Here is a 119,302-nt window from a genome sequence, read left to right as displayed (position 1 = left end):
CTGCCTCCTTTAATATAACAGGAAAAATCCCGTTCACACCAGGTGCGTTTTTTATGTTTAACTTTAACAATTTCTCGTCCACTTTGCTCTCAGTTATTATAAATCACTTAGCTCCCTGTTAGATTTTGATAAACGTCTGGCATTCCCCTCATTGAATAACTCTTCATGTGTAAATGTAGATGCAAAATACTCATTCAGTTTATCAGCTACCTTAGCCTGATCATCATTAGTCAACCCCTCTATGTTAAGTGGTCCAATGTTATTCATCCCTTTCCTTCTAGAGGTTACATAAGAAATCTTGGGTAGTTGAATTAACATTCTGGGTGATCCTAATAAATAGTTTTTTTTTTTTTTTTTGGTCTGCAGCTAGTCGTATTTTTTATGTATTTTTAAATTTATTAAATCGACTCTAATAAAATATGAAGTAGAATCTGTTTTTTCTCTCTCTTAGTCTATTATTAAATCATCTTAGTTTATTTTTACATGAAATGGTTGCTAGGTGTCAGATATTGTATCTCCCGTAAAAGTATCATGGCTTCCACGTGGGAAGAAATAAGCCATGTTCTTGATGATAAACGATGTGAATTGGTGCTTTCAGGCCCGGAGGTTTCGAAACGTATTGAAGAACATGGATTAGATAAAAACCTTTTTTCTTTAACTACTCTGAATTTTCTTGAAATAAGTAAGACTTGCTTATCGTATATTTCGGACGATGTTAGCAACTTAGAAAATTTGTCTAGTCTTGTTTTGCGCGCAAATAAAATAACCAGCATATCCTCTGCAATAGGGAAGCTGAAAAAATTAAAGTTTTTCGATATTTCTTCAAATGAAATATTAACGTTGCCTTCAGAACTTGGCCTTTTACATGAGCTTCAGTCCTTAAATACAAGTTCAAACAAACTACCAGAGTTGCCCGACTTGTCAGGGCTGGTAAACTTAAGGGTTCTTAATTTTTCAGACAACAAGTTTTCTTCATTTCCACAATCAGTATGTAACAAGAGCCTAATGCACTTGGCAGAGATAATGGGAAACAATAATATTATAACTGATATCCCGAGTAACATATGTGTTCTCGGATCTTTGAAGGTACTAGACCTTGGAAATAATGCAATTGTGAATGTACCAGGTGAGTTGGGTGAATGCCCAAAGTTAAAAGATTTGAATCTGAAAGGAAACAAAACAATAAAGGATAAACGTTTGTTGAAGTTAGTTGAGCAGTGCCATGTAAAACAGATATTAGATTATGTTAGGATACATTGTACTAAAACAGGAACATCAGAAGCATCAGTCAAGGTAAAAGGAAAAGGAGGAAAGCAAAGTAGAAAGAAGGAATTAAAGGATGAGGTAAAGCATTATTTCTTTTACAGTCTTTGTATCAAATATAGAAACTGTTAAAGAGTGAAATATTTTGTGTAAATGCTGAAAAATTTGGAGTGGCTCAGCCTTATATTACTTACACATTAAGGGCACAGTCCTTGTTATGTATTAGAAATCAAGTTAGTGCAGCATATTTTGATAATTTTTATTAAAATGTAAATTCCATATATATTTCTATTACATTGTTATAAAAAAACAGATATTCATTTATTCCAATATGGTATTAACTACTCTTAAATCTGCCAACTTTGAGAACTGGTCTTTCGACAGTTACATTGCTTTGTGTAGATTGAATAGCATTATTTAATTTTAGAGTAATATAGTAGTAGTAGCAGTAGTGGCATGTGATGCAAGAAAGCAAGTGTATGAGCTTATGCAGCATCAGCCAAAAAAAAAAACAAAATCACACCATTCCCTCCAAATGCCTGTCCAGTTCCTCCTTAAATTTATTTAACCTATCAATTTCCACGTCAGATGGAAGTTTGTTCCAACAATTAACCACCCGCTGGCTAAAGGCAAATTTCTGCACATCTATTCTACATTTGTCTTTTCTTAATTTGAATTTATGCCCCCTTAGGTTCTTAATCTGAATAAGTGGAAGAATCCCATCAGAATTCAGCGTGCTCAATCCATTCAAGGCCTTATACACCTCAATCAGATCACTGCGCAGGGGCCTAGTCTCCAGCCTCTGCAATTTGCAGAACTGAAGCCTCTCTTGGTAAGAGGATCCGTTCATTCCCCTTACCAATCTTGTTGCCCTTCTCTGTACACGCTCAAGCAAATCTACATCCTTCCTAAAATGAGGCCTCCAGACCTGTATGCAGTACTCAAGGTATGGCCTGACCATTGTCTTATACAGAGGGACAATCACCTCTTTTTCCCTGCTAGCAAAATTCCTATATATCATTGACAAAACCCCATGACCTACCCTGGCAGCCTGTCTGCATTGCTCAGAAAACTTCATATCTGACTGCACAATTACTCCCAGGTCTTTTTCATTTTCTACCACCTTAAGTGTAGTACCACACAGTTGGTTTATTTCTCTGGGGTTACTTCTACCCATATGCAGTACTTTGCATTTGTCAAGGTTAAACTTCAGTTGCCACTTCTCAGCCCATCTGCCCAAATTTTCTAGATCCTGTTGCAGTAGCACACTGCCATTACTGTCATTAATAACCCTGCCAACCTTTGTATCATCTGCAAACTTCGACACTAAGTTTGATAATCCTTCATCAATATCATTGATAAATATTCAAAACAACAGTGGACCCAACACCGAACCCTGTGGGACTCCACTAATAACATTACTCCACGAAGAGCAGCATCCCTATTGATTACCACTCTCTGTCTTCTCCCACTCAACCATCCTTTTATCCATTGTAGCAACTTACCCTTAATACCATTCTGCTCCAATTTGTACAATAATCTTCCATGCGCAACAGTGTCAAAAGCTTTCCTGAAATCCAAGTATATGATATCAAAATTATTTTTGGATCCAGTTCCTTTGTAATCACATCATAATATCCTATCAAATTTGCCAGACAAGACTTTCCCTTAACAAACCCATGCTGTGTCTGAATTATTGCTGCAGTCTTGTCTAGATGATTCTGCAATGCATCTTTAACCAGTGACTCCATCATTTTACCCGGAACGGAAGTTAAACTAACTGGTCTGTTATTACTCGTGTCACCCTTCGATTCCCCTTTGTGAATTGGGTATACATTTGGACATCTCCAGTCCAGTCTCCCCTGAGTCCAAGGATGCTCTCATAATTATTGCTAAGGGTTTGCTTACTTCCTTTGCTGCCTCCTTTAATATAACTGGATAGATCCCATCCACCCCAGGTGCCTTTCTTATGTTTAACTTCAACAATTTCTCCTCCACTTTGCTCTCAGTTATTACAAAATCATTAAGCACCCTGCTACAATTTGATAACCTTCTGCCATTTTCAAACCTTAATAACTCCTCATGTGTGAATGTAGATGCAAAATACTCATTCAGTTTGTTTGCTATCTGAACAAGATCATCAACAGTCGAACCATCGATATCAAGTGGACCAATCAGATTCATCCCCTTCCTTTTAGAGTTATATAAGTAAAGAAATCCTTGGTGTTTTTCTTAGCATCTTTTGCCAAAGATTTCTCGTAATCTGCCTTCGCCTGCCTAACCTCCTTTGTGACCTGATTACAGACTAGCTTATATCTGCCATAGGCTTCTGAGTCGCTTGATAATTTATATGCATCCCATGCATTTTTCTTCTCTGTCACGAGTGGGATTTACTTATATCTTTAAGTAAATCCCACATCAGTACACTGTGATCACTGCCACCTAGTGGTTCCTTTATCTGCAAATTCTTAATACACAAATGATTACTGCTGATAACCTGATCAAGAGTATTACCCTCTCTGGTTGCCTCTCGCACATGCTGCTGCAGAAAATAATCATCCAATAAATCCACAAAACATAACAGTGCATCAGCTCTAGCAAGTAAAGCAGGCAATATTCTGTTCTTTGAGTGGTATTATCTTTATGGACAAATCCTGTTTATGATATTATTTCATATAGGAACTTCAAATTGTTTGTTTCAAATATATATTCCTTTAAGCATAATATAATTTCTTTCCATTTAAAATGTTTCCACCTTAGAAGTTTATTTTGGTAGTTAACCAACTTAATTGAAACTTAATTATGGGCACTTAAATTGCCCAAAATTATGGAAACTGAATTATGGGCATTAAAACATTAATTATGTTTTAGTTAATAACACTCATTTCTGGTCTCATATAGACTTGATAGAGTGGCTAGGTTTGCTGGAAACCTAACAATGAATGATAGATATGGGGTGTTTGGCACCCTTGGCAAGCCCTTAGATGCCCACTCCTTTCTAAGTTTTCATAAGATTACATGAAATGTTGTTTTATTAAAACAGCTTTTCTCAACAAAGGTGTTTTTTTTTTTTAAATATACTGATATCCATCCTAGATATTCCTTACTTCATTAAGTTAAGTTCCATATTTTCACTTAGATTGCATAATTTTATCTGGCTTCAGAATTTGTGGTGCCCCCAAGGTGTTGCTGCCTTAAGTAATCACTTATTGGGTAGGACAGACATAGCTAGCCAGTAAAGCAGTTCAAGAGTTGCTAATTTGTATTATTAGTATTTGTAGTATCATTAAAAAAAATATTATTTACGTAAATACACATATATTTACGTTGAAAAGAAGAAAATATCCAATCGGTTGGTAGTAGAAATGAAGAATGGGAAAGGAAATGCGTGACTATTAATAGCAAATTGGGCTTCAAGAGATCAGCGGAATCGTGGAAGGTCCTTAAAGACTTGAGAAAACAGAATAAACACAATTCTGGTTTGCAATTAATACCTTTGAAAGACAGGATGAGGTACAGGTAACCCTTGTATAACACGGTAGTTTGGTTCCTACAAAATCTCATGTAATATGAAACCATGTTATATGGGATTGAGAACCAGTACAAAAAGGGGGGTTACGTTCCAGAACTAAAATACACCATTTTTTTTTTTTTTTTTTTTATTTATAACCATCAGAAACTTAATTTTTATAGTAGTAATAACTTAATATTTTAACTTTATTTTTATAATAGTAGTAACGTAAATAGTAATAACTGAACAAACATCTTACCTTACAAACTGTGATACTTATGTCAAATAATGTACGTTCATTTAATTTTCTTCCTCTTCATCGCTGCTAAGCACAGTCTGTTCTGCAGCATCTAGATTTCTTGTACCTTCTGCTCTCTTTAAAAGCTATGAACTGCATGCTTCAAAGTCACAATATTTTATGATCTCAAACAAGCACAAATTCAATAGCACAGGACCTAACCCTGGGATTTCCAAACAAAATACAATGACCCCCCTCTTTAAATGATATGTGAAAATCGGAAGAATATTTTACAGTTAGCAAAATAAAAATAAATTTACACTTACATACATATTATTAATTAATATGTACTGTAATATGTACATACTAATTGATATTTCTGTTCATTGACTTTTTTTTTTTTTTTGGTTGTAAAATTTAAAACAGTAAAAATGATAAGTAATTATGTAATAACAAAGAACACGGCATGCACAAGCTGCAACAAACATGATACACACAAGTGATTTACAGAGTAATGAGTTTCTGAACATTTATTTATGTTTTTTATGATTGAATATTTCATGGAAGGGGAAACACGTTTCACCATAATAAATGCAATAAGATCGAGTTTACTACCCGTTTATAATTGATTACACTAACAGAAAAGACCAATAAACAAGAAAGTACAAATTGTTTTTATTGTTTTATGGTAGTAACCTCCAGAAATGTGCTTTAGAAAAATACCATGAAGGCGATAACAACTAGTGAGTCAACAGCGGAATTCATAAAAAGGAATGGAAACGTTGAAAATTACATCTAACATGATAGCAGGGTTTTCCCAGCACAAAAGTTCAAAAATACCATGTTATTTGAGATTTTCTGCAGTTCTCAAACTGTGTTAGAGCGAAACTGTGTTATACAGGGGTTGCCTGTACTGTGAAGGACTTTTAAAAGAAGACTGGGAAGAGTTCAGGATGGTGAAGGATTTTGGTGTGGAAGACTCAGGTTTAAAAGTTTCTTTTAGGGAAGTGGAACTCTTACTAAAGGAAGGAAGGAATGGCAAATCACCTGTACCTGGAGGAGTTTTTATGGAACTTCTGAAATATGGAGGAAGAGGAGTGGCTGTTTTGATACAAAAACTATCATATATTAAATGGTATACTGAGAGGAGAAGAAATGACAACGGGATATATTACATGGGCGATTGGAAAAGCTGTTCAAATTATACAGAAATATGTGTCCTGAACTTGCTGTTAAAGATTCTTAGAAAATGGATCAGGAACTATTTAGAAGCCCGAATTGAGGTGTCAGAACAACAAAGTGGTTTTTCAGCTGGGAGGTCATGTATAGACTATATTTCAGCAGTACGACAGATCCTTGAAAAATGTCAATCGAAAGGAAAAGAAATCTTTATGATTTTCATTGACCTGAAAAGCATACGACAGTGTTCCAAAAAAACTTATGGGAAGCACTGAAAGAGGCAAATATTGGTGGACAGTTGATTAACATTATTAAGACAATTTACAGGAATAATGGATGCAGAATTAAAGTGGGATCAGCTTTGTCACCTGAATTTCACACTTCAAAAGGCTTATTACAAGGCTGTTGCATCTCATATACACTTTTCAAAATTTATATCGACTGCCTAAGATACTGGTCAAAAAAATGGGATTACCGATCAATAAGAACATCTATATTCACAATTTACTTTTTGCCGACGATCAGGTGGTGATAATACAAGATTTAGAAGATGCAGACTATGCATGTCGTCAATTGTTTGAGGAATATAAACGATGGGGGTCTAAAAATCAATTTTAGCAAGACTGAAATGCTGTCTTCAGGACAAATTCTAAAAATGGTTTTAAAATCAAACAAATCGATAAATTCAAATATTTGGGATCATTCTTACAAAGTGATGGATCATCCCAAGCAGAGATCACTAAAAGAATTGCAGATGGCAGAAAGGCTATCATCATGTTAAATTCTGTACTGTGGAGCAGAAATATTCTAAATAAAATAAAGAAACTTATATTTCAAACGATTGTACAAAGTCTTTTATTATATGGAGTGGAAACCTGGACATTGAATAGGCGAGGGGAAAACAAATTGCTCTCCACAGAAATGAATTTTTGGAGATGCTCAGCAAGAACTTATAGAAGGAACAGAATGAAGGCATAAGAGAGAAAATGGAAGTGAAAAAGAATATTATTGACACTATCAAAGAAAAGCGTTTAACATGATATGGACATGTAAAATGGATGCAAGAAACCAGATATCCAAAAGCTCTTCTGGAATGGATACCTCCTGGAAGAAGGAATACCTAGGAGGACATGGATGGATGGAGTATGGGAGTGCATGACAGTCCGAGATTTAACCGACCAAGACACCTTGAACCGCACTTTATGGTGGGGAAAAATTCCTACCAAAAATTAACTTGGAAGGCTGAGGAAACCCATTGTAAATGGAAACACTCCTCTTAAAGAAGATAGCATATGGAAATAATATTTAAAAACAGGTCTATGTTATGCAAACTTGATGCATTTCTTTATTTTGGTGTGGAAGACAGTAAATGATATGCATAACATTGACCTTCACTACTTTTTTTTTTTTTTTTTTTGTATGGGTATACTTTTCCTCACCATTCTGAGTATGATATTGATCTTTGTAACATTTTTAACACGGGCACACAATAAATAATAAAATACTTTTAACTTACAGTACAATAAAGTTTTAATATCAGAAAACTTGACATGTGATAGTGTTGTGTCATTGTAAAAAAAAAAAAAAGATATATATATATATATATATTTATTTTATTTTTTTTGTTATATATATTTTGATAAATATATATACAGGGTCATCATAAAGTCCTGCACTTATAAATTTTTTAATAACTAAATTTATACAAATGATAGAACCATCTAGTAAATATTATATGAAAATTGCTTCATTTGTCACCATTTGGGGTCATTCAGTATCTGCAAATAAAAGAGAAATTGATAAAATATAAATACAACAAAACAAAAATCAGATTTACATGGATGAAATTATTATATAAAAAACTTAAGACTCAAAGTTTCATATAATTTTTACTAAATGGATCTATGATATTTATTTAATATCATAATACCTTTGATCAAAATACCTTTGATATTAAAATATCACCTTTATTAAAAAGTATAAAAGGTATATTAAAAATACCTTTGATATTTATTTAATACGACAATGATAATTTCTTTGATGTAACATTTCTTCTTTTGATTTTTCTTTGATCTAGTATTTTTTTTATTGTCAAATTGTTTAACATAGTTAGAAAAGGGTATTAGTATTAGCCATATGGTGCAAGGTAGCCCTAGGTTTTGCTGCAATGGCCAAAAAAAAATGAAATAAAATAAATTCATAATAAAAATAAACTACCTATTTGAGTCACTCCACATGTAGATATCTATCCAGCTAACCTTTGAATTTTTCCAAGCTATCAGTCTCAACACCATCTATGGAAGTAACTTATTCTAGTAATTGATAACTTGCTTGCTAAAAGAAAACCTACAACCCCCCCCTAAATTTGAATTTAAAGCCCTTATTTTGGGAATAATTTATAACAGTGAAAATTCCACCCTCATTCATTTTACTTTCACCTCTTAGAGCCTTATAAATGTGGACTTGGCACATCATGGCCTAAGTTGCCTTTGCACCATAAAAGCCTAAATCAAATCAGAGAGCCTTATATATCTCAATCAAATCTCCTCTTAGTCTAAGATGCATTGTTTTCAAGCTCTGTAGCCCATATATTTGAAGTTTTTCCTCATGCAGATGCAGTTTTGCTGATCTCACAAGGTATGCTGCCCAACATTTGGGCCATTTCAATGTTTTTTTTTTTAAGGTGTGGTCTCCATACTCGAACACAGTATTCCAAGCATGGTCTTACAGTTGCCTTATACAATAGGATTACGACTACCCTATCTCTACAATCAGATGTATGATAAATCATTGACAGCACTCATTTGGCCTTTCTTGCAAACTGTCTGCACTGCTTGAACTTTATCTACCTGTATCGTAACTCCTAGATTCCTTTCCTCCTCTATTGAATTTAGCCCAGACCCATATATAGACTAATGATGATGAAGACTGATGCTAATAGATTAACAATAGCTGCAGGCAGAGGTGAAAGTATTTCTTGCACTCTTTCTCTTGAAATGGGAAGCAGCAGCCTTGTAAACAAGGTGCTGTGGGTTTCAAGAACTGTGGGAGTCATCATGAGACAAGGAAATACATGGGCTGTGTTTGGGTGACTGTGATTAAGAACAGGTATATACTTGTATGTACACCAATTCTAGGAGTATAGTAAATAAATTTGATGAATTTGAAGTGCTGGTCAAGATATCAAATGCAGACATTGTTGGTATTTCAGATATGTGGCGTTACTTGGATATAAAGGACGCAGAGTTTGAATATCTGGAGCACAATGTATACAGAAAGGATAAAGAGGATGGGGAGGGATATGCTCTTAGTTAAGAAGCACATAAAATCCAGTAGACGTTGGTGCATCTAGGTGACATGGGTAGGCAGTGCAATGTTGAGTTAGTTTGATGTGAAATAAGCACTGGGAAAGCAAAAATGAGAGTAGGAGTGTGTTATAGGCCTAATGACTCGAATGAGTACAACAAACAACTGTGCAGAGAAATACAGCAGGCCAGTAAAGCAGAATGTCTTATAATGGGCAATTTAACTTCCCAGATATTGACTGGAACTTGTGGGTTAGCATTAGCATTAGCATTAGCATTAGTAGAGGCATTTGATGCAAGAAAGCAAGCTTATGCAGCATCAGCCAAAAAAAAAAAAAAAAAAAAAAAAAAGTAACATAAATAAATAAAAATAACCACTTCCACTTCACCCCTCTGTTCGTTCGAAATACCTGTCCAGCTGAGCCTTAAACTTATTTAGGCTATCAACTTCCACGACAAGGGATGGAAGTCTGTTCCACCCACCAACCACCCGCTGGCTAAAGGCAAATTTCCGCACATCTATCCTACATCTGTCTTTCCTCAATTTGAATTTATGCCCTCTCAGGTGATTTTTCTGAGCTAGAGGAAGAATCCCATCAGCATTGAGCATGCTCAAACCATTCAAGGCTTTGTACACCTCTATCAGATCACCCCGCTGGTGCCTAGTTTCCAGACACTGTAATTTGCAAAACTTAAGCCTTTCTTCGTAAGAGAACAACTTTGTCCCATTCACCAATCTAGTTGCCCTTCTCTGTACTCGTTCCAGCAGCTCTACATCCTTCCTGAAATGAGGCCTCCAGGCCTGTATACAGTACTCTAGGTGTGGCCTGACCATTGCCTTATACAAGGGAATAATCACCTCCTTATCCCTGCTAGAAAAATTCCTATATATCATTGACAATACACCATGAGCTACTCTTGCAGCTCGTCTGCACTGCTCAGAGAACTTCATATCTGCCTGCACCACCACCCCCAGGTCCCTTTCATTCTCTACCACTGTCAGTGTAGTACCACAGAGTTGATACGTTGCTCTGGGGTTGCTGTTTCCCATATGTAGTACTTTACATTTGTCAATGTTAAACTTCATTTGCCACCTCGAAGCCCATCTGCTCAACCTTTCCAAATCCTGTTGCAGCAGCATAGTGTCAGTAGTGTCCTTGACAACCCTGCCAACCTTCGTATCGTCTGCAAACTTGGACATTAAGCCTGATATACCATCATCAATATCATTTATAAATACAGAAAACAATAAAGGCCCCAATACTGAACCCTGAGGGACTCCACTAATAACATTAGTCCACGATGAGCAGTGTCCATTGATTACCACTCTCTGTCTTCTCCCCCTCAACCACCCCTTTATCCATAGCAGCAACTTGCCTCCAATGCCACACTGCTCTAATTTGTGCAGCAGTCTTCCATGTGCAACAGTATCAAAAGCCTTTCTAAGATCCAAGTATATAATATCAAAGTTATTCCCTGCATCCAGTTCTTTTGTGACTGCATCATAGTATCCAATCAAATTGGTCAGGCAAGACTTCCCCTTAACAAAACCATGCTGTGTCCTAGCTATAACTGAAGTCTTGTCTAGATGATCCTGCAGTGCTTCTTTCACCAGTGCCTCCATTAATTTTTCGGGAACAGAAGTTAAACTCACAGGTCTATAATTACTTGTGTCAGCCTTTGATCCCCCTTTGTGAATTGGGGTCACATTTGCACATCTCCAGTCAATGGGTACCTCCCCTGAGTCCAAGGAAGCTCTCATAATTATGGCTAAGGGTTTGCTTACCTCCTTTGCTGCCTCCTTTAATATAACTGGATAGATCCCATCCACCCCAGGTGCCTTTCTTGTGTTTATCTTCAACAATTTCTCCTCCACTTTGCTCTCAGTTATTACAAGATTCTCTAGCTTACTGCTAGAGTTGAACACACCTCTGGCATTCCCCTCGCTGAATAACTCCTCATGTGTGAATGTCGATGCAAAATATTCATTTAGTTTGTTAGCTACCCGAGCAGGGTCATCAACAGTTGACCCATCGATCTCAAGTGGACCAATCTGATTCATCCCCTTCCTTCTAGAGTTTACATAAGTAAAGAACTCTTTGCTGTTTTTCTTCGCATCCCTTGCCAAGGATCTCTCGTAATCTGCCTTCGCCTGCCTAACCTCCTTTGTAACTTGGTTACAGATCAACTTGTATCTATCATAGGCGTTCGTGTCACGTGTTAATTTGTATGTATCCCATGCATTTTTCTTCTCTGCCATATGCCTCATTAGTTCATCTGACAACCATTTAGGCCTAAACCTTGAACAATATTTCTTAGTTGGTATGTAAAGCCTAGTAGCTTCCACGATAAGTTCTTTGAATGCTTCCCATTTTGAATTTGCTGTTGGCAATATCATCAGTTGATCCCACTGTATAGAATTTAAATACTGTCTCAGTCCATCGTAGTCGCCTTTACGGAAGCAATAACCCTTCCCTTTACCCCTAATGGTAGTTACCTCTTTGAGTAACTCCCACTTCAGCACACTGTGATCACTGCCACCAAGTGGTTCATTTATCTGCAGATTCTTAATGCATGAAGAATCACTACTGATAATCAAATCAAGAGTATTACTCCCTCTAGTTGCCTCCCGAACATGCTGATGTAGAAAACAATCATCCAATAAATCCACAAAAGCCTTGCTACTGTGTGAGTGACCAGCCCCCAAATTCCAGTCAATATCTGGGAAATTAAAATCCCCCATTATAAGACTCTCTGATTTACTGGCCCACTCTATTTCTCCGAACAGTTTCTTATTATACTCATCAGAGTCATTAGGCCTATAGCACACTCCTACTCTCAATTTTGATCTCCCAATGCTTATGTCACACCAAACTGACTCGACACTGCACTGTCCAGCGATGTCGACTGGCTTCACTTCCTTGGATTTTATGTGTTTTTTAACTAATAGCATAACCCCTCCTCCCTTCCTATCCTGTCTATCCTTTCTGTAGACATTGTACTCCCCAAATTCCAGTTCTGCATTTCTTATATCTGTGTGACACCACGTCTCTGAAATCCCCACAATATCTGCCTTTGATGTTTTGAGCAACACCTCAAATTCATCAATTTTATTTACTAAACTCCTAGCATTGGTGTACACACAAGTATACATGCACCTGTTCTTTTTGATCTTTTTGTGTGGGTTGATCACTCACACACTAGCAAGACTTTTTTGGATTTATTGGTTGACTCTTTTATACAGCATGTTCGAGAGGCAGTCAGAGGGAATAATACTCTTGATCTGATTATCAACAGTGATTATTTATGCGTTAAGAATCTACAGATAAAAGAACCACTAGGTGGCAGTGATCATAACGTACTGATATGGGATTTACTTAAAGCTGTAACTACCATCAGGGATAAAGGGAAGGGTTTTTGCTTTTGTAAAGGTGACTACAATGGTCTTAGACAGTTTTTAAAATCTATACAGTAGGACCAACTGATAATGTTATCATCAGCAAATTCTAAATAAGAAGGAGAAGGGTGTAAGAAATTAATCGTAGAAGCTACTAAACTTTTCGTACTAACTAAGAAACACTCTACAAGGTATAGGCCTAAGTGTAGTGGTGGGATTCAAATAATTTAACAACCGATTCGCTGCCCTAATGACTGTTCTAAGTATAAAAAAACTATATACCGAAAGGAAGTTTATTATTTCATGCAGTTAATACTTAAATAAGAACAATAAAAGAGGTCCACAAAACTAGATTATGTTATAAGAAAGAGTTTTAAAATATTAAATAATACCTGACAAAAAAAACAATAAAACTGTTATTTAAGATATTTCCATATTGCTTCTTGATTGGCATCCTCGCTTGCAATTTTCTTCACTTTTATCCGAGCATCATCGGCTGAGTGATTTATCCTTAACCATCTTTTCACTGTAGGAGTAGGATCCCATTCCTTTAGAGGTAGGCTGATTAAACTAATAGTCATTGTGTTTGATATATGAGAAACAGTTAGGCGACTTCTCTTCTCTGAACATATTATGTTCATCTTTGAAAAACCCCTCTCCGCTTCTGCTGAACTTACAGCAGTTGTTCTGACAATATTTTTAGCTCTTTGAACACTTTCAGGAATTGCATAATTCTTGGAATTTTTTAAAACGTTTTACATGAAATCTCGATAATCATTAATATCAATTTGGTAATTAAAAATGTCATTAAATATGAGCAATTGTTCTTCAGCTGCTTTCCATGGAACTAGTACTTTTTCAATATTCCAGTAATCTGGCTCCAAAAAATTGAGAAATTGTAATTTATTCCTATCTTGAAATTGGCTACAACTTGCTTCTTTAGTCTTTTTTTCAAATTCGTTACAATGTTTTCTAAAAGTCTTTCCTGAGGAAGCCCGACAAATCGATGATTTTCTACAAATTTTATATTTTTGAAGGTTTTTGAAGTAATTAATTCATCAACTTTTTTTCATATGGACCCTTTTCCTTTCAAAGCATTTGAAATGCTTTAATAAATCTTATCATGAGTTTTTCAGCCTTTATTATGTCTATATTTCTTGCTTGCAGTGCATTTGAAAGAAGAGAAATTTTGTTTAAAATATCAATCATCAACGCCAAATCAGTTATAAAATATATATTTTCAAGATGGGCAGCCATACCTAAGTACTTTTTATTTGAATAAAAATAGTGATGTAGCACTGGATAAGCATGCCACACAGCTAGCGTTGACCTTAAACTACAGGCAGCCCATCTTGGTCCCAAACCTCTACCAATCTTTATAATTTCAATTCCGAGTTCGGATATTTTGGAAAGTTCAATTTGGTTCTTATTGGATTGATGAAAAATGGTATATATCTTATCAACAAATATTTTAAAATGATTTGCTTGCTTTGTTTCCTTTATCGAATCATCTAAAACAAGATGGAGGCGATGATTTAAACAGTGCCATATTATTATGTTTGGAAACTCTTTTGCAGTCCTAGTGCTCACTCCAGATTTTCTCCCAAGCATAACGCTGGCACCATTGGAGCAAAATCCTATTAAATTTTTTTCTTGGTAGTTCTTAGTAAGCCCAACATTATTTAAACTTTCCATAACTGAAGAACATATTGTCTCTGCATCTTGTTTTTCCAATTTAAATAGTTCAACGAAAATTGTTGGTATCGTAACTGAATCCTCAACTTTTAAGAAAAGTATAATAACTGGTTTGCAGGATATCGTTGAAGCTTTGTCAATAATCAAACATATTTTTGGATTATTTTCAATAATTTTATTAAATATTTCTTTTTTAATTTCCTTTGCAATGAAATCAACTACTTCCACAGCAGTTTTACGAGAATGTAATCCTATTCCCATATCTAATCCATTTTTAATTTGCACTTTTATCTCATCTTCTATGTCTGAAAATGGTTTACATCTTTTTGCCAGGCTGTAAACTGTATTAAATACTCTACAAGTAGCACTTAAATATTTTTCGTTCATCGTATCTATTACTTTTGTTATTGAATCCTGCTCACATTGTTTTAAGTTCTGTTTACAAATGTTATGAGCTTTTGATGAAAAATGTTCTTTCATTTTTTTCCTTAGAGAAGCTTGTTGTACCTCTTTGTTTTTTCCTGATGCCTCAATCTGAAAACATTTCCATTCTTTTGACACATGAACACTTTTTCTCTTTTATAAAGTCATATTTTGCACAATACTCACAACCTAACTTTTTGTTAAAAATTACCAGTCCTTCATAATTTTCTTTAAAATTGTTATATTGTTGCACTGTCCAGCATTCAGGAAGATTATTTTCAATTTTGGAGTTATCGTTTTTTATTTCAATAATTGATGTGCTGCTTTCTTCAAGTTGGAGTGGGTGTGCTTGTGACTGTTTTGTACCATTCAAGGCCAATTCTGATACAACAAATTGTGATTTTTGTTTCTTATTGAAAAAATCTGTCAAACTCTGTTGCCTTTTCATCCTTTTAAGGACTACTGCAAAAAATTTAAAAAAATGTTTTATATTAAAAATATTATAGAGCAGGAGCGGATATGTGCGTATATATTTGAATATTTTTACTCGTTCTGTCCACGTGTGGTCATATCATAAACTTTTATAAAGCACTGTGCTTATACCATTGATAAACATCAGTCAGAACATACATTTTCTTCATTTTATCGATACTAAACGAACATTTCTTGCTGAATTAATAAATGACATGGGCTATGCAGATTAAATGCCATAGAATAATGTGTACGACAAACCTGTTTGTCACAGGAAAGTTGTGATAAAAATGTCTTAATTACCACGTGCACACTGGCATAACGATTCCAACATGGAAGAACATTCTTACACGGCTTCCGAAATGGGCAATAAGATAACCCTTGAAATCTATATTTCTATTGGTTTGTTTGTGTCCTAGCTTCCTATTGTTTTTATTGATCGGGGAACACCAACACACTCATATCTCGTGTAAATTTAGAACGTAACACAAAGCTGAAACAAATGACAGTGTGTCACCCCCTGGTTGTTTGGTACTTTTTCTCTTTACGTTATGTTTGTTTACTTAAGTAACAAACGCGAGAAAATAAAAATGTAGTATTTCATCAAAGGTATAATGAGTTTTATGAAATGAATAAATAAATAAATATTACAAGCATAGTTCTGTCTAATTTTTTTCACCTGTGGACGGAATGAACATTACTACGGCCACTTGGAATATGCTGTTGCGTAGATGAACGTTAAAAAAGAGTAAGGAATGTAAATTTGCGATTTCCACATTGGGTGGCTGCCCAGGCGCCCACTTTAGAGAGAACCCTGATCACAAGTGCCATTTTAACAACCGGTTCGCCGAACTCAACAAAAAATTAGGTATCGGTTCTGCCGAACCGGTGCGAACCGGCTGAATCCCACCACTGCCTAAATGGATGTCAGATGAACTGACGAAACTCGTAGCAGAGAAGAAAAGAAAAAGTGCATGGGATGCATATTAATTATCGGGTAACCCAGAGGACTGTGGTAGATATAAATTAGAGTAATCAAGTCACAAAGGAAGTTCAGGCAGGCAAAGGAGATTGCGAGAAATCTTTGGTGAAGGATACAAAGAAAAACAGCAGACTTATTATGTAAACACTAGAAGGAAGAGATGAATCAGATTAGTCCACTCGATATCAATGGTTTGGCTGTTGATGATACTGCTAAGGTTGCTGACAAAGTGAGTGACTACTTTCCATCTAAATTAACATGAGGAGTTCTTTAGGAAAGGAAGTTTATCAAACCACATCATCATCAGCCATTTTCAATCCACTAGAGGATGAAGGCCTCTCCAGCACAAAACAGAAGGAACTGGAATGTTCCTTCTGTTTTGTGCAATGGCCATCCGTTTACTACTCACAAACTCATGAATTTCATCTGTCCATCTCCGTCGTTGTCTTCCAGGTTTTCTTCTAGCTCCTCTTGGGTACCATTCTGTTATTCTTTTAGTCCATCTGTCATCATGTCTTCAAGCTATGTGTCCTACCCAAGACCATTTTAGTTCTTTAGTTTTGATAAGAATGTCCTTTACTTGAGTTTTCTGCCTAATCCATGTGTTTCTCTTTTATCTGACATTCTGATTCCCAATATAATTCGTTCCATTCTTCGTAGTTCTCCATAAGTCATGGTGGGTAGTATACATTGTGTCATTATTTTACGTTTCAGACAAATTGGGATATTGCTCCTCAGTATATGACCATATTTCCTGAATGCTGCCCATCCAAAATTTATTCTTCTCTTGACTTCCAGCCATTTATCATTATTACAGCTGATAACTTGTCCCATATGACTCAATCTTTTCAATAACTGCTCATTCAATGATTATATCCCTTTCTATGGTGTACTTGTTCATCATTACTTTTGTTTTAGCCATATTCATCTTTAGTCCAAAATCCTTACTAATTCCGCATAACTGATAAAGATTTTTCTTGAATTCTTTGGGATCTTGGCTTATGACCACAATGTCATCTGCAAATCGTAAATGGTTTGGGTACTCTCCATTCACATTGACTCCTTTCTGCAACCAGTCTAATCTTCTGAAAGCTTCCTGAAGGGCAGCAGTAAACAACTTTGGAGATATTGTGTCTCCTTGTCAAACTCCTTTGTCAATTTGCTACTGCCTTTGTCTAGTCTAATAAAGGAGGTAGTGTTCTCATATATTTTCTTCAAAATCATAATATATGGGGTATCTATGCCTTGTCTTTCCAGTGCCTGAAACATTGCCTTATGCTGTATGGCGTCAAATGCCTTTTCATACTCTACAAATGCCAGGCATAATGGTGTTTTATATTCATTTGCTTTCTCCATTAGCTGTGACATTACGTGAAGGTGATCCATAGTTGAGAATCCTGTCCTAAAGCCAGCATGCTCTTTCAGTTGATTCTCATCAAGTATTCTTTCTAATTTGTTAGTAATGACCCTTGTGAACAACTTGTAGATGTGAGATAACAAGCTAATTGGTCTGTAATTTCTGATTTATCTCCTTTCTTATGCAGCAAAACTATGATTGCATTATTCCACTCCTTAGGCATTACACCTTTTCTAATGCATTTTGTGAAGAGTCTTGCCAGTTTTTGTGTCATGTCTCTTCCTCCCAATTTTAACAACTCTACAGTAACTTCATCTTCCCCCGGGGCTTTCTGATTCTTCATTTTCTTCAACACATGTTCTACCTCATCAGGAAGGATATTAGGTATGTCGTATGTGTTACTAATTTGCAATCCATCTTCCCCACTGCTGGCATCATTCCCCCCCGCTCCTTGTATAATTCTCTATAGTAGTCTTCTGCTATTTGAATTAAGCCTTCTCTGCTATTTATAAGTACACCATCGCTATTATCTGCTGCTGTCTTTACAGACAGCACTACATCGGAGCAGATTCCCTCTGAATGCAGCATATTTAGTGCAGAGCTGCACGCTATAGAGTTAGCGCCTTGGATCACATTAGTAAATGCCAATACCAACGGTTCATTTTATATTCCGACTCTCTCAGCATGTTACAGGCTTTAATAACTGTGAGATATAATTCTCATCCAGTTCTACCTTGCATTCAGCAGAAGATTCACTTTCTCCATGAACGTGAATATGATATCCGCTTCTGCTGGATTCCCAACCACATTGGGATTAGGGGAAATGATTTGGCTGACACCGCAGCCAAATCAGCAATTCCCAATAATAATCGCTGCCTGTCAGTCCCCTGTACAGACTACAGGCAAATAATACATCAAAAGATATACTCCCAATGGCAGGATTCGTGGAATAGACAGACTACGAATAAATTATATTGTATAAAACCTGTAATTGAACCGTAGCAGTCTAGTCTGTGCAGGAATGGTAAGGAGGAAGTTGTTCTTGCCCGGACCCGCATAGGACATAGTCATTTGACTCATTCGTTTTTGCTGAGGCCTGATGATCCTCCTATGTGTGAGCCCTGTGGCACAATTTTATCAATTAGACACATTTTAGTTGACTGTCCAGATTTTAGCAATATCCGTTTTACTGCTTTTAATCATCTGACTGAGCCATATACACTCAGTCAGATTTTATCCGACAGTGACAATGTGTCTGCTGTTTTTAGCTATTTTAAATCAATAAAGGTTTTTACTTGTATTTAAAATTTATATGTTATTGTTATTTCTTTATTGATTTATCTTTTTTACATTTTATACCGTTGTTATTTTATATCATGACATGGTGACCTAAGTAATTAGGTAAGTGAAATTAAAATTTTTATATATCACCTGGTTTTGGCGCATTATAGCCTTAGTTGCTAATGTGTCAATAAAACCCAACAACCAACCAACCAACCATCACTATTCTTCAGTTTCAGTATCATTTGTCTTTGTGTATTACTGCTTATGGCTGCTGATTTAAGTCCTTTGTTTTCTCTTAATGCTTGTTCTACTTTTCTTGTGTTAAATCTTCTTATGTCCTCTCTGAGTCTCTTTCTAATGGCTTTGCATAACTCAGTATACTCAATTTTCTCCTTGTCAGTGTTTATCTTGACTTTCATTTGCCATCTTCCGTTCATCGTGGCAAGTGTTTCTTGACTAATTTTTTCTTCTTTGGATTTCTTTTTATCTGTAGGTTTCTTGGGCTTTATCATTTTCAGAAAGTTGTAATATTCCTTGTTGATATCTTGGTCCTGAGTTGTCTGCAGAAGCTCAAACTTGTTCTTAAGTTCCAGTACATACTGCTTTTTCTCCTCTTCTGTTATCTCAAAGACCTTTGTATTATTTACTTGAGTCAATTTTTTCTTTTCTTTTCTTACATCTATATGAAGTGTGCATCTTACCATTCTGTGATCACTTTTGACATTTACCTTGTTCGGGATGGTAACATCATTCATGATAGATCTTCTGTTAGTGAGGATGAAGTCAATTTCATTAGTTGTTAATCCATTTGGGCTCTTCCATGTCCACTTTCTGTTTACCCTTTTCTTGAAAAAAGTGTTCATTACTGACAGTCCTCGAGATTCTGCAAATTCCACAAGTCTTTCACCTCTTTCATTTCTTTCGCCAATTCCAAAATTTCCTGTCGTTCCCATTTCTGCACTGTTTTGTCTCTTTCCAACCTTAATGAAGTCCCCCATAATGATAGTGTAGTGGTTTTTCTGCTCTTCTAGAAGACTCAATTTCGGTGTACATTTCTTCAACCTCTTCATCATCATGGCTTGATGTTGGTGCATAAATCATTATAACCTTTAGCTTGTACCTCTTAGAAATCCTGGGTAGTAGTCTTGACACCCTTGGTGATGTACTTTTGAAATCCAAAATGTTGTTTTTTATAACTGTATGGATCAGAAAGCCAACTCCACCTTTGCTCCTTTCACTGTTTCCATTGGTGTACAGCAGATTTCCACTTGATAAACTTATAAGTGATTCATTTGTTCTTCTTGTTTCAGCCAAACCAATGATATTCCAATTCACATTTTCTAATTCCTTTTCCAGCTCTAATATCCTGTCTTCACTGATGAGCGATCTTATGTGGTAACAGGCCAAGTTCAGTTTCCGTGCATGGGGTCGTACCCAGGGATTCTTATCAAACCATAACAGGGAGCTAAATGATTTTGTAATAACTGAGAGGAAAGTGGAAGAGAAATTGTTGAAATTAAACATAAGAAATTCATCTGGGGTAGATGGGATCAATCCAGTTATATTATGGGATGTGATCAATTTTATTGGATACTCTGATGTGATTACAAAGGAACTGAAAGCAAAAAATAATTTTGATATCAAATACTTGAATTTCTGGAAAACTTTTGGTATTCTTGCACATAAGACTGCTGTGCTAATTGGAGCAGTGTGGCATTAAGGGAAAGTCACTGCTATATATATATGAAGGGATGATTTTGTAGCCAGTGGACACTGCTCTTCATGGACTAATGATATTAGTGGAGTCCTCCACAGTTTGGTGTTGTACCCATTGTTTCTTCCTATATTTAACAATGATATTGATGAAGGCATATCAGGCTTAATAGTTATTAAGCCTGATATGCTTTCTATTAAGCAGTTAATAGAAGGCATATCAGGCATATTAAGCAGTGAATAGAAGGCATATCAGGCATATTAAGCAGTAGTAGTAGCATGATAATGATGCAAGAAAGCAAACTCCTATAGCAAAATCCAAATAACAAAAAAAAAAAAAACCAGTTCCACCCATATGTAACCTCAAGAATTTGTATAGATCTCCCTTGAATTTATTCAACCTATCCACTTCCACAACAACAGATGGAAGCGTGTTCCAACGATCAACCACCCTCTGGCTGAAGGCAAATTTCTGCACTTCTGTCTTGCAACCATCCTTCCACAACTTGAATTTGTTTCCTCATGTGTGTAGTCTCAGCAAGTGGAATAGTACCATTAACATTCACCTTACTCAATCCATTCAAGGCTTTAGACACTCCAATCAGATTTCCCCCACTGGTTCCTGCTTTTGAGATACTGCTTGCAGAACTGAAGTCTTTCTAGGTAAGAGCACCTATTTGTTCCCTTCACTAATCTGGTTGCCATTCTTTGCACCCATTCCAGCAGATCTACATCCTTTCTAAAGTGAGGCCTCCAAACTTGTAAACAGTACTCAAGATGCAGCCTAACCATGGCCTTATACAAAAGGATAATCATCTCCTTATCCCCGCTAGCAAAGTTTCTATATATCATTGACAAAACACCATGAGCTGTCCTGGCAGCATTTCTGCACTTCTCAGAGAATTTCATGACTGACTCACAATTACTCTCAGGTCTTTTTCATTCTCCACTACGCTGAGTGTAGTGCCACACAGTTGATAAGTTATACTTAGATTACTGCTACCCATGTGCAGTACCTTGATTTTTTTCAATGTTAAACTTCGATTGCCATTTCTCATCAAATAGACCCAGTTTTCCTAGAACTTGTAGTTCACCCTGATGACTTTTCTTAACCACCCTGCCAACCTTTGGATTGTCTGCAGACTTAGACATTAAACCCGATATACCTTCATAAATAGCATTGATGAATATTGGAAACAACAATGAACCCAGAACTGAACCCTGGCAACTCCACTAATAACATTAGTCCATGACAAGCAGTGCCCATTGATAACCACTCTCTGTCTTCTTCCACTTAACCATCCCTTTATCCATAGCAGTAACTTGCCCTTAATGACACATTGCTCCAGTTTTTACAGTAGTCTTTTATGTGCAACAGTATCAAAAGCTTTCCTGGAATCTAAGAATATGATGTCAAAATTATTTTTGCATCCAGTTCCTTGACCACTGTATCATAGTAACCTGTCATTTGCCTCTTGACAAATCCATGCTGTCACTGCAGTATAATTGCATGATTGCACCTGTCCAAATGGTCCTGCATAACTTATGTAACCAGTGATTCCATTATTATCCCTGAAAGAGATGTTAAGCTAATGGGTCTGTAATTATTCATGTCGCTTTTTGATCCCCCTTTATGAATTAGTGATATATTCGCACTTCTCCAGTCCATAAGGACTTCCCCTGAATCCAAGGATGCTCTCATAATTATGGGTAAGGGTTTGCTTACCTCCTTTGATGTCTTCCTTAATATAATTGGATATATTTCATCAACCCCATGTGTCTTTTTTATGTCAAACCTCAATTTCTCCTGCACTTTTCTTTTGGTTATCACAAAGTCATTTAGCTCCTCATTAGAGTTTGATAAACTTCTGGCATCCCTTTCCCTAAAGGATTCCTCATGTGTGAATGTAGATGCAAAATACCTATTCAGTTTGTCCACAACCCTGAGTAGGGTCATCGACAGTTAACCCATGAATAAGTGGCCCAGTGTGAATACTGTTAAGCATAGAAGTCTTTGCTGTTTTCTTTGCATTCTTTGCCAGAGGTTTCTCATCTGCCTTAGCTTGCCTAATTTCCTGTGTGACTTGATTACAGACTAATATATATCTACCATGGGTTTCTGTATCACCTCATAATTTATATACATCCCGTGTACTGCCACATGTCTCAATAATTCATCTGACATCCATTTAGGTCCAAATCTTGAAACGTATTCCTTTGTTGGTATGAAAAGCCTAAGAGCTTCTTTGATTACTTCTCCATATACTTCCCAATTAGAATTTGCTGTTGGTAATATCATCAGTTAGTCCCACTATGCATAATTTAAAAACTGTCTGAGACAGACACATCTTTATGAAAGCAAAAGCCTTTCCCTTTACCCTTGATAGTAGTTATGTCTTTAATTAAATTCCACATTAGTACACTGTGATTGCTGCCACCCAGTGGGTTTTTTACCTGCAGATTCTTAATGCATGAAGAATCACTGCTAATGACCAGATCAAGAGTATTGCTTCCTCTTGTTGCCTATCTAACATGCTTCTGTAGAAAATAGTCATCCAAGAAATCCACAGAAGTCGTGCGTGCGTGTGACCAACCCATAAATTCCAGTCAACATCTGGAATTGTTAACACAGCGATGGGGTACACTTAAATAGAAAGGGTGCCGTAAGGGATATTTGCTGATGCTATCGAGGTAGTGTTAGGTGGGTCGGAAAACTGCTAGCTTGGGAGGATTCACAGGCTAGAAGATTAACAGTAGCGACAGGCAAAGGTGAAAGCGATTCTTGTACTTCTTCTATTGTAATGAGCAGCAGTAGTAGAACATTTCTGAATTTATTGGATGACTGTTTTCTGCACCACAATGTTAAGGAGGCAACAAGAAAAAGCATATATTCTTGATCTGATTATCATGCATTAAGAACCTCCAGGTAAGGGAATCACTAGATGGTAGAGATTATAGTGTATTGATGTGGAATTGATTTTATGATATAATTACTGAAGTGTAAAGGAAAGTGATTTTGCTTTTGCAAGGACAACTACAGTGGTCTTAGAAAGTTTGAATTCTTTTCAATTGGACCAACTGATGTTGTTAATAACTACAAATACTTAATGGGAAGTATTCAGGAATTAATCGTGCTTGTCGTTATTGAAATTAATTAATGCTTGTAATTTTTGCTCTGCCAGGGGCAGGTCCATGCATACATTCAGCAAACGCTTCTCCAGTTCTTCATATCCTCAGTCCACCTCTTCATCTCCCCATTACTAGCATCCCCTTACAGTTCATCTATTACTGTTTATCCATTCCCCCTCTGGGTCTGTTCTCCTTAGCTTTTTTCTCTATCATATCCTTCATAACCCTTCACTCTGCAATGCATGTTCAATCCAGTGTTTTTTCTGTCCTCTGATTATTTCGGTTAAATATCTCTTCTCACCTACCTTTCTTAACCTTCTCGTTTCTCACATTATCGAATCACCATACCCACATCTCAAAAATTTCCAATCTTAGAAGCTGTGTAAGCTACTAAGCTCTTATACAAACTAAGAGATATTGTTCAAGGTTTAGACATAAATGGATGTCAAATGAAATAATGAGACAAAAAGAAAATGTGTGCAATGATTATAAATTATCAGGAGATACAGAAGCCTACAGTAATTATAAAGTAGTCTGCAGTGAAGTTACTAAGGGGATTAGGCAGATTACAAGAAGGCTTTTGATATTCTTGTAATCAGGGATGCAAAGTAAAGCAGTAATGAATCTTTTGATTATATTAACACCAGTAGGAAAGGGATGAACCACATCGGTACACTAGGTTTGGATGGCATAACTATTGATGATCTTGTTCAAGTTGCTGACAAACTGAATAAATATTTTGGATCTGCATTCATTCACATATGAAGAGTTTTTTAGGGATGTGGACATCAGTAGTAAACTTAATTCTAATCAGGAGCTAAATGATTTTGTGATAAGTGAGAGGAAAGTTGAAGAGAAATTGTTGAATCTAAAAATAAATAAGACACCTGGGGTTAGTGAATCTATCCAGTTATTTTAAAAGAAACAGCAAAAAAGGTAAGTACGTCATCTTGGGCCATAATTATGAGAGCCTCCTTGGATTTAGGGAGGTGCCTATATATTGGAGATGTGCAAATATTTCTCCTGTACAGAAAGGAAAATCATAGTGCAAAGTGAGTAATTACGGACCTGTAAGCTTGACTTCTTTTCCCGAGAAAATAATGGAGTCAGTGATTAAAGGAGTAATACAGGGTCATCTTGAGAGAGATGCAGTTGTACTGTAATCTTGGCATGGATTTGTTAAGGGAAGATCTTTTTTGACCAACCTGATTAGCTAATCTGACATAATTACAAAGGAATTGGATGCAAAAATAATTGTGGCATCATATACTTAAATTTCAGTGCAGATTTTGATATTCCACATGAAAGACTACTGTAAAAATTGAAGCAGTGTGGCATTAGGGGGAAGTTATTGCTATGGATAAAAGGGTGGTTGAGTGGCAGGATACAGAGAGTGGTTATTAATGAATGCCACTCGTCATAGACTAATGTTATTATTGGAATCCCTCAGGCTTCAGTGCCAGTTACTTCACTGTTTTTAATATTTATTAATGATATTGATGAAGGCTTGTCAAATTCAATGTCTGTTTTTGAGATACAAATGTTGGCAGGGTAATTAGTCACTGGATTCAGGGTGTGCTACTGCAACAAGACCTAAAGAAATTAGATAGAAATGGCAGTCAAGGTTTAACATTGATAAATGCAAGGTACTGCATATGGGTAGCAGTTATCCCAGAATAACACACCAGTTGTGTGGTACCACATGGAGGAGATCCCACTAGGGGCCCAATGGCTAAAAGGTCAGAGGAACAACATAACATGGCATTACACAACACAAGCATACACTTGACACATTTTGAAAAACCTCTGGCCTTCACAGAGTTCTGTGTTACATAGAGTACACAACATGGGGGAACCCCTGGGGCCATTAGACAAAACACTACACTTTTATTCATGGTGATGGAGAATGAAAAGGACCAAAGGATAATTGTACAGTCTGAATGAAGTTCTCTTAGCAGTGTAGATAGGCTGTCTAGGACAACTTATGGGTTTTGTCAATGATATACAGGAATTTTATCAACAGGGACGAGGAGGTGATTATCCCATTGTATAAGCAATGACTAGGCTCCATCTTGAATACTGCATACAAATTTTAAAGCCTCATCTTAGGAAGGATGTTGATTTGTTGGAATAAATCGAAGAAGAGCAACAAGATTAGTCCTAGTTTAATCACTCCATTGAATTGTTTAAGGCTTTAAACAATTCAATGGAATGATTAAACTAAAATGCTGATGGCATCCTTATTTGCTCTTAGGCCATGTATGCGAGGAGACAAATTTAAATTGAAAAGGATAGTTTCACAGTGTATATGTGAAAAATTTGCTTTCATCCATTGTAATTAATTATTTGAGGAATTTTCCATTTGGTGTTGTGGAAGTCAACAGTGTGAATAAATTTGATGGATGACTAGACAGATTATTAGAGGAGTTGGACAAATGATGTAGGTAGGGCGTCTCCGTAACCAGGTGGGCAGGAGCAAGTGTGTAGCACACGCTTCTTGATTAGACTGGGGTTCGAGCCCTTGACCACCAAATATGGAGGATGCGGAAAGGTCGGGGAATGACCACTGCATATCCTCAGAGTAATATGGCCTTAGTTGCTAATGCTCCTAAAAACTAAATAACAAACAAATAACGATGTGGATAGTTTTTTTTTTTTTTTTTTGGCTGATTCTGAGTAAGCTTGCTTACACAGAATCAGCCAAAAAAACTTGACATCACACTAATATAAATTGGTGTGATGTCAAGGTTTTTTTTTTTTTTTTTTTCAATACTTGCCATTTAGAATTTCTTTCAGATTGGTTGTTTTTTTTCATTGCATGGTAATTAATTTATTGGTTTTGTGAATTAAAGTTAAACAAATTATTTGAAATCATTTTTGTACTTTTGCAGATTGATCAGCTTCAGGATCGGATAAAAGTGTTGTATGTTAATGATAGTACTCCTTTGGTAGTTTCACTTACCACTGTACAGGAGGTCCGTCCATATGTAGTTTGTTGTGTTGCACGTGGTGTTCATTTCACCGAGCAGAATTTTAGAAAATTTATCACCCTTCAGGTAAACTGTTATTTTGCTTATTTAGTTAGGAGTTTGAATTGTTACTATTAGTTATAATAATTTAAATGGCATATTTCAGATTTGTCTCTGAGGTTGGTCCCTGAAGTTTGTCATGCACATCTTTCCATTGACTGATAGCTACGTAGAAGTCTAAAATGCTGATGGAGCTGATTTTCAGGTCCCATTTTTAAGTCAAGTATATTAAATTTCTGGAAAGTCTGGTCATTCTGCAACATTCAGATCTTTTGCTTGCATCTTTGTGCTGGTGGAACTGTTGGTGACTCTGGGTATATGTCCTATGTACAGGGTCTCTGAATAGTATACCAGAAATGAAAACCCAAGTGTGAATCAATAGAAGTAGGTGTCAATGCATTGTATGCACACTGTGTAGAAGAATGGACAAACTTCTGTAACAACAAGCTATACCTGGATAGTTGATGTTTCTCGTAACCTAGTAATGAGAATCATCTACTATCTAGTATAGCCTGCAACCGCTTTTTTTTTTATTTCACTACTTTTAGTCTCAATTAAGCAAAGTCTAATATTACCACTTTGCTTAATTAAGACTTAAAATTGTGAAAACCAACTTTAAGTACTGTTTGGTCTCCAGACAAAATTCTGGCCTCTTGTATCTTTTGTAATGCTGTATGGGTTATATCTTTTGTGGTTATGATGAGTATCATGGCAAGATCCAATATGCCTTACATTTTTGGACTATAACTTTAAAACAGTTTTTGAAGGATATTCCACCAGACTAAACCTATTGATTAACACTCTAGGGGAGGCACTTGGATCACCATTTATTCAGTGTATAATCTTGCTGCCTCTACTTTGCTAGCTGTGATCGGAGGGAGTCCATATAGTGTGTAAGAGTGTCAGGGAGAAATAGGGAACACTGCTGAGGATATGTTGTTCAGGAGCTGGGTATACTTTCCATGTATGGCCTATCAAAGAATTTCATCCCCCCCCACACACACTTTTACCTCATCAACATTACACAACATCACCAAATAGTCAGACTAGTGGAACAAACTGTAAAAAGAACTAAATGTCTCAAAAACTTCATAATTAATTTCACAAACGTTCACTTTTTTTTTTCTGGCAGAAACTCAATTATTGATTGCCCAATCACTATTTGTCTCAGTTGGTCTAATGGTTTGGTCTGTTATTTCTTTCCTGTTTAACTCCCCCTCCCCCAGTGTAATTCATCTGTCCCTATTGTTTTCCCAACTGAACAAATCACTTAGAGCTTTCTGGCTTTCTTTGAAACTCAGTTTTCACCAGTCTAACTCCAACTTAGCAAAATAATTTTCTTTGGTGATTTTATTGTTCATACTTCTGTCTGGCTTTAATTTTCTATTTGTACAGACAGATCTTGTAGAAATGATATTGTATTTGCTATTATTGATGACTGCACAGTTTTTTTACTTACTGGAACACCTTTGATTTACTAGAACACCTAATGCTCTTGATGTTTTCCTGGCTGAAAATTCATCAAAGTGCACAGTTAATGTTACTGGTCCTCTGGGTATCTCAGATCACAATTAACTGGTGGTTTCAGTCCATGGTCATTCTCTAAAGTAATAGAGAATTCGTCAACTGAAAATGGTTTTACACAGTTTTGAAACCTTGAAATCATGGTAAAGTTTGAAGAAACTCAAGCATTTGCACTTGATATTTCTAAGGCTTTTGATTGTGTTTAGCATAAAGGTCTTCTAATAAAGCTTCCATCTTATTGTCGGCGCACTATGATCTCCGTTGTCAGTGCGCCAATAAACACTAAAACAACAACAATCCATCTTATTCATGTCTGCATTTCAGTTTTTGCCATCATATGCAATGAGGAGCCAATTTCTCCTCACTGTGTGTGTGATGGTAGATCTCTCTCTCTTTATTTCTTTGTCTTCTAACTTATTGAACTAATGTTGGAGTTCCTTAAGGTACTGTTCTTTCAACAACTTTTTTCTTTTGGTATATTAATAATCCTCTCCTGTTGGTAAAAAATCCTATTCATAATTTTGCAGGGGATATAATACATTCCACTTTCCATTGGCAGATTCTGCTCTACACAGACATCTGCAGCCTCTTGAATGTTCACTGCCATTAGCTTAGATGCTGGTTTCTGGTTAATTCTCTAGTTGGGACGGAATAAACTTATCTTTCTAAAATCCATTTCTGTTTTATTTCTCATCAAAAGAGTGTTGCTTCCTATTCTCAGCTTCAACATTTAGATTTTTAGACAAGATCATATAACTTTACTGGACTCATGATAAGATTGATTTTTATCCTTTCTTGCATATGTATATCGCAAGTATTGGCTCCGGCACATTAAAAAATAGACTTTCTCTTTTGCTCTTAGCATTACTGTTCTTATAAACAGTTCTTGACATTGTATAAATCAAAAGTTTATCCTTTTATGTAATATTGTTCCCATATTTGTCATTATGCTTCCAGAATTTCCCTTAAGCTCCTAGACCAGTGGTTTTCAACCAGGGTGCCGCAACACCATTCTAGGAGTGCCATGTAATTTGGGTTTAAGTTACTTTAACTTATTATTTTTTAAAATTTATATATTTCTTTTGTTATAAAAAGGTGTACGGTATCTTTTTAATGTTGTGGTGAGCTATAATTGATGTTTATTTAGTACCTCTTTTAAAGAATAAAATTATTATTATATATATATAATTTGTATTATGAATTGTAATTTTGTTTATAGTTATATTATTGTAACAACTATCATCTAACATTTTTTTAATATTATATATATTTATATACACACACACACATGCATACAGAGAGAGAATCGGATCAAACAGGCAGAAAATTGAGTAGAGGTGCCACAAAATAAAATAAATTACTTAGGGGTGCTGTTATTAAAAAAAGGTCGAAAACCACTGTCCTAGTCTGTATTCAAAAGAAGGCATCAGGTTAGTTAATAATCCCTCTTACAAACTCACTCTATTCTGTTTTACACTGATTTCTTTTTTTTCTTTTTCTAGTGCATGCCTTTTCTGAAGATATTTCAAATGGGAACTGTTCTCCTGAGTTGGCATCTCTAATTTTGCCTCTTTCTTCTAAACTTATTACCATGCTAACTCTTCTTGTTCTTCATTTATGTTTTTATGTATTTCTTGAAAATTACAGTCCATGGAACATAGCCCTCGTGGTTAGCATAGTGATTATATATAATCACCATCCTCCCCACGCTGGCTGGAAAAGGTCCAATTTGAATCCCATCAATGATACGAGAAACTTTTATGGGTTATTTTTAATTCATGGCTGAATTAGTCAGTCCCAGGCAAGAATAGTGAGGTTTTTTTCCAGGAAACCCAACTTTTTTCTTCCAGCAAATTATGAAAATCAACCAGAGAACACATATAGTTTATGGATATAAAACATGAATGAATAAATTGCCCTCAAATAACCCTAATATGATAGTTATTATTATTTTTTATTTTATTTTATTTTATTTTTTTCATTCCACTTCAACAAGCATTTTCTGTCTTCTCAATCCATAAGCAATACTAGAGTACTATAGGTTTCCAGTAATGTTTCATGTTTGGAGTCACAGTAAGCAAAAATAATAAATTTTTCGTATTGGCCTCTTGTCACAAGGAACTTTGTTCCTAGTTGGCAATTGCACATAATTTTTGAAATATAATTATTTTAATAGCAAATTTTAATAATTAATTAGAAAAATGAAATTTACTTACTTTGAAGATTCTTCTTCCATATGTTATCATTTGCACAATTTAGAATTTTACTATAAATTATATCCTATTCCCCATATTTTAATTTGCTTATTCATGAATCGTGAATTTTATTTGAATGTTTTTTGAGAATGGACTCTTTGGTACTGAAATTCATCTTTTGTGCTTTCAATTGAGCCATAACTGTTTCTCACTGCATCACATGAGAACCACTGGTAGATCTAAGAAATGGGGGGGCCCAGTTGGATAACCAAAATAGGAGTTCACATTCCATACAATTTCTTAATATATCCAATAAAAAAAAGGAATGTCTAAGAATTACAAAATTAGAAATGATCATATGTACATTTAATAACCTGCATTTGGTAATAATATCCACAATGTTTGGAATTGGTAATAAAATTTCAACAAATTCTGCATTGTAACTCTTAACCTGGTCAGAATTTGTTGAACCTGGTCTTAAGGCAGAACCTGGTCAGAATTTGTTGACTCTGCTGGCTATTAGATTTGCCACTGGTTACCTTGTGACTCATTGTTTAAATGGTACCATCTTACAAAGCATAAATTTTATTTCTGGATATTTATACAAATGAAAGTTAACCGTATACAGTTAGAACTTCAAAATTATAAAATAGCCAATGATATTTGGCCTTGGTGAAATTAAAAGGTTGGGATGATTTTCTTGTCTTTTCATGTTTTTATGGCCAGCAGGATTAAACTGCCCAGTTAATGCAGTGGTGTTATCCAGGCACTTTCATTGGGTATACATGTCTGTATATAAATGTAAAAGTTTTAATTCACACTTTGAAATAATAAATAAAAAATATGTTCTTTTTATATCAAGATAACCTGAGACTATAAAATATTAAAAATATAACATAAAAAATATGTACTTTTACAAAATACAAAATATAATAAATATTTAAATGTAATTTTACATCTTAATTTTTTGTGTCTTGGTTAATGCAGATTCTTTAAATATATTGTTGATGTCACAGATCTGATCTGTGAGCTGTATAAGTGCCTTCCAAAATAGATATTTCCATTGCTAATATTACAAAACAACTTGGTTTTTCCTAAAACACTATAGATCTGAAATAATTCTTAACAAATGTTAATACTTAAAGAGTCCTTTCTATAGGTGCAATAAAAATAGGAAGAATAAAAAAAAGTATATGAAATATACTTTTTTTTATTCTTCCAAATAGTATTATGGATATTACAAATAGCATTGTGGATTTTAATTCAGTATTAACACAAATATTTCAAAAAAGAAAACAAAATCAGTAAAATAAAATACATTTTATTTTTTGTAACACACCTTTTATATATACTATAATGATAAATATATATATTTTTTTATGAAAATCCCAAACGAGAGGTATTAGAACCTGTAGTACTTAGTACCGTGCTTGGGTTGGCTGTTGAGAAGACAAAAGAAGATATTTGTTGACATTAGACTTGAACTTCTTTAGACTGTCATTTTCAGGAAATACATATGAAGGAAGGCTATTCCAGAAAACGGCAGTTGAATGCATAAACGAGGAAGATGAAAAGTTGGCTGTGTGAGTTTGAAGTTGGACAGTAAATGGATGATGGCTGGTGAGGGCACGTGTTCGAACCAAACTGTTTTGAAAGAGAGAGCAGGAATTATAGAAACCAATTCAGAATAACAGTGCTCATGGAAGGATCTGTGGAAAAGGCATGCAGCAGAAACAGTATGTCTATGAGACAGCGAGTGGAGAGACTCAGTTAGAGATGACTCTTTAATTAACCTAACTGGCCTCTTCTGAATGGAATCTAGAAGCCTGAGAGAGGTTTTGGGGCCATAGCCCCAGATGTGGGACGGAACAATATTCCACGGTAGGGCAGATTTGTGATTTGTACAGAGTGAACAGCTGTTTGGAAGAAAAGTAACGCCGAGAGCGAAAGAGAAAACCAAGTTTTTTAGATGCAGAGGAAGCAATATTTGTAATGTCCTTGTGCCAAGAGAGACAAAGTCAGAGTAATCCCCAATTGTCTAGAAATTGGAGTGTCACCAAAGATAAGCATAGGAGCAGAAGAATCCTTTTTGCGAGATATAAGACAAGACTGAGATTTAGAAGGATTGAAATCAACTAAGTTGTCTTTGCCCCACTAGAGAATTATCTGGAGGTCGGCATTTAAGGAATTGGCAGCGGATGTTCGAGAAGTTGAAGCTGATTGAGCAGGGCAAGGTTTCTCAAAATGGAAAGTGTAATGCAATGTGCTGTCATCGGAAAAACTATGGATAGGATTTCCAGTCAATGGAAGACGGTCATTAATATACAAGAGGAAAAGAGTGGGGGAAAGAACTGAACCTTGGGGGACACCAGCATTAGTGGAAAAGTTAGAAGACAGAGAACCATCTACCATCACCCTCAGTGAGCGATCAAAGAGAACAACTGGATAACCAATTACAAAAAAGTTGGCAAACCATAAGATGGAAGCTTGTTTAGAAGACCTTTATGCCAAACACGATCTAAAGCCTTTGAGATGTCAAGAGCAACTGCTTGTGTTTTACTGAACTTTTCCATTGAATTTTCTCATAAATGGGTAACATAAGTCAGAATATCACCAGTGGATCGACACTGACGGAATCTATACTGGCGATCGTTGATCAGATGGAAGGTTTCTAGGTAGTTTAAGAGTTGGCGATTAATTGATTTCTCCACTACTTTAGAAAGAGTAGAAGTAATTGCAATGGGACGATAATTGGTTGGGAGGGATTTGTCACCCTTTTTAGGAACTGGCTGGATATGAGCAAATTTCCAAGCAGAAGGAAAAACACCTTTGGAATAAGAAAGTGAAAAAAGGCAACAAAGAACAGGAGTAAGTTCAGGAGCACAGGTTTTGAGAACAAGTGGTTTGTTTGTTTGTTTGGATTTTTTTGGCGCATTATCTACTAAGGCTATAATGCGCCAAGACAATATTTAAAAATGTAATCTCTTGGTGACCTAATTAGTTAGGCCACCATGAGAACAAGTGGAGAAATACCATCGCGACCTGGAGCTTTCTTAGCATCAAAATCCTTCTGACATCCTTTTGACGGAAGACCACAGGAGGCATTGAATGGAGCTTGTTGGGAATGGTCGGAGGTGTTTTACTAAGATCATTAATACATGAGTTGGAAGAAAAATGGGATGCTAGCAGGTCAGCTTTATTCTTGGCTGAAGTGACAACAGAACCATCTGGTTTTGACAGAAGTGGGAGCAGAGATGGGCAAAGGTTGTGGTCAATAACTTTGGCAAGAGACCAGAATGCTTGGCTACCATTAGGGCAAGAAGCAAGTTTTCTACTCTTAGCCTGTTCAGAATCTAGTTTGGACTGATTAATAACTGCTTTGCGAGCTTTGGTGTAGGCAGAAAATGGAGAATTGGAAAGCACATTTATTGGAAAACCACGGTTTAGATAAAGGACGAGATTTTAAAGTGGAGTGGGGAATAAACGATTCCATTCCTACAAGAATAATTTCACTGACACGATCTGAGAAAACGTTGACATCAGAAGTTTTGAAACAGTAATCCGACCAAGGAAAAGAAGAAAAGGAATCTCGCAGGTCATCCCATTTTGCATTCTTGTAATGCCAAACAACACGAGGTTGGGAATAGCTATGAGATAAAGGCTCCATTGGAGAAGACACAATCAAGTTTTGATCTGAGGTGCCTAGTGGATCATTCACTTCAACCATGTACTTATAAGGGTTGTTTGTGAGAAAAAGATCAAGTGTGTTGGCTGTATGGTTAGGATTGTCCAGTATTCTTGTATGTAAATGAACAATCTGTGCAAGGTCATTATTAATTGCAAAAGCCTCAGCATCTCGACCAGCTGGGTCAGGGTAACTAGAAAACGGAAGCCAGCTGGAGTTGTGAACATTAAAATCACCAAGGAAAATTACCTCACTGTTAGGAAAGTTGGATTGGAGAAATTCAAGTTGCAAAGGGAGGAAGTCAAAGAGCTCCAAGTGATTAGTGGAGTTGGGAGAACAGTGGAGACAACAGATGAATTTGGCACAATGAGGAAGAGAGATTTTAAGCCAGAGAAGATCGAAAAGAAGAGATTCCAAATTACCAATTCTCTGACAGGGAATATCGAAATGAACATATGCACAAGTACCACCTTTGAGGCGAAAGGAATCATACAGCGAATAATTTGGGCCAGTGAGATGAGCAGTAGTTGAATCAATCGATAAAGGAGATTCTGTCAGAAAAAGTACATGGGGTTTGGCAGACTGCAAGAGGAAATATACATCGTTGAGATTAGAAATGAGACCACATATTTTTGTGAAATAAACTAGGAAGTGTTTGGGAGGTTTAGATCTTTTTGCAGATAAGCTTACTCTTAGTTTGACAATTCATGTTGTATTCAATAGTAAGAAAAAGTGGGGGGGGGGGGGATATGTTTGTTGTTTGTTTTTATGAGCATTAGCAACTAAGGCCATATTGCTCCGTGGATATGCGGTGGTCATTCCCTGACCTTTCCACACCCTCCATATTTGGTGGTCACGGGCTCGAACCCCCATCTAATCAAGAAGCGTGTGCTACGTACTGCTGCTCCTGCCCACCCGGCTACAGAGGCGCCGGGGAGAATATGCTTTATGAAGTAATGAAATTTTTGGATATGGCGTACACGTGGTAAGAATATACCCAGATCCTTGACATAACATGGCCTCGACAATGCCCCCCCGCATACACACTACTGCACTCCCTCCAGTCACTATCTGGCAGAGTAGAGGTAGCAAGATTATACACTAGCTGATCCGGAAGCCTCCTAAAGAGTTACCACTAGGTTCAGTCCAGTGTAATAACTAGCAGCCGATCTGCGAACACCGTTTTAGAGCTGTAACCTCGAAATGTAAGGAAGATTGGATCTCTCCATGATGTTCATCATAACCTCAAAAGTCATCATTCCTACTGCATGATGGAAGAGATGGGGTTGACCAGAACTTTGCTCTGGAGACTAAACATGGGTTCCACCATTTCAAGCCTCAAATAAGCAAAGCGGTGGTATTGCACTGGTTGTTGAGAGTCATCTACCATCTAGTATTTGCAACGACTGAGGAAATTATTCAAATTGTGTCACATTAACTATTATCAATTCAAAAAGAAGCCTTCAGGAATGCTTCCAGAAGTTGCAGAAGCATTGGGATTAATATATACAGAGTCAGGGAGACTACTTTAAATGAAATATATCTGAGTATTTGGGAAGCTTCATTTCCTAATTTTTTAATTCAGTTCCTGGACTTTTGGATCATACCTTGTGTGTGTATGTGAGGATATCCAGAAATTTTACACCATTTACATTTACAAGGCTAAAGATAGAAGAAATTGTATGAATCTGAATATACAACCTGATTCTCTGATTCTGGGATTTCGGTAAAACATGCTCAAGCAAATGTCTACATTTCTCTAGTCTGAGAATTAGAAACTTAGGTTTCAGGCAAATGACTTTGATATTATCAGATCCATTGCAGAGCTCTTGACATCTTGACAGTTGTATGGCATCTTTACATACAATAAAGATTAATTAATTAATCTTTATTGTATGTAATTGAGTAATTAATAAAGATTAATTAATTAATCTTTATTAATTAATCAATCTTTATTAATGAATTAATTAACAATAATATTAATTGATTAATTAATCTTATCTAAATTGGTGGAAATATTGGAACCTAGCTTCAAGACATCTCCCTATAGCAAAAAGCATCTCTCTTTGGCATCTTCCTACTCAGTAATCAAATCTTTGCTCTGCTTCATTCGGGTATGACTGCTCTTTTTGAAAAAATTGGCATTGGTCACAATCCAGTATAGTGGCATCTTTTCATCAGCAGCTTAACAAGAAGTCTGTAGGCTATTTTGCTTCACAATTTGAATACATTTCATCAGATTGAAAGGAATGTGACAGCTACAAATGGGGTGGGATGTCTGTTGAGATTTCAAGATGTTAGAATTCCTTCTTGGATTACAAGACAGTTATACTAAGAATTCTTGTTTCCTCTGTCTGTGTGACAGTAGAACAGTAAGCCAGCATATGTCAGTGTGTTGCTTACTGTTTAGAACAGAGCATTTAACAATGCTTTGATCTAAATGAAAAGGTCTTTTTGTCATAATTTCAAAATTACCCCTGGCTAGTTGAAGCAATCTGTCAAAAGCTTTTGATATTCAAAGTGATGCCTTTCAGTAAAAAGCACAATCTTCCCAAAAATTTCTGAAGTGAAAGATGCTGTATATGTTGGACCTTAAATTAAGCAGATGCTTGCCTCTAAACAGCTGGTTGAAAATTTGATTGAACAGTACAGATGAATGAGGTCCAGAATATTCTCAAAGCCACACTATTTGCATTGTCATTTGGATGTTTTCAGACGAAATTTGAGTGAAATAAAAATTGTGAACTTTTCTGTTCAGGACATTTAAGCAATAGAGAAAATGCATAAGTGAAGGTAGGGTCAGATATGATGAATAACTACATCTGATATTTGGTTTGGGGTGATTTCAATTTCAAACATAAAAAAAAAAAAAAAATACTTATCATAATTCAAATCTGTTATACCTAGTGGTTGTATAGATCACTATGGTAATACAAATCATTTCTAACTTGTCAGTGTTTCATTATTAATATCAATCCATAATCCACAAACTACATCTTCTGGCTTGTTATCATTAATCTTTGCTTCCAGTATCCATTTAGATTATCTCCCTTCTCTCATCCTTTTTACTGCCCATAGCATCTTAAATTTACTTCACTGCCTCCAAATGGATATTAATTATGAAAGGGTTTCCTTATTTCTCTATTTAAAATATGATATTTCCATTCCTTTTGTCTGTTAGTATATATTAGAGTAATGACTCCCACCGGTCCCTGAAATCCCCAGCACCCCATTCTCCAAGCTGCTGCTCATTTTAATAGAAGCAGTGCAAGAATCACTTTCACCTCTGCCTGGGGCTGCTGTTAATCTTTTACACTGTGAATACCCCAAGCTAGCAGTTTTCTCACCCACCTAACACTGCCTCAGTAGCATCAGCAAACACCCTTGTACCCCTTCTATTTAAGTGTATCCCATCCCTGAGTAATTAGAGACCTGTTAGTTCAACTTCTGTTCCTGGAAAAATAATGGAGTCACTGGTTAAAGAAGCATTGCAGGATCATCTAGAAAAGATTGCAGTAATAATTCAGACACAGCACAGCATGGGTTTGTTAAGTGAAAGTCTTGTGAGACAAATTTGATTGGATACTATGATGTGGTTACAAAGGAACTGGATGTAAAAAATAATTTTGATATCATATACTTGGATTTCTGGAAAGCTTTTGACACTGTTGCACATGGAAGACTACTGTACAAATTGGAGCAGAATGGTATTAAGGGTAAATTGCTACAATGGATAAAAGGATGGTTGAGTGGAAGAAGACAGAGGCGTGGTAATCAATGGGTGCTGCTCTTCTTGGACTAATGTTATTAGTGGAGTCCCCCAAGATTCGGTGTTGGGCCCCCTGTTGCTTTGTATATTTATCAGTGATATTGATGAGGGTATATCAGGCTTAATATCCAAGTTTGCAGATGATACTAAGGTTGGCAGGGTTGTTAGTGACAGTAATGGCAGTGTACTACTGCAATAGGATCTAGAAAAGTTGGGCAGATGGGCTGAGAAGTGGCAACTGAAGTTTAACATTGACAAATGCAAAGTACTACATATGGGTTGAAGTAACTGCAGAGAAACGTACCAACTGTGTGGTCTGTGTGGTACTACACTTAGGGAGGTAGAAAATGAAAAAGACCTGGGAGTAATTGTGCAATCAGATATAAAGTTTTCTGAGTAGTGCAGACAGGCTGCAGAGCAGGCCATGGGCTGTTGTCAATGGTATATAGGAATTTTGCTAGTAGCAAAAAGGAGATGATTATCCCTTTGTATAAGGCAATAGTCAGGCCATGCCTTGAGTACTGTGTATAGGTCTGGAGGCCTTATTTTAAGAAGGATGTAGAGTTGCTTGAGCAAGTACAGAGAAGGGCTACAAGATTGGTGAGGGGAACAAAGGGTTTCTCTTACCAAGAAAGGCTTAAATTCTGCAAATTGCAGCTTCTGGTTACTAGGCACCTGTGAGGTGATCTGATTGAGATGTATAAGGCCTTGAATGGGTTGAGCAGGCTCAGTTCTGATGGATTCTTCCTCTTGCTCAGATTACAAACCTAAGGAGATATAAATTCAAATTGAGGAAAGACAGTTGTAGAATAGATGTGTGGAAATTTGCCTTTAGCCAGTGGGTACTTGATTGCTGGAACAAACTTCCATCTGTTGTTATGGAAGTTGATATAGCTTAAATAAATTTATGGAGGAACTGGATAAATGTATAGTGGGAATGGATGTGTCAAATGTGTTTTTTTTTTTTTTTTTTTTTTTTTTTGCTGTTGCTAGATAAGCTTGCTTTCTTGCATCACATGTCTCTACTACTACTACATTTTATCATTTATTCCATGTAAATACTGTTTTGGATTATAAAATATAATTTTCTTTGATTATCATAAAAATGGTGGTTTTATTATTACATGCATCAAAGAAACCTCTTCAGTTTGTACAACTTGGGTTATAAAATAAATATTTTTTGCTCTCTTCAGTATATTATTATATGACTTAACTGTACTAAATAGACTTTCAAATATGACAATGATAAAAAAAATTGAAATAAAACCTTGATAACGATTCATCATTTGAAATTTGTTTTACACTTTCAGACTAAGCTGCATGATACAGTATGTGACAAACGTAATGTTGCTACCATTGCTACTCATGATTATAGTAGTATTAATGGAAACTTAACATATGATGCAAAACCACCCTTTGAGCTTAAGGTAAGTTTGTATAACTCAAAATATTTTTTAGAAAATTAATGTTGGATTATTGCTGTAGTGGGAAATTTTTTGATGGGATATTCAATTTAATGTGACATTTGTACTGTTATATTTGACATTCTGATTATGAATTAATTTCTCACTATAACATATTTACAAGGCATTTGCTTTGTCCTGGATATGAAAGTGATACAGTAATCAGTGGATTGTAAGAGGATGCCACTTTTTTTTTTTTTTGTATTGCAGTAGGCTCTGTAGTAACCATATGGGCATTTACTGCATTTCCCTCCCCCACCTTTTCCTCTGTGAAGGTTGCATTTTTTCAAATTGCTTGAAACTAAACAAAAGTCATATACTTCATGATTTGTAGAGGTTGTAAAGTCAGAAACAATAGCTAATAGCACGACCTTAAAACCACTGTGAATCTGTTTGTATGAGCACAACATTAAATTAGAGTTAGCAATTGCCACATGGTTCAAGGAAGCCTATGGCTTATGCTGCACCAGCCAAAAAAAAAAAAAAATAATAAAATAACAAAAATAAATAAAATAAAATAATAAGAATAAAAATACAATAATAATAATAATAAAAATAATAAGAGAAAAGGAAATAGACAACCTATGCATTTCCCTCCTGCAGCTGACCTTTGAATTTCCCCAAACTGTCAGCCTCTACCACCCATGTAGGTAACTTATTCCAGTAATTTATAACTCACTGACTAAAATAAAACTTCCTGCAATCCAATCTAAACATCTCCCCCTGTAACTTGAAATTATGGCCCCCTTGTTCTATAATCATTTATAACCATGAAAATTTCTTCCTTATTCATTTTGCTGATGCCTCTCAGAGCCTTAAACACATCCAGTCAAGTCTCCTCTAAGATGCCTAGTTTCCAAGCTCTGCGACCCACATATTTGAAGTCTTTCCTCATATGGACGCCCTTTTGCTAAACTCACCAGGCGATTTCCTGTTTTTGGACCCTTTCAAGAAGCATAATGTTTTTTTTATGTGTGGTCTCCATACTTGAACACAGTATTCTAAATTGTGGTCTAACAATAGCGTTATATAATGGGATTATGACATCCTTATCTCTACTTACAGTTGTTCAATAAATCATCAATAGGACACCATGGGCCTTCCTTACAACCAGTCAACAATGCTCGGAGAACTTCATGTCTGACTGTATTGTAATACCCAAATCCCTTTCCTCCGCTACCGGCTTTAGTTGAACTCCACCAAGTGTATAAGTTATTTTGGGGTTACTGTTCCCCAGGTGCAATACCTTACATTTTTCTGAATTAAAGCATAGCTACCATTTTTCTGACCATTCCTGAAGTCTATCTAGGTCACACTGAAAAAGCTCTGCTTGGTGGTGATTATTAACTACTCTACCAGTCTTTACATCATCTGCAGATTTAGACATCACCCTTCATTGATGTCATTTATGAAAATTAAAAACAACAGTGGTTCCAGTGCTGATCCTTGGGGAACCAAACTTCTTACATCAACCCAATTTGAGGAATAATCATTATCACAATCCTCTGCCTCCTGCCCCGAAGCCATCCAGCTATCCATCTAATGATTTTCCCTGTGATTCCAACCTGTTCCAGCTTATAAAGTAACTGCTCATGTGGGACTGAGTCAAATGCTTTGCTGAAATCATGATTATCCCTACTACTGAAGTTAGACTAACCGGCCGGTAATTTCTCACTTCACTCTTAGAACCGCCCTTATGTATTGGAGATACGTTGACACTTTATCAATCCAACGGAACCACTCCGAGTCCAGTGATGCTGTCATAATTAGCCTCAATGGTTCAATGCACTCCCTTGCCACCTCCCTTAAGATTATAGGGTATATGCCATCAACCCCATGGGTCTTACCGGCCTGTAGGCTCAAGTTTTTTCATTAAATAAGCAGGTGAAATTTCAACATCATTAATTGCATTTTTTTCAATTTCACTCCCATAATTTCTCATTGACATAAAGGGGTTTTTCTTCTGTAAATATCGATGCAAAGTAATTGTTGAGTTCATCTGCAACTTCAGCTGCGGTATTTAATACTATCCCATGTCTATTACATAAGAGTCTGATCTGGTTTGTCCTCTTTTTTGATTTATATATGTGAAGAATTCCTTATCCCCCTTCTTTGCTCTCTTTGCCAGCGATTTCTCATAATTTGTCTTTACCAGCCTAACCTTTTCTGTGGCACTATTACAGATCAATTTGTAGCTGTTATAGGCTTCGGTACTTTTTATTGCTTTGTAACTTTTCCATGCCGTCTTTTTCTGCTTGAGTAATCTAGCAACTTCATTATTCATCCAACTTGGAATCCTCCTTGTGGAGTATTTTTTAATGGTATATAAGGATTCAAGGCTTCTGTGATTAGTGTTTTAAAGGTATACCATAATTCAATTGTATTCGCTCTCTGGGAGATATCTACCTAGTTTATAGAGGCCATGTAGCATCTGAAGCCGTCATAATTTCCTTTATTCAAATTATAACTGATTCCTTTGTTTTTAACTACTGCTACCTCTCTCTTCATCGTCCACTGTAGAACTCCGTGATGACTTCCTGCTACTGGTATCTGTACTGTCAGCCCTATTATGTCATCTGGTTCATGTGTGATGATGAGGTCTAGAGTATTCTTTTCCCTAGTACTTTCCCTGACATGTTGATACAAATAACAATCATCTAGTTGATTTAAAAATTTTGTCCCCCATGTGGAGTTTCCTTCCCATTTGCTCCAATCAATTAGAGGCAAATTAAAATCACCCATAATAAGACATTCACGCTTACTTGCCCATTCCTTTTGCAGGTAGAGGCTCTCATCATAATCTTCACAATCACCTGGCCTGTAGATTACTCGCACTCTCATTATATCTTTGCTTTGAACTATCTCACACCATACAGATTCTATACTAGCATGTGAAATGTCTGAATCTGTCGTAACCAGCAGTTCGAATTCACTCATTTTATTGACGAAACTTCTGACATATAAACAATTAAGACGTAGTGTTCTTGTATAGTTAACTACCCTGACACACCCCTTAAAGTTATTTAAGCTTGCTTCCCTGGCATTAGCTGCCCACTCATTTGAAATGTTTCTACCCTCAGAATATCTTGCTAATATGTTCTATTCCGGTAACAAACAAGAACTTATATACATCCAAATTGAGATTTGTAGATAATATCAAAAAACAAAACTAAAATTGACTTTTATCTTTGTTTTTTTAACTTAATAGATAAAAGCAAAGCTAAAAAGACTAAAATAAGATATATCGCAAATTCATTTACAGCACAACTCCAGCTCAAAATTATTGACTGAGCAGAAGGCTCAGATAATGTTAAAATTGAACTCTCACTGTTATTATAAGTTTTTAGCAGTTTGTCCTGATCCAACATTTCTAGCAGCAAAATCACTATATTAGTCATCAGGACAGAAATTATAAACCATTTACACTTTCGACAGAACTATCTTTGGTAGTGTAATGTGATGCTTGGTGGCATCATATGAGACTGGCCACATGGCTTTGCTGCCTTATTATTTGGTCCACTTTAACACTTTCATTGAGTCTGACGCACTCAGTGGTGTCCCAAGTGCTGTGCTATAATGCATATGAATATTGTGGCATAGCATCCTATATGCCATATTGCATATAGGCGATCATTCTTATGCAGTCAGTATGCAAGTGTTAAGTACAGCAGGTCCCCATTATAACATGGTTTGCTTTACGCTGATTTGATATAACACTGTTCTTATATTATAACCCGTATCTGACTATAACGCTCTTTTACAGATTGCATTTTTGTCAATATTTAACGAAATTGTTTCATGTGATGGAGTTGATAGCTTGAAAATGAATAGCAAAACAGCATTAAAACGTTTCCCACGCTCAGTGAAATTTTCTTGCACGCTAATTTAATTGCAGTACAGTGACTTGTTATGTAGTTCTGAGATCAACATTTTAAAAAATGATCAAGTATATTGCTTGTAATATTAGTGTTATATGCATTTATCCGAAACCTAGTTGTCACTCAGTACAGTATTAGACATTGCGCATAATGGACAGTTTACTTGAACATTGTATCCTAATTAATGCAACCAACACAGTTACATTTTCGAAGAGTTAATAGTGGCCGATAAGAATGAAAAAGCAACGTCTGGGCGCAGTACGAAGACTATAAATGTAAGAAAAGGACTGAATTTGAAAATCAAATTAGATGTTTTGAAGCGAATCGATTCCGGTCAACGACAAGCGGATGTGTGCGCCATAATTTAGGATTTGCAAGTTTAACTGTAAGAACAATTATAAAAAAATAAAGAATTAATTTTAGCAGTGGGAAAGATAGCTGTTCCACTGCAAGCAACTAGGGCTAGGCCGGCTATTAGGATTGAAATGGAAAGACTTTAACTAATTTTATTGAAGATAAATCCAATGCAGAATTCAGTTAAGTTAAATATTATAAAAAAAAAAAAAAAAAAAAAAGAGAGAGAGAGAGAGAGAGAGAAAGAGAAAGAAAGAGATTAGCCAATATGATGATCTGAAGAAAACTCACCTTTAAAAAAAAAAAAAAAAAAAATGTGGAACCATTTAAAACTGGTAAAGGGCTGGTTGAATAGAATTAAAATCGAGGGAGAAGCTGCAAGTGCAGATCAAGGAGCCGAAACTTTCAAAAAATAACTTGTTAAAATTATTGAAGAGGGGTATTATGTATTATACTTGTCAACAAGTTTTTAACATAGATGAAGCAGGACTTTTGTGGAAACGAATGCTTAAAAGAAGTTTCATATTGAAAAATAAGAAAAAACATGCCAGGTTTCAAAGCAGCGAAGGATCGGTTGACTTTATTGTTGGGTGGTAACGCTGTGGGGATTTAAAATTAATACCCCTTTTAGTTTATTTGGAAGAAGGCCAAAGTTCAACCCAAAATCGACACATTTTTCATGATTAAATTCATGATTGTAATTGGAATTTTAAGTTGAATTTTGATATGTAAGTAGTTACCAAATAATTATATACGTATGTAATGCAGAATATTTTTTATGCACAAATATTTGAATATTAAATATTTTGACCGACATGTGTGCATCTTTTCACTACCGTTTATTATTGATTAGGATATATCCTATGGCACCGACCGCAACTTACAAATACATATGTTATCTTATAGGAATGAGGTACTCGCTTAGCACGGATGCACTCAGCGCTCTGTTTTTCTGGAACGAATTATCAGCGTTAAGCGGGGGTCACCTGTAAAGGCATGTGAATTGCACTGTTTGATTCTGAAGCACTGATCGAACTCTTGGCTATTAGCATCTATGATTAAATTTTTTTTCCTTTTTTTTTAATAGCTTGGTGCACATTTTTATTTCTTTCTTGCTCATGTTGAGTACGTAGAATGTACATAGAATAAACTTTGTATAAAATTTTGAGTTTTGTTCTGATTTATGGTGCAGCTTTTGACTATGAAATCCAGACTTTTACTTTTCAACTATTATTTACAAATTTTTGGAATGTTATTTATCAACATTCCAAAAATTACAGCACACTGAATGTGCTCCCTCAAATACAGGTGGCAGCAAACACGTTAACTTGTGACAGTTTTCTTATGCTGTTTATTTCTTTTATTTTCATATGTTATTAGTTGTTGAACAGATCCAGGTTTTTCAAATTTGTGAATTCTTTTAATGGTTCCAGAGTTTCAAGATCTTTAATTTTATTTCCACTGAGGTTCAAATACAGCGGACTCTCGATTTACCAGGATTAACTAGGAAGCAGATTAAATGAGACACTTAATAAGCGGCGTTATAAGTTGATATTTGAGAGATTAGTGTACCTATTATCTTGCAACCCACACTATCTTCACATCCGCCGCTCAAAAAAAAGAAGAAATCTTTAGTTTGTTTTAGTGTGTCACGTTGATTGTTGTGTTCCGTCGCATCGCAAAAGGACAAATTTTGTTTCGTTACGTCATGAATGTTGGAATTTTTTTTTTATAGTAACTTTTTTTTTTGTTTAGAAATCGCGAAAATGATGGGCAAACGCAAGAGTTGTGCTTTCAATTAAACAAAAACTTGAAATTATTCAAAAGTTTGAAAATGGTGCACCTGTTAAATTTCTAATGAGCCACTGTAATGTTGGTGACCAAACCATACACGACATTGTAAAAATATAAAGGGAAGCTATGATTTAAAATCAACAATGTAAAAAATAAATGCGTGTCCAATACGCACTACTCGCATATTGGACATGTGAGTAGTGCATGGTAAGTTTTTTTTATCTATCTGCATACTTTTTACGTAGGTTGCTGAACATTTGTTGATATGGTAAGTTCCCGACTTATGTAGCTTCGGACTTATGTTATGTTACCATATTTCCCCATGTATAAGACGCACCTTAATTTTGGGGCCCAAAATTTGAAAAAAAATGTATTACATAAAGTTATTGAACTCAAGTTTTATTCATCATAAAATTCATACAAATCCTCATCACTGTCAAAACTCCCATCCATTAGTTTGTCCTCATCTGTATCTGATGACGAATCACTGTCTTCATATATTGTCTCATCCTCAGTTCCATCTATGGCATTTGAAATGCCACACTTCTTAAATGACTTGACAACAATCTCAATCTTGATATTATCCCAGGATCTTTTCACCCAGGTACAAACTTCTCCTATAGTTGGCTTCACTCTTCCTGCTGATGTAAAATTGTCCCCAGAAGACTTCATCCATTGGTTCCATTCGTCTCTCATGGTAGCTTTGAAGGGTTTGTTAATGCTGACATCAAGTGGTTAGAGCTGGGATGTCAAGCCTCCAGGTATGACAGCAAGTTTTGTTTACTGCTCTGCAGCAATCTTCTTTTTGTTTTTTGTTATGTGTGCCCTAGCACACATAACAAAAAACAAAAAGATCAAGCACCAATAGGGCAGGTTTGCATAAGAGCCCACCTGGTCTCCTGCTCCAAACTTTCTCAAACCAGATCTTCATCCCATCCAACCCTTTTCATGAACGTGGACAATCACTCCTCGAGGAATGTCTTCGTTTGGCATTGTTTTGCGTTTGAAAATCAGCATAGGAGGCAGCTTGGTTCTGTTGGCACAACAAGCTAGAACAACTGTATAATGGCTCTTTTCATGTCCACTTGTCTTCACAGTTACAGTTTTCACTCCCTTCTTATCAACAGTTCTGTTACTTGGGACATCAAATTGAAGGGGGACTTCGTCCATATTTGCAATCTGTCCCAACTCAAACTGATGTGTCTTCCAACATTGAATGACAAAACAATGAAATTCAAGGACCTTCTGCTCATAGCTTTCAGGCATCTTTTGGGAAAGTCTGGTGCGTGTACGCATGCTTAGTCCATTCCGTTTCATGAACCTGAAGCACCAATTGTGTCCTCCTTTGAAATCAGTAACTTCTTTTTCTTGCCTCATGCTGAACCATCTTTGTGGATACAGGAATTCCAATTGCCCTTTGCTCTTCAATCCATATCTTCAATTCCCTCTCTAAATCAGGCCATTTTGCTGACTTGTCTCTCATGGCCTTCTTCTGCTGTGGTGTTTTCAGTAGAGTTTCTTCTTCCCGTAGCCAGTCTCAGATTGTTTTCTTAGTTGGAGGAGGACCACACTTACGTTCAGCAGCACGATTTCCATTCACTTTTGCAAACTGGATCACTTTTAACTTGAATTCAGCACTGTACGAAAATCTTTTCTGAGCCATTTCTGGGCAGAACGTGGCAAAACGTAAACCTAATATACTGGTAACAAGTGCGAAACAATGAGCGCAAAGACAACAAGCGCGAAAAAGCGGGAAATGCAAGTAAAAAAATCTACAACCACTGTATAAGACGCACCTAGTTTTTAGACCCCAAAAAAAGGGTGCATCTTATACATGGGGAAATATGGTATTTATATTTTTTTTATATGACTGAAGATTTCAGTGAAGGGGACAAACATTTCAGAATTCCAGCTATCACTATTATCGCAAATGCAATAAGATCGAGTTTACTATCAGTTTATAATGAATTGCACTAACAGAAAAGCCCAATAACCTGGATAGTGCAAATTGTTTTTATTGTTTTATGCTCGTGATCTCCAGAAATGTGCTTTAGTAAAATGTGAGCTCACGTGGGGTTATAATAGTGAGTTTTTGCCATAACCCTGTGAAGTTCTTTTCAGAAAATTTAATTTTGTTGGTTATCATGATGCCGACTAAGAGAATAAGTAACAGCGGTACTAGTAAATCTATCAAGAAAAGGAAAGTGAACAATTTGGATCAGAAAATTAAAATAATGATGTATGAAAATGGCCAAACATTAATAAGTATCGCGCAGAATTCAGATTTGTCAGTGTCAACAGTGAACACAATAAAGGACAAAGACCGAATACGATAAGGTTTGAAGGGATCAGCACCAATGAAGTCAATTATAATAACCAAGGCTACAAAATACATATCAGTATTTACTGTACAATAACATGCTTTTTTTCTTCCTTTTGTTTTCTTTTCTTATGTGCCACTCTGTCTACTTCACCACTGTCCCTAGATAGTTTTTAATTGAACTAATTAAAAATATATAACTATTTTTCTTCATTCTTCTGAGGATGTTATGTGGTTTTTCTAATTTTGGCATATCAAGGATATAGTAGCATTATTTTATTAGCCATTCCTGAGTTATATAAACTCGACTTACATAAGAAGCCCTGGAACGTATCTCTTACATATGTTGGGGACTTACTGTATTTTTGGATTAACTGGAAAATTGATTATCCGGGAATTTTTTTTTTTTACCCTCTATCCCGGAAAATCGAGAGTCTACTGCAGTGGTTTTAAACCGGGGTGCTGCGGCGCCCTAAGCACCTTAGGGTGCTGCAGCAACATTCCAGGGGTGCCACGTAATTTGGGTTTAAGTTACTTAACCTTATTTATTTTTTTAAATTTATATGTTTACTTAGTACTTCTATATAAAGAATAAAATTATTATATACTATATATATATATATATATATATATATATATATATATAATTTGTATTAATTACGCAATGTAATTTTTCTAACTATATTATTGTAATAACTATCATATAACATATATACAGTGGTACCTTGGATTATGAGTAACTTGGTATACGAGTGTTTTGCAAGACGAGCAAAAATTTTTAATAAATTTTAACTTGATAAACGAGCGAGGTCTTGCAATACGAGTACAGTCAGTCCTCGTATAACACGTGTTTACACTACACGAATTCGATCATACACGATTTATAAATACGGGAACGATATCTTATATAACACGAACCGAATTCGCCTATGCACGATTCCCTTTGTGTTTACAAGAAATGGCAGTCGAACGCAGAATCACCGCAACCCGATAGCAATGAAGAGAAGATTTTGAAAATGTATTTATGGTTTTTTATATCCGTGAAGGGGAAACACATTTCACCATAATAACGTGAAAACCAACAATTCCAGCTAGTATAATCGCAAATGCAATTAGATCGAGTTTACTACCAGTTTATAACAGATTCCACTAGCAGGAACGCAACTGGAAATTGTTTTTATTGTTTTATGGTAGGAACCCCTAGAAATGTGCTTTAGTAAAATGTGAGGTGTTAATTAATAGTGTATCTCTGCCTTTACGGTGTTTATTCAGTTGCTACACGCGCGCAGCTTTGTTTATGTGTATCAAGCGTGCCTCCTCATTTTGTAATAGTGCGAGCGATGAATCTGATTTCTGAAATCCTCAAAAGGAGGCAAAAGCAAGTGTCATTGGAAAGATTCCTTGTTAAAGTCGCACAAAAAGAAAAAGTCAACAGATTGCAGTGATTCCGTTAGAGACAGTGAAAGTCGTCCTACCCAATAATTAATAAATTTGATTGCTTTATGTATATTAAATTTAAATATCAAAAATATAAAAAGGTATGTATTTTGTATTAATCATTTTTACAGTATATGAATATTTTTGAGTTTTGGAACAAATCATCTGGGTTTCCATTATTTCATATGGTGAAATTTGCTTTGATATACGAGTGCTTTGGATTACGAGCATGTTTCCGGAACGAATTATGCTCGCAAACCAAGGTACCACTGTATTTTTTAATATTAGATATATATGAGTACACACACACACACACACACACACACACACACACACACACACACACACACACACACACACACACACACACACACACACACACACAGGGAGAGAATCGGATCTAACAGGCAGAAAATTGAGTAGGGGGTGCTGCAAAATAAAATAAATTACTTAGGGGTGCCGTTATTAAAAAAAGGTTGAAAACCACTGGTCTACTGTATGTTAATTTTGGACTCCCATGTAAAAGATTAAGACCACCCGAAATTCTGTTATCACTTAACTCCGGAACCATTACTTTAACTCTGGAACCATTAAAGGAAATTCACAAACTTGAAAAACCTCGATCTGTTCAAGTGTGAAGTGATCTGTGAAGTAACAACTGTTGATAACTATAGAGAAAAGGTTTTCATTCTTATATCAAACTTGAAATAGATGGTTATGATCGAGAAGACTCAGAAGCAGATGAAAAGGATGATAACAGAGTTAAATTCGAATAACTGTAGAAGTGAAGCATTAGTTGTTATTGTAGTCAAATTTTAGTAATTTTATTATTTCTATATTAATTTAATTTTTAATCTTTACTGTATTTTTGTATGTGTTACATATAGGCGGAGGCGCCTATATGGGAAGGAGCAGCAGTGCGTAGCCAGATGGGAAGGAGCAGCAGTGCGTAGCACAAGCTTCTTGATTAGACCGGGGTTCGAGCCCTTCACCACCAAATACGGAGGATGCGGAAAGGTCAGGGAATGACCACTGCATATCCCAGAGCAATATGGCCTTAGTCGCTAATGCTCCTAAAAACCAAATAACAAACAACAACAAACAAACATGTGTTACATATATGTTTCATTTTGTTTTGTATGTGATCAGATCAAGAAATAATTTCAGATTCCTTTATGTAAGTTCTCCAATATGGATCCTTCACAAAATAAAATAAATAAATAAATAAAAAAAAAGACTTCTAATATTGATAAATTCCATTCACGATTACTATCACTTTCTCCCCTTCAGTGTGGTCTTGTCTGGTTTGGTTTCCTTTTCTGGTTAAAGAAAAGTATGTAAAATTTGGAGATTCAAACGTCCTAGCTTTTATTAAGTTTCCACATTTTATGTGTTATCTTTCTTAGTTTACTTTTGTTTTGTTTCGATACTCTCATTGTCACATTTTGTTTCTTTGTGTAGGTGCTATATCTGTTCATGTTCTAATGTTTATAATTAATATTCTGATGTCATGCGAAATAACTCTGTTAATGTCATATTGAGGTGTGCTCTGTCTTTCCATGATTCTTAAAATGGGACAGAACTTAGAGGTAAACTCCTTTAGATGTTTCCAGCACAGAGTGCATTCTGGAACTATGGACTTAAAAATGCTGCATATGAATGTAAGGAATGCAAGAGTAATTTTCGCAGATTGTTCCTTAAATAGCTGATTAACAAAAGGTGGCCATTCAGATATTAGGTATTTAATGTAATATAGCAGATTGGTCACGTGGCAAATGAAAGAATTAATGTTATTTAATATTAGCGGCAACTGATGCAAGAAAGCAAGCTTATATGGCAAAGAAAAATAATTCCCACATTTTCATCCCCTCTAATAGTGTGGCTAGTTCTTTAAATTTATTCAAATTATACACTTCGACACCAGATGGAAATTTGTTCTAACAATCAACTGCCCACTGGGTGAAAGCAAATTACCACACATCTCTTCTGCAAACATCCTTCCTCAATTTATTAATAAACATTGAAAACAACAATAGATACAGCACAGCACTCTTGGGGAAGGAGGGAGGGAACTGCACTAATAACATAAAATTGTCAAAATTAATTTTTAATCCAGGCTCTTTGTTTACTGTGTCATGGTATTCAATTAGATTGATCAGACAAGGTTGTCCCATAACAAATCCTTAACTGTGACTTTTGTATATCTGCATTCTTCTCTAAATGGTCCTGCATTACTTCTTTAACCAGTGACTCCTTTATTTTCTCTGGAATGGAAGTCAAGCTTACAGGTTTGTTATTACTCACTTTACCTTTTGGTCCCTCTTTGTAAATTGGGGAAGCATTCACGCATTACCAGTCCATTGGGAGCTCCTGTGAATCTGAAGATACTCTCATTATGGCTGAAGGATTGCTGACCTCATTTGTTGTCTCTCTTCATATAATTGGAAGGATCTCATCTACTCCAGGCACTCTATCTACATTTAGCTTCAACAGTAACTTCTCTGCTTTCCTCTCCATTATCACAAAATCATTTAGCTCCCTGTAATTTGATATACTTCTGCCATCTCCATCCCTAAAAAATTTTCTCATGCATGAATGTAGATGCAAAATATCCATTCAGTTCGTCAGCAACCTGAGCAGTTCATCAACAGTTATATCATGATAACGAAATATTGTTTCTACTGATTTCAAACGATTTATTAAAATAAAAAACAATACAAAATTTGAATTAAAATTATAAATAAATATATACAAGAATTTAAAATCGCTGACTGCGTACAATAAAATAAAACAGGATTATATACAATTGAAATATAAAATAAGAACCAAATAAAAATGCTAAGACATACATGCACTATACAGGTAGTTCTCGACTTTACGAGTTAATTTGTTCCTGGTGTGCGCTCATAAAGCGGGAATTTAATTCCCATAGACATAAGGTTAAAAATAGGGGTTACGTTCTCAACAATGAAATTAGTTAGCTGATTAGTTTATGTTTAAACAATGATTGATTTATCGAAAGAAATGAAAACGTAGCCTGTAAAATCAAGCTAATTATAATAATAGAGAAATTATTTATGACTTACAAATGTTAAAGAATGTTTAATTCTTCATCATCACCGACTAAATGCACACTCGTTGATCACTCATTATCGGCTCAGCACTCGTTGGTTTGTTGCACAAGGAGCCGTCTTCTTCAGAAATGCTTCAAGAGGCATTTGTTTCCAAGATAATCTTCTCTTTTAATTATAAATTTCAAGATTGCATGCATAAGCATTTTTTAACGGCACACACAAATTGCAACTAACATGATTCACGTGGAGTAACAAGTTTATGAAACTTAAAAAAAAAAAGGAATGAAGAGAAGATTCTGTAAATTTATTTGGTTTTATATGATTTAAGATTTCAGTAATGAGGAAACACATTTCACCATAATAACATAAAAAACCACACAATTCCAACTATTGGTTTCTCAAATGCAATAACATCGAGTTTACTACCTGTTTATACTTGCTTGTAGTAACAGAAAAGCCCAATAAACCGGAAAGTGCAAATTGTTTTATGGTCATGACCTCCAGAAATGTGCTTTAGAAAAATATCACAAAAGCGTTTAAAAATTGATTCTTGTAACAGAACATATGATAACAATGAAAGTGTAGTGCATTTTAATGATTTGAATTGGTAACTAATACAATTTACAAACCACGCTCACGACCTTTTATATGGCCTTAAAGTCATGCTTGTGACCTTAAAAATGACATTTTAGAGAGATAAATAGCTTAGTTATACGGCGAAAATTTCAACTTCCGAGATCTTGAAATGAATTACCAAAAAGCAATGTGTTATTGGGTTCACATTACGATATTTTAACGATATGATGGTGTCTCTGCAACTGATTAATATTGTAAAGTGGAGTACGCTGTATTGTATAGCTATGCACATGTTTTGGAATGCAGTATTTATGAATGTTTAACATTCATTTTTTGCAATTAATGTTCATATTTTCGATTTTATTGATACTTGATGCTTGGGAGAAAAAAACTTGTAAACCCGGGAACTCGTAAAGCGAGAACTGCCTTTATATAAGATAAGAAAAGAAGCTTTCAAGGTGGCGGGTCTCATCTTCAGCTTGATAAGATTAACAACATTAAACCAATATATATTACAAAGGAAAAACCCACACAGTGTGAACAATCATTGCCTGTTGAATGATCCTACCTCAGACTTAGCTGTTCATTCTAAAATCCAATCAGACAATGAATCTTATGTATCCTCAACAACCACCAAACCTTTTACGTTGGATGAACTGCAGGCTGTCTCGCATAAAGTTAATGTTCAGAAGTGCCCAGGACTAGATCTTGTAGAAAACATTTTTATTATCAGAGTGGTGCCTCCGTAGCCAGGTGGGCAGGAGCAGCAGTGCGTAGCACACGCTTCTAGATTAGACTGGGGTTCGAGCCCGTGACCACCAAATACGGACGATGCGGAAAGGTCAGGGAATGACCACCACATATCCCCGGAGCAATATGGCCTTAGTTGCTAATGCTCCTAAAAAAAAAAAAAAAAAAAAAAAAACAACAACATATCAGAGTCGTGAAGTTAAAATCTTATGTTCTTCTACACTTATTCAACAGATGCCTTCAGGAAGACTCTTTTCTGGAAATTTGGAAGGTCGCTCTAGTTAAGTTGATCAAAAAGCTGGATAAGCCTTCTGGAGCGTCTCGATTGTACAGGCCAATTGTTCTGCTGGCTAATTTGGGTAAGTTGCTAGAGCGACTAATGGCCATTAGATTGAATAACCTGCTAGGAGAGCATTCTGGAGTCTGCGATCAGCTAGGTGTTCGAACCACCTTTACTTTTTAATCCATAATTACTTTGCCAATAGAACCATAATAGTCAAGGCTAAACATAGCCAAGTATTGAGATCAGTATTTAGAGGGTGCTCACAAGGCTCTATATTGGGTCCTATATTGGGTTCTTTTGGAACATGGTGCTGCAGCAGTGGCTCTCCCGATCTTTCGATAACATCAGAATAATAGTATATGCAGACGATCTCACCACCTTGGTAAATGGTAACTTCTAGGGCCGATCTTGAAACTACTGCAAATTTTGTTCTCTGGGATCTCTACGATTGGACTGTGACCAATAAGCTTCAAATCAGCTTGTCAAGAACAAAGATGATGATTCTTGGATCAAAGTTGGATATCTCTCGTCCTCTGTTGGTCAAGATCAACAACATTCGTCTCCCCATAGTTAAAGAGGACAAGATTCTAGGAGTGGTAATTGATTCCAGTCTCAATTTTATTCCTCACTTGACAAACTTATCATCTGAAATACATAATTTCCTGGTGCAATTGTTAGGGTGTCCTGTGTTGAATGGGGTCTCTCTAGAAAAACTTTCTATTACAATGCAGTTTTACTCTCTCTGGTCACGTATGCTGCCGGTGCATGGTTTCACAGGGCATGGCTCAAACACTTCAAAGCAAAACTCGCTTCCTTGCAGAGAACCACCTTGCAATGTATAATTAAGGCATTCAGGACAGTCTTGACGCAAGCTCTGCAAGTACTAGCCGGATCATTACCTTTAGACTTGCAAGTTACTTACAGAGGATTTTTATACAGACTGAAAAACCAGATTGAGACTGAATTTCTCGGAATGACCGTCAACTTTCAATATGATGCTAAAAGAGAAAGAAGGAGACTGTAGAACGAGTTAGTTAATATCTGGCAGTCTTGATGGGATACAGCTCCCATTGGTGCAACAATGAGAAAATTTATACCACACGTTTCATTTCTCCTTGATAAACATGTTCGATTGTGATTCTGCATGGACATATTCATGTCCTACCTGTTGGGACATGGATCGATGAACCAGAGTCTTTTTAGGTTCAATTTATCACAAACAGAATAGGTCTGAGCAATGTATCATTGTTCCCTGTATGACGATCTCAGACTTCCTCTTCATGCACTTACTAATTTTCAACCAGGACAGGAGTCATCTCTGCTTCAAAACTCGGAGTCATATCTGATTCTTTAGGCTTTTGCTCAAGGCATATTTCTTCGAGGGCGTTCAGTGTCTACAGATCTCAACAGGATGTAGCACAATGGTCCTACTGATGCATAGCTGGTTAGATCTCCTTTAATAATTGGTATATAAACTCAAATCCTCAAGAAGTGAAATTTTTCCTTGGCCTGCAGACAAAATTAAGTGCTTTTCTTTCTCTCTCTTTTTTTTTTTTTTTTTTTTTTTTTTTTTTTTTTTTTAGCAGCATCACTACTTTCTTTTTTTTTTATTTTTTTAGGAGCACCACTACTACTTTCTTTTATTTTTATTTATTTACTTATTTATTTATTATTATTTTTTAATTTTATTTGTATTTTTTTTAGCAGCACCACTACCTTCTTTCTTTTCATTTTTTTTATTATTATTATTTTTTTTTTTTTTTGTATTATTTTTATTATACATGTTTTATTTTATTTTCTTCTACTTTATTTATTATTTCATTTTTTTTTTTCTTTTTTTTCATATCCAGCACCATGAGTGGTCCTTCCCCCCCCCTCTGGAATGGGCCGCCAGAGGATCCTGGCCTACCTTCTGGCAACACTGGGTGGGTCAGAGTCTCTTTTGAGACAGTACGTGCTTTACATGGACTGGCCCACCTTTCCGTGGTGTGGACGAGTACCCAGAATCATCTCTCCAGGTGACTGATGCTTCTGAGTAGCCAAGTGGCCAGAACAGAACAACATACCACACGCACAATACACGCAAACCTACATCATTCACATTTCTGGCCCTTCATAGTGTGGTACTATTCTTCACAGAGATATGAGGCGGAGTCGAACTGACGTTCTAGGAGCTGCCCTTTACACATACACGTCCACATGCTTGTGTATTGAGTGCAATGGGAGAAAAGGAAAGGAAAAAGATGGGGAGTAAGAGAAATAGATGTTAACCATCAGACTATATTGTTGTTGTAATGCTTAGTAGCTCTATTGTTAACTTGCCATGTCCCATTGTGGTGTAAAACAGTGACCTCCATAATAGGGTGAATGTGGGTCCTAGCATTACGATTAATGTGAGACCCACTGTTGCTATATGGAATGCCTCTAACCATGGAAGATGGCAAGTATCATGAGCATAAACAAGAATTTCAATGTTGGGTCAGGGGGTCATTGTCGATGTGCTGCTCACGCCAATAGCGCTTGCTCAGCAACAGCTGAGACATCAAAATCAGCGGTTGTATAGCCCCCTCATGCTCAGAAATTCAATCAACTAACCTCCATTTAGATTCCCCAATATTAATAGCTCCCACAATCCGGACAGGTAATACAACAAATCACCCTTGCACGATGTAACATGGGAACAACCGATTTCACGCTGGGTAATATTGATTGTAACTTCCTGCCAGGGAGCTGTAGTTAGTGGTGTCATCTATTGGTATCACTGAATTTATTTTTTAAACTGTGTAAGAACACTATAGTGACTTTTGCGAAAGCAAAAGCCCTTTCCTTTGCCCATGACATTAGTTACATCTTAAATAAATTCCACATCAGTACACCGTGATCATTGTCACCTATTGGCTACAAGTTCCAGTCATCTATAGAGTTAAAATCCTCCATTATAAGATATTCTGATTTATTGGCACACTCTCTTTGTGTGTATAGTTGTATGTTATGCTCATCACTGTCATTAGGCCCATAACACACTCCTACTCATTTTTGTTTTTCCAGTGCTTATGTGACAACCCAAGTGACTCAGCTTTGCACTGGCCACTTCCTTTGACTGGGGACTCTGCCTTAGATTCTTTGTGCTTCTTGACTAATAGCATAACTTTCTCCCTCGTAACCTTGACACAACCCATGTATTTTTTTGTTCCATGAGGATCCCCATCAAGCCTTACAGTCCTTTACACATTTCTTTTCAGGCTTTTCATGTTCCAATAGAAGCAGTGCAAGAGTCACTTACACCTCTCTCTCTGAGGCTTCTATTAATTTGTGTATCCTCTCAAGCTAGCAGTTTGTCGACTTGCCTAACATGGCCAGCAAATGTCCTTGTACCCCTTCTATTTAAGTCTGTCCCATCCCTGTAAAAATGGTCTCCTCTTAACAAGCACAGATCATGCTGAGAAAATTTTACCCCTTGAGCCCTGCTCAGTCTCTCTGGGCCAAATTAATTGACAAGGCTCTCATCATGCACTCCCTTCTATCGTGTTTGTGCAGAATTGCAAACACTTTCAGCTTTAATCCTAACTCAACTTTTTCTCAATATGGCCTGTACTGCCCTCAGACCTATTCTTATGTTTTCAAAAATATGGCTATTGGCTTTGTCTTGTGGCATCTGTGATCACTAGATCTTAAACCATGTGGCTTTTTCTTTTGGGAAAGTTGAAAAAGTATATTAAAATAATTGTCATTTGGAAAAGAGATGAGGGAAAGTATCTGGCAGGTGGCATTGAGAATCAAGCATTTTTCATATCGTTGAAGGATGGTGCCAGACATGCTTCTGGGCTCTGAATGTGTGATTCTTAATATCACCTATAAAATGAATTTATAAAGTACTCATGAAGCAAACAGTCCATAACCATATAAGAGGTCTGTGTATCTATTTAGAGGTTGCCATGTAGCACATCATTTCAGTCATTGCTTTCAATAAAATAAATATCTTATATAGTAATGAAGTGTTCCTTTAGACTGGGATATGGCAAGAGTAGTGATGGAAATAAAAATTAGTCAAATAAGGAAAATTCAGTAGTAGGCTATCTACTATAACTACACTATGTTACTATATGCATTCAGCAGTACTTTTGTATTATTAAATGACTGTGTTGCATATTATACAGGATTCATTTTATATATATGCATTCTTACTAGTGACTGATGCCTCTGCTCATTAAACAACACATCAACCAATGTGCAGTTTCTGTAATGTGTGCTTGGCATCTGCCAGAAAATGTGCAGTCATGGCACTTCAATACCCATAATAAAACAAACAACCTGTTTATATATGTAACCTGTGCTATTGCATAATTTGTACTCCATGACATTTGATAACCAATTTTTTTTTTTTTTTAATTAAAAAAATACTTTTTGATTGATTTTTGGTAGTAATTTCACTCTAATATAGTGCAGTCAGGTCAAAATAAGAAGAAATTAATACTTAAAAGTATTTAGGTTTAAAGTTGACATTTTTACAATTTTTTTAAAAATTTCCACAAAAAATTCACACCACTGAACTAGTTGTAGCAGAAACCTTGAAGATTACCATAAGCCCACACATTCAACAAATTCACAAATGAAAGAGCTAATGTATAGTTGTTACAATATTTCTTGTGGGCTTTTTTTATTGCAAAAATTTAATTTTTTTTTAGTATTTATACAACTGACTTGAATTTTCAGTTAATGCTTTTTAATTAATTAATCTGTGAAAACATCTCTGTCTTTCTCAAGATTGTTCCGTTAGGAAGAAAGACTACTTTTTCTGGTGCTGAATTGTATAAACAACTAAATGAAGAAGCTGAGGCTGTCCGTAAGGAAAAGAAACGGAACACCTATTCTGGAATTCATAAGTAAATATTTCATAATAATTGTATTTTAGGCTGTTTTACCTTAAAAAATTAAAATATTGATTTATCATTGCTATAATCACGTTGCTTATTTTATATTACTTATAGCCTCATTGACATGATACTGAAATTTAAAAGACTCTCTGTGGTTGAGAATTACAGCTTGGATTTGACTCCAACAAACAAACTAATCTCTTAGAAAACTAACTGATCCTTCTGAGAATTTATACTTTTGCACTTCTTTCACCTTTAAATATTCCATAACTTCCTTTCCAGGATGATTGCTATACTAGAGTACCTTGCAGTACTAGAGGAAATACTTCAACATTTGGATTGACTGAGAACCTGAAAATATTCATTATACGGACACTGACATTAAATACTTAGACAAATGATGAAATTACTCCTGAAATCTATAGCAAATTGATTTATATCCTGTGTTCCGTTAATCAACTGCAAAGAATAGCAGATCCAAGTTTGACTACATTTGTCTACTGTTACATAGTCAAATGGGGAACCTGTTAATGTTGCCTGGTAGATTCTTTGTCTGACTTCATCCTTAATCTAAGCAGAAAAGGCATCATTGATGCAAGACCAGCTACACTTCCTGTGCAATGGTGGTTTGAAGTTTGCTGCCACCTGGCAACATCTTCCCATACTTGCTTTCACTGTGGATACTGATGCAGGTAACCATAAGCTATCCATAGAGAGAGAGAGAGAGAGAGAGCTAGGGGCATCTCATTTATAGTAAACCATGCACTCCAAGCCTTTTCTCAAACTTGAGAAAGGATGTTCTGTTTTTAGTGCTACATGAATTAAAACAGGAAAATTTCCTTGTTTCTTGCTGACAAAGACTACTTAAGTCAGTAAATAGAACAGATTACTTGGCTAATCTGGTTTGTCTTCTTTGCTTCTCAATTATTAGATCTACAAAAAAGTTAGGAGTTAAGTTAGGTCTACAAAAAAGTTAAAAGTTACAACTCTTTTATGAAGAACACAGAGGAGAAAGTCAGTGATTTGGTTTGAGACTGGTCTACAGAAGGCAAAATCATGGAAAGCACTAATCACAGACTATATGCAACAGGCAGCCAACTCTCTAAGTTTTATGGATAGATGCAGAAAGTATTCTTTGTGCATCTATCAACAAAGAAAGTATTTTGCTTTGTCCAGTTACTTCTTTTGTTGGCAGTCTTATGTATGAATTCCTCAAATATGTAGAAAAGATAATAAGTTGATGTACAGACTGTATAAATCACATCACTGTTAACAGTGTTGATATCTATACGGGTCATCCAGAACCAGACTAAGGATGTCTGTGAGGTCTTGCTATCTTTGGTTTTGTCTAATTGCTAATGTCCAGTACACATCACAGTAGATTATACAGAGGAAAGGTTAGGAAGTAGGATGAACTTTTCAATTCAGACATCTTCAGTGCCTTAGGATTTTTCTCAACAATATAGTTAGTTATGGCTAAAATTGTCAAACTGATTTCAAGTGCACACATGGGTTACCCTAATCAGCAGACCATTGTGAATTTTGTTATGGAACGTAGCAAATGTATAATTTTGACAGATCTGTGCTTCCATCAGAAGTTAGAAATGTTACATGGATGGATCCAATCAGCACATCATAATATTTAAATATGGAAAGAGCTATTTGATCTAGTTGAAATAAGGAAAATCGCTAGGACTGTTTTGTCCACTTGTGTGTTCTTGTGACCAGCAGATTTTAAACAAAAGTAAATATTTAGGGAAAAGCCTCAAGCAATGACAGTTTTATGATATTACAAGATTTTAATTAAACTTTAACTTGACATTACAATAAAACAAAACCAGGCATTTTGGAGATTTCTGTTGCCTTCTTCTGTGGATAAAACATCAATTTTGAAATATTAAATATCTAAGTGAAATGGTAGGATGGAAAACTGTGAAACCATGAACAGTTTGGGAATACATTCCACTTCTAAGAAGACAAAGTTTGTTGGAGCTGTTCAACAAATGAATCACGTGAACTTGAGATGTTTAATTGGTAGCAGGGAACTTCCAATAGATGTCTTCCTTTGGCAGCCATCTGATAATAAGATAACCATCTGGGTGGGAGGGAGGCAGGCAGTGACATCAGAACTGATTTTTGTTATGATGGTCTGGAGATTGGCATGTTGCCTGTGCTGACTAGGCTACTTACATGTGCTACTGCATGTACTTTAGTTAACCTTAAATCCTTCCCCCCCCTGAATTATAGGTTCCCCCAGGTGCCTGGGATGCTCCTGAAGGGGAAATATGAAACAAATATTCTGCCCCCCATCCCAAGTTCCAGGGGTAGGGCTCTTCTAGCAGAAGACCAATATGGGAGGATTCAGTCATGATGTAAGAAACAGCATCATGACCGAACCCCTCCTCCAGTGGCAGTGGGACCAGTATTATTTTGATTGTCCTGGTTGTCTCCAGTGTTGTGTCTGTTGCTTTGCACTTGTTGAATACGGTATTGACATATGTGTGCATTAAATGTCTCCTTTGTCTAAATATTTTTCTTCTTTATCAGTAGCATGTCCAGTTGAATTATTAGTTGTTGCTCCTATACCATGTATAGGGAGCAGGAGTAGAATGTGAGACCAAGTCTCAGGTTCTCTGCATTGGCAGGTTTGTGTGTCACTGATGCCTAGGTCCCCTAATTTTGCTTTGAAGGAGTTATGGCCTTTCAACAGAAATGTGATATAGTACAGGTTGGAACTACTTCCTGATTTTGGGGGTTTACATAGGTTACATTGAATAAATTTTTTGTTATGGCACTTAATGTTCCAGGATTTTTCAAATATTTATTACCCTTTCTTTTTTCTTTTTAATATTAGTGGCTAGGTTCAGTTCAAAGCAAAAATCTGAGCAGGTTTCTTAACTTATGGAGAAGGAAACCAAGCCCACAAAATGTGACCATAAGGTTCAAAGGAGTTTATCAGCAAGCACTTTGTGGGGACAGCACAACAGGCATGTGCAATGAGAAGCAGCATCCATTCCTTTGTATGGAGCCCAGCTTGTCCTTATTCATTGCTTGAGTGTTCTGTAGTACCAGATACCATATGTGACAATGAGGATACAAACACAATTGTAAAGAAGCAGTAGTGCTTTATCCTTTATGTCTGAGTATTGCACCTGTTAATTTTTTATCTGCTAAATGAGCTAGGTTTGGGGGGGTGAAGAGTAGAGTACGATCCAAAATAACTTCTAGTGCTTTAGAACTAAGCTTCAAGTATTTAGTGGCCTTGATACTTTATCATTGGACCAAGGTGATTTCAGATTACCTTTCATTAACATAATTTTGGTTTTGTTTGGTGGGGAGGAGCATTAGTTTATGTGCCATACACCATATGGTGAATTCTTTTAAAACTTCATTTAAGGTGTTTTGTATTTCTCTTCTGGAATTTTCAATAATGTGGTCATCTGCATATGCAACCATGTTGCTATTAGCATTGTCATATATGTTTATATTAAGCCATTCATTGGGTACTAGATTCCAAAGGGGTGGACTTGAAACAGAGCCCTGAGGACAGCCTTGCATAGTTCTTTCAATTCTGTGGTACTTATTTTTTATAATTATTTGGCATTCAGTGTTTTTTATAAATTTTTTAGTAGAAAATACATGGGGGGTAATTAACCCATTTGGGCTATCTTGAGCAGGGCTCCCACTCACAAATTTTAAAAAAACTTAGATTGCAACTTAAATAAACCCAAAAAAAACCTAGTTTTCATCATATAGTATAGCAACACAAATAAGATAAAACTTACCATGCAAAAATATCTTTTATTTAATTGTAATCAGAATTTTCATCCCATTCAGTTCCCTCCACATTTATTTTTTGAAGTTCTTTCATTTTTTTCAAACGTTCTTCGTATATTTTATGACAAGTTCCTTGTATGACTTCTTTTACCAATTCTGATTTAGGTTTCCATGTATAGCAATTTTCGATTTTTCACAGTTTCTGGTTTAAGGGAATTTGTGGCTTTTGTTTTTATATGGTTTACTTGGGAGAAGATTCTTTCTACTCTTGTCGAAGAGTGAGGTAAAATAGCTAGACTGGTCATAAAGTCAGATAAAATCTCATATTTAGAATTATTAAAGCCATCTTTTACATTACGTAACAGATACCATAACTCAGGGATGGTTTTGTAAGAGAAATCTAAATCTTGATTTAAATGAAATGATCTCCATTCATCATCTAGAAGATCTAGTTTGTCTTCAGAAACAAGGTGAGGGAACTGCATTGCTAAATGGAAAATTGAGGATGGCAAATTGGCACAATAATGTATCACTGGTGGGTCAAGAATATTGAGACTGGCGATAATTCCATCATCATTTAGAGGAAATCTTTTTCTGATTTCCATACAAAGTTCAACAAGAAATTTTAAACAATCATTTTTAAACCTGCTTTCACTGTCACCAAGTGGCGTTGAATTTAATAAGGCCATACAACAGCCTCCCAAATATATTTTATTCAGAGGCTTATGATTTATTGCATTGCTTGGATCAATTTCAACCAGCTTGCACGAAGTAATGACTTCTTCTTTTATGAAAAAACTAAGAATATTTTTATACTCAATTGAAACCATTGAATGAAGTAAGTGCAATCTGAAATGCTCAGATCGAAATTCAATATTCAGGCAGTTTATTTTCTCCAGTACATATCCTAAAAACAACAACAAATGCTTAGTTCCTTTGGTGATCATAGTATTGTAAATATTTCCTGCACTATCGATTTTGTCAATTTTTGATTGAGACTGAAAATAAAGAAGAACTAACGCATCCCATTGCTCAATAATAATTTTTATTACATTTCCACGGGATAACCAACGTGTTTGTGCTAATTTGGGGATTTTATGCTTAGCAGTATCTACAACATCTTGAATCATTTTGAACTCGTTTAATCTTTTACTACTACAGGAAAAATAACAAGAGATATCTTTTATAAATATTTCTAAATATGATGGCAGTACCTTGACTGAATGACTAGCACATAATGCAAAAGAATGGCAAACACATGCCATTATAAATACTGATGTACATGCTTTTTTAGCAATGACTGGAACCCACTCTTAGTACCCATCATAGTGGCCCAATTATCACTTCCAGAGCCAACGAGATTACTTATTTGAATGTTTTTTTTTCTATGAAAAGATCTTTTACAGCTTGATAAAGCCCTTCTGAAGTACCATTTTCGATACAAACAGTGTCAAGTAACACATCTACAACATCAAGTTTTTGAATATCAAAATATCTAACAAACAACAGCTAGAACTTGCGATAAAGATAAATCTGTACTTTCATCTATTATCATTGAAAACTTGTTGTTTCTGCATATGTTAGAAATGTATATATTTTCATGATAGGCTATGCCATCTTGTATAAGATAAGACTTTAGTCGCCTTCATCTGAACTTGTTTTGCAATATTGCTATCATGAAATGCTTTCTTACGTGCTTCTATAAGGTGATCACATTGCGCAAATGGAATATTATGCTCAGAAATGAGTGCAGCAATTGTTAACTCTGCCTTTGCTACTTCTTCATTCTCTGTAGGTTTACGTTTTGTGAAGAACGTGTCTAACGTTGAACTTGTCTTAGCAATATCTGCACTTTTTTTTTTTTTTAACTGTATTTTTATGCACTAGTAGCATTGATTTATTGGCATTCTTTAATTTAATTTCACAACAAATACAGTAAGATGCACCTCTATATCACTGTATGTAGTACACACATAAATGTAAAAATCACGCCAAATAATGCAATAATACCACAAATGATCACGGAAGACTGTGCAGTAAAGACCGCCTTCCGCCTGCTCAATAGGCTGTGCATACATGTTAGTAACACGAACATATATGCTTACATGAACATGTAAGCGTAATTTCATAGTGTAGAACCCTGCGAAAACTTTGAAATCCTTTTACATTTGTAGTATTTTGTACAAGCACTTGAGATATTACAAATTATGATCAGTATTGTTAGAATATAAAATTAAGAAAATTCTAAACTGTTATTAAATGTATTAAATTTTATTGTATTTACAAGAAATAAAAATAAATTTTGACTTAAAATTAAAAATGGGATGGGGAAAATTAAAAATGGGAAAAATTACCGAAAAAACCCAGATAATGAGATATTTTTGTGAAAAAAGCCTATCAACCCAGATGACAATCAAAAAACCCAGATCTGGGTGGAAAAACCCAGGAGTGGGAGCCCTGATCTTGAGTTATCTCGTGTATGCCAAAAAGTATGCAAATTATACAGATTTTTTAAAATAAATTAGCGCTTGAGCTAAAATAAAGGAACAGAAAAGCACTCTTCACTACTCATTATATAAATAAATTTAAAAAATCAAGTGGAACGCACAAGCAGTATCCTCCCACCACAAGTGATAATTGTGAACTAACTACATTCTGACACACAGCCACCGCAAGTGGATAGTCGAGGTAAGCGCCGCTTACAGGTGGAGTTCAAGAGGGTGCCGAAATATTTTTTGATATTGTTTTCTAATTGGTTAACACTTATCAGTATTCAGCATTTAGGATGGCAAATTTTATTTTGCTTACTGGCGGCACATAGGAACGCGCACTACTGTTCTGACATTGCTGTACAATAAGTAAACATAAGTAAAATGAAAGCCAGCTGTCTGCTGCCAGCTGTAAGAAAATCCCAAGAAAATACGTTTCAATCGTAAATTTGGAGGTATTGTTTGCTTCGGGTATTATTGTATCCCGAGATATTTCATGTAGTTCCAAATAACTTTTAAAACTAAAAACGAGATATCTCGGGATAATCCATGAAGGGGGTAATGAGAATCTTAGTATGTTGTTTATGTTGGGGGATTGGCAAACAGTGCTCAGTGTGAGAAAAATGGCCCTGTGGTCAAGGTTATCCAGTTCTCATACACATTCCAGCTTCCTATGTACTATTTTAAAGATGGGCAAATGATGGCAAAATTAATATTTGACCTACCATGCACAGAGTTATAATTCTTAGTGTTGTTAGGCTAGTTCAGTTTTATGAATCTTTTTGCAGTTATGAAGTCTTCCGGTTTTTGACTGTTTTGATCTGTCTTTTCATTATATCAGTAGAATTTGCATGCATAGCTATTATTATATTAGTTGAAACCCAATATGGTTTATTGCCAATCCAGGTAATTAAGATGGTAATTACGTGTATCTTTTCACATGCCTGATTAATAATATAGGAAAGTAATGAAAAGGGTACCAAACCAGCATGTGGCATTGATGTATGTGGCCTTTGGGTTACACAAAGAATTAATTTTAGTTCCATCTAAATTGTGGTTATTAGCAACAATATCATTCCTCCCATGAACCAATGGGAGGAACCAATAATGAACCAATCTATACTCCCCACCATGACTTATGGAAGTGAAACTTGGGCACTCACCAAAAGAATGGAAGAGAAGCTGAGAACTACCCAGTGAAGAATGGAACGAATTATATTGGGAATCAGACTGTTAGATTAGTAGAGAAACACATGGATTAGGCAGCAAACTCAAGTAAAGGACATTCTTATCAAAACTAAAGAACTAAAATGGTCCTGGGAAGGACACAGCTCGAAGACATGATGACAGATGGGGCGCCTCCGTAGCCAGGTGGGCAGGAACAGCAGTGCATAGCACATGCTTCTTGATTAGACCAGGGTTCGAGCCCCCGTGCCCGCCAAATACGGAGGATGCGTATTTGGTGGTCACAGGTCAGGTTTGGCGAATACAGGTCAGGGAATGACCACCGCATATCCCCGGAGCAATATCACCTTAGTTGCTAATGCTCCTAAAAGCCAAATTACAAATACAAATGACAGATGGACTAAGAAAATAACAGAATGGTACCCAAGTGGATTGAAAATGGCTGATGATGATGATGACATTCCTCCCATTGTGGCTTACAGTTTTTATTATTCTGTAGGAGAGGTGGTGGGTAGCCTGTAACCTTATCTTTGAAACAGTAAGGCTCCTGTAGAGCTATCAGATCATCTTTTTTTACACTGGATTTTTGTAGTCACCTGCTATAGGACACACTGATACTCTGGATAGCTACTATTTCTGATAGAGTGGCTATCATTTTTCTTTTTAAATCTGCAGCTAGCACATTGGTGATTGTCCCTTGTTTTTGCAGGCCTGGTATTTGTGACTACTCTGCATGCAGTGACCACAAGCTGTTTACTTTTTTGGAGGAGTTTGATGCAGTGTGACCGTATCCCAAAATCATAACATTTTGTGACAAGCACAAAATTCCTACATTCCTTTGTTGGTTGGGAGGCCCAACCAACAAAGATCCTACTCCTAGTAGTTTGTATCCTCCTTATTCTGGGAGAAACTTCCAGAATCCAGTTTTTGCTATATTTGTTTTTGTTCAGTATGTTTACTCTTGTATCACCTTATTTGCCTCCTCAGGTATGGCACTGTGCTTTTCTAAATTTTTATAATAATCCTTTATAAATTCTTTATCTGTACTGTACACTGTTATTGGTTGTGCAGATTTTTCTGGTGTTTCCACAGAGACTTTGATATTCTCTATCTTTGTGTCTATGATAATCTCTTTATTATGTTTTTAATCTTTACATTTTTGAGGTTTTTCCTTAGCAACTTTATGAATTCTGTTTGTACGAAATAGTTGGGTTGCATGTTGCTGGTGTCTCTGGCTTTTAGAATTATTACATTAACAAAAATAGCCTACCAAACCCATTTCAAATACAAAAGTATTTTAAATAGGTTAAGTAAGCTATGTAGAATGAGATTTTGGCTGCCTCACTGTATGCATGTTATATGGTTTTTTATTAAGCTCTGCAGAAATCCTATTCTGTTTCCTATTTCTGCATTTTTTTATTTTATACTGTGCATTTTTAACTTTGACCTCTATGAGTGTTCTTTCCAGAATTATCCATAATTCTAATATGTGCTGTTTGGCATCATATGTGAACCACTTAAGTCTGTGTTTCTCAACCAGTGTTCCGTGAGTTGGTTGTGTGTGGTCTGTGGGAAGGTAAGTTTTATTGTAAGTATAAATATAATCACAAATAAAATTAAAATTGGCAATCAACTGTTTACTTTATGAAAAAAAGCAGGCACAACCATCACATTAAAATTTTTGAAACTCTTTTTTACTTCTATTTTTTCAATAAAAAATATGATAACATATAAATTTTTTTTCTTTTAAAATTTCCCTTACCATTTGTACATTATTATTACCACCAATTCATTACTTAGCAGAGCTGATAATAAAAGAAAAAACTATAAATTTGTCAGGAAAATTCAGAGATGTAAAGAAACCTTACCCAGTGGTCTGCGGTAAGTAAAGAATGCTTGAAGTGGTCTGTGAATGATAAAAGGTTGAGCAGCACTGACTTAGGGTCTTCAAATTGAAATTTTTTTTAATTCTTGCTCACATTCAGCTACTATATCAACCAGAGTAATTGGTTTTTTCCTCTGTATGCTGTGCAGTCATGGTGGTGGTTTAATCTATCGATGCTAGGTCAGGTTGTTGGCGGCGGGGGGGGGGGGATTTCTCTGTTTTGTACTACACTTGAGAATGATTGCTGTTTTCAATCTTTGTGTGGAAGAATTCAGTATGGTGGCTATTATTGATCTAAACAGTGTCTTTGTTAGAGTTATGAGATGGAAGTTTCGGTCTATTGTAACCACACACATTTAAGTCAGAAATGCACAAAATTTTATACATCTTTTAATACATAATTTGTGGGCCACTTTTCAGGAAACAGTTGGCAAGTTGTCTGTTTCAAATCATTTCATCTGCTCAATACACTACCAGTTACTTGGGATTGCACTGTTAGCACATGCATTGTAATGAAGCCACAGTGTTATGAATAAAATTGAACAGGCTCGTGGTTCTAGGCTCCAAAAATAAACAATAAAGAATACAGTTCAAACGGAAAAAACGGTAACTAAGTTTAATAGGGCCAAAAATAAATAAACGAGATAAGTAATTAATCGGAAGCTTTCGAGATTAAGTATCTCTTCATCAGCTATGAAGGTACATACATAAAACATAAAAACATTACAAATGGAATGTGCTGAGCGTGGTCATGTTGGGCAAAAGGAGAGCGTACACGAGGATATATATGTAATGCTGAAACATTTACTGGGCAGGACTAGGTGATTATTGTTGTGAATACAGGATGTGCACATGAGCTGAGTGCCAGCTCATGTTTGCATAGTGTTATGAACTTCAAACCATCATAACTTATAAAGTATTTATAGAAACTCAACCAAATTTTTTATATCAATTTTTTTCCCTTCTTTGATCCTGCAGTTTCATCTTGATTTTCTTTTTTCCCAATTTTTCATACCAATTTCAGAGGGCTTTTTTTACCACAGCCTTTAAGTCAGGAAGGTGATGTGGTCTGGCTAGTATGTAGACTTTGACTTGGTCCAACCTATTATACAGCAGAAAATAGTCACAGTCTGTTTAGCATGGCTGTGACTAGTTTCTGCTGTGACTATTATACAGCAGAAACTAGTCACAGCCATGCTAAACAGACTATATTCTCACTACATCAAAGCCAGAGAGGAAGACCTTTGTGGAACCACACTATTCAACGTACCAACCAGAGCTATTAGAATCTAGATATATCAGCCAAGATTATTATTCCATACTACTGTAATTACTTAATTGAAATTGTACAATAATGTATCACCAAGTTTATTTAAGATACATAAACTAAACTTTTAATTTCTAGGCACCACTTGCTTTTACTACTGAAAGTAAGAAAAGTTAAAATGTTTAATGATAGGCGAGGCTTTCAGTGATTAATGGTACTTACTGATTTCCCATATTTAATGGTGGAAAAAAGGTGAAAGCATTAAATCTTAAAATAACTGACTGACTTTCTTAAAAAAAAAAAAAAAAAGAAAAAAGTAAGATCAACCTTAATGAATAATGATAAGTACAATATTTACCTGTGGTTTATTCCAAAAATAAATATTGTACTTCTTTTAACTGGAATAAACTTTAGAAATATATACCCTTACCCTGACCTCAGGTTTTTTGTCAGCACTGTGTGTGGTGATTCCTTCTTTGTTAGGATTTTTAATATTATCCAACTTCTTTAAAGCATTTTTCTATTACAGTTTTAAAATAACAACTTGACTGCAACATAATAGCTGTATCTATCCTAAAACATTGCAGTTCAATGCTGTCAATTTTATGAAAGTTTTATAAATACTTCTTTATGGAATGAATTTTTCTGATTTTGTATTTTTATTCCTAGATATTTATACCTATTGAAAGATAAACCACTATATCCATGTTTAATAGACAGTAGTGGTCAAGTGATTTCTTTTCCACCAATTACAAACAGTGAAGGCACAAGGGTAAGGTTTATAAATGTTAAATTTCAAAATAATTGTAAGTATGCCACTTTTTTGGTATATTGTTGCTGTTCAGTTTTCATACTTATTACATGTAGTCATGTATATTAAAGTGTGATTGAGAGTTGCTAGATTGTTGAGGGGGGGGGAATGTTATTTGCTAGGTAATGTATGCTGTCACCCCTGAAGTTATTTCCTTGAGATTTGATTCCAATGATCCAGCCATGGTTGGAAGCATTTTTGGAGCTCCTGTTATTTTATTTTATTTTTTTAAACCCCTTCAAGTATCTTCGCAAGTCTGCTTGAATTTCAAAGGCAAGTTGATTGTGTCTTTTTACATCAAAATATTCCTTCATCAAGAATTTATGCAACTGAGCCAAACTGTCAGCCAGTATTACAAAAAAAAGTTCTGCAGTGGGTAAACAAGAATGATTTTAAAAATGCTCTTCTTCATGCCAGTCTGAATGTGTAACAATTTTTAGTCAAGAATAGTATGACTGTGGTCTCTTGCTTCTATATTTTTCAGACAGAGCTCCCTCTGATTTTATCTTGTTCTCAAAACCAAATTTTTCCACTCAAAGGGTGGAGATTTAATGATGTTTCAGTGATCCAGGAGGAATTGCAGGAGATACTAAAGGAGAACTTAAAACAGGAACTCTGAAAATTCTTCCAGCAGAATTGCTGTATCAAGTTTCAAGGGAATGGGGTGATAGCACAGAATATGAATATCTGATAAGTATACCTTGCTGTATAAGCTTATTTCCTTGAATCATTTTTCAACTGCTAATACCAAGTGACTTTTTTTTTTTTTCCCATTCATTCATACATTCTGGGACTTTTTGATTATACCTCATATTTTAATTCTCTCAAAATTAATCTTACAAGCATTTTTTTTTAAAAAATGTTTTATTATGAAATTTTATGTTCAATTGATTCCTAACACTGTCTACTATTTCCATTTGGCTTGTATTCACATTGCCACCAAATTAATATTAGTAGTGGAAAAATGATGGAAAGAAGAAAAGTTTATAAAGCATTTACCTTTAAAAAAATTGACTCATTGCTGCTCCTTTCAGTAAGTTGCTAAATCCTTTTTTAAATTTATTCAAACTAGCCACTTTCACAACACTAAGTTTAAGTTTATTCCAATATACATATAATTGGTTACTCTTGTTTGAAAGCAAATTTCCAAACGTTTATCCTGCAACCATCCTTTTACATATGTCTCTTGTACTGTTGAGGGTGAAAGGGACTTGGGGAACTACAAACAGTCTGATGTGAAGTTCTCTCAACAGTATATTAAGACAGAGAGAAAGAGAGAGGGAGAGAGAGAGAGAGAGAGAGAGAGAGAGAGAGAGAGAGAGAGAGAGAGAGAGAGAGAGAGAGAGAGCATGCATGCATGCATGGGGTACTATCAATAATGTATAGGAATTTTGAAGATAAAGAGATAATTATTCTAATGGAAAAATCAAGTCAGACCACATTTTAAGTACAATAAAAAAAATCTGGAGACCTCACTTCAAGAAAGATATAGACTTAATTGAAAAGGTACAAAGGAGAACGAACAAAAGATTAGTTATGAATGTAAAGCTATACTTATACAGGCGCTCTGTAAGCTGCGAAAACTGGAAACTAGGCTTTGGCACAGGGACCTGATCGAGGTGTTTTAGGCCATATTAGTGTTGAATAAAATGATGGAGGAATATTTTCTCTTTCTAGAACGATGTAAACAGAGAGACAGCTTCAAATTAAGAAAACGATAATTGTAGCCTGAATGCAAGAATATTTGCCTTTACTTTAATGTTGGAATAAATTACACCAGCCCTGTAGAGGCAGAGAGCTTATGTAGACATAAAGAGGGAATTAACAAACAGAAGTAGATAAAATATGAAACTTGGGAGAGTGTATTTTATTTACTGAGGCTATCTAACCAGGAGAATATCCTCCACATCCTAAAGTAGGCTTGTGAAAGAACTGAATGGAGTTCAGATCCATTGTCCTCTCCTCATTTTATCTTGTTACCTGTTAATAGGAGGCTGTTTATACAGATACTGAACAAAAGAGGTTGGGCTTGATGTGAGACTAAGCTGACCAAATTTTAGAGTCTTGATTGCATTGGTAGGATAAAGCAATTGAATATAATCCAGCTGAATCAAAAGGATCTCCTATTGCGCTTGGCTGTGTTTTGAGATTCTTCTAAAACTCTGCCCCTGTCCTCCTACTTTATAGTAGGAGGATAGGGGCAGAGTTTCTCCTGGTCCTCCTACTATAAAGTAGGAGGACCAGGACATCAAATATTACTGAACTGGGAACTCCTCTTTTCCAGTTTTCAGTGCTTTTTTTTGGTGTTCTTTTCCTACTTTACTGATCCTGAAGACAGATTTAGTAGAATCCTCAAATGTAGCCAACACTTTTTGTATTAAGTATAAGTATTGAGGTGGTCAGTTTTCTATTTTTGTAACATTTCAGTAAATAACTTAATTCACAATACAATGGTATAAGAGTTTATTTCAGTAGTTTAATCTTTACAGTTTCATGGCAGTTACATCACATTAGTATTAATAATGGCTATATGGTTTTTGCCCCACTGGAGAATTACCTGAAGATCGGCATTTAAGGAATTGGTAGCAGATTTTCAAGAAGTTTAAACTGACTGAGCAGGACAAGGTTTCTCAAAATGGAAAGGATTTCCAGTCAATGGAAGAAGGTCATTAATATACAAGAGGAAAAGAGTGGGGGAAAGAACTGAACCTTGGGGGACACCGGCATTAGTGGAGAAGTTAGAAGACAGAGAGCCATCTACCATCACCCTCAGTGAGCATTCAGAGAGAAAACTGGATAACCAGTTATTAAAAACAGTTGGCAAACCATAAGATGGAAGCTTGTTTAGAAGACCTTTATGCCAAACACGATCGAAAGCCTTTGAGATGTCAAAGGCAACTACTTTTGTTTCACCGAACCTTTCCATTGAATTAGTCCATAAATGGATAACATAAGCCAGAATATCACCAGTGGATTGACACTGACGGAATCCATACTGGCGATCGTTGATCAGACGGAAGGTTTCTAGGTAGTTTAAGAGTTGGCAGTTAATTGATTTTCTCCATTACTTTAGAAAGAGTAGAAGTAATTGCAATGGGATGATAATTGAATGGGAGGGATTTGTCACCCTTTTTAGGAACTGGCTGGATATGAGCAAATTTCCAAGCAGAAGGAAAAACACCGTTGGAATAAGAAAGTGAAAAAAGGCGGCAAAGAATAGGAGTAAGTTCAGGAGCACAGGTTTTGAGAACAAGTGGAGAAATACCATCAGGACCTGGAGCTTTCTTAGCATCAAGATTCATCAAAGTCCTTCTGATATCCTTTTGACGGAAGACCACAGCAGGCATTGAATGGAGCGTGTTGGGAATGGTGGGAGGTGTTTTACCAAGATCATTAATACATGAGCTGGAAGAAAAATGGGATACTAGCAAGTCAGCTTTATCCTTTGCTGAAGTGACAATAGAACCATCTGGTTGGACAGAGGTGGGAACAGAGATGGGCGAAGGTTGCGGCCAATAGCTTTGGCAAGAGACCAGAATGCTCGGGTACCATTAGGGCAAGAAGCAAGTTTTCTACTCTCAGCCTGTTCAAACTCTAGTTTGGACTGATTAATAACTGCTTTACAATTGTTACGAGCTTTGGTGTAGGCAGAAAATGAAACTGAAGAATTAGAACAAGCCAACTACGATATGCAACATTCTTCTCTTGGACAGCCTTAGCACATTTATTGGAAAACCAAGGTTTAGATAAAGGACGAGATTTTGAAGTGGAGTGTGGGATAAAGGATTCCATTCCTTCAAGAATAATTTCACTGACACGATCTGAGCAAACATTGACATCAGAAGTTTTGAAACAGTAATCCGACCAAGGAAAAGAAGAAAAGTCTCGCAGGTCATCCCATTTTGCATTCTTGTAATGCCAAACAACACGAGGTTGGGAATAGCCATGAGATAAAGGTTCCATTGGAGAAGAGACAATCACCACGTTGTGATCTGAAGTGCCTAAAGGACCTCTCACTTCGACCGTGTACTTAGAAGGGTTGTTTGTGAGAAAAAGATCAAGCGTATTGGCTGTATGATTAGGATTGTCCGGTATTCTTGTAGGTAAATGAACAATCTGTGCTAGGTCATTAGTAATTGCAAAAGCCTCATCATCTCGACCTGCTGGGTCGGTGTGACTAGAAAACGGAAGCCAGCTGGAGTTGTGAACATTAAAATCACCAAGGATAAATTACCTCACTGTTAGGAAAGTTGGACTGGAGAAAGTCAAGTTGCAAAGAGACGAAGTCAAAGAGCTCCAAGTGATTAGTGGAGTTGCGAGAACAGTAGAGACAACAGATGAATTTGACACAATGAGGTAGAGAGATTTTAAGCCAGAGAAGATCAAAGAGAGGAGATTCCAAATTGCCAAGTCTCTGACAAGGAATATCAGAATGGACATATGCACAAGTACCACCTTTGAGGTGAAAGGAATCATACAGCGAATAATTTGGGCATCTGAGATGAGCAGTAGTTGAATCAACCGATAACTGAGATTCTGTCAGAAAAAGTACATGGGGTTTTGCAGACTGCAAGTGGAAATGGACATCGTTGAGATTAGAATTGAGACAACGTATATTTGTGAAATGAATTAGGAAGTGCTTGGGAGGTTTAGATCTTTTTGCAGAGCTTGCTCTATTACTTTGACAATTCATGGTGTATTCAATAGTAAGAAAAAGTGGGTGGGACATGCTGTATGAAGTAATGAAATTTTTGGATATGGCGTACACGTGGTAAGAATATACCCAGATCTTTGACATAACGTGGCCTCGACAATGCTCCCTGCATACACACTACTCGGACTCCCTCCAGTCACTATCTGGCAGAGTAGAGGTAGCAAGATTATACACTAGCTGATCTGGAAGCCTCTTAGAGAGTTACCAATAGGTTCGGTCCAGTGTACTAACTAGCGACAGGCCTGCGAACACTGTTTTAAAGCTGTATCCTCGAAATGTAAGGAATATTGGATCTTGCCACGATGTTCATCATAACCTCAAAAGTCATCAATCATACTGCATGATGGAAGAGATAGGGAAGGGTTGACCGAAACTTAGCTCTGGAGACTAAACATGGGTTCCACTACTTCAAATCTCCAATAAGCAAAGTGGTGGTATTGCACTGGTTGATGAGAGTCATCTACCACCTAGTACTGCCTGGTAACATAGAGGGGCGGCATTCCTCCATGTGGTGTGGGTGCCACACCTCGACCCCTGCTTACATTGGTTCACACCTGGGTGGGTCACCCACCATGTACTTGTGCATGGAGGTTATACCCAGGATTACTAACAGTCCCACCATTGTGAAGGTGCAAGCAGAGGATTTGGCTGTCACAAACCGTCCGGACTGCGCCGAAATTGGGTCCACTTGATTTGAGTGTCACCCGAATATCAGTTCCATCAGCGTTTTAGACTCCCAAGTAGCAAGTACAGCTTGTCTGGCATATCTGAGAAAATGTCTGTGACAACCTCAAGGACCATGAGATTACCAATTTTGTAATCGGTTATCTAGTTTTCTCTCTGATTGCTCACTGAGGGTGATGGTAGATGGCTCTCTGCCTTCTAACTTCCCCACTAATGCCGGTGTCCCGCAAGGTTCAGTTCTTTCCCCCACACGTTTCCTCTTGTATATTAATAACCTTCTTCCATTGACTGGAAATCCTATCCATAGTTTTGCCGATTATAGCACATTACATTCCACTTTCCATTTTGAGAAACCTTGCCCTGCTCAATCAGCTTCAACTCTGTAACCGACGCGGAAAGGCAATCTGCACTGTTTCGTTTAGATTAGCACTTAATTTGATCTCCCTATAACGGACAGCGGGTGAGTACATGACCCTTTTTCTAGGAACTTTTCTTCCACGTATTGCCTCAATTGTGTGTTTATTTTCTATTTCCGATTCTCTGAATTTTATCAAGGTATACGGCGCGGTTCTAAATCCTTTTTCAAGAATTTTAAGACACGTGTAAAACTTCTGATGAATTCGGTGTGTGTGGGGGTGGGGGGTCGGCCTTTCGTCGTCTTTTGAGTTTCAGTTTTCAGTTTTGTTCAGCGTTGTGTGAAGTGCACAATGTCTTCTCGTAAACATTTAACTTTAAAAGATAAAAGTCGAACTCATTAATGCGTTGATCGGCAAAAAAATAGTGTTCGCAATCTCGCTGCAAAATTCAAAATTGGGAAGATGCAGCTAAGCGACATCCTAAAGAAAAAAAAATGAACTGCTCAAACAATTTTGGCAACACTGAAATGATCAGGTTCAAAAATCCTTCCCGAAAACTGTTGGACTTCAAATTGACAGTGTTACGTATGAGTGGTTTTGTCGTGCACGTGCTAAAAAAATTCCCATTAATGGGCCTATTATTAGGGAAAAGGCATTGGAGGTTGCGAAATATATGGGAGTAAATGAGTTCAAAGCTTCTGTGGGATGGCTAGACAAGTTCAAAACTCGGCATAAAATTTCTTGGAAAACCGTAAGTGGTGAAGGTGGATCTGTTGATACTGGGGTTGTAACAGAGTGGACCGTTAAATTGGAAGATTTATGTCGTGATTTTGAAGCTAAGGATATTTACAACTGTGACGAAACAGGGGTGTTTTTTAAAGCTCTTCCTGAAAAAACAATGAGTCTAAAAAACAAAAAGTGCCAGGGCGGAAAAATTTCTAAGGAACTTTTGTCTGTACTATTGTGTACAACTATGCTGGGAGACTTTGAACAACCTCTTGTTATAGGAAAACCACGAAATCCTCGTTGTTTTCAGGGCATAAAGTTGAATCTTTTGAATGTTGACTGGAAGTGTAATAAAAAAGCGTGGATGACACGAGATATCACGAGCGAATGGATAAGTCACTTTAACCAAAACATGATTCGTCAAAACAGAAAAATTATTTTTTTCATGGATAATGCTGCATCTCACCCGCACATTGAATTGTCCAACATTCAAATCGTTTTTCTGTCACCAAACACACTGCAGTGTCAGCCCTTGGATCAAGGGATAATAAAAAATTTTAAACTTCACTACAGAAAAATGTGTTTTAAGACATCTCATTGCAAACATGAATGATGTAACATGTGCGAGTGACCTTGCAAAGAAAATCAGCATCCTAGATGCGATTCAATTGATTTCCTCATCAGTAAACGCAATTAGAAAACAAACTGTTGTGAACTGTTTTGTAAAGTCTGGCTTCTCAAACGCAAAAATTAAAGTGTCTTGAAGTTTCAAAAATTGAAATGTCCACATTGCTGTGAACAGCAATGTGGAGCACCAAGAAGAACAAGAACTTCAATATTTATTGATAATGTACAATACTTCAGCTACAAGTGACCCTGGCTACAAAGATATAGACTCGAACCTCACTACAGAAGATGGTGCTCTAGATATCAACGACATTATCATCGATATTTTTCAAGAAGTTCCTCGTGAGGATGAAGAAATGGAAGGAGGACATTCTGTCGAAGAACATATTAATGACGAACCACCGATGAAAATAAAAGAAGCGCTCATACAAATCAATCGTTTAAAAATGTTTTTCGCCACTGAAGAAGATACTTAAGGACTTTCGATGGTTTCTTCACTCCAAACAAATGTTGAAAACAAAATTATCAGCCGGAAGAAGGTGCAGAAGAAAATAAGTGATTACTGTATGTATTTTTCTTAAGATAAAGTCATAATATGCATAGCACAATTGTATGTATATTATTTACAAAAATATTGTGCAAAATCTGTATATAATTTAATTTAATTTTACATTAAACATTTAACGATTTTTCTTTCTTTCTTTTTTTTTTTTTCCTCCCTCAGACTTCCTTATAGCAGACACTTCTCTATAACTGACAAATTTTCATTTCCCATGGCTGTCCGTTAAAGGGAAGTTTCACTGTATTAATTATTTATTTTATTATTTTATTTATTTCTTTTCTTTTTTTTTTTTTTTTGTCTGGTGCAGCATAATTAACCGCCAGCTCTTAAACTACCTTGAAACCTTCCGTCTGATCATCGATCGCCAGTATGGATTCTGTCAGTGTCGATCCACTGGTGATATTCTGGCTTGTGTTACCCATTTATGGACTAATTCAATGGAAAGGTTCGGTGAAACACAAGTAGTTGCTCTTGACATCTCAATGGCTTTTGATCATGTTTGGCATAAAGGTCTTCTAAACAAGCTTCCATCTTATGGTTTGCCAACTGTTTTTAGTAATTAGTTATCCAGATTTCTCTCTGATCGTTCACTGAGGGTGATGGTGTATGGCTCTCTGTCTTCTAACTTCTCCACTAATGCCGGTGCCCCCCAAGGTTCAGTTCTTTCCCCCACTCTTTTCCTCTTGTATATTAATGACCTTCTTCCATTGACTGGAAGTCCTTTCCATTTTGAGAAACCTTGTCCTGCTCAGTCAGTTTAAACTTCTCGAAAATCTGCTACCAATTCCTTAAATGCCGATCTTCAGGTAATTCTCCAGTGGGGCAAAAACAACTTAGTTGATTTCAACCCTTCTAAAACTCAGTCTTGTCTTATATCTCGTAAAAAGGATTCTTCTGCTCCTATGCTTATCTTTGGTGACACTCCAATTTCTAGGCAAATGATATCTCTCTTTTGGGGATTACCCTGACTTCTAATCTCTCTTGGCACAAGCACATTACAAATATTGCTTCCTCTGCATCTAAAAACCTTGGTTTTCTCTTTTGCTCTTGGCATTACTTTTCTTCCAAACAGCTGCTCACTCTGTATAAATTGCAAATCCGCCCTGCCATGGAATATTATTCCCAAATCTGGGGTGGTGCCCCCAGAACCTCTCTCAGGCTTCTTGATCTAACAGAGTCTCTCCACTAGCTTTCTCATAGATGTACTGTTTGTGCTGCATGCCTCTTCTGCAGATACTTCCATGGGCACTGTTCTTCTGAATTGGCTTCTCTAATTCCCGCTCTCTCTTTCAAAACAGTCCGAACACATGCCACCACCCACCAACATCCATTTACTGTCCAACTTCAAACCCACAGTACCAACTTTTCATCTTCGTCATTTATTCATTCAACTGCCATATTCTGGAATAGCCTTCCTTCATACGTATTTCCTGAAAATTACAATCTACAGAAGTTCAAGTCCAGTGTCAACAAATATCTTCTTTTGTCTTCTCAACTTCCAACCCAAGCACGTTACTAAGTACCATAGGTTCTAATACCTCTCGTGTTTTGGGGTTCAAATAAAAAAAAAAAAAAAAAAAAAAAAACAGTGGGCAAACCATAAGATGGAAGCTTGTTTAGAAGACTTTTATGCCAAACACGATCGAAAGCCTTTGAGATGTCAAGAGCAACTGCTTGTATTTCACTGAACTTTTCAATTAAATTAGTCTATAAAAGGGTAACATAAGCCAGAATATCACTGGTGGATCTACTCTGATGGAATCCATACTGGCGATTGTTGCTCAGATGGAAGGTTTCTAGGTAGTTTGAGTTGACGGTTAATTGATTTCTCCATTACTTTAGAAAGAGTAGAAGTAATTGCAATGGGACGATAATTGGATGGGAGGGATTTGTCATCCTTTTTAGGAACTGGCTGGATATGAGCAAATTTCAAGCAGAAGGAAAACACCTTTGGAATAAGAAAGTGAAAAAAGGCGGCAAAGAACAGGAGTAAGTTCAGGAGCACAGGTTTTGAGAACAAGTGGGGAAATACCATCAGGACCTGGAGCTTTCTTAGCATCCAGATTTGTCAAAATCCTTCTGACATCCTTTTGATGGAAGACCACAAGAGGCATGGAATGGAGCGTGTTGGGAATGGTGGGAGGTGTTTTACCAAGATCATTAATACACAAGTTGGAAGAAAAATGGGATGCTAGCAGGTCAGCTTTATCCTTGGCTGAAGTGACAACAGAACCATCTGGTTTGGACAGAGGAGGTAGCAGAGATGGGCAAAAGTTGCGACCAATAGCTTTGGCAAGAGACCAGAATGCTTGGCTACCATTAGGGCAAGGAGCAAGTTTTCTACTCTTAGCCTGTTCAAACTCTAGTTTGGACTGTTTAACAACTGCTTTACAATTGTTGCGAGCTTTTGGTGTAGGCAGAAAACGAAACTGAAGAATTAGAAACAAGCTAATTACGATATGCAACGTTCTTCTCTTGAACAGCCTTAGCACATTTATTGGAAAACCAAAGTTTAGATAAAGGACGAGATTTTAAAGTGGAGTGTGGGATAAAGGATTCCATTCCTGCAAGAATAATTTCACTGACACAATCTGAACAAACGTTGACATCAGAAGTTTTTAAACAGTAATCCGACCAAGGAAAAGAAGAAAAGAAATCTCGCAGGTCATCTCATTTTGCATTCTCGTAGTGTTTGGCATTATAATGTCAAACACTACAAGGTTGAGAATAGCTATGAGATAAAGGCTCCATTGGAGAAGAGACAATCACCAAGTTGTGATCTGAGGTGCCTCAAGGACCTCTCACTTTGACAGTATATTTAGAAGGGTTGTTTGTGACAAAAAGATCAAGCGTGTTGGCTGTATGGTTAGGATTGTCCGGTATTCTTGTAGGTAAATGAACAATCTGTGCAAGGTCATTAGTAATTGCAAAAGCCTTAGCATCTCGACCAGCTGGGTCGGTTTGACTAGAAAATGAAAGGCAGCTGTAGTTGTGAACATTAAAATCACCAAGGAAAATTACCTCACTGTTAGGAAAGTTGGACTGGAGAAAGTCAAGTTGCAAAGAGACAAGTCAAAGAGCTCCAAGTGATTAGTGGAGTTGCAAGAACGGTAGAGACAATAGATGAATTTGACACAATGAGGTAGAGAGATTTTAAGCCTGAGAAGATAGAAAAGAGGAGATTCCAAATTACTAAGTCTCTGACAGGGAATATCGGAATGGACATATGCACAAGTACCACCTTTGAGGCGAAAGGAATCATACAAATAATTTGGATAACTGAGATTCTGTCAGAAAAAGTACATGGGGTTTGGCAGACTGCCAGTGGAAATGGACATCATTGAGATTAGAATTGAGACCAAGTATATTTGTGAAACGAATTAGGAAGTGTTTGAGAGGTTTAGATCATTTCACAGATAACCTTACTCTATTAGTCTGACAATTCAATAGTAAGAAAAAGTGGGTGGGACATGCTGTATGAAGTAATGAAATTTTTGGATATGGCGTACACATGTTAAGAATATCCCCAGATCCTTGACATAACGTGGTCGCGATAATGCTCCCCGCTCGAAGGGCATTGTCGAGGACACACACTACTCAAACTCTCTCCAGTCACTATCTGGCATAGAAGAGTAGAGTAGAGTAGAGGTAGCAAGATTATACACTAGCTGATCCGGAAGCTTCCTTGAGAGTTACCAATAGGTTCGGTCTTGTGTACTAATTAGTGGCTGGTCTGCGAACACCGTTTTGGGGCTGTACCCTCGAAATGTAAGGAAGATTGGATCTCGCCACGATGTTCATCATAACCTCAAAAGTCATCAATCATACTGCATGATGGAAGAGATGGGGAAGGGTTGACCAGAACTTTGCTCTGGAGACTAAACATGGGTTCCACCACTTCAAGCCTCCAATAAGAAAAGTGGTGGTATTGCACCCGTTGATGAGAGTCATCTGCCACCTAGTACAGCCTGGTAACACAGAGGTGCGGCATTCCTCCATGTGGTGTAGGCAGCACACCTCGACCCCTGCTTACGTTGGTTCACACCTGACTTGTCACCCACCATGTGCTTGTGCATGGAGATTATACCCAGGATTACTAACAGTCCCTCTTTTTATTACCTCTTGGCTTCCACCACTTCAAGCCTCCAATAAGCAAAGTAGTGGTATTTCACCAGTTGATGAGAGTCATCTACCACCTAGTACTGCCTGGTAACACAGAGGCGCGGCATTCCTCCATATGGTGTGGGCACCACACCTTGACCCCTGCTTACTTTGGTTCACACCTGGGTGGTGGCACCTCCGTAGCCAGGTGGGAAGGAGTAGCAGTTCGTAGTACACGCTTCTTGATTAGACCGGGGTTCGAGCCCGTCACCACCAAATACGGAGGATGCGGAAAGGTCAGGGAATGACCACCGCATATTCTTGGAGCAATATGGCCTTAGTTGCTAATTCTCCCAAAAACCAAATAACAACAACCTGGGTGGTTACCTGCCGTGTGCTTGTACATGGAGGTTATACCCAGGATTACTAACAGTCCCACTTTTTATTACCTCTAGGTATAGAGGTATACATCCAGCTAGCACCTGTAGAGCTGGGTCATGTCCTAATTATTGCAAGGAGATAGAATGCTGTATGGAGTCCAGTTTACGGCAATTTCGGTTGAGTTAGGCCCTAGTACACCATATTGAGGCTCCATACAAAAATTATTGGTACAAATATGGCATTATAAATGAGGGCCAAAGCCCGGTGCTTAAGGCTCCCCCGTGTGCACAGCTTATATGGTCATGGCTGAATATTTTCTCTGACATATATTTCAGGTGAGGATGGAAATTAAGCTTCATATCTAAGACGATCCCTAAATACTTGATTTCTTAGTATAATTTTATAGAGGTGTTGTCAATTTTGATAACCGGTGGTCTTCGTAGTTGAAGTGTTCCCTTGAGCAATACAGATTTTGTTTTCTCTCCCGAGATCTTTAGTTGGTGAATGGTCCGCCCAATCCTGGATTTTAATTAGTGCGCAATTTGCACCTCCTCTAGATCAGCTCTTGATTCACCATGCACCACCAAAATCAAATCGTCAGCCCCAAGTCCATCCCAAGGAACTCATCCAGGACAATGGACCAAAAGAAAGGTCCCAGGACCGAGCCCTGGGAGACCTGGCTAGTGACAGATTTGTAGCTGATACTAACATGGACAGTGCGGTTTCTCAGGTACTCTTTGACACAGCTGTAAAGGTTGAATGGTGCTTTGGCTTGATGGAGTCTTCTGAGAATACTTGGCCACCACAGGCAATCAAATGCCACAGCAAAATCAACTGTGATTGCTACCGCATACTTGGCTTGAGTGCTTGAAGTAGTAAATATTAATTTATGAAGAGTATCTTCAGTGCTGCAACCAACATTGAAACCATACTGAAGTGGAGAAACGAGATTTTCTTTAGAGTAGCATTTTGACAACTTGTTGGGTAGAAGCCTTTCCAGAAGTTTTCTGAGGACTGACAAGAGAGCAATTGGTCTGTAAGATTTTGGCTCTTCATGTGATTTATCTGGGTTCTTCAATATGAGTTTGAGGCATGCCTCCTTCCAGATAGCAGGAAAGTGGAGAGAATTGAGCATGAAAATTAGTTACACTCCATTAGCACACTCAGGGCCAGTGCTAGGGGCACGCAAGTAAGGCACTTGCCACATGCGCCACCTAAAATAGGCACTGCTAGATGTGCTACTGCATATATATGGTGTTAATATATGATATGCATTAGGTGCAATCACAAGGTTTTGTCTCAGGCGCCACAAATGCTAGCTCTGTCCACACTCCAACTTTTCCTTGTATTGGGAGAGACAAGGAAAAGTTGGGAGTGTGGACTAAATTAAAAATTTGTTTGAACAAGCTAGTCAGTTGTATATCTGGGAACAGTTTTAAATGAAGCTAGATTAGATATGGAAATAAACAGAAGAATAAGTAAAGCAGTAAAATGTAGGAAGCCAATAAAGCAAATTTATTTGGAACAAAAAAGATAACCCATAATATGCTTGTAATTATTTCATTTGTTCATTCATCCATTATTCCTCCAGTTTTGACAGATCCTGCTGTCATAACTGATGTATCTAGTGCATTTAAAAATAGCAATTTGTGAAAATTCTGAAAATTTATAATTGCTCTTAATCAGTTCACTTTTGTTGTGACTTTAACATGTTCATGACAGAGTGATCAACTGGTAGTCACCACACATTGCCACGTGGGTTGACAAACTACCACATTTTGACAAGTTACCACATTAGCACATGATGTAATGGCACATGATGCAAGAAAGCAAACTTATATAGCATCAGCCAAAAAAATCCTTCTCATTTCACCCATTCACTCACTCCAAATGTTTCTCTACTTCTGTTTTGAATCTATTTAAGCTATCAACTTCTACAACAACAGATAGAAGTTTGTTCCAGCAATCAACCACCTGCTGGCTAAAGGCAAACTACCACACATCTATTCTACAACTGTCTTTCCTCAATTTGAATTTATGCTCTCTCAGGTGATTATTCTGAGAAAGAGGAAGAATCCCATCAGCATTTTGTCAAGGCTCAAACCATTCAAGGCTTTATGCACCTCAATCAGATCACCACGCAGGTGCCAAATCTCCAGGCACTGTAATTTGAAAAACTTAAGCCTTTCTTAGTGTTCCATTTACTAACCTTATTGCCCTTCTCCGTACTTGTTCCAGCAGCTTTACATCCTCCTTCAAATGAAGCCTCCAGATCTGTATACAGTACTCAAGGTGGTCTGACTGTTGCTTTATACAAGGGGATAATCACCTCTTGCAGACCATCTGCACTGCTTAGCAAACGTCATATCTGCCTGCACAATTACCCCCAGGTCCATTTCATTCTCTACCACTGTCAGTGCAGTACCACACAGTTGATAAGTTACTCTGGGGTTACTGCTTCCCATATGCAGTACTTTACATTTGTCAATGTTAAACTTCAGTTGCCACCTCTCAGCCCATCTCCTTGACTTTTCTAGATCCTGTTGCAGCAGCGTACTGTCATTAGTGTCATTAACAACTTTGCTGACCTTTGTATCATCTGCAAACTTGGATATTAAGCCTGATATACCATCATCAATAAATACAGAACACAACAATAGACCCAACACTGAACCCTGGAGGACACCTAATTCAGCACTTCCTAATTCATTTCACAAATATACTTGGTCTCAATTCTAATCTCAATGATGTCCATTCCCATTTGCAGTCTGCCAAACCCCATGTACTTTTTCTGACAGAATCTCAGTTATTGGTTGATTCAACTACTGCTCATCTCAGATGCCCAAATTATTCACTGTATAATTCCTTTTGCCTCAAAGGTGGTACTTGTGCATATGTCCATTCCGATATTCCCTGTCAGAGACTTGGCAATTTGGAATCTCCTTTCTTTGATCTTCTCTGGCTTAAAATCTCTCTACCTAATTGTGTCAAATTCATCTGTTGTCTCTACCGTTCTCGCAACTCCACTAATCACTTGGAGCTCTTTGACTTCCTCTCTTTGCAACTTGACTTTCTCCAGTCCAACTTTCCTAACAGTGAGGTAATTTTCCTTGGTGATTTTAATGTTCATAACTTCAGCTGGCTTCCGTTTTCTAGTCACACTGACCCAGCAGGTCGAGATGATGAGGCTTTTGCAATTACTAATGACCTAGCACAGATTGTTCATTTACCTACAAGAATACCGGACAATCCTAATCATACAGCCAATACGCTTGATCTTTTTGTCACAAACAACTCTTCTAAGTACACGGTCGAAGTGAGAGGTCCTTTAGGCACTTCAGATCACAACTTGGTGATTGTCTCTTCTCCAATGGAGCCTTTATCTCATGGCTATTCCCAACCTCGTGTTGTTTGGTATTGACTCAGTCCCACATGAGCGGTTGCTTTATAAGCTGGAACAGGTTGGAATCACTGGGAAAATCCTTAGATGGATAGAAGGATGGCTTCAGGGCAGGAGGCAGAGGGTTGTGATAAATGGCTATTCCTCAGATTGGGTTGATGTAAGAAGTGGGGTTCCCCAAGGATCAGTATTAGAACCACTGTTGTTTTTAATTTTCATAAACGACATTGATGAAGGGATAGAGGGCGTGATGTCTAAATTTGCAGATGATGTTAAAATTGGTAGAGTAGTTAATGATCACTGTCAAGCTGAGCTTCTTCAGAGAGACCTAGATAGACTTCAAGAATGGTCAGAAAAATGGCAGCTGTGCTTTAATCCAACAAAGTGTAAGGTATTACACCTGGGATACAGTAATCCCAAAAAAACTTATTCACTTGGTGGAGTTCAACTTAACCCAGTACTTAGAGGAAAGGGACTTGGGTGTTACGATACGGTCAGACATGAAATTCTCTGAGCATTGTAAACAGGTTGCAAGGAAGGCCCATGGTGTCCTATCAATGATCTATCGAACTTTTGCAAGTAGAGATAGGGACGTGATAATCCCATTATATAAGGCTTATGTTAGACCACACTTGGAATACTGTGTTCAAGTATGGAGACCGCACCTAAAGAAAGACATCAAGCTTCTTGAAAGGGTGCAAAGAAGAGTAACTCGCCTGGTGAGATTGGCAAAAGGGCGTCCTTATGAAGAAAGACTTCGAATATGTGGGTTGCAGAGTTTGGAAACTAGACACCTTAGAGGAGATTTGATTGAGGTGTTTAAGGCTCTGAGAGGCATCAGTAAAATGAATGAGGACAAAATTTTCAAGATTATAAATGATGCTAGAACTAGGGGACATAAATTCAAGTTACAGGGGGAAATGTTTAGATTGGACTGCAGGAAGTTTTATTTTAGCCAGCGAGTTATAAATTACTGGAATAAGTTGCTTTCATGGGTGGTAGAGGCTGACAGTGTGGGGAAATTCAAAGGTCATCTGGATAGTACTTTCGGGTAAGGGAAGCGCATAGGATGATAGGTTTAATTTCCTTATTTATTTTTTTTATTTATTAATTATTATTATTTAGTTATTTATTTATTTTTTTTTTTTGTTTTTATCATTGTTTTTTTTTTTTTTTTTTGCTGGTGAAGCATAAGCCATAGGCTTCCTTGCACCATGCGGCCATTACTAATACTAATAATAAGAATGCAAAATGGGATGGCCTGCGAGATTTCTTTTCTTCTTTTCCTTGGTCGGATTACTGTTTCAAAACTTCTGATGTCAACGTTTGCTCAGATCGTGTCAGTGAAATTATTCTTGCAGCAATGGAATCCTTTATCCCATACTAAACTTTAAAATCTCGTCCTCTATCTAAACCTTGGTTTTCCAATAAATGTGCTAAGGCTGTTAAAGAGAAGAATGTTGCATATTTTAATTGGCTTGTTTGTAATTCTTCAGTTTTATTTTCTGCCTACACCAAAGCTCGCAACAATTGTAAAGCAGTTATTAATCAGTCCAAACTAGAGTTTGAACAGGCTAAGAGTAGAAAACTTGCTTCTTGCCCTAATGGTAGCCGAGCATTCTGTTCTCTTGCCAAAGCTATTGGTTGCAACTTTTGCACATCTTTGCTTCCACTTCTGTCCAAACCAGATGGTTCTGTTGTCACTTCAGCCAAGGATAAAGCTGACCTGCTAGCATCCCTTTTTTCTTCCAACTCATGTATTAATGATCTTGGTAAAACACCTCCCATCATTCGCAACACGCTCCATTCGATGCCTCCTATGGTCTTCCGTCAAAAAGATGTCAGAAGGATTTTGATGAGTCTTGATGCGGCCCCGGGTGGCAAGCGTTATAATGATCAAGCGAATTTCAGAGTGATTCATAGTGTTTACTCAGAGCCAAAGTTCTTATTTAGTTTAAAAAAGTTTTTTTACATTCTCTTTAATTAATAACATAGTCTTACAAATTGTAAGCAAGTTTTAAGAAAGGAAATCCACCTTTCTTTTTTCTCTTTAAACTAACGTATTAACCCTTATTTAACCCTTATACCGCTTGGTCACTCTAGCGGCACTGCTCCTGCCTCCCCGTGGCGGGGCCGGTAACCTGGGAGAAGAAATCCGCTCTCCCAGGGCTGAAAGGAGCAAAGATGGAAAACAATTCATTTCCACCTTTAGAGCCATCGAGCTCAAGACTAGCAAATAAAAATGACTATTCTCAACCAAAGAGGTTGAAAACAACACCTAAAGAGGAGATACCAGCCTTCCTCATCTTGCACTCTCTCTCTCAGATCAGCCTCTGAGCAAATTATCACCTTTTCCAGTGCAGAAATGCATTGAGTCTGCTGCTGTTTCACCTAAATCAGTAAGGCTGTTTTTTTTTTTTTTTTTGTTTTTTGTTTTTTTGGTTTTTAGGAGCATTAGCAACTAAGGCCATATTGCTCCAGGATATGCGGTGGTCATTCCCTGACTTTTCCGCATCTTCCGTATTTGGTGGCGACGGGCTCGAACCCCAGTCTAATCAAGAAGCATGTGATACGCACTACTGCTCCTTCCCACCTGGCTACGGAGGCGCCCAGTAAGGCGACTTCAATCAGGTGATCTAATAGAAACAACTCAACCTCAACATTCTGTAAAGCTATTAAAGCTCACAACTTTTGGAGGACACCAAATAAAAGTTACTCCCCATGCCACCTTAAACTCCTCAAAGGGAGTAATAACAGAATGGGACTTATTACTTGTACCAGAGGAGGAAATTGTCCAAGAATTACACGATCAAAAAGTCATCCAAGCAAGGAGAATCATAACCCGAAAAGACGGTACACTCGTTCCAACAAGAAGCATAATTCTTACCTTTAGCACTCCTAACTTACCGACATCTGTGAAAGCAGGCTACCTGCATTGCCGTGTCCGACCATACATTCCGAATCCCATCAGGTGCTACAAATGCCAAAAATATGGACACTCCCAGACTGCATGTCGAGGTGAGGCAGTATGTCCCAACTGCAGGTCAAAAGACCATAACCAATCTGATTGTGCCACTACCACTCTGCATTGCCCAAATTGTAAGGGTAACCACCCAGCTTTCTCAAAAACATGTGAATTATGGAAGCAAGGAAAAAAAATTCAAAAATATAAAGTAGAGAACAAAGTAACATACTCAGAGGCAAGAAGACAGATAATCAAAACAGAGACAAAGCAGACATATGCCACAGCAGCTCAATCTTCACAGTCTGTAGGGATCCAAACTGAAATATTGATTCCTCTAAATATATCAATTGCAAACTGGGCACGTTCATTGCTTTCTATTTCAAAACAGTGTCCTACACAAAAAACAAGTGAACAGTCCAATAATACCCCAATTACCATACCAACGGAGGCCTCCTCAACAATAAAACCAAAAGTAATAGAAACCAAGAAACCGCAAACATCCACCACCGGAATGGACATTGACGAACAACATCACGATTCAGAAGATACAATTTTAGAATTACATGCAAGTGATGAGATGGGTGTGACCCGACCCGTCTTTCATAGGAAAGACAAAGCAAAAATTGATCGATACAAGCAAGCTGCAACTAAAAAACAGTCAAAGTCGAAAACAACACAAAAAACCACATAATGGAAAAAATCCTTCAGTGGAATTGCAGAGGATTTCGGAATGCAAAAGATGATTTGCAGAATCTAATCGATCGGTATGAACCAGCTGGCATAGCCTTACAGGAAACTCTTCTAAATTCACAAGTGTCCTGTCAAAAATTATACCATCTTTAGACGAGATAGGAGCATTGACACGCCAGCTCATGGAGGGGTGGCTATCATTGTCAGAAATAACATTCCATCCAAGCATGTTTCCCTTCGGACTCCTTTTGAAGTAGTGGCAGTGCGCATTGAAATTGGTATCACCATTACAATAGCCTCTATATATCTCCCTCCTAATTTTGCTTTCTCCTCAGATAATTTAGAAAAGTTAGTAGATCAGCTGCCATCTCCTTTCTGCTTACTGGGTGACTTTAATGCTCATCATCCTCTATGGGGATCGCCAAAAATTGACAAAAGGGATAAAATAATAGAATTGTTGCTTGATACTCATAACCTTACTCTGTTAAACACTGGTGAACCCACCTATGTTCATTTTACTACAGGATCCATGACTGCAATAGACCTTTCAATCTGCTCTCCCTCCATTTATGCCAGTATGGGGTGGTCAGGTCTCGATAACCCGCTAAACAGTGATCATTTACCGATTCTTTGCAATATTCAAACACAAGTAAATTTGTCTCCATTGCAGCGATCCACGTGGAAATTCTATAGGACAAACTGGCATAAATTCTCCTCCCTAATCCAATTTGATGATGAGATAGTCAAGTCTCAGCCCATAGATAGTGCCAATGATCATATAACGAAACAAATATTACAAGCTGCAATTTCTGCAATACCAAAATCTTTACCTGGGAAACGCAGACAGTCATTACTGGTGGAATCAGGAATGCACATATGCTAAACAGACAAAAAATCGAGCTTGGAATTTGTTTAGAAAATTTCCTACAACTGCTAATTTTATTAACTTTAAAAGACTCAAGGCCAATTTCCGCCAAACAAGAAGAAAATCAAAGAAAGATGCCTGGATAGGTTTTGCTTCCACTGTAAACAAGGATACGGACAGTAGACTCATCTGGAAGAAAATTCAAGCACTTAACAGTAAATTTGTGCAGTTTTAAGGTGGTAGATGACTTTCATCAACCCGGTGAAATACCACCACTTTGCTTATTGGAGGCTTGAAGTGGTGAAACCCATGTTTAGTCTCTAGAGCAAAGTTTCCAGCATCCCCCTCCCCCCATACTTCTCCTTCAACCCATGCATGATACTAAGTACTATAGGTTTTGATACCTTTCGTGTTTGGGGTTTTCATAAAAAAAAAAAAAAAAAAAAAGTCTCCAGCCTCAATCCTGAACTGGAAAGGGCAAGAATTGTCTGATCCAAAAGAAATAGCAAACACATTAGCTGAGTCTTTCGCCAGTATATCAGCAGTGTCCACATACAGTCAAACCTTCCAAAAAATTAAGGCATCTGCAGAACAACATGAAATAAATTTTTATACTAAGGCATCTCAACCGTACAATCAGCCATTCACATTAAAGGAACTTTTTGAGTCTCTAAACAAAACATCAAGTACTGCTGCCGGCCCGGATGGAGTATGCTATATAATGTTAAAAAAGTTAAATAATAAAGCAATAAGTTCCCTATTGAGATTCTACAATCGAATATATTTAGAAAATACTTATCCGCACTCATGGCATCACTCAATTGTACTGGCCTTTCAGAAGCCAGGTAAGGATCATACCATACCGAATAATTACAGGCCGATATCGCCAACTAGCTGTTTAGGCAAAGTCTTAGAAAAAAATGGTGCACAGGAGGTTAACGTGGCTTCTGGAAACAAACAATCTGCTAAACCGAAATCAGTATGGTTTTCGGGAAAACCACTCAACCTTAGACGTGATGATTAAAGCAGAAACAAATATCCGCAATGCTTTGATCAAGAGACAATGTCTGGTTATGGTCAATCTCGATATTGAGAAAGCGTTTGATACCACTTGGCGATATGGTATCCTTCAGGGTCTGAGGGGGCAGTTCCCCAATTTATACAAAATTTCCTACACTACAGAACTTTTCAGGTCAGATATAGGAACGCTATATCCAAATCATTTGAACAAGAGGAGGGTGTACTGCAGGGTTCCATCCTGAGTACAACACTATTCACAATAAGAATTACAAATATAACACAAGACATACCAAAAACAGTTGAATCATACATGTTTGCCGATGACCTGATTATCTCTTGTCAGTCACAAACCATGATTTCAATTGAAAGGCAACTTCAAAAGTCCATAGCCAGAATAGAATTGTGGGCGCAACGGAATGGCTATTCATTAGCAGAAAATAAATTGACTGCAATTCATTTCTGTAAAATACGAAAATTACATCCAGATCCTGAAATATATTTAAAGAACAATCGGATTCCTCTTACCAACAATTTTCATTTATTGGGTTTATATCTAGACAGTAAACTTAATTTTTCCAATCACATAGCCTACCTTAGAACGGCCTCTCAAAAGAAATTAAACATCTTAGAGCTGTGTCATCTAACTCCTGGGGTGCTGATAGACACTCCCTCACACATCTTTATAAAAGTTTTATCCGGTCCCGCTTAGATTACGGGTCACCTGTCTATGACTCTGCAAGAAACAATTCCTTGTTACGTCTAAATACTGTTCAACATAGTGCCCTAAGGATAGCCACAGGTGCCTTCAGGACATCTCCAGTCCACAGCCTGTATATTGACGCAAATGAACCGCCATTACACCTTAGACGAAAATCCTTACTATGTAGCTATGCTGCAAAAATAAAAAGTATTCCATCTCATCCTTGCTGGGAATACCTGTTTCACCCTCAGTATGAAATGCTATATCGTAATAAACCTAATGAAAACCGCCCTGTGGGTATTAGATTGCAAGAACTGATGCTCAGTTGGAATATTAACTTCCAGCATATCCTTGAAGACGAAGCTCCTCCTGAACCTCCCTGGTCTCATTACTCACATCTGTGATAATTTCTTTCTGAGATGGAGAAAAGGCTCCCTGCTAAACAACAACTTCCAGCAGTTGCATAAAGCCCACGCCTTAGAAAACGCAGAGAAATTTCATATATATGTACAGACAGCTCCAAAACAGATGAAGCTGTAGGTGCTGCAGCAATTTCTTTTGCTTTTTCAATAGCTGTGTCTCTTCCTACAGAATGCAGTACCTATACCGCAGAACTGTATGCAATAAAACTCTCTCTAGATAATATAACCAAACAGCAAATCAAAAAAGCTCTTATATACACCGACTCCTTAAGTGCTGTCACTGCCATTCAATCTACTACTTTTTCCCAACACCCCATTCTGAAACAGATACGGTCTCAATTATACCAATATCAAACATCCAAACAGTTGGTTACCTTCTGCTGGATCCCTGGGCATGTCTGCATCCCAGGTAATGAAAGTGCAGATCGTTCTGCTAAACATCCTACCAATAGATCACTCTATCATCTGAAAGTCCCACACATTGATTATAAATCCACTGTTAAAACAGCATGTAGGCTTCAATGGACTAATCTGTGGCAAACACAAGTGAATAATAAACTGTTTCAGATTAAAAAAGAACCTCAGTTGTGGACTTCTAGTTTCAGGAAAAGCAGACGTGAAGAAGTGATTTTGGCAAGACTCCATATTGGACACTCAAATACAACTCATTTGTTCTTGCTTATGGGAGAAAACCCACAAGAAAATCCATTCTGTCAGACTCAGCTAACAATCAAACACAGAATGCCCTAATTATTCAAGTAACCGGAAATCCAGTTTTTATTATGCATCCAATCTGCTGGAACCTTTAAATTTACTACACATACTTGGAAATAATGATAATTTTGAAGCACTGTTTAGATACTTGAAGAGCATAAATGTATATAATGGCCTCTGACAACAATTATATTAATAACTCAGTCATAAGTTAATAATGAAAAGGCACAATATGGCCCAGGAGGCCCTTGTGCCAAAAAACCCAAAACAACAACGAGTCTTGATGCTAAGAAAGCTCCAGATCCCGATGGTATTTCTCCACCTGTTCTCAAAACCTGTGCTCCTGAACGTTACTCCTATTCTTTGCCGCCTTTTTTCACTTTCTTATTCCAAAGGTGTTTTTCCTTCTGCTTCGAAATTTGCTCATATCCAGCCAGTTCCTAAAATGGGTGACATATCCTTCCCATCCATTTATCATCCCATTGCAATTACTTCTACTCTTTCTAAAGTAATGGAGAAATCAATTAACTGCCAACTCTTAAACTACCTAGAAACCTTCCGTCTGATCAACGATCGCCAGTATGGATTCCGTCAGTGTCAATCCACTGGTGATATTCTGGCTTATGTTATCCATTTATGGACTAATTCAATGGAAAGGTTCGGTGAAACAAAAGTAGTTGCCTTTGACATCTCAAAGGCTTTCGATCGTGTTTGGCATAAAGGTCTTCTAAACAAGCTTCCATCTTATGGTTTGCCAACTGTGTTTAATAATTAGTTATCCAGTTTTCTCTCTGAATGCTCACTGAGGGTGATGGTAGATGGCTCTCTGTCTTCTAACTTCTCCACTAATGCTGGTGTCCCCCAAGGTTCAGTTCTTTCCCCCACTCTTTTCCTCTTGTATATTAATGACCTTCTTCCATTGACTGGAAATCCTATCCATAGTTTTTCCGATGATAGCACATTGCATTCTATTTTCCATTTTGAGGAACCTTGCCCTGCTCAATCAGCTTCAACTTCTCGAAAATCTGCTACCAATTCCTTAAATGCCAATCTTCAGGTATTTCTCCAGTGGGGCAAAGACAACTTAGTTGATTTCAACCCTTTCTAAAACTCAGTCTTGTCTTATGTCTTGCAAAACGGATTCTTCTGCTCCTATGCTTATCTTTAGTGACACTCCGATTTCTAGGCAAAATGATATATCTCTTTTGGGGATTACCCTGACTTCTAATCTCTCTTGGCACAAGCACATTACAAATATTGCTTCCTCTGCATCTAAAAAACTTGGTTTTCTCTTTAGCTATCGGCGTTACTTTTCCAAACAGCTGGTCACTCTCTATAAATGTAAATCTGCCCTGCCATGAAATATTGTTCTCACATCTGTGGTGGTGCCCCCAAAACCTCACTGAGGCTTCTAGATTCCATTCAGAAGAGGACAGTTAGGTTAATTAATGACTCCTCTCTAACAGTCTCTCCACTCACTGTCTCATAGACGTACTGTTTCTGCTGCATGCCTTTTCTACAGATACTTCCATGGGCACTGTTCTTCTGAATTGGCTTCTATAATTCCCACTCTCTCTTTCAAAACAGTCCAATCCCGTGCAGCCACCAGCCAACATCCATTTACTGTCCAACTTCAAACTCATAGAACCAACTTTTCATCTTCCTCGTTTATTCATTCAACTGCCGTTTTCTGTAACAACCTTCCTGCATATGTATTTCCTGAAAATTACAGTCTACAGAAGTTCAAGTCCAATGTCAACAAATATCTTTTTTAGTCTTCTCCAACTCCAACCCAAGCACGGTACTAAGTACTATATGTTCTAATACCTCTCGTGTTTGGGGTTTACATTAAAAAAAAAAAAAAACCTCCACTAATAACATTAATTCATGAAGAGTAGTGTATATTGATTACCACTCTATCTTCTCCCACTCAACCATCCCTTTATCCATAGCAGCAGTTTGCCTCCGATGCCACACTGCTCCAATTTGTGCAGCAGTCTTCTATATGCAACAGTATCAAAAGCCTTTCTAAGATCCAAATAGATGATATCAAAGTTATTCCCTGCATCCAGTTCCTTTGTGATCACATCATTGTATCCAATCAAATTGGTTAGACAAGACTTCTCCTTAACCAACCCATGCAGTGTCCGAGCTATAACTTAAATCTTGTCTAGATGATCCTGCAGTGCTTATTTAACCAGTGCCTCCATTAATTTCCCTGGAACAGAAGTTAAACTAACAGGTCTGTAATTTCTTGTGTTACCCTTTGTGAATTGAGGTCACACTTGCACATCGCCAGTCCATGTGTACCTCCCCTGAGTCCAAGGAAGCTCTCCTAATTATGCAAAAGGTTTGCTTACTTCCTTTGCTGCCTCTTTTAATATAACTGGATAGATCCCATAAACATAAGGAAGGTGCCATTCTTATGTTTATGTTCAACACTTTCTCCTCCTCTTTGCTCTCAGTTATTACAAAATCATCTAGCTCACGGCCAGAGTTTAATTCACATCAGGCGTTCCTCTCCCTGAATAACCCCTCATGTGTGAATGTAGATGCAAAATACTCATTTAGTTTGTTAGCTCCCTGAGCAGGATCATCAACAGTTGAACCATCGATACCATGTGGACCAATCTGATTCATCCTCTTCCTTCTTGAGTTTGCATAAGTAAAGAACTCTTTGCATCCTTTGCCAAAGATTTCTCATAATTTGCCATTTGCATTTCTCGTAATTTCCCATGCATTTTGCTTCTCTGCCACACATCTCATTAGTTCATTTGACATCCATTTAGGCCTAAACCTTGAACAATATTTCTTAGTTGGTATGAAAAGTCTAGTGCCAAGATTAATTCTTTGAACGTTTCCCACTTTGAATTTGCTGTTGGTAACATCATCAGTTGGTCCCATCGTATAGAATTTGAATACCGTCTCAGACCACCATAGTCACCTTTACAAAAGCAAAACCCTTCCCTTTACCTCTAATGGTAGTTACCTCTTTGAGTAAATCCCACTTCAACACACTGTGATCACTGCTACCTAGTGGTTCATTTATCTGCAGATTCTTAATGGATGAAGAATCACTACTGATAATCAGATCAAGAGTATTGCTCCCCTCTAGTTGCCTTCCGAACATGCTGCTGTTGAAAACAATCATCCAGTAAATCCACAAAAGCCTTGCTAGTGTGTGACCAACCCACAAATTCCAGTCAATATGTGGGAATTAAAATGCCCCATTATAAGACACTGATTTACTGGCCCACTCTATTTCTCTGTAGAGTTGTTTATTTTACTCATCAGAGTTATTAGGCCTATAACACATTCCTACTCTCAATTTTGTTTTCCCAGTGCTTATGTCACACCAAACTGACTCGACACTGCAGTGTCCAGCCATGTCGACTGGCTGTACTTCCTTGGATTTTGTTTCTTAACTAATAGCATAATCCCTGCTCCCTTCCTGTACACATTGTACATCCCAAATTCCGTTTCTGTGTGACACCACTTCTCTGATATCCCAACAGTATCTCTCTGATGTTTTGACCAACATCTCAAATTCATCAAATTTATTTACCAAACTCCTGGCATTGGTTTATACGCAAGTATACATGCACCTGTTCCTATTTTTAGCTACCCTAATGCAGCCCATGTATTTATGTGTTATGTAATGACTCCCAGCAGTTCCTGAAACCCCCCTGCACCTTGTTTTCCAGGCTGCTGATCATTCCAATAGAAGCAGTGCAAGAATTTCGCCTCTGCCAGTGGCTACTGTTAATCAATTAGTCAGTGTATCTCCCCCCAAGCTGGCAGTTTACCAACTGACCTAACACTGCCTCGACATGTTTTGAAGTATTGGCTCTATGCTTCCTGGTGCTTGAGCAGAAAGTTGTTTCATTATACTTCTTGTTTTATAGACAAGACAAGCTGTAGTTTACTTGTGAAATGTAAGAGAGTAAATATTTTAATTATGATTAAAAAGGCCTGTGTGCTCTGGATTCATTATTAATATCGAAGTACTGTGGACACAGAGTGAAACGGAGACAGAATAAATTATGACCAGTTTAATAATAGGAGAAAATAAAACATATATTAGATTAGATACATACAAAAGCTTTTGGTTATTTTTGTTAACCTTCCTCAGTCAAACTGACAGTTAAGAGTGGAACATGAGGGCATGTACTGCCAATCACGTACATGAACTGCATGATTAATTGTTGAATGTTGAAGCTTGTGGCTGTGATGCATGTGGACGTTGCCAACGTTTGTCATTAATCAAAATGGTTGTTTTGATGATACAGTGGGCACGACATCCACTGCCCCTGTTGACCGAGGTATTGGAACATGTGATATTGAACGACTCCAACCAGCCGCGTCGTCAATAGTGGCAGGACCTATCCACAATCATGACATCACTGTGTGGGTCAATGTCGTGGTGGGTTGCCCAAACATGTTCAGCAATGGCCGAGTGTTCTACATCCGCTAAGCGGATTGCTCTTTCGTGTTCTGAAAGATGTTTTCCGAGCTGTCTCCCAGTTTCCCCAATGTAGCAGCTAGTGCAGTCATGGCAAAAGATGCAGTAGACCAGACCACTTTGTAGTAAGGTGGGAACCGATGTTTTCACTTTAGAGATGAGGGATCATAACTTTCTGCTTGAGAGTTGTACGCATTTTATCCCATGTGATTTTAAGACCCTAGAAACCTGTTGTGATAGGTTTGAGTAGTATGGGATAAAGGTGCTCGCGGTTGAGTCATTACCTTGTATGTTTCTGTTGGTCGCTTTGTGTCCATATGTCTGTAGGTTACACCTGTCAAGGGATGGGATAGCCACACCTTGTAAGATCCGCCTTGACTTTAGCAATTTCGGCGTGCCTCTCATCTACATAACTAGAGAGGATCCAGGCATGAGTTAGCAAGATTCGTGCAGTGGCAAGAAGATGGCTACGTGCGTGTGCTGACTGGAAGTTGGTAAATTGGCCAGCACACATTGGTTTACAATAGACAGTTGTCTTCAAGTGCATGCCCTCACGTCAGACAAGGGTATCTAAGTATGGTATGGTGTCCGATTCTAGCTCGATGGTGAATTTTATGAAAGGTGACAGAGAATTGAGGTGGTCTAAGAGTCGGTCACCCGAATTTCTGGGGATAACCACAAACACATCCACGTAGCAACACCAAAAGGTAATGGGATCTGGTACATTTGATTCCAGATTCCTCTAATTCCTCCATCGTGATATTTGCCGTGAGTGAACTAACTGGGCAACCCATGACTGTGCCATGTACCTGTTGGTAAATGGAGTCATTGAACATAATTGCACCACCTGTTAAGCACAGTCTGAGGGCGGTGGAGATATCGTCTGGTGTTAGTTTGGTCGTTATCCAAGAGTTGCTTTGCACGTGTGATGGCAAGTTCTACTGGGATGGAGTTGAAAAGTGACACTACATCAAATGATGCCATGATTGGATCTTGTGAGATGGATAGGGTTTGGATCCATTCTATAAATTCACTACTGTTGGAGATGGTTTTGATGGTCTTGCCTACTAGGGGAGAAAGGAGCCCAGAGACAAACTTTGCTAATTCATAACTCGGTGAGTCACAACAGGAGACAACGGGTCTTAACGGTATACTTTCTTTGTGAACCTTCAATAGTCCAAAGAATTGTGGAATCTGGCAGCCGGAAGCACGGAGGCGATTACATGTGGATTCTTTTATTTTCTTCTATTTAAACCAACTGTTGATGAGGATGTTCACTTTTGACTCCCATTGTTCCAAAGCTTTGATGGGGGAACGGTTAAGGGTTGGTAAACAGAAGTGTCCTGCAAGAGCAGCAAGGCTTTTGTGTCGTAATCTGTGCAATTCATTATGACTGTTCGATATCCTTCATCTGCCGGTAGGATGACGATGGATGAGTCTTGTTTCAATGCCTTAAGGGCAGGAATTTGTTTGCAGTTGAGAATGGAAGAAGCAGGGCGAGCATGGTGCAAAATTGCTGTAGTTTTTAGGCGAATTGTGTTTGGTTCTTCTTCAGGGAAACATGTTAAACATGCTTCTATGCCTAAGGCAATATCAGTGATTGGTGGGTTTATTGGAAGAACAGCAAATTTCATACTCAGAGTCAACAGGTCCTGTAGATAACTGTTTGTTGCTCAAGTTCAATAGAAATTGTGTGCAACTTGTGGAGGGGGTATTATGCTGATGACGAAATTCATGGGACTCACCAATTAAAATAGCGAACTTACGTTTTTGACGTGTACAGTAGCGTTCAGATTCTCTGACAGCTTGGTAGCACAAGGTATGGATTATATCGGTGTAAACAGGATCAGGAACTAAACTTCTAAGTTCGACTATTAGGGCTGCTTTACTCGTTGAAGCATTTTGTAAGTCTATGAAGGCAGCCAATCCAAATGTTCAGCTGAAGTTTTGACAGGCACGTTGCATACATTTGTTAGGAAATGGTGGTTTGTAGAGAAATCCTTTCGGGATGACTTTGTTTGATTTGCACCTGTGAGAAAATCGGAGATGTTGTTTGCCACGGGCTATAAAGATGAAATTCTTTTGTAGTTTCACGACTATGTCGTATGTTTGTTGGCCAAGAACTTGTTTTGGGCACATGCTCCAATACCCGGTGAACAGGAGCAGTGGATGTCATGTCCACCCTATCATCGAAACAACCATTTTGATTAATGACAAACGTTGGCAACGTCCACATGCATCACAGCCACAAGCTTCAACATCCAACAATTAATCACGCAGTTCATGTACATGATTGGCAGTACATGCCCTTGCGTTCCACTCTTAACTGTCAGTTTGACTGAGGAAGGTTAACAAAAATAACCGAAAGCTTTTGTATGTATGTAATCTAATATATGTATGTTTTCCTATTATTAAACTTGTCATAATTTATTCTGTCTCCGTTTCGCTCTGTGGCCACAGTAATTCGATATTAATAAATATTTTAATTTTTTTATTACCAATAATATATATAAGTATATATATATAAAAAGCTAGCTATTGTGTACAAAATTTATATACTGTAATATACAGTGGTACCTTGGATTACGAGTAACTTGGTATGCGAGTGTTTTGCAAGACGAGCAAAAATTTTTAATAAATTTTAACTTGATAAACGAGCGAGGTCTTGCAATACGAGTAGTCAGTCCTCGTATAACACGTGTTTACACTACACAAATTCGATGATACACGATTTATAAATACGGGAACGATATCTTATAAAACACGAACCGAATTCGCCTATGCACGATTCGCCTTTGTGTTTACAAGAAATGGCAGTCGAACGCAGAATCACCGCAACCCGATAGCAATGAAGAGAAGATTTTGAAAATGTATTTATGGTTTTTTATATCCGTGAAGGGGAAACACATTTCACCATAATAACGCGAAAACCAACAATTCCAGCTAGTATAATCGCAAATGCAATTAGATGGAGTTTACTACCAGTTTATAACAGATTCCACTAGCAGGAACGTAACTGGAAATTGTTTTTATTGTTTTATGGTAGGAACCCCTAGAAATGTGCTTTAGTAAAATGTGAGGTGTTAATTAATAGTGTATCTCTGCCTTTACGGTGTTTATTCAGTTGCTACACGCGCGCAGCTTTGTTTATGTGTATCAAGCGTGCCTCCTCATTTTGTAATAGTGCGAGCGATGAATCTGATTTCTGAAATCCTCAAAAGGAGGCAAAAGCAAGTGTCATTGGAAAGATTCCTTGTTAAAGTCGCACAAAACGAAAAAGTCAACAGATTGCAGTGATTCCGTTAGAGACAGTGAAAGTCGTCCTACCCAATAATTAATAAATTCGATTGCTTTATGTATATTAAATTTAAATATCAAAAATATAAAAAGGTATGTATTTTGTATTAATCATTTTTACAGTATATGAATATTTTTGAGTTTTGGAACAAATCATCTGGGTTTCCATTATTTCTTATGGGGAAATTTGCTTTGATATACGAGTGCTTTGGATTACGAGCACGTTTCCGGAACGAATTATGCTCGCAAACCAAGGTACCACTGTATTTTATTTTACAATTGTAAGAATATCATTTTTGGTATCAGGGTACTTATTACGATTAACAAGTTGTTTTGTTTTATTTTAAAGATATCCAAAGACAGTTGCAATGTGTTCCTTGAAGTAACTGGTAATAACCTTCAGACATGTAAAAGCGTAATGGATGCACTCATTCAGGGTATGCTGACTATGGGGATTGGAAATAAACAAGATATGTCAGATGAGAAGGAATTGGGTTTACAAGGCAATGGAACAGAAGGTATCAAGAAAAATGAGCTGGTTGTGGAACAAGTAAGAGTAGTGGATAAAGAAGGAAAACTGAAAGTTATATATCCTTCTCGAACTGACCTTCAGATAGAGGGTATTACTGTGATCAGAGAGTAAACTCTTATTGTTAAGTGTACTTCTGGTACTTTAGTGAGCATCACTGATGTGTGATACTTAAATAAACAACCTTATCATTCTGAATTTATGTTTCATTACTTTTCATGTATAATATTTCAGTGTAGATTCCTTAAGAGTTTTATTTCGACTCTTTCCTTAAGTAAATGATTTCCTGTATGTTTCTGGAGAATTTTACTTAAGTGTGTAGTGTAGATAAAATCATACATTTGTTGCATTAAATAACAAGTACAACAAAAAAAAAAAAAGCACAGGTACAATTTCTTAACTTGAAATAAAGCTCTATATCACTTTGTATTTTTGCTTTCCTCATGGCCCAGTTTATTTCTGGAAAAGCAACATGCAAATTCCATTCCATTTAGATTGTAAATTCTTATCACTTTTAGTTTAGTTTTGTATTTATGAATAAAACAAATGAATGTTGATTGAACCAAAAAGCATCAAAGCAGGAACAACTAGACTAATCATGCCTCTATTATTAAATGTGGTATTTATCTTTTTCTGTTTTATGTACCCCTTAAAATTTTCTCAAAGAATATTATATCCCCATGATATATTTTTTCAGCAAAATTTCTCCAAGTACATTTAAGATAACTGTATAATACTGATAGCAAATTGACTCAAACACATGATTAATACAAATAAATATACTATATATGTATTAAAAATGTATAGATAATTTTTCAACAAAGCTGCTTCTTTCATGTGCAAATTGAAAGGATGCCAGTTTCAAGAGTAATATTTTATACAGGGTGTCCCAAAAATATTGGTACAAACGTTTAGGGGAGGTAGGTAACATCTAAAGGAATGTGAATCGCATAGGAACCCATAACCGGAAATGTCACGGGAAAGTAGTAGCAGAGGCACAAGAAGCAGAAATGACACAAGACAGTAATTAGTGGCAAACATTTATTTCACATAATATTAAAAATGGGGTACAAGATGGATGCATTTCATGATGTTACAACAGATGCTCAAAGGTTCCACCATGAGCGATGCATGCGTGACACTGACGTAGCGTGGATTGGCAGACATGGTCGAACACACCTGGAGTTTCTTTGACAGTAGCAACAGCGCAGACGAGTCTCGCCACGAGATCTATTTCCGTCTCCACAGGCGATTCATACACGATAGATTTGAGGGCCCCTCACAGAAAGAAATCAAGGCTCGATAAGATAAATCAGATGAGCGTGGGGGCCAGGCAAGGGGTCCACCACGGCCAATCCATCGATGCCCAAAACGCCTGTTCAAATGGTCACGAATACACCTTCCATAATGGGCAGGCACCCCGTCATGTTGAAACCAAATGTTGCGTCTCACATTTGCTGGAACGTCGTCAAGTAACCCTGGTAGAACTTGTTCAAGAAAGATACGATATTTAGCAGAGTTCATGCGGGATGGTAACAGGTATGGGCCGACTAAGCAGTCACCGACCATACCTGCCCACACATTTATTGCGAAGCGATGTTGTGCCGCATTGGGGGCGCACACCGTGTGGGTTGTCGTGAGCCCACACATGAGCATTGTGCTGATTGAATAAGCCTTCCCAAGTGAAATAAGCCTCATCTGTGACCAAAACATAGGCTGGAAAATTCAAGTCTTGAACACTTTCTTGGAGAAACCACTAAGCAGTCACCGACCATACCTGCCCACGCATTTATTGTGAAGCAATGTTGTGCCGCATACTGTGTGGGTTGTCGTGAGCCCACACATGAGCATTGTGCTGATTGAATAAGCCTTCCCAAGTGAAATAAGCCTCATCTGTGACCAAAACATAGGCTGGAAAATTCAAGTCTTGAACACTTTCTTGGAGAAACCACTGCGCAAAAGCCACATGTGCAGGATGATCTTGGGGGAGTAGTAACTGAACCCTATGGAAATAAAAGGGGTGTAAGGAATCGTGCTAGACACGCTGTACACTGCAACGAGACTCCTAAGGCAAAAACAAGGGCACGTGTGCTGGTAGTAGGATTATTCTGGATGGCATTCAACACACTTTCTTCCATGGTGGGAGTTTGCATCGAACGTGGTCTGCCCGCACTACTCCTGTTACCTGACCCATAATTGCATAAATTTTGATGCAAACAAACTGTGGTCCGGTACATGTCTGTCTGGGAAGCGTTCTCCATAAATTCATCGAGCAACTCGTCTATTGACCTCTGCTAATCCATACACTAGGTGCATGTCTGCCAGCTCACAGTTCGTATATCGATGCATGCTCTTTGTGCAGCGACTACTGCTTGAATGAGTAAACCAGAAATTTTCCCTCTCGCAAACTGATGAACAGCACTGTGTACCGACTTACGGTGACATTTCCAGTTATGGGTTCCTATACGATTCACATTCCTTTAGATCAGGCCAGGGCAAACTACGGCCCGCCGCACGTTTTTGTGCAGCCCGCGAGCTTTAATTGTATTTTCGAAAAGTTCTTATTTTATGCCTTTTGCGACGCCTTTTTGAAAAATAAATTTGTATATTATTACAGAATTTCTCGACTTGTAAATTGTTTTATCTTCTCTGTATTGTTCAAATTGAGATAGAATTTGAAATTGTGCGCGAACCGGAGCTTTTATAACGATATAATTTGCGATTATAAACTAACCGCGTGAAACTACGGTAACAGACAACCAGTGATGACGACAACGGCTTTGCTGCGGTGGCGGAGTAATAGGATAGGACTGTTGACTGGCTGCAGTTCCAATCTCTTTTCTCTGACGGTCATCCCGCAGTTAGTTTTTTTGCATTATCTTCGGTTATTATCTTGGTACCAGTAGCGATAAAAATAATATTTATGCCCTTTTAAAAATGAATAAAAAACGAAAAATTCAACAAGAGCGTCGTGTCTTCAATGAAGAGTGGAACACAAAATATTTTTTTGCTAACATAAATAACGAGACTATTTGTCTCATCTGCCAGGAGGGTGTCTCAGTGTTGAAAGAGCACAATATTAAAAGACATTTCACTACTAAATATTCTGAATATGGTGCCAATTTAACTCCGGAAGCGAGAAAGAAAACTGCTGATGGATTGATTCAAAATTTATCTAGACAACAAAATGTGTTTACGCAGCTAACTAAGGAACAAGAAGCTACTGTAAAGGCAAGTTTTGTTATTTCTCATATAATTGCAAAAAGCAACGAGCCGTTTTCTGATGGAGACTATATTAAAGAATGTATGACTGAAGCTTGTGGAATTATATGTCCTGACAAACACAAATTTGAGAATATAAGTTTATCTCGGTGAACCGTAGTAAGAAGAATTGAATGCATTGATACAAATTTGAATGAGCAATTATTATCAGTATTAGAATCCATAACATGGTACTCGATAGCTCTCGACGAAAATAACGACCAAAAGAATACTCCGCAGTTATTAATTTTCACACGTGGATGTACTTCTAATTTTGAAATTATTGAAGAGCTTCTTTCAATGGAATCTCTTAAAGGCCAAACAACGGGAGCTGGGAGCTGATATATTCGAAAAAGTTGAAAAATGCTTAACAAGATATAATTTACAATGGAACAAAATGGTAAGCATAACAACTGACGGAGCACCGAGTTTGACAGGTAAAAATGTTTGAGTGTTAAAGAAAATTCAGGATAAAATTTGTGAAAATTATCCCGATTATAATTTAATTACAATTCATTGTATTATACATCAAGTATTATGTAAAAATGTGTTAAAATTTGAACATGTCACATCTTGTATTATTAAACTAGTAAATTTAATATGATCGAGGGGCCTGAAACACAGACAATTCGTTAATTTTCTTCAAGATATTGAATCTGAGTACACAGATATTCCTTATCACAGCAAAATTCGATGACTTAGCTTAGGAAAAGTCCTTCGATGAGTATGGGATCTTAAAGATGACATCATTCTATTTTTAAAACTGAAAAATATTATGGACTTTCCCGAATTAACTGATGATAACTGGATTTGTGATTTTGCATTTACCCTGGACTTCGTAACACACTTAAATACTTTCAACACCGTGTTAGAAGGGGAAAATTTATACGCCCGTGATATGGTAAAAAGTTTGAATGAATTTCAATTAAAACTTCAGTTGTTCCTTCGAAATTTATTGATTAACAAGGTAGACCACTTTCCAACCATGAAGTTATTGAAGATTCTAGAAAATAAATTTGAAAAATATTGTGAAATTATCAACGCGCCTAATGACAACTTTTCACGAAGATTTGGCGGCTTCCGAAAAATTGAGACAAGTTTGGCAATAGTGCGTGACCCATTTTCAATAGAAATTGATAGTGCACCGAGTGAACTACAACTTCAGATTATAAATCTGCAGTGTGATACCAATTTAAGGGAATTGCACCGTCGTGAGGAAATCTGTAAATTTTACAATACACTTAATTCGGACAAATTCGACGAACTTAAAGATTTTGCCCGAAAAATGTTGGTTATTTTTGGATCAACCTACATCTGTGAACAAACATTTTCCATCATGAATCTAAATAAAAATTCTTTACGACATCGCCGATAAACATTTACAAGCAGTTTTAAGAATCTCAATTACAAAATTAACACCCGAAATTAAAAAATTTTAAAAGATGTAAAACAGTTCCATTCATCTCATTAAATTCTTGGTTGTTAGAGAATAATTAATTTTTTTAATGTTATATTAATTTTTTTAATGTTATATTTCTTCATGATAACAAATAATACATATATCTAAAAAATAGTATTTTACGTGCGGCCCGCCTTCATTTTGAATTCCTAATGTGGCCCTTCAGCCAAAAGGTTTGCCCACGCCTGGTTTAGATGTTACCTACCTCCCCTAAACGTTTGTACCAATATTTTTGAGACCCCCTTTATTGAACACTGTGACTGACTAATTCAAACTAGACAACTCGCTCAGGAGAGAGAGTTGTCTATTTTGTCCTGCAATGCTGTTTTTTTTTTTTTTTTTGTCCAGAAAACTGATCGAGGAATGCACAGTATATCGATTTACCTCATAGCCTTAGTTGCTTTAGCAATTAATACATAACCTAATCAGCTGTTAACTGTTGGTTAATCAACAGTTCAGGCAGTTTGCTGTCAATGCAAGCCATCTATACATTTTCCAAAAAAATTCTCTTTCCCATGTTCTAATTTTGTTTTTCCACAGTCAAAAAAGGCAATGCTTACATGCTTGCCAACCAACTTTATAGACTATTGCCTTCTTTGAAGGTGGAAATGTGCCATGCTCTCACTGTGAAATTTGTTTTTATTCAGAATCATATTGGTGAATCCAGGACATATCTCCAGTGATGTTTGTAGGTGTTTTTGAGGTAAATACATGGTGATATTAGATGTCACCTTTAACTTGTCTTTATTCAAGAGTAAGGAGCTAGAGACCTAACGTGAACAAATACGTCATTCTTAAATGTTTAGTGCACTCCCCTAACTAATTCCCTAGGCACCTACAATTTATATTACTGCTGATAGTAACATTAGTTATTGATTTTGGTGGATGTGCTGAGATCACGTCATATTCTATGCTGATTCTGCCATCTTTATAATCATTGATGTCATCTAAATACACTGTCTGTTTTTGGATGTAGCAGATTTCCCATAGACTTTTTGCAGAAGTTCTGTTTCTGTTGGTACTTTGTTGAATAAGACATTTCACACTAGCTTGCTATTCATTATTTTCCTTGTTTGAGTGAGATGTTGGTTTTCAGAAATTTGTTTGTGGGGCAGGAGAGTGATTCTTTGATAATTCACAGTAGAGAACCTAAGAGTTCTTCCTGTGACCAGACAAAGTCTGGTAAAACGTTCTTCCTTAGTAATGTAAACATTAGTCAAAAAGATGTTCTTTTACATTTTTGTTTCCAGTATTAGTACATCACCTGTCAGCTTTTGTTCATCTATGTTCAACTAGAAACAAAATTTCAAGGAGAAATATGCATTCACAATCACATTATTACCACTTTGGTTATGAAGTTGAAAGGACAAGCCTATTTTTATTAGTTTCTGTTAAAAAAAAACACGAGATGAATATCTGATAGATTTAAGTGTATATAGATTTTATTAGTAATCATTCTACATTTTGTATAGTAAAACTAGTCTCAATGATCACTCCACTTGTATTTGAATAGAGCCAATATGTGACTGCTGTTTTATTGTTCACATCCTTGGCTTCGTCATTATCTTTCCCAATACAAATTTTATGGTACAGTTTAAATCTATCAGTTCAGTCATTAGTGCACACTAGTCTTGTTACCTTAACGACCTAATAAGAAAGCCTGTGTTGTACAAGAAGGCTTTCTTCTTAACAATTTCTTCTTAGAATTCCTGGTTGCATCTTTACAGGATGGAGTTTGATGTATTTCCCTATCCACAGTATTTTTGTACTGCGTACATTAAGTCAGTGGTCTCAAACTCAAATTGCATGCGGGCCGAATGCACGATCTGAAAGCAGCTGACGGGCTGGAATTTTTTTTAACAAAATGAGAGTGATATATACAAAGGGTACTAGGAAAATTTTGCAATACAGCTTTGTTTATTTAATTTTTTCAAAGTAATTTCCTCTACATTCAATACACCTCTCCATCCTCCGAAACCAATCTTTAAACCAGTTCTGCCAAGTTTCACTAGGGAGTAAAGCACACTCGTTGTCCCAAGCCCGTAGAAGGTCCTCATCACTGGAAAACCGCCTCCCTTTTAGCTTCATTTTCACATGCGGGAACAGTGCAAAGTCGCAGGGAGCAAGGTCTGGGCTGTAGGGAGGGTGCTCGAGACGTTTCAGTCCTGTCGTGGTCAAATATTCGGTGTAGGCTTTGGCGCGGTGAGCTCTAGCATCATGATGGAGGTACCAAGTGTCCATTCTTGACTTTGGCTGCAGGTTCTTCATAGATCCAATGACTTTAGGCAGGCATTGTTCAGTATACCACTTAGCTGTGACTGTCTTCTGTGTGTCCAAAACGACACGTTCCACAATTCCACTCGATTTGAAAAATACGGCTATCATTTTCTTCTTTACAGATCGGGATTTTCTGACAATTACGGGTGTGTCGTCATCATCAAAGACCCAAACTTTGTTTTGAGCCTTGGTCGGCAGATCGTAATAGTACAGCCAAGTCTCGTCACCTGTCACGATGTTGTTCACATACCGAGATTGTCCCTTATCAAACTTTTTTAACATCTCCCGGCACCAAGTCACACGTCGTGTCATCTGCTCTTCAGTCAGTTGATGCGGCACCCAGAGAGAACAAAGTTTCTTCACGTGCAAATGATCTTGCAGAATCGAACGAATTGCTGGTGCATTTAGGCCCAAAGTATCCTCTATCTGTTGGTAGGTCACTCGCCTGTTTTCGTCAAGCATTTTCCTCACAGCAGTAACGTTTTCCTCCGTAACTGACGTTCGTGGCCTTCCCGGCCTCTCAGAATCCTCCAGAGTGAAATTTCCCCTTTGGAATTCTCTATACCACCTGAATATCGTTGTACGATGTAGACAATCATCATCTAGTGCGAGAGTCATTTCTTCTAAGCACTGGTCTATGGTTAAACAACGCACGAAATTATACCGCAAAACTGTCCTTATCTCATTTCGTGACGATGCCATCGCAAGCACTTTACACTCTCACTACTAATGAATAACTGAGCCCATCGACTTGGCGCGGCGGCTACTATGCACGTATGAACATGTCTCAACATGCAGCAACAAGCAGCTTCCTGTGATTCATTGTTGCGTCATATTGCAAAACTTTCCTAGTACCCTTTGTATATTGCACCATATTTACCCGTGTGGATACCATCCATTTATAACCTGGTGTTATTCGCAAGTTTATAATAAGTTTGGAAATTCTCTTTCTCAACCTATTCTCTTTCTTTTATTTATTAAATTTTTCTTCGACACATACAGAAAAAATACACATTTGTATGTAAATAATTATAAACTTCTTTATTTCTCACAACTTGACATTTGATGGCGTTTCAATTCTGATAAAGTTTGTAGCCTTGGAGAAAAATTACTAGAAACTATGTTCATCACGGATTGTAGATGCTCATCAGTCAATCGGGTTCTTTTCTTAGACTTATTAATTTTCAACTGCGAAAAAAAACTGTTTACATATAAATGTATTCCCAAACAAAGCGATTATTCTTATTGCAAAAATTCGTAACTGAGGGTATTTATCTTTTGACAAGTACGAATAAAAGTTAATCAAATCTGTATCTTTAAATAAGATTTATATCACACTGTAAATTAATTAGCTCCATTTATAGATTTTCTGGTGCATTATTCACGTTCGTTTTTAATGGTAATGAAAATAATGTAAAATCGGACTCCAAATCATTAAAATCTTCAAATTCTTGTTGTAATAATGCTAATTTTCTTGCATATTCTTGAGATTTTTCATTTGAAATAATAGGGCAGGATTTAAGATGTAGGAAATGTACGAAATTTTTTTATTCCAGTTGTGTTTCCCATAATTGCAATTTAACTTTAAAAGTTTTAATACAAGCATACATGTCAGTGATAAGTTTATTCTTTCCTTGCTGCTCTTTATTGAGAATATTTAAATGGCCAGTTAAGTCAACAAGAAATGCTAAATCTGTTATCCATGTATCATTATGTAGCTCGTCGGTTTTATTTTTTTGTCATGAAAATTTTGATTTCATTTATTAAATCAAAAAATCGTTTTAATACAGCTCGTCGACTTAACCACTTCACCTCGTTATAATAAATCATTTCTCCGTACTCACTTTCAATTTCTTCAAGCACTGCAACAAATTCTCGATAATTCAGAGCTCATCCATGGATAAAGTTTACTGTTTTAGTTACTGTTTCCATAACATTATCCATCTGCAAACTTTTGGCACAAAGTGCTTCTTGATGTATAGTGCAAAAATTATTCTGAAATTTTTTTCCTTTCACTATATTTCTTAATTTTACCGCTACTCCATTTTTTTTTACCAACCATAGCAGCTGCACTATCACTTGCAAATCCAACCATTTTATCCCAACTTAATTTATATTCATCTATTACAGTTTTTATTTCAGAAAAAATATCCTGTGCACCAGTTTTTTCTTTCATGGGAATTATTTCCAATAATTCCTCAATTACTTCAAATTCATCAGTAAGACCTCGTACGAAAACGGCAAGTTGTGCTATATCTGTGATGTCAGTACTCTCATCAACTGCTATTGAGAATGCTGCAAAATCTATACTTTTTTCTTTTAACTGACATTGTAAATCACTAGCGATTTCGTTAATACGTTCCGCTACCGTGTTGGCTGACAAACTAATATTTTTAAATAACTGTTGTTTGTTAGGACAAGAGTTCAGCAGACTTAATCAATCAACCTCCATCAGAAATTCACCATCAGTGAATGGTTTTGATCGTTTTGCAATGATGTGCACGAGAGCAAAACTTGCGTGAACTGCTGCTTCACTGGATTTATTTGCTTCAGTAAAAAAATTTTGTTGTCGTTGTATGCCAGATTTCAGAAACTAACTTTTCTTCCCTCAATTTGCCTTCCAACATTTCAAATTTTTCCTTATGATTCGTTTCGTAATGGTGATGTAAATTGAATTCTTTTGGAACTGATATTCCCTTATTACAAATAAAACATACAATTTTATTGTGCACAACACCACAAAAGTACATAATTTCCCATTTATTTTGAAAAACATGTCCTTCTTCGTCCACTTTTCTTTTACCCTTTGTTAAAGACATGGCTTGCAGTTTAATCTCTTAATTAAAATCACTATTATAATTTTATTTACAACTTTAATTTAACAAGATGAATTTTTGTGTGAAAGCAACACTTAAAAGTTATGCACAATTCTAAACGATAGGTATTGATATAATGTAGAATCTACATTATATCAATACCTATCATTTATCGTTAGATCTAACAACAAGCACAAATAAACAGGTTTTATAAGACATACATTAGTTTGTCTCCATTTATATAGCAATATGAACTGCGCAGCTGTGCATCCAGCTAACCAACTAGTGACTGACTCAAGGAAAATATATATCAGAAGTACCAACTCAATAGAAAAAAAATCGGAAACGCCACAATACTGAAGTGCCACCAACTGTAGGCTGGCGAACTAAATTTACTGATTGTACCGACGTGGGAAATTCTCCCACCTTACCCCAGTCACATGGCCTGGCATACAAGCATACAAAGACAAAGCCCCAACCTATTCTTTTCTATCTCTTTTTCCTTCAATAGCAGTCGTGCACATAAGCTCAGTTCATATCTATATGTCTCTAAAACTATAAGCACCGTATTTACAACAAATATACATAACTGAAATGTATTCGTGGGCCGTGTTAAATTGCTTCGGGGGCCAGATATGGGCCGCCAGTTTGAGACCAATGCATTAAGTAATAACTAGTAAACTTCACTATAGGATCTGTAATATCTCTCTCTCTCTCTCATACATGGTTACTTCGTGGGTTGAAGCAATCACACAGTATGTAAATCTTGCATACTATCTTTGGTGGAATGTTATTTGCTAGTTTTTCGATGACATAATAGGAATCTTACAGAATTAAGTTTAAGATGATGCTTTATGTTCGTTTATTTTTTTTAATACATGGTGATTCAAAACTAAGTGCAAAGAATTCATTGTATTCAATGGTCCAAAATAAAAAAAAAATGGCTGTGGAGTTCTGAATGATAAAAAATAAAATAAATTAAAAAAATAAATAAAGATAAGCAGACACATACCTAGTAAAATGTTTCATCTTACTAGCCACTCTTCAGCCATTTTTTAAGATTCAAACACCAATAAGCAAATATTTTTTTTTTAAATTCAAACATCCATAGTTTTGTCAGCTTTTCACAATTACATGCATATTTCTATTTATTTATTTTATTTTTATATTTTGGACCCTAGAATATGTCCCTAGTTATTAATCATTAAATAATTAATTTAAAAGTACAATTAGACTTTCACTAAATCCAAAATGTATAGAAAAAGATATGCAAAATAATTTCCATATCACTTTTCAAGGATTGTGAGTTGTAGATCTGGGGAGTATATATTTTATCATTACTTACTATTTTAGGATTTGCCATGAATGTCATACTTAAAAAGAAATTATTAGGTTTCTTTTAAAGAATAACCTCTTTTTAAAGTATAACATCTATGGCAAATCCTAAAATGGTAAGTAATCATAAAATATATGATTTTTATATTGTAATTAGTTAGTCCATTATGGAATATGCTTGTCACCAATAAAAACATATTGGGAAGCCCAACCTAATACACAGGTAAGATATTCCCAAGCAGTCTTGGGAGTAATTTCAATGAATAAAATCACACATGTGAGTAGCAAATCATGTAAAAGTGGCCAATAAAGCCACCACCAGGAAAGCAGTTTACTAATAGTTGGTAAACAATTAAGTTACATCATAAGTAATTTTCTTAACTTATATATAAGCAAATTGCCTGCATAACAGGCTGATTTTTTTCTAGAAATAATAAAAAAATTACCGTTTTTTTATTATTTCTAGAAAATATTCACAATTTACATTTTACCAATATAAATTGTATATTGTGAATGATTTCATCATATATGATGCAAGAAAGCAAGCTTACACAATACCAGATTAAAAAAAAAAAAATTCCATTTCACCTATCCATTCCCCCCCACAATAGTTTTGTCTAGTTCTTGAATTTATTTAAGTTATCAACCTCCCCAACAACAGATGGAAGTTTGTTCCAGCAATCAATCAACTGCTGGCTAAAGACAGACTTCCACATAGTCTGAGCAAGAAGAAAATCTCATCAGTATTGAGTTTGCTCAAGCCACCCCAAAGCCTTAAACACCTCAATCGGATCACCTCGCAGGTGCCTAGTCTCCAGATGCTGCAATTTGCACAACTTTCTTGGTAATAGCACCAATTTTTCCTCCTCGCCATTCTGATTGCTTTTCTGTGTACCCATTCTAGCAATGTACATCTTTCCTAAAACGAGGCCTCCAGACCTGTTGCAGTACTCGATATGTGGCCTGACCATTGCCTTATACAATGGGATAAATACCTCCTTATCCCTACTATCAAAATTCCTGTATATCATTAACAAAACTCCATAGCTGTCCTGGCAGCATGTCTGACTGCACAATTGTCCCAAGTCTTTTTCATTCTCCACTACCCTGAGTATAGTACAGTGGAATCTCGTTAATACAAGTTCAAGGAACCTAAATTTTCATGTTTTGTAATAACAATGTTTGTAGTAATGAGGTCCCCCAAAGGTGTCAAATTTTTACCCTTTTTTTTTTTTTTTTTTGGTACATACTGTATATCTAAGAATAATAATAATATCAAAAATAAATTAATAAAATAAAAATAAAAGCCTTGTTTAACAATATAGTAATAGGAACAATATATTTTTTAAAGATTTTATTTTATTTTTAAGATAAACTAAGAGAAAAGCAATATTAACGGAAATGAAAATATAGTACAGTATATATTTTGATATATACAATATTTTAGTATCACAGTAAAAAGAATTACAATCTTAATATAAAAGGAGACATACAAACCATTAACTTTTTAATAAATTAATCTAATTTAAAGAAAGAATCCAATGTTGTTTGTGCAGTTTTTGTCCTATATGTATTTTTAACTACAGCACAGACATTATCAAATGCAATAGTTGTTTCTTTATCAACATTACTGTAGGCCAACACATTCTCTATTATGTTCAATGCATTTTGAGCATCTTTTTTAGATGGCAGCGTGTGTGTTGTGCGCTTCACGCTTTTGCTGGTAACAAAAACATTGTTTTGTTTGGTACCCAGTAGCTCTTCCTCTGTTGACGTTGCAGTGGTAGCAACTTCATCATCCACCTTCACAAATCCTTCAACTTCGCCAACAAAATCCATATGCTTTTTCACATTCCTCCATTCCTCACTGTTGCTATCACATTTGTCTGCTGGACCATGTTTTTCGATGATGTTCTCTCCAAAGTTACTCTTTCTGAAGCAGTTGATTTTTACACTTGATGTAAAAAGTTACTGTTCTAGTAGCAAACATATCTGGCACAGAGAAGCTTCCTCTTTTAATCATTGGGAAATCCCAGAAGCCTCGATGCTTTAAAGGTTTGAAGACATTACCGACTATGTATCAAATCTACAAAGAATGGATCAGACTTAAATCGCAGAATGAGTGAGAATCCTTCATGAGTTGCCCTAATATTGCACTACCTCGAATATATCCTTGAAGCGGTGCTATCTGGATGGTGGTATCCACCATGAATAGGTAACATTAGTCTTTTTCACTGGTGAAGCATTGCTTATTCAAGGTAGTGCAACTCATTGTGAAGCCTTTCACAATATGAGATACAACAAAAATGATGCTATGCACTACTTGTTCGATTAGAGAATCATTTAGCTCCCTGTAAGGGCTATACTGGCGAATGCTTGACATGCGGCATCGATAATGCCTTCCAATGCCCAGTTTTAGAGTAAGCAGAGGGTAAAGGCATGCAAACTAGATGGGCTCTTCAAACGCTGCATTAGATGATGTTAGCTGGCGTTGAACCCTGCCTAGTGACGGTCGTGTTCCAAGCCGCTAAGTGGATTTTTCTTATTTATTGATTTGAAATTATTATTTTTCTAAAACTTTTGATTTAAATTTAGTAGTATAACATTATTTTGTGATTTTTTGATTAATTTGGTGTATTTATTCTTTACTCGGCCTTGTAAAAGTATCGGTAAGGGTTTCCACGTGTTCGTAACTACCGCTACCGTTATTAACTTTCCCGCCATTGTGATACCGTACTAGATATACCGTAGGTTATATACCGTACTAGATAGCGTTAGTTGAACTTCGTTAGCAGTTAAATTGTACGTTTAAATAAATACATATAACGACTTAGATTACAAACGTAATATAATTAATAACATAACATAATTAATTAATAAATTAATAGAATCATGACTCAGACCAGAGCAGCAAAGCAAAAGGCTCAAGCTAATGGAAGTGCTGTGGCTCAGAGCAGAACTGAGGGGGGCAGTTGTCCTCTGACTCACAGCCTTATAAAATGCACTGTTTGCTTGATGTTTGCAGAGCAATCGGGTACGGGACATGATACTGCCAAGGGGGATGTCTTTGTGTGTGCGCGATGCAAGGAGTGTATCGATATCAGGCAACAACTCGGCGTTCTTTTGGGCCTATATGAGAGCTTGAAGGACAGGGTGGATGCCCTCGAAGAAACTAAATTGAGGGGCCCATCAAGCTCTCAGCTGCCCACATCAACGCCAGACTTGCACTTGGGCATCGCGTGACACAGAGACAACCCCCAAGGCAGAATGCGCTGGTCCCGAAGGAACTAGTAGTTGTTGGTGACTCTATTGTCAGGGAAACGGGGAACATGCTTTGTAAAAAAGATAGGTGGAACAGGACCAGGGTATGTCTGCCAGGGGCAAAGGTTGATGACGTTGTAGAGCGAATATCATCTTTTAAGGGCACAAAAGGTGATATAGTTGTACACGTTGGCACTAATAATATTAAGAGTAGGAGACCGGCAGAATTACTTAACAAGTACAGGTCACTGTTGAACAAAAGCCGAGAATTAGGGTTGAATTTGAAAGTGTCTGCAATTCTGCCCAGACACGATAGGAGGGAGTATATGATGAGAGCCTTGTCGATCAATTCGGCCCTGGAAAGATTGTGCAAGGCTCAAGGGGTAGAATTTTTTTCAGCCTGGACTGTACTTGTTAACAGGAGAGATTGCTTCTACAGGGATGGGATACACTTAAATAGAAAGGGTGCAAGAATATTTGCTGATGCTATCGAGGCAGTGTTAGGTGGGTCGGAAAACTGCTAGCTTGGGGGGAGACAAAGACCAATAGATTGACAGTAGCCACTGGCAGAGGTGAAAGATATTCTTGCACTGCTTCTATTAGAATGAGCAGAAGCCTGAAAAACAAGATGCATGGTATTTCAGAGACTGCTGGGAGCCATTGTGGTACAAGTAAACACATGGGTTGTGTTAGGGTAGCTAAGAATAGAAACAGGTGCAGGTATACTTGCGTGTACACCAATGCTAGGAGTTTAGTAAATAAATTTGATGAATTTGAGGTATTGCTCAAAACATCGAAGGCAGATATTGTTGGGATATCAGAGACGTGGTGTCACACAGATATAAGGGATGCGGAACTGCAATTTGGGGAGTATAACGTCTACAGAAAGGATAGACAGGATAGGAAGGGGGGAGGTGTTATGCTATTAGTTAAGAAACACATAAAAACCAAGGAAGTGAAGCCAGTCGACATCGCTGGACAGTGCAGTGTGGAGTCAGTTTGGTGTGACATAAACATTGGGAGATCAAAATTGAGAGTAGGAGTGTGCTATAGGCCTAATGACTCTGATGAGTATAATAAGGAACTGTACAGGGAAATAGAATGGGCCAGTAAATCAGAGTGTCTTATAATGGGAGATTTTAATTTCCCAGATATTGACTGGAATTTGGGGGCTGGATACTCACACACTAGCAGGGCTTTTGTGGATTTATTGGATGATTGTTTTCTACATCAGCATGTTCGGGAGGCAACTAGAGGGAGCAATACTCTTGATTTGATTATCAGCAGTGATTCTTCATGCATTAAGAATCTGCAGATAAACGAACCACTAGGTGGCAGTGATCACAGTGTGCTGAAGTGGGATTTACTCAAAGAGGTAACTACCATTAGGGGTAAAGGGAAGGGTTATTGCTTCCGTAAAGGCGACTACGATGGACTGAGACAGTATTTAAATTCTATACAGTGGGACCAACTGATGATGTTACCAACAGCAAATTCAAAATGGGAAGCATTCAAAGAACTTATCTTGGAAGCTACTAGGCTTTACATACCAACTAAGAAATATTGTTCAAGGTTTAGGCCAAAATGGATGTCAGATGAAGTAATGAGGCATATGGCAGAGAAGAAAAATGCATGGGATACTTACAAATTAACACATGACACAGAAGCCTATGATAGATACAAGTTGATATGCAACCAAGTTACAAAGGAGGTTAGGCAGGCGAAGGCAGATTACGAGAAATCCTTGGCAAGGGATGCAAAGAAAAACAGCAAAGAGTTCTTTACTTATGTAAACTCTAGAAGGAGAGGGATGAATCAGATTGGTCCACTTGATATTGATGGGTCAAGTGTTGATGATCCTGCTCAGGTAGCTAACAAACTAAATGAATATTTTGCATCGACATTCACACATGAGGAGTTATTCAGCGAGGGGAATGCCAGAGGTGTATTCAACTCTAGCAGTAAGTTACAGAATCTTGAAATAACTGGGAGTAAAGTGGAGGAGAAACTGTTGAAGATAAACACAAGAAAGGCACCCGGGGTGGATGGGATCTATCCAGTTATATTAAAGGAGGCAGCAAAGGAAGTAAGCAAACCCTTAGCCATAATTATGAGAGCTTCCTTGGACTCAGGGGAGGTACCCATAGACTAGAAATGTGCAAATGTGACTCCAATTCACAAAGGAGGATCAAAGGCTGACACAAGTAATTATAGACCTGTGAGCTTAACTTCTGTTCCAGGAAAATTAATGGAGGCACTGGTTAAAGAAGCACTGCAGGATCATTTAGACAAGACTTCAGTTATAGCTCAGACACAGCATGGTTTTGTTAAGGGGAAGTCTTGCCTGACCAACTTGATTGGATACTATGATGCAGTCACAAAAGAACTGGATGCAGGGAATAACTTTGATATTATATACTTGGATCTTAGAAAGGCTTTTGATACTGTTGCACATGGAAGACTGCTACACAAATTGGAGCAGTGTGACATTGGAGGCAAATTACTGCTATGGATAAAGGGGTGGTTGAGGGGGAGAAGACAGAGAGTGGTAATCAATGGACACTGCTCATCGTGGACTAATGTTATTAGTGGAGTCCCTCAGGGCTCAGTGTTGGGTCCATTATTGTTTTCTGTATTTATAAATGATATTGATGATGGTATATCGGGATTAATGTCCAAGTTTGCAGACAATACAAAGGTTGGCAGGGTTGTCAAGGACACTACTGACACTATGCTGCTGCAACAGGATCTGGAAAGGTTGAGCAGATGGGCTGAGAGGTGGCAAATGAAGTTTAACATTAACAAATGTAAAGTACTACACATGGGAAACAGCAACCCCAGAGCAACGTATCAACTCTGTGGTACAACACTGACAGTGGTAGAGAATGAAAGGGACTTGGGGGTGGTTGTGCAGGCAGATATGAAGTTCTCTGAGCAGTGCAGACGGGCTGCAAGAGTAGCTCATGGAGTATTGTCAATGATATACAGGAATTTTTCCAGCAGGGATAAGGAGGTGATTATTCCATTGTATAAGGCGATGGTCAGGCCACAATTAGAGTACTGTATACAGGTCTGGAGGCCTCATTTCAAGAAGGATGTAGAGCTGCTGGAACGAGTACAGAGAAGGGCAACAAGATTAGTGAATGGAACAAAGGGGTGCTCTTACGAAGAACGGCTTAAGTTTTGCAAATTACAGTGTCTGGAGACTAGGCACCAGCAAGGTGATCTGATAGAGGTGTATAAAGCCTTGAATGGTTTAAGCATGCTCAATGCTGATGGGATTCTTCCTCTAGCTCAGAATAATCACCTGAG

At 36.9% G+C, this 119,302-nt stretch overlaps 1 protein-coding gene across 1 annotated transcript; it reads left to right on the top strand.

The window, feature by feature from the left end:
* The first annotated feature begins 530 nt into the window (after positions 1-530).
* Positions 531-101,779, top strand: LOC150088704 (leucine-rich repeat-containing protein 47-like). The gene is made up of 6 exons (XM_090370868.1): positions 531-1,344; positions 26,839-27,003; positions 39,460-39,576; positions 58,843-58,961; positions 70,225-70,327; positions 101,402-101,779. Exons 1-6 carry the CDS (start codon positions 532-534, stop codon positions 101,693-101,695), a joined length of 1,611 nt encoding a protein of 536 aa, XP_090226994.1. The 5' UTR covers position 531; the 3' UTR covers positions 101,696-101,779.
* The last annotated feature ends 17,523 nt before the right edge of the window (positions 101,780-119,302 follow it).

The sequence above is a fragment of the Mastigoproctus giganteus genome, chromosome 3, assembly GCF_048544385.1.
Source record: "Mastigoproctus giganteus isolate SK-2022 chromosome 3, ASM4854438v1, whole genome shotgun sequence".
Classification (NCBI taxonomy): Eukaryota; Metazoa; Arthropoda; class Arachnida; order Uropygi; family Thelyphonidae; genus Mastigoproctus; species Mastigoproctus giganteus.
The sequence above is the reverse complement of the archived record's forward strand: the minus strand, read 5'-3'. Positions and strand labels throughout refer to the sequence as shown.

Coding starts and splice junctions, on each gene's coding strand:
- LOC150088704 (XM_090370868.1), top strand. CDS start 532: ATGGCTTCCACGTGGGAAGAAATAAGCCATGTTCTTGATGATAAACGA. Junction 39,577..58,842: donor AACCACCCTTTGAGCTTAAG/GTAAGTTTGTAT, acceptor GTCTTTCTCAAG/ATTGTTCCGTTAGGAAGAAA. Junction 58,962..70,224: donor ACCTATTCTGGAATTCATAA/GTAAATATTTCA, acceptor TTTTATTCCTAG/ATATTTATACCTATTGAAAG.